Here is a 144,179-nt window from a genome sequence, read left to right as displayed (position 1 = left end):
ATGAACCAATCACAAGAAGAAGATTAAGCCAATCATCGGGAGAATGCAAATGACAAGAGACAACCAATTTTTCTCTCGAGGTTCACATGCTTGCCAACACGCTAGTCCCCGTTGTGTCGACCAACACTTGGTGGTTCGGCGGCTAAGAGGTGTTTCACAAACCTCGTCCACACGATAGGACACCGCAAGAACCGACCCACAAGTGAGGTAACTCAATGACACGAGCAATTTACTAGAGTTACCTTTCGGCGCTCCACCGGGGAAGGTACAACTCCCCTTACAATCATCGAAGGCGGCCATGAACAATCACCAACTCATGCCAATCCTCCACCGCTGCACTGAGCCGTCTAGGTGGTGGCAACCACCAAGAGTAACAAGCGAAATTCGCAGCGCAACATGAATACCAAGTGCCTCTAGATGCAATCACTCAAGCAATGCACTTGGATTCTCTCCCAATCTCACAATGATGATGGATCAATGATGGAGATGAGTGGGAGGGCTTTGGCTAAGCTCACAAGGTTGCTATGTCAATGAAAATGTGCAAGAGTTGGAGCTACAACCGGCCATGGGGCTTAAATAGAAGCCCCCATGGGATAGAGCCGTTATACCCCTTCACTGGGCAAAACGCGCTCTGACCGGACGCTCCGGTCATACTGACCGGACCCTGGACTCAGCGTCCGGTCCACTGATTTATGCCACGTGTCACTCTGAGTTAAAACTGAACCGTTAGATCACAACGGCTAAGTGCTGACCGGACGCTCTGGCTAAACTAACCGGACGCTGGAGCCTCAGTGTCCGGTCGAGTATAGTAAGGGTCCAAATCTGTTTTTCCTCGACCGGACATAGCCCAGCGTCCGGTGCAATACCCTTGCTACTATACCACCAAGTCAGCGTGACCGAACGTAGGCAGTCAGCGTCCGGTGCATTTAGATCCAGCGTCCGGTCACTTGATCGACGCTGGCATCTCTTCTGTCTTCTTCACCCTTGCTCAAATGTGCTAACCACCAAGTGTATCACCTTGTGCACATGTGTTAGCATATTTTCACAAATGTTTTCAAGGGTGTTAGCACTCCACTAGATCCTAAATGCATATGCAATAAATTAGAGCATCTAGTGGCACTTTGATAACCGCATTTCGATACGAGTTTCACTCCTCTTAATAGTACGGCTATCTATCCTAAATGTGATCACACTCACTAAGTGTCTTGATCACTAAAACAAAATGGCTCCTACATTTTATACCTTTGCCTTGAGCTTTTTGTTTTTTTTTCTCTTTCTTCTTTTCCAAGATTAAGCATTTGACCATCACCATGCCATCACTATTGTCATGATCTTCGCCATTGCTTCATCACTTGGAGTAGTGCTACCTATCTCATAATCATCTTGATAAACTAGGTTAGCACTTAGGGTTTCATCAATTAACCAAAACCAAACTAGAGCTTTTAGAAGGGCGATCCAGTCTTCGACCGGAAGGCCTGGCCAAGGCCGCTTCCGACTCTGACCCGCTTCTCCGACCGGAAGGCCTAGCCAACACCACTTCTGACTCTGACCCGCTTCTCCAACCGAGGATGCACCAAACCTCTGCTTACAGCTCTTCTCTGACTAGCGCAGTCAGAGCCAACTGGGACCAACTGACTGGGGATGCCCACTTAGTAAGGACCTAGGAAATGGGTGGAGAAAGTAAGGCAAGGCGCTCAAGTCAACCACAATACCGAGGACCGTACCCTGCACACTTGTAGGATAGTACTGCTAGGTCATGTCAGAAGGGTGCTCTACAACCTTCCAGACATGTCAGAACATGAACAGTGTTGTGGGAGCCGACATTTGTCCTATAGTATGGTAGGTGCCGTCATTTGCCATACTAGAAGAACACAATGGAACCAACCACATGCATCCAGCCATCAACAGTATTATGGGCGCCGACAAACCGCCTTGTACCCGATGGCGTGGGCAACAAGGCTAGGTAGCACACACACTTTCTTTCTCTCACTCACTCTCTCTTGTAAAGCCATCCCTTTCATCTATACAAGGGGATGCACTCTCTCCAAAAGGAGGACGATCGATTCAGACAACAGACAATTCGATCGATAAACGACAGTTCATTCTGACTCACTCCCTACTAGCTTTAGACATTCTAAAGCTACACAGAGGGCATGTTCGAATACTTAGCACATGTAGGAGCTCCTATCACTCTTGGCCCTTCAGTCCAGAGTCCGACCAGACCTCTTGCACCCCCATCTTACTCCTACTTGTTTGTAACCCCACAGCAAACTTTGAGCACCTAGGCTCAGGAATAAAGTCACCGACTGACTTAAATTGGACATAGGGCATGTTGCTTGAACTAGTATAAACCCTGTGTCATTGAGTGCTAGGCCACATCTGATCACAACATACGGCAAAACTACAAATATTTACTTGTTGGTCACTTTTTGCACCGACAGTTGGCGCCGTCCATGGGGAAGACGCCGTACGTTCACGCTTTTGGTCATCGGATGGGCCACCTTTCTGCCATCTTCGGCATGGTAGGCTCAAGTGATACGACTCGCTTTAACTCGCTGGAGTTTCCCACACTCCCACCTATTGGGATGTGGGTTCCACCCGTCTTTGAGCCATCCTAGGCCTTCCTCTTCGGAAGCCAAAACTTCATCGCCGACTAGCTCGGCGTGCTTCGCCTTCTCGAGAAGGCACTTGTTCTAGCGCCTGTCGGAGAAGTGCCCTCCATCAGCCCCAGGACTCCCGGCGACTTCAATGATGAGGCGCCTACGCTTCGCTCCGAGCCTACGCTGGGCTCAAACCTCGCTGTGAGTAACGTACATACTGTTATTTACTCGCTATTTACTATCTTTTGCCGATTCTTTGAGGGACGCCGTTGTCCTCGCCGCGACCGCCATGTGATCGGTTCCCCTACGGCCTAGTGTCCCCCACAGACGCATATGCACGGGGGCTTCGAAAGACGCTAGTGCCGCCCCCTCTCACATCTGAATTCGTTGGGATGGTGAGCTACGCTCCCGCCTCTTTTCACAACCTCATGGATGATGATGTTGAGAGCGACGGCTCCAGCATCAGCGATGTTGTGGTGCCTAGCCACCCTCTGTCCTAGGAGTGCACTATGGTGGATGCTCTAGGATAGCTGGTGGTGGTAGTGGAGTCTCTACAGACCCACACCCCTCTGGACCCTCATGCGGAGGCCCTCGCTTGTGCATAGGAGCACGGCGAGGAACTACGATAAAGGCAGCAGAACCAACCACCACCTACGCCGATGCGCTCGTCGTAGCATGCTATGCCTCGTGCATGTAACCCGGTGAGCGACGCCTGGGGTCACGCCCGCTAGGTCTAGCGCAACATCATGGATGGGGGGAACGATCCCCCACAGTCCGCTCAAGTAGGCCAGAACATCACCGCTACGATGATGCTTTTGCGTGGCCTTCTAGAGCCTGTTGACCCCCAGGAGCAGGCGGTCCACTAGAGCCCCCAGGCGCTGGTGGAAACCACGTTGCGTTCAACAAGCAGAGAGCTCCGCATCGCGACACCGACTCACGGTCTCTCTCCCCACCAGGGGAGTGGGGATGCACCAGACGAATCGCTCCATCTGCTCGCCACTACAGCCACCAAGCGTGGAATAGGGGGCTGCAAGCTGCACCATGGCCTGACCTGGTGCCCGCTCCACACCGGCTGCCTATGCGTGAATGCCTTGGGCCAAACCGAGACACTCACAGCATCATCAACAACCGGCGTCAGGCCCAGCATGACGATGACGGCCATCGGGTGGCAGTGAGAGCAGGCAGCACGGGCTCCAGCCGAACCATCGAGGGGACCGGTGAGACGCACCCCAGGCATGGTCACCGACCCAACGACCAGAGTCCTAGCCCAGATGGCCCGAGACCACGGGCCTTTGGCCGACACATCCAAAGAGCACCGTTCCCACTGTGCTTCTGACCACCCACCAACATATCCAAATATATCGGGGAGACAAATCCCGGTATATGGCTCAAAGACTTCTGGCTCGCCTACCGAGCTGGTGGAGTGGATGATGACCACTTCATCATTTAGTACCTCCCATCTGAGTGGGGGAACATGTTCGAGCATGGCTCGAATTCCTCCCACATGACAGCATCCGCGACTGGGCGGACCTCAAGAGGATCTTCGCCATGAATTTTTAGGGGACAGTATGTCCGCCTGGGGAACTCCTAGGACCTCAAGAGCTACCAGCAGGAGTCCAATGAGTCCCTATGGGATTACATCCGTAGGTTCTCCAAACAATGCAACTCCCTCCCTGATGTCGTCGACGGCGGACGTCATCAACGCATTCCTCTCTGGGACAACCTGTGAGTCCCTGATCCACAAGCTTGGCTGTCTGAAGCCCTAAACCACCCGCGACTTGCTCGACATCACCACTGAACCACGCCTCCAGCTAGCAGGTGGTCGGAGCAGTCTTTAGTGGTGGCCGAGACAAAGGAAAGACCAAGCGTGAGGACCAAGATGAGGGCCCCTCCATGTAGAGGGGCAAAAAGAACAAGAAGGATCGGCGCCTACCGGCCAACTCCACGTTGGTCACCATGGCTGATCGCACAGGCATGTAGCCCTAGCAGGGCCTGCCTGACCACTTCGACAAGCTCATGGAGGGCCCATGCACCAACCACACCTATCCCATCAAACACCTCTACAAGGACTATGATCTCCTCAGGTGCTTCCTACGATAGGCCGATGGGCCAAAAGAAGGAAAGGGCAAGGAGGCAGCAGCCAAGAAAGGAGGTGAGGTGGGCAAGGATGGGGACGGCTTTCCTAATCCTGAGGAATGCATCATGATCTTCGGGGGATCTGATGCCATCTACTCCAAGCGCTAGCACAAAGTGCAGTTACAGAGAGGCATGCATCGCCGAAATAGCCATCCCCTCTTTCCTCAGCTAGTCAGAATCTCCGATCACCTTTGATCAGAGGAACCATCCATCCCACATCACTAGACTAGGGCGTTACCCTGCTCGTTGTCGAGCCCATTATCAGCAAGAAGCGCCTCACCAAGGTGCTAATGGATGAAGGTAGCGGCTTCAACATCCTCTACTGTCGACACCCTCGACACCATGCACATCCCCTGGTCGAAGCTCCTCCCTGTGAGCTCTCCCTTCCACAGTGTTATCCCTAGGATGCAAGGCATACCCGCTCAAGCAGATCGACCTGCCCGTCATGTTTGGCGATCGAGCCAACTTCCACTCAGAGGTCCTAACCTTTGAGGTGGTGGACTTCCCAGGGTCCTACCACACCATCTTGGGGCGGCCATGCTATGCCAAGTTCATGGCGATCCCCAACTACACCTACCTTAAGTTGAAGATGTTGGGACCAAACGACGTTATCACCGTGGGTAGCACCTTTTCGCACACCTTCATGTGCGACCGCGAGCATTTTGAGCTCGCCATTGCCATCATCAACTCATCTGAGCTCCCACTGGCTCAGGGAGTTGTCGACCCCAGCAGTCCCAGACTGCAACGAGCCAACCTCCTCGATGGTCTTCCGCCCACTCGAGGAAACTAAGGCATTGGGGATCGACCCCACTAACCCAACCAAGATGGTGCGGATTGGGACCCAGCTCCCGGCCAAATAGGAATATGAGCTCGCCGACTTTATATGCGCCAACCGCGACATCGCCGCATGGAAACCTTCTGACATGCCAGGTATACCACGGGAGGTCACCGAGCATGCACTACACCTCATCCCGGGCTCTAAGCTTGCCAAGAAACGCCTGCGTCGCTTCGACGATGAGAGGCACAGGGCCATAGGCGAGGAGGTCACCAAACTCCTGGTAGCTGGAGGTATACCACTCTGACTAGCTTGCCAATTCTGTTCTTGTCAAAAAGAAGACCGGGAAATGGAGAATATGCATTGATTATACCGGCCTCAACAAGGCGTGCCCAAAGGACCATTTTCCTTTGCCATGCATAGACCAGATAGTCGACTCCACCTCAAGATGCGAGATCCTCTCCTTTCTGGATGCCTACTCAGGCTACCACCAGATCGCGATGAAGGAGTCTGATGAGCTCGCAACTTCATTCATCACCTTGTATGGTTCATACTGCTATGTAACTATGCCTTTCGGTCTGAAGAATGCTAGCACCACCTATCAATGGTGCATGTAGCAATGCTTTGCCGACCAAATTGAACCGCTCGACCAACCTGATCAAGTCGGCCAGCCAAAACCAACAATCGCCGTCTATATTGATGACATAGTGGTCAAAACAGCTCAAGCTTGTGACCTGATCACAAACTTGGCCGCAACATTCGCGAACCTCCGAAGCTTCAACATTAAATTGAATCCCAAAAAATGTGTTTTTGGGGTTCCAAAGGGGAAGCTGCTTGGATACATTGTGTCTGAACACGGCATCAAGGCCAATCCCCAAAAAATCACGACCATCTCCAACATGGGCCCTATACGCAATGTCAAGGGCATACAGAGGCTCACCGACTATTTGGCCGCCCTGGGCCGATTCATCTCCCTGACTTAGTGAACGAGGGATGCCTCTCTACAAGCTTCTCAAAAAGATGGACGCTTTCATCTGGACTGAGGAAGCACAACATGCTTTAGAGAGCCTCAAAGCGTCACTGACAGTCGGCTCCAATCCTCGTCGCTCCCAAACAGGGAGAACCCCTCCTCCTCTACATCGCGGCAAGCAACCACGTGGTGAGCGCCGCCTAGGTCGTCGAAAGGGAGGAGCCAGTGACGAACTTTACAAACGAAGTCCATCGGGGGTACTCATGAAGTGCATCCCTACCGACCAAGGGAAACAGCTCTTCCTCGAGGTCCATGCTGGAATCTGTGGACATCACGTGACCCCAGAGGTCACTGGTCAGAAAAGCCTCTCGACAAGGTTTTTGCTGGCCCACCGCACTACGAGATGCAGAGGAGGTCAGTCCACAGGTGTGAGGGATGCTAGTTCTATGCTCGACAAACTCATTTGTCGGCACAAGAGCTTCAAACCATCCCCATCACCTGGCCATTCACGGTCTGGGGCCTTGACATGATAGGACCCCTCAAAAAGGGCCCAGGCGGCTTCACTCACTTGCTCGTAGCGGTTGACAAATTCACCAAGTGGATAGAGGCCAAGCCCATCACCAACATCCACTCCGAAGAGGCAGTCAAGTTCTTCCTTGACATCATCTACCAGTTTGGCATTCCTAACTGTACATCACTAACCACGGAACTAACTTCACCGGAAAGAAGTTCCTGGACTTCAGTGATAGATATGGCATCAGGATCGATTGGTCTTGGTCGGACATCCACATACTAATGGTTAGGTCAAGTGTGCCAATGGCATGGTCCTCCAAGGACTTAAGCCACGCATCATCGACCGACTCAACAAGTATGCCGGGCGATGGGTTGCAGAGGTCCCAGCGATCCTGTAGAGCTTGAGAATGACCCCAAACCGATCCATAGGGTTCCCACCCTTCTTCTTGGCCTACAGAGCTGAAGTAGTGCTGCCCTCCGACCTCGATCATGGCGCCCTAAGAGTGAAGGCCTTCGATTGTGACCGAGCCACGGAGGCTCAATAAGACACAGTCGACCTGCTCGAGGAGGCCTGCAAGATGACCGTCATCTGCTCTGCTCGCTACCAGCAGACTCTCCGCAGGTACCATGAGAGGAAAATCAAAGTAAGGATCCTCGAGGTCAGAAGACCTCATGCTTCGAAGGACCTAATCAACCAAGGAGAAACACAAACTCTCTGCACCTTGGGAAGGACCCTATACGGTGACCGAAGTGATCCGACCGGGTGCCTACCGACTGAAGGACAACAACGGTGACGTTCTCACCAACACTTGGAACATCGAATAGTTACGTCGTTTCTTCCCCTAAAATTCAGTCTTACCGCTTTCTTTCATTCAACGTTTGCTCCTACAAAGCACCCCGGCCCAAACACTTTCAGCCCGGGTCACTCGGGGCCTCCACTGGGGGTGCGATACTACCTCTCTTTTTTACTATCATATGGTAAATACCTTTTTACCTGAATGAAAGGGTAGTCCATTCCTTTAATTACCTTATGTAACTTTGCTTTAAACATTCTGACCGATCACACCCCGCCACGACCTACGGTTACGAGCAGCTGAGCCTCAAGGGACACATCCGGGTTCTTAAGGTTGCAGCCTATGGTTCAAACAGGTAGGTGCGAAAAAGAAAGAATAAAAAACAAAGTTATGCTAGGGTAAAAATAAGGAACGGATGGGACAAGCTTCCCCTTACGAAGTGATTCCATCACAAAAACGAAGTCGATGTATTCATGGATACAAAAATGTTTACACAGGGGGCTCCCCCATGAACTTATCCCTTACATATATTGACTACTTTTTCTACTCTAAAAACTACTACGGTTGCTCGGCGACATCGGCTACCGGCTCGACCAGCGAAGATAAAGGCTGCTCGGTCCCCAACGGGGCGACAATCGGCTTGATCAGAGGTAGGGCGACGTTCGCTTCTGACCTAGCCTCCACTCCATCCGCCGGTTGGGTAACATCTTCTTGACGCACGCCTTCAGCCGCGCCCACGCGGCGAGCCTCCATCACCCACTATGCGGAGACTTGCTTGGCCACCAACTGTGCGTGTGGCAGCAAGCTTTCCCCGAGCACATGGATGGCATCCGCGTCCTAGCTATCGGCATACATGCTACAGATGGCGGCGAAGTCCAAGTCCGGGTGGTGCGTTGCCACTGAAGTCAGCACTCTCGATGTCCTATAGAACATCCTATCGGAGATAAGCGCCCGAACTTCATCTAGGACCTTCGCCAGTCAGATGGCGGGCAGTGCTGGTGCTCGGTGCCGACCCGACCACCTCCGAGACATTGACCTAGGTGACATTGTGGAGCTGGTCAAGCTCCCCCTTGAGAGCACGTCACTCTTCAAGGGACTTGGCCAGAGCCTCCGTGTTCCAACCAATCATTGCCTTGGCCATCTCCAGGTCCTGCTCCAGCAACCCCACCCTTCCGCCCAGTTCTGAAAGAAGGATGACAAGATCAGAAGCAAGCTAAAGGAAAAAATAAAGACATCAAAGATGGAACTGGTACATACCATGGTGGGTGTTCTCGAGGATGGAGAGTCCTTCCTCCTACCGAGTCACTTGGTTGCGTAGCCAGGCGTTTGACTCCTCCGCCCTAAGCATCTGTCCCCGGAGCGCGAGCACTTCTTGGTCAACCTCCGACTGGGCCTTCCGCTCCGACTCTAGGGCCTCCAAGGAACTCTGGAGCATTGCCTTGGTCTCTGCCAGGGACTTCTGGAGCGCTACCTCGGTCTTCGCCTGGTGGACCTTCACCGTAGCAAGTCGCCGCTTAGCGGCAGGCGCCCACTCCACCACAAGCAGTTCCGCCGCCCGTGCCTCCATCACCTTAGCCGCCCGGTCTTGAGACTCACGGCAGGCGAACTCCAACTAGCACTCAAGCTCAGCAACCTGCCACGATGCCGTGGCCTCCCGCTCCATCCGAGCATGCTCCTCCTAAAAGAAATAGGACTTGTGGCTCGACATCTCCTCCAAGCCCTACAAAGCAAGAAGCAAAGACGCTAAGACAACTAGCAAAAGACCAAGGAGCCAAGGACAAACACAAAAAACTTACCTCTGTGACATGGGCAGGTCGATCGTCACCGCCTGATGGACGTACTTGACCTACTCCAAGGCCTCCTCGAGCCTCGCCCTAGTTTGGGCGAGATCGGACTCCATCGCGAGTCCACTCCCCCTAAGAATGTCCCAGAGCTTCACCTCCTCCTCATCCCGAAGGATGAACTGAGCCTTCCTTGGGTCACCGGGGCAGGGCCACACCAGGTCGTGGCTCGCCCCTAACCCGTTGGAAGGCCCAGCTGACGATTGGACCACCGCCAGCTCCTACGATGGCACCGGTGGCTCCACCCTAGTGACTACCTCACCGGGGTAGGGGGTCTCCACCTCCTCGATCTCATGGCCCACCGGTGGTTGTTCTGCCTCTAGTCTAGTCGTGTCTCCTCCTAACCCTGATAGCTCCGACCAGGAGGCCGAGCCTTGTGTCCCTCCGCTGGGCGAGGCAGGGAGCCTGGTCTCCCTCCTATCTTCAACAATGACTGTTGGGGGAGGGAACACAAGGGTCACCTTTGACCCAACCTCCGCCGTCACCACCGGGATCGCCACCAACACTGTCGCCGCCACTACCACCGTACTTGCAACCGACTAGGAGGGCGCAGCCCCTGGAGGGGAAGGTCACACCACCGCCACCCTGCTCTCCCCACCGCTCATCGCAACACGCTGCAAGGTGGCTCTCCACTCCTCCCGCATGGGAGGTGGGGTGATGCTCAACCACGTTAATATCTGGCCACTATCAAACAAGTACAGGTTAGTCACGCTAAAAAAACTCAAACTATGAGATCGAAAAGAAACAAAGAATGCATATCGGTACATAAGCAGCAGGGCTCTGAAGCCCCAACCCACTAGCATCAGGCCTGTCGGACGAGGACCGCTCACGGGTTGTGACCCGCGCCCCTCACTTTGACTGAGGGGGGAGTCGACCCGGCTGGTTCCCAATCGGCCCATGAGCCACCGTGACCACCGGCTTGTGACGCGCCCACCAGAGCAGCTGGCGGGGCATCCCCCCATTGTGGGTCACACACTGACACCAGCCCTGAAGATGTGCGGGTGCGAACCCACTCCTCCGACCAACTGGCCTACCTCACCATGCCTAGAGCAGGTGGGGACAAGGCTGATGATGCCTCCAAAGGGCGCGGCGACTGCGTTTGCTTTGCTTCCCACTCACCGACGGTGTTTGAGCTCACAGCATGCTTCCTTGGCATAGGAACGTCGCCACGCCTCTCCACGTCCTACCGACCGCTGACAGATGCGGCCGTAGACTCACGACGCTCCACCGAGGTCACGATGACCTCCCGGCCTCCCTCATCCTCGGAGGAGATCGCATCGTCACCCATCTTCGTGGGTTCCTCTGACTCGAGCTCCGCCTCCACGTCGCTCCTGTTTTCCCTGGCCTGCACCCACCGGGCGATCTCCATCTCCTTCCCGTGCTTCCTCCGATCCTTCTTAGCTCTCTTCTTCTTCTTCACGACTGCCGCCTCCTTCAGGGCAGCTTGCCAAGCCACGCCCTCCAGCCCCTTCGGAAGATGTGGCCAGGATTTATAACCGGTGAGTCCCTGCGAAGCGGACGACTTGAAGTCAAATTATAGGAGAGCAAGATCGAAAGGGACACGGAATAAGGAGAGGAGAACGTACTAGATTGGGCAGCTTCTTAGCCTAGAAAGGTCTAGGCTTTCCTTTGAGGGTCTCCTAGGCCTTTAGTTGTAGCACTTGATCAAGTCAGCTCTAGACTTCGTCCTTCGCCAACTCCACCGGCGACGCACGATTAGGGTTCGTCGGGCCAGAGTATAGCCACATCGGTCGCGTCCTTTCTACCAGCGGGGCGACCCAACAGTGGAAAAGGTGTGGAACACCCTTAGCCCATCGAGGTCATGCTGCACCAGCTTCTGGAGCTCCTCCTCGATGATCTCCAGCTTGTTCTGCAAGCTGGAAGGGCCCCATGACTAGCTCTCCTGCTTCTCCGGCCTTCTACCGGTAAACGGCAAGAATGGCGCCTCCGCTGGGTTCCTGATGTAGAACCACTCCCCATGCCACCCCCGTTTGGAGTCACAGGGGGTGTACATGGGGTAGGCGCCCGATGAACTCAGCTTCTTCTATAGAGCAAAGCCCCCAACCGGCACGGTCCTGGGCGGCATCCCCTCTGACAAGGCTCGCCTAGATAAGATTCACCAAAAGAAATCCACATGCGGCTCCACCCCGAGGAAGGCCTTGCAGACGATGATGAAGCCAGTGACGTGCAGTACCCTGGTCGGATTGAGGTGCTGCAGCTCTAGGCCCCACTCATTAAGGAGTCTGTGCAGGAACCTATGCGCGGGGTATCCTAGCCTACGCTCGTGGAAGGCGAGGAAGGAGACTGACCTCACCAGCCCGAGGTCATGGAAAAGCCTCCCCTGCAGGAGCCCTCTAGTGCGCCACCTCCTTCGGCGGCAGTAGCCCCTTCTCGGCGAAGGTGGCCAGCACCGACTCGTTCACACTGGATGACCTCCAGCTCGACATCACGCTCTGGATTCATGAACGGATCTATGAGTTCTCCTCTCCCTTGCCCTACCCTCTCTCTATCCTAGGAACCGCCATGGCACACGAACGCGCTTGGCGTGAAGGAAGAAGGAGGAGAGGCGGCAGTTGGAGAATAGGTGAAGCAACAGGACGAAAACCTTCTCCCTTCCCCTATTTAAGGAGGAGATGCAACAGTTGGAGAAAGGTGAAGGATTGGGGCAAAAAACCCTCTCCCTTCCCCTATTCAATGTAGATGGGAATGTGACGGGACACGTCCTGACCGATGGGATGTGCCCTGCCTGATGAGACGATGCCTGGTTAATGGGACATGGCCTAGGCATGGCCCACCACTACCGCACACCAGGTGTAGGAAACAAGGCGCAACTGCACGCAGGCTGCCCTCCACCTTCCCAGGCAAGACTTGGAAGGGCCTAACAACGGGATCTCCGCCAAAGAGAGACCAATGGGCTTCCTGAGTCGATCGGACGGCTTAGGCGAACACCAAGAGAAAGGTACGGAGTAGAGGGACGCCCCATGTGGGCCATGCCGACTCTATCATGAACGATGAACACGGATCCCATTCGGACATATCCTGATAAAGACTCCTCAAGCCTGCCACTTGAGTCATCGAGGTAACTCTACTAATCCCTCTTACTTTATTTTATTTTATTTTCTAAATGCATAAACATTCATCCATCCATTCTCATACACGCATTTACACATTCATCCATGCATGCATTCATTCATCCCATACATCCGAGGCATCACATATGCAATTGATGCATCACAATGCATTGTGTTGCGTCACGAAGCAGTAGTTGCCTCATTCAACATGAGCAACAACCGACCGAGGGTTCGACGGCCAGCCCGCGAAGGGCTCGAGGCCACCTCGCATCAAACAAATCTAGGGGAGAAAACGCAGATGAGCCCAGCGGCCCTCGCCCAATCTGCTTCGAAGCAGATAGGGTCATCTCAACCTTCTCATTCGATCCTAACCTCAAGCCATGCCCATAGAATCTCCATCGAGGGGAGGCCAGTGGGCCACCTGGGTTAGTCTCCAAAATGACCCAGGCATCTACTGGGACATGGGTTAAGGAGCAGTGGAATGCCACATGAGGGCTATGCCGACCCTATCATGAATGACGGACCTGGATTTCGCTCGAACAGTGCCTGTTAGCGAGCTCACCGAGCAGCGTCACTCGAGCCATCGAGGCAAGCGACGTTAGCTTAGCCCCTCTGGTTGTGGAAACTAAGGACGGGGTAACGCACGGAACTAGACCAACCCCTACCAAGCCCAATGGGGCTCAGGGGCTCAGGTCACCCGACACCGACTCGGGAAATCAATCGACCGTGTAGGTCACGGGCGGGACAAACACGGGTGAACGCCCCAAACGGTAGTCTACAGGCCCTAGGAAAGAGTAACAAGATGCTCAGCCTCCAACCGACTCACCAGTCAGACGCAGGCTCAGGGGCTACACCCACTGGGTGCGCTCGCGTGCACCCGCAGTCAAAACAAAAAATTCCCCCGCACCAAAAATCCCCTAGACGATTCTACTCGAATCACCCAGGGGCTTAGGGGCTCCTGTCGGGTTTATAAACCTAGGGTCCCTCATGGACCTACTTCTCAACAAAAGCTCAGCCCAGCAGATGACATTACGAACGACACGTGACTCCTGGGCTGGCCCAAAAAACCTAACGATAGGCCAGAAGGGTGATCCAGTCTCTGACCAGAAGGCCTGGCCAAGGCTGCTTACGACTTTGACCCGCTTCTCTGACCGGAAGGCCTAGCCAATGCCGCTTCCGACTCCAACCCACTTCTCCGACCAGAAGGCCTGGCCAATGCCGCTTCCGACTCCGACCCGCTTCTTCGACCGGGGATGCACCGAACCTCTGCTTAGAGCTCTTCTCTGACTAGCATAGTCGGAGCCGACTAGGACCAACCGACCGAGGACGCCCACTCGGTAAGGACCTAGGAAATGGGCAAAGCAAGTAAGGTAGGGTGCTTAAGTCAACCGCAATACCGAGGATTGTACCCTGCACACCTGCAGGATAGTACTATTAGGTCATGTTAGAAGGGTGCTCTGCAACCTTCCTAGATATGTCAAAACATGAACAGTGTTGTGGCGCCGACATTTGTCCTATAGTATGGTAGGCGCCGACATTTGCCATACCAAAAGAACATAGTGGAACCAACCACATGCATCCAGCCATCAACAGTATTGTGGGCACCGACAAACCACCTTGTACCCGATGGCTTGGGCAACAAGGCTAGGTAGCACACACACTCTCTTTCTCTCACTCACTCTCTCTTGTAAAGCCACCCCTTTCATCTATAAAAGGGGATGCGCTCTCTCCAAAAGGAGGATGATCGATTTAGACAACAAACGATTCGATCGACAAACGACGGTTCATTCTGACTCACTCTCTGCTAGCTTTAGACATTCTAAAGCTACACACAGGGCACGTTCGAATACTTAGCACATGTAGGAGCTCCTGTCACTCTTGGACCTTCAGTCTAGAGTCTGACCGGACCTCTTGCACCCCCCATCTTACTCCTACTTGTTTGTAACCCCACAACAAACTTTGAGAACCTGGGGTCAGGAATAAAGTCACCGACCGACTCAAACTGGACATAGGGCACATTGCCTGAACCAGTATAAACCCTGTGTTATAGAGTGCTAGGCCACATCCAATCACAATATATGGCAAAACTATAAATATTTACTTGTTGGTCACTTTTCGCAACGACATCTAGTTTGTCAGATTGTCCCTTTTGGCCAGTGTCTTTCGAATTGATTTCTCTCACTCCTTTGGCTCTTCTTGCTGTCTTGTGGTCGGATCCTCCTCTAATCTCTGGAAGTGTCATAGGAGACTTGGACACTTGAGCTTCGATCTACTTGCTAGGTTGAGCTCACTTGACTTAATCCGAGGATTTCCCAAGTTAAAATTTGAGAAGGATCTCGTTTGTCACCCTTGTCGCCATAGGAAGATGGTTGCTGCGTCTCACCCACCTGTGAGCCAAGTCATGACTAAGGAACCTGATGAGCTATCTCACATGAACACAGTTGGTCTAGCTCGGGTTCGGTTAGATGGTGGGAAGTGGTATGTTCTAGTGACCGTGGATGATTTTTCTCGCTACTCTTGGGTGTTTTTCATGGAAGGTAAGGATGAAGGTTTTTCACATGCTCTAGATTTGATTCTTAGGTTGCAAAATGAGTTCCCCAAGAATGCCATGAGAGTGATTTGCAGTGACAATGGCACATAATTCAAGAATACTCGTTTTGAAACCTTTTGTGCTTCTTTGGGCTTCGAGCATCAGTTTTCCCCTCCTTATGTTCCCCAGCAAAATGGTGTTGTTGAGTGCAAAAATTGGACTTTGGTTGAGATGGATAGGACGATGCTCGATGAGCATAGGACTCCTAGGAGATATTGGGCCGAAGCAATCAATACCGCTTGCCATGTTTCTAATCGCATTTTCCTTCGGGCGTTTATGAAGAAAACATCTTATGAGTTGCGATTTGGATGGCCACCCAAGGTAAGCCATTTCAAGGTATTTGGATGCAAGTGCTTCATTCTCAAACAAGGTAATTTGGACAAGTTTGAGTCTAGATCTTTAGATGGCATCTTTCTAGGTTATGCACTTCATTCTCATGCATATCGTGTTCTTAACCTAGAGACTATCCGAGTTGTGGAGACCTATGAGGTCACTTTCGATGAAACAATGTTGTGTCCATCTTCTGTCTTTGAGTATGCAGGTGAGCAGGAGATCGGTGAAAGCATTTTTGTGGAGGAGGATCAGGAAGACGCCGATTGGGGTGATCCCGAGCCGACTCCACCGGCTGCCCCTGTCGAGCCTACGACGACCACTTCGGCTCATGGTCCCGACCCCTCGACATCCACCTCTTGGGGACCGTTCGAGCCGCCCCCTCAACTTGTACCAACTACACCTGAGGAGGCACCAGCTACTATTGAGGGGGAGGCGACTTCTTCTAGGGAGGCACCATGGCACATTCAGAATCGCCACCCACCCCAGACCATGATTGGTGACATCAACCATCGAGTCACATAGTCTAGGTTGTATCACATCTCACACTTTGCTCATTCTGTATTTGTTGCTTTTTTAGCCTTGAGATGTTGGACACACTTTGTCTAATCCAGATTGGGTTAACGCCATGCATGAGGAGTTGGAAAACTTTGAGAGAAACTAGGTTTGGGTTTTAGTACCACCCCCACCAGATTGCCATCCCATAGGAACCAAGTGGGTTTTAAAAAACAAACAGAGTGAAGATAGGGTGGTAGTGAGGAACAAAGCTAGGTTGGTAGCCCAAGGGTTTTGCTAGAAAGAGGGTATAGATTATGAAGAAACCTTTGCCCATGTAGCTTGTTTAGAGGCAATTAGAATCCTTCTAGCTTTTGCAGCTTCGAAGGGTTTTAAGCTTTTTCAAATGGATGTCAAAAGCACTTTCTTGAATGGGTATATAGAGGAAGAGCTCTATGTGAGGCAACCTCCCTGATTTCGAGAACCCAAAGTTTCCAAACCATGTTTTCAAACTCCACAAAGCCTTATATGGTTTGAAACAAGCCCAGAGAGCATGGTATGAGCGTTTGAAAACCTTCTTTCTTAAAAAGGGTTTTAAAATGGGTTCAGTTGATAAAACTTTGTTTCTCCTCAAGCAAGGCAATGACAGTCTCTTGGTTCAGATTTATGTGGATGATATCATTTTTGGTGGCTCTTCTCATGCACTTGTTGCCAAGTTTGTAGATCTTATGAGCAGGGAATTTGAGATGAGCATGATGGGAGAGTTGACCTTCTTTCTTGTGTTGAAATCAAACAAACCCGGGAAGGGACGTTCGTGCACCAAGGGAAGTACACTAAGGACGTGCTGAAGAAGTTCGATATGGGCATGGCCAAGCCTCTTTCGACGCCCATGTCGACCACTATGGCCCTGGACGCTGATGAAGAAGGAGAACAAGTGGACTAGAAGGAGTATCGCAGCATGATCGGGTCGTTGCTATACCTGACGGCGACGTGGCCGGACATCCAATTCATGGTGTGTCTATGTGCGTGCTTTCAGGCTTTGCCACGCACATCTCACTGCCAAGCTGTCAAGTGGATCAAGATGTATCTCTGATTCACTCCTGAGTTTGGGCTTTGGTATTCTACTTCTTCCTTGCTTTTTCTTTGCGGTTATTCTGATGCAGGATTTTGCTGGTTGCCGCTTAGATAGAAAGTCCACATCGGGGACTTGTCAGTTTCTTGGTTCTTATATTGTGTCTTGGTCCTCTCATAAGCAATCTAGTGTAGCCCAATCCACCATAGAAGCTGAATATGTCACTGCCACTTGCTATTGCTCCTAGTTGCTTTGGATGATTGCCACTTTGCTCGATTTTGGCTTAGAGTTCACTAGAGTGCCTTTGCTTTGTGATAGCACATGTGTCATAAGTGTAGCCAAAAATCTAGTTCTCCACTCAAAAACCAAACACATTGATGTGCGCTTTCACTTCTTGCTGTGATCACTATGAGAAAGGAGACGTAGACCTGTGCCATATTGACACCCAAAACCAGCCTGCAGATATCCTAACCAAACCACTTGACCAAGCTGCCTTTTCCCGCTTGTGAGAGTAATTGGGTGTTTGTTTCCCTTTTTAGAGGAGGGAAGCATTTAGATGTTGTGTCATAGTTTTTGGCTTTCTTTGTAGTTTAATTTTTATTTTTGTTTTTGTATCATAATTGCATTACATAGCATTATGTATGATAGAGCATCTTTGAGCTTCATGATTATAGCTGTTACAATGAAATTATGCTCTCTTTGGTATGTTCTGTGCATACATGATGGTGTTTATGGCTTAGGCTCTTTTTGATCACTTGATACATATTATGAGCAAAGCTTGTTTTAAAAGTTGTGAACATGATTAACAATTGATGAAACATGAAAACTTGTTCACCGCTGAGATTGAAAACTAGCATGTGTAGGATATGTTGAAATCCCTGATGCAATCATTTATATGCTAGGTTGCTATGTCTCTTGTTTTGAGTCATTCACTTGCTTGGACAACTCTGATATACTTGTGCTAAAATTTGAAATCCAAGTTAAGTAATGAGAAAAGATCGAGATGGGTCTGTACTGTCCCACCTCAAGGTATCGGGACGGCTTCCAATTACACATTTGGATAAACTTGAGCCTTGTAGTGGATGACCGAAACCATTGCTTTGAGCTCCTGATTGTCTCTGAAATAGGCTGCCACGTGGTTGAAAAGTAAGGCTGATAGTACCGATAACCTCTCGCACACACATGTTTTGACTAATTCTTGTGTTAAGCTGCGAACTCTGATAAAATTAAAATTTGATGAAAACACAAGTCTTAGGTTCGTCTTTGACATGATGTGTGACGCTACTTGGGGTAGTTCACCTTATATACAATTGTTAGCACTAGGTTGATTTCCTGCTTATACCTGCTAGGTGCTACTTTTAGTGGTGAACCCTCTCTTTAATTGTTTAAACCTGTTCAAAAATGCTTAATTGTCATATTTTGTTTCACTTGATCAGTTTGAGCATTTGCTAGCACTTGTATTTGACGCTACACACACATAACAGCACCACTTAGAGCATCTTTTCACTCTAATTGCTATACTCCTGAAGCTTCTGCATTCATGTGCATCCATAGCATTTTCTGAGGTGGAGTTGCAGTTTTTCAGCCTCTTGTTGTGTTTTCAAGGGGGAGAGCTATCTTGATAAGTGCATGTGTCAACAAGGAGGAGAGACCACACAACCACAAATCCAAAGAGTTGAGTGCATGCATACATTTGGGAGACTGCATTTGTTCAGGGAGAGTTGCATTTAAGTTGCTTTTGCTAGATGTGTTGAGCCTTTGCCTCTTTTGGAAGGTCTAGTGGTTTTTTAGGTGCTTTGAGCTTTGCTAGTGGTGTTGAGCCCCTTCTGCCTCTTCTTGAGGGCTAGTTATGTTTTACTTGGTTGCGTTAGAGTCATTGCCCATGTCTTTTGGGACCAAGTTTTGGAAGTTTTGCTCATTTCAAATGACCCCGCTTTGGCTTTTCTTTGGCTTTTGGTCATTTGGGTGAGTTCTCTTCTTCTTCCTCTTCTTCTGTTTCTTTTGCTCGAGCTTTTGTGCGTTGGTGTTGACAATGCACTCATCAAGGGGGAGATTGCGAACACAAGGTTGATACGTGCCCATGTGGTTCGATTTTGTGATGAGTGATTGTCAACTAGTTGGCGCCTCGGGTTGAGTTTGGTGACTAACCATGGCGTGAGTGGGGTGTGCAACATGTCTCTTGGCTTGTGGTGCGCAGGTGTGGAGCTCGGAGGTGGTGGTCGACGGCAGGGTGAAGGTCAAATAGGGACGAGCTGTGCCGATGAACCGGGAGTGGTGAAGGACGGATGTGAGGCTTGGATCGAGGGACCAGGAGGCCGGGTGACTAGCCACGGTGTATGACACTTGGGGACATCGACAAGTGCAAGTGTACATGGAGGAGTGACCTGTTGACCAAGTCAAGACGGCGGACGTGCAAATCGAGCGGAGGCTCTGGAAGACTTGGTGGCCGGGTGGTCGAGGACGGTGGTGACACATGTCGAGGAGCGGGGGACGCATATGGAGTACGCTACCTGCGAGCTGGTTTGGTGGTTTGGGCCACAAAACCACTGGTGAACGGTTTTTGGGTTTGGGCCTCAAAACCCGGGTGGAGGTTCCGAGGAGGAACAGGGCGGCACATGGCAGAATCACAGAGGTTGCGTTGAGGCGAAGCAAATCTGTGAAGGAAGCGTGGCCGTCCGATCAATAGATCTCGAGTTGGACCATAACGCCCCCAGGGTTAAGTGGTCGGCTTAAAATATCTAGGCACAAGTTGGTCATGTGTAATAGTCCTATAAATAAGGGGAGGGCCGATCCAACCAGCCCTATCTCTCCAGTCAGTCATTTCTTTCTCCTTGTTAGGGTTCCCTTCCTCTTTACTACTGTAGTGATCTGCAGATGATTTAGCCAAATCATTCATCTGTGTAAACCAAATCTTCTAGACCTTATCTAAGTGGGAATGGAGGCCTTACCCTCCTCTTGTCCTTCGGGCTTCAAGATCTAAGTCAATTTTGTTTTGATTTGGTTTTGGTGTTCTTCCTCTCCCGGTATCCCCTTCTCTTGATTTTGGTGTTCTCTTTGAATATGAGCTTTTGGGGGCTTTTGAGTTGGATCAAAACGTGCAAGGACACCTGAGAATCATTCCCACGATGTGGTTTGGGCAGATTCAACTCGAGCACGAAAATCCGCTCTTTTGAGGAATTTTGAGAAAACCCCACCCTTCTTGATGGATTTTGAGATTGCTTGAGATTTATTGGGTTTTGGGTGTTGATGCTCTGAAGATATCTTCTCAACACTTCCAAGAACATCCCTGCAAAGTTTCTAAGTCGACCCGAGTTGATTTGGTCGAGTTTCGAGCTTCGAATCGAATTTTCGTGAAATCTGCTCGTACATACCAGACATGTCCACGGTGAATGTCGAACATGTCCGGTAGGTCAAACGTTCGAATTTGGACCTGAAATAGCTACCTCAAGGTGTCTAGAAGCTATGTTTCAAATTTCATAATTTTTGGACACTGTTTGATAGGGTTTTCAATTTTTCTCCCATGGTCGCTCTGTGCTGTCCAGTTCAAACCGGACACGTCCGGTATGTACTGTGTTTTTGAGGTTTTCGCTGGTTCTCTGCGTGTTTTTCGGACACGTCCGGTGCAGCCCTCGGACATGTCCGGTAGGAGGGTTTGAGCGCCGAGTTTCGCTGTTTCGTCCATGCTTTGTGCGTTTGAGCTCCGTTTTGAGATCCGTTTGTTTTGTGGTGTCCCGCTGTGTTCCTAAGGAATATCCACCCACTCATTTGAGTTGCGGACATCACGGTTCTCTCGCTTCTTGTTTGGAGGTGATTTTTGGGACAGCGGCCTAGAGTTTCTAAAGAAATTTGAGGCTCCCATTCACCCTCTCTATGGTCGCTGTTTTCAGTCCTTCAATATTCATTAACTTAGACTAAGCTCAAATCAGTAGTCACAAAAAGTGATTGAAAACGACTGTGAAAATAGCCGCCGGTTGCTAATGAGATAAAGGAAAAATTAGAAGAAAAAAAGAAGAGAAGAGGCAAGCAAGCCTGGGCTGGAGACCCACGCATGGGCTGGCCCTTGTCAGGACCAATCCCGTCCTACCCCTTTCAAGCCTGGCCCACAACCACGAGCAGACAAAAGAACCAAACCCTCTCTCTCACAGTCACAGCCGTAACATCACCGACGCCATGGCAGTGCGCGTCGCTCCTTGCTCGCCGCCATCACCCGCCACCGCTCACCGCAGTGCGCCCGCTGCCCAATCTCCTGCACCGCCACATTCCCTTCCACCACCAGCGTCATCCGGCTACGTCCCCCCCCCCCCCCCCCCCCCCGGTCCCGCCGCCTCTCCCCGCTCACGGCTGACCAGCGAACGACCAATCGGGAAGCTCCCTCTGGTTGCCTTCTCAAGGTAACTGATAAAGATGGCAACCGGGCGGGTTCGGGATGGGTTGAGCATCCACGGACCCACCCCCGAAACCTGCCAAGAAAACCCGCCCCGAATCCGAACCCCGATTCGGGTGAAAATCCGCCCCCACCCCCGAACCCAACGGGGACCCAAAACCTGACGGGGGACCCGAGACCCAAGTTTCAGCAACACAAGACCGCAGGTGAAGGGGAGGTGGCCGTAACGCGTGGTGGCGGAGGTGCGGAGCCGCGTCGGTGGGGCGCGTCTGCTCGAAGCTGGGGGATGCACAGATGAAGTGCGCTGCGCCAGGCCATGCAGGTCAAGGTCGCTAGGTCGTGGGAAGTGCGCTGCGCCTCCGTGGCCTTGAGTCGCGGCGACCGGCAAGCAGGGGAGGGGAGTACGCGAGAGGCGGCCGAGCGGCGAGCGGGTGGACCACCGTGCTCTCGTGCGCGTTCCCGTAATCCCGTGCGGGGTGCAGCTGCGGGGAGGGGGTGAGGAGGAATGGATAGGCCTGATGCCCGGGTTTTCATGTTATATACCTAGGGTTTCTTATGGGCTGGGCCTCATATTACATGGGCTACCCAAATTTCAGGTTACATGGGCTACTCAAATTTTGGGTCCCCGCGGGGGAATTTGAAAACCCGCCCACACCCCGACCCGGTTCTGGTCGCCGAACCTAAGACCCTCGGGGGAAGAAATAGACCCGCCCCCGCCCCCGTTGGGTTTAAAACCCGTGGGACTTCCATCGCTAGTAACTAATCCTACCATCTATTCCAAAGCAGGCAATCGTCGAGTACCAATGCGATTTGTGGTTTGGATCGCTTTTCGGCCTTTATTAATATAATAATCAATCGTCTTAGGTGGCCTAGGGTTTGACGCTTGATTTGTGCTGTTGGTTGCTACATTCGACCTGTTGGTGTAGGATCTCGAATTTTTTTTGGAGGAATGTACCTTCCGGTGCGATATATTGCATTGGGTTCACAAGCCTTGTTAATGTAGGATGCTTCAGAATTCTGTTTCAGTATTGTTTTTTTTTTTTTTTTGGACGAGGATTGTTAGTATTATTTTCTGTTGATCTGTATATTTCGTTGATCAGAGACGGGGGACAATAAAATTTTGCTGTGACCGAGCACTAGACTGCTAGTGTTAGCCATGCCCATCGTTTATGTCAATTCAGTGGGAGGGATTAGTTCGTTTTCAGTTGTGCATTCCAGTCTTGAACACCCTTAAATTTTCTGCCACGCATATGTCAGTGCGATCGATCATTTCCCTGATTGCGTCACGTGCCCCAGATTAAGTTACTCATATTTCCTAATTGAGCATACCCTGGGGTGATCATTTGCCTGCTCATTTGGTATGTTTGGTTAACAATCTGTGTGATCAATTATTTTCTCATTTGTCTTGGTATATTTTTTTTCACAGCTACTTCTACAATGGCCATACTTGGTGGTACAAGGAATATGCATTTGAATAATTATTATATGTACTACTTCGGGCATGCTAGCAGTTAGTTCTTCAAGCAGCACTTCTGCTGCTATTTGGTTTAGAGGGTTTGAATTTCGTTATAACCATGATGCTTTGCAAACTGCTATTTGGTACTATAGTATGATTAAAGATGGCAATGGGGACCCGCGACCCGAAACCCGATGGGTATTTACTCTATTAGGGTCTAAATATGAACTAACAACACTACCCATAGGTACGTAAATGGACCAAACCCTTCACCCATTGGGTACGCGGGTATAGGTATGTTCCAGCAGTCTCCGTAACCGTTTACCCATGGGTGAAAAATACCCGGCCATCTGAAAGAGATCAATGCTCCAGGTTAGACTACAGATTCTGAAAAGTAATACAGGTAGAGAGAAACAAATATGCTTGCCAGTAACCTTGGTTATATTTGGTGCAAAAACCATAGCAATGTTGCGAGCATTCATCTTGTTGTAGCTTTCATTTTCCACCACATCTGCCATGAGATTGATGGCTCATTCAAACAATGCTGCTTCAACAGGAGGTAGGGTACTTGCAAGATGGCTACACTCTTCTTCAGTGTTGCAGTGCATCACTTGTTCTGGAGTCAACGAGTCCAATACTCCACTTGGAAGTTCCCAAAACCATGTCTATAATCAGTAACTTCTACATTAATCATGACTAATGTAGAGGAGAAACTAAATGGAAAGGAATCTTAATTTGTAGAAGATATTATTATATGCTATTATTTGTCTAATTTTATGTGCTCTGGTTAGTGGTGGTTGCTGCTAAATTGTTGATTTTCATGTGCGTGAATAAATTGTTGGCGGGTACGGGTGACTCGATGAGTATGATTTACCCGGCCGGGTATGGGTCTGGGGAAAATTCCCCACCCATGACGGGTATGGGTATTCTGACGGTACCAAATTTTTATGGCGGGGATGGGTCTGGAGTGGCCATACCTGATGGGGATTTACCCATTGCCAGCCTTAAGTATGATGCTAGAATGTGGGCATTGTATATCCTAACATGTTCGTTGCTTAGTTTAGATGCAGGTCTTTGTGAAGACTCTAACTGGAAAGACCATTACCCTTGAGGTGGAATCATTTGAGAGGACCAACATTGTGAAGGCAAAGATCCATGACATGGAGGGGATCCCCCAGACCAACAGCGCCTTATCTTTGCTGGGAAGCAACTTGAGGATGGCCGCACACTTGCTGACTACAACATCCATAAGGAGTCCACCCTGCACCTTACCTTGCGCCTACGTGGTGGCATGCAGATTTTCGTGTGGACCCTTTCTTACAGGATATTTACCCTTGAGGTTGATGCATCTGACAAGATAGAAAGTGTCAAGGCAATGATTCAGGGTGAGGAGGGTATTCCCCCAGACCAGCAACTGCTTATCTTTACTGACAAGCAGCTTTTGAACTGGCACACACTAACCGATTATGGCGTTCAGAATAAGTCCACCCTACATCTTGTCCTTCGTTGTCCACGTGCAGGTATGAAGATCTTTGTGGAACAGGAATTCATCCCATTAATTCTACCCAAATATCACCCTCGAGGTAGTCATCTGATACGATTGCCAAGGTCAAAGAAATGATCCATGCCGAGGAAGGCATTCCTCTGGACGAGCAGCAACTTATATTTGATGGCAAGCGGGTTGAGGATAGGCACACACTTGCCTATTACAATATCCACAATGAGTCCACCCTGTGCCTTGACTGTAGACTACTATCGGATAGCTTTCAGATTTTCGTGAAGACCATTGCTGGTAAGTACATTACCCTTGACAGGATGAAGTTGCGTGACAGTGTTGCCGATGTCAAGGCAAAGATTCACACTAAGGAGAATATTCTGCCGAGCCAATATCATATCTTCTTTGCCGGCAAGCAGCTTAAGAATCTACACAAGCCGCTGCGCTACTATGGTATCCATCGCAGGTCCACCCTGTTCCTTGGGCACAACCAGCATGGTGGCATGCAGGTCTTTCTGAAGACCTTCATTGGCAGGACCAGAATTTTGTTGGCCAAGAACCACGAGATGGATCTCAGATCTAGATTGGATCTGGAAAAGCTAAAGAGCAGCTTGGCCTTGGCCGCTTGTTGAAATCGAAATGCAATGGGATGTCCTTTACTATAGCACTGCCCTGCTTTTATGGGCAAGGGGCAGAGAGCATCTTCTACTTTTCTACTTTGCAGAAAAAGTAAGATACAAGTGCCGAGCACTAGGCTTATCTATCAATCTCCCCCTAAGTCTTGTGCCGAGCACTAGAAGTGATCTGTTGTAGCCCAATCATCTCCCTCATCTCTTGGAACTTGGACTTCAGCCAGCTGATCAGTGGTGGCAATGTGGCTAGCCTTGATTCTCCCATCCTCCAAAGAATCCCTGATGAAGTGATACTTGATGCGAATGTGCTTGCTTCTTTCATGGAAGACATGATTCTTGGCCAGAGCTAGAGCAGACTTGTTGTCCACCTTCAGCTCAACCATATCCACATTCCTGCCGAGGAGCTCCGCCAGCATCCTCAACAGACATAGTGCCTGAGTTGCTACAGTGTTGGTGGCGATGTACTCTGCTTCATAGCTCGAGAGGGCCACCACCTTCTGCTTGAATGACTGCCAGCTGACCAAGCAACCACCGAGGAAGAACATGGTACCAGTTGTGCTCTTGCTGGTGTCCACATCGCCGGCGAGGTCGCTGTCGCAGTAGCCGACGAAGCGCGCTGTGTTGGGGGCCCTGCCATAGTGAAGACCGTAGTCGAGGGTGCCCGCCATGTAGCGAAGGATGCGCTTGACGGCCTACAGATGCTCTATCGCGGGCCGCTCCATGAACCGGCTCATGTATCCAACGGCGAATGCAAGGTCCGGCCAGGTATGGACCAGGTAGTGCAAGCTCCCGATCAGCCGCCGGTAGTGTGTGGAGTCGACCTCCTCCGTCGTGCTGTCCCGACTGAGCTTGAGCCGCTCCTCCATCGGGATGTGGGCTAGATTGCAGCCCGTCATGCCACCGAGCTCGAGGATGAGCTTAGCGTAGTGGGCGTCTTGGCGCACTTCGACGCCGAGGTAGAAGTAGAGGAGGCCGAGGTCACTCATGTCGAACTCCTTCATTTGCGCCTTGAACGCCTCCACTCTGTCTTCTTCAGCGCCGATGATGACGAGGTCATCGATGTAGACGCCGATGAGAAGGACAGAGCGCCTACTACCCCGCCGGTACACTGCCACCTCATGTGCGCTCTGCTGGAAGCCCATCTTCTTGAGCATGGTGTCGAGCTTCGCGTTCCAGGCTCACGGGGCCTACCATAGGCCGTAGAGGGCCTTGCCCAGGTGGTACACCTTGCTTTCTTCTCTTGCGACAGCGAAGCCTGGTGGCTGGCGCACGTACACCTCCTCCTTGAGGTCACCATTGAGGAAGGCGGACTTGACGTCCATGTGGTGGACTCACCACCCCTCCTGAGCCACCAGCGCGAGGAGGACATGGACTGACTCCATGCACGCCACAAGGGTGAAGGCGTCATCGTAGTCGATCCCCTCTGGCTGGACTAAGTCGCGCGCCACCAGCCACTCCTTGTGCTTGATCACCGCGCCCTGCTCTTTCTTCTTGAGCTTGAACATGCATTTAAGGGTGATGGGGATGTGGCTACTGGGCTGGGCAGTGGCACCAACTCCCAGGTGCAGTTTTGCTCGACAGACTTGAGCTCCTTCTACATCGCCGCCCGCCATGTCGGATCACCCTGCGCTTCAGCATAGGTGGTCGGCTCACCTGCGTGCGTCAGATGAAGCTGGGCGAAGAGCCACTCTGCCTGGCCTGAGGCAGACTGGTCACCGAGAATTTTCGCCATCGTGCGGTACCGTAGAGGCTCATCATCGTAGTAGGCGTCTAGGCGGTCTTCATCGTCCTCCGGCGGAGTCGGGAACTCGATCTCAGACTGCCGACCAGTAGTCGAGGGAGGAGATGTTGTGCTCGGAGATGAAGATGGTGTGGTCAGATCAGCTGCTGGTGAAGTTCCTGTGGCCGCCAACCAGTTTCTGGTGGTCGGAGTGGGTACCGACATGGTCCACTGCGCTGCCGATGTGGTCCACTGCGAAGCATGAGTGGTCGGCTGGGTTGTCGATGAGTTGCCGACCACCGCCAATGAGCTTCCAACCGCAGCCGAGGAGTTGCCGAGCTCCCCAGGATTTGGTGATGGCGAGCACGGCGGAGCTGGCGAAGTGGTTGGCGAAGCTGGTGGAGTGGTCAGTGAGGCTGGTGCAGTGGTCGGCGAAACTGGTGCAGTGGTCAGGGTGACTCCAGCCCATGCATACTTGATGGCAAAGTCACATAGAGCTTCTACCTTGTCCCACACCCAGCTGCGACCTTCGTCGAACACCACATCGCGCGCCACTCGCACACACTGCGTCACCGGGTCGAACACGCAATAGGCATTAGCCCCTTCAGCGTAGCTGATGAAGACCCCCGGTGAGCTACGATCATCGAGCTTGCCGACATGGCCGAGGTCCTAGACAAATGCTAGGCAGCCGAACACCCAAAGGTAGCTGACCTCCAGCTTGCGCCCGTGCCAGGCCTCATACGACGTCTTGCCATCGAGTGCCTTGGTCGGTGAGCGGTTGAGCAGGTGCACGGCGGTCATCACGGCCTCACCCTAGTAGATCGCCGGCATGCCCTGCTGCTTGAAAAGGGCACGGGCGGTGGCGACCACTGTCTGGTTGCAGCGCTCGATGACGCTGTTCTGCTATGAAGTGTATGACGTGGAGTAGTGGCACTGAACCCCCTCGTCGGCGCAGTACGCCGCAAACTTAGCTGCCATGAACTCACCGCCGTTGTCCATGCGCAGCACCCGGAGCTTGCGGCAGCACTCCTTCTCGGCAGTTGCTTGGTGGCACTTAATGGCATCTGCTGCTGCCGCCTGGGTGTCGAGCAGGACCACCCACATGTAGTGGGACACATCATCGACAAAGAGGAGGAAGTAGCGCCGTCCTCTAGGTGTGGCCGGAGTCACTGGTCCATAGAGGTCGGCGTGCATGAGCTCTAGGTTCTGCTTGGCATGGAAGTTCTCCTAGCATGGAAAAGGGAGCCGCCGCTGCTTGCTGAGGATGTAGGTGTCGTAGAACTGCTCCACGTGGTCGACGCGTAGCAGGCCCCGCACCATCTCCTTGTTGCTGAGCAACTTCAGGGCCTCGAAGTTGAGGTGCCCAAAGCGCTCGTGCCACCGCCATGCATCGTCATCGCGACAGGATGTAAGCCACACGGTTTGTGCCACCTGCACATGGAGAACATTAAGGTGATTTGTGCCTCTGTTCACCTTGGCGAGAAGTCGGTGATGGTGATCCTAGATGCATAGTACCCCATGCTTTATCTCCACGCGCGAGCCATTCTCATCCAGCTATCCCAAGCTGATGATGGAGTTCCTCTGCGCGGGGATGTAGTAAACACCAATGAGCATTCGGTGCTCGCCAGTCTTGGCGGTGAAGATGACAGAGCTGACACCCTTGATCTCTACGACGGAGGCGTCCCTGAACTTGATAGAGCCTCGCACACCGGAATCCAAGTTGGAGAGGAACTCACGCTAACCAGTCATATGGTGGGTGGCGCCGGTGTCGAGGTACCAGCCATCGATCTTGTCGTCGTCGGGGCCGGTGCTGAGGAAGGCATGGGCGCATAGCTCATCAAGGTGGACCAGTGTGGAGCCAGCCGACAAGGGAAGGGGAAAGCTTGAATCTTTCTCGTCCTCCCCTATTTCTTGTCGCAGCTCAACGCACCCGTGCACCAAGAACAGGGCATGATCCTACCCCTCTACTTGGGCGACGTGGGCTTCCCGACCGTGGCATGGAGGAAGGTGGTAGTCCTTGGCCCAATGGCCAGTCCTGCTGCAGTTGAGGCAGGTATCATCCCAAGTCGCCTTATGCTCGGCGGCGGCGTCACCATCAGCACCAGCCTATGCCCGAGGTCCTTTCTCCTTCTTCTTCTTGTCGCCGCGTGGTCGGCGACGATGCTCCCTGGGCAAACCAGAGCCGGAAGCCTCATCCTTCTTCTTCTTATCGAAGGCCCACCACTGCTCGATGGTGTAGAGGAGCTTGCTTCTAGTGGTGCTCGGCTTGGCATGGGGTGCCACCTCACGATCTTGCACCACCTGGATCCTCCGGTGACCTCCTCAATGGAGAGCGCCTCAAAGTAGAGGAGCATCTCGATCGCTAGCACGATCTAGGACTACATCTTTTGGATGCAACGCACGAGCTTCTCCACCACGCAAGTGTCGGTGATGTCGGTGTCACCATTTCACTGCATCTGCTCCTTCAGGCTAGAAAGGCAAAAGGCAAAGTCCTTGACTTGCTCACCGGGGTTAAAGGCGAGGCCTTCCTACTCCTATCGAAGCAGCTACAACGTCGCTCGACGGATCCGGTGGTCGCCGAGATGCGCAGTGGTGATGGAGTCCTAGGCCTCCTTTGTTGTGCCCTTGTTGGCGAGGGAGGCGCCGATCTCTGGTGGCACGGTGGTGCACAATGCCTCCAGCGCCTGCCGATCATCGTGGAACTCAACATCTCCAAACTCGACCGCGTCCCAGATCTACAGGGCCTGCATCTTGACCTTCATCAATAGGCTCCACTCGTGGTAGTTGGTCCTCGTGAGCATCGGCCACGGCGTCCCCGCTGCACTCGCGGTAGACGGTCTGCACCACCGGCCACGCCACCGGTGAGCGGCCGCGGCGTCCACGGCGCCGCTCTGGTGACGGCGATTGAAGACGACGCCCTGCTATGCTTCACGACCTGCCGACCGGCTCCTGCTCCATCTCGACGCGTAGCACTGCAGCCGCGGCCACCACGGCTTGAGCCGTAGCCATCGCTTGCCTGGCCGTCTCGACCACTGCCATAGTCGCTGCCTCTGTGGTAGCAAGGCGCATCGCGCAGTCGTCGGCTCCTACTGCTACTGCACCACCGGGGTTCCTCACCGCACCGACAGCGGCAGCAACGGCGCGCGCTCTCTCGATCTGGCTGGCGGTGGACATTGCTGCTCACCGGACTCTCAAGAACTCTAGCTCTGATACCAGTTGTTGGCCAGGAACCACGAGATGGATCTCAGATCTAGATTGGATCTAGGAAAGCCAGAGGGCAGCTTAGCCTTGGCCGTTTGTTGGAATCAAAATGCAATGGGATGTCCTTTACAATAGCATGGGCAAAGAGCATCTTCTACTTTTCTACTTTGCAGGAAAAGTAAGATACAAGTGCCGAGCACTAGGCTTATCTATAAAATTTTGGATGTTGAGTCCTTAGACACAATTGACAGTGTGAAGGCCAAGATTCAAGATATGGAGGGAGTTTCGCCAGATGGGCAGTGGCTCGTCTTTGCAGGAAAGCAGCTTGAGGATAGGTGCACGCTGGCTGATTACAACATCCAGGTTGGGTCCACCCTTCCCCTTGTCCTCCACCTGCGTGCTTAAATGTACATATTTGTTAAGACACTCACCGGTGGATTACAACATCTAGAAGGAATCCACCCTTCATTCTGGTTTCTGATTTCTGAACTTGTTCTGGTGGGCTGGTTTGCATGCAGGGTTCAATGCAAACCTTGTCGATACACTCACTATGTGGACAATATATCACTTTTGAGGTTGGAGTCATTATATATATAGAGAGTGTGTTTGGTTCATGTTTTGGACTTGGCCTGGCTAGCCAGCTAAGCCAGGGCAACCCAAGCCTGATTCTCCTAATGCAAGAGATTGTTTTTTGGTTTACTTGTCTTAGCTAAGCCTGGATTGCTTGGATCATGTTTGGTTGTCTAGTTAGCTCGAATACAGTCACCTCATCTTTGTTCCGATAATGTTACCTCTTTGAGGCATTCTGTCAAATAGTTTGCAAGCATCAAGATCTATGAGAGCTCCTCCAGGCTAGCGAGGTCGTGCTCACCTCTAGCATCCTGTCCGCATGGGCCTTCGGGATCCTGTCTAGGATCCAGAATCGTGTTCTGCCTCTTCCACATGCGCGCCGTCGTGGCCACGATCCAGTCCAACTCCTTGGAGCGTGCGTGGTACTGTGCTCTTTAATTTCTAGCACATTGATTCATTCTGTGATCTAGTTCTGCTCTGCTGGTCGTTAGACATGCAAGAATGTGAATCATGAAATGGTTCACATGTTAATACTAATCTCTGCAGACACATGGTCGATATGTACCCATGTGGTCTCGGTGTGATGAGTGATTGTGTCGACATAGAATTTTCGACTCCGTGCCGAGGACACACGCAGCAAGCCGGAAGGGTCCGCTCGATGGAGCAGATCCGCATAGCTTCAGCGCAAGGGTGATCGATCCTGCGCAATCCTTCCAAGACGTGCCAGTCAATTTGACCCTGCAATTGACAAGGAGAGAAAGTTTATCAGTAATTAAGGGCAAAACATGCCGGTGTTGCCAGACAGTCTCGAATGTGCGGCCCTGAGAGCCGATATGAGAGGAGATCGACTAAATAGTCGATTCCAGCATATTCATAAGAATAAATCGGTTAAAGCTCACGGGGTTGTGTAAGAAGAATCAGTTATTATCCAGGATAAATATAAATTCGAGCAAAAATTAATCAATGGCAATAAGATATCCATGATGATCGGTTAAAACTGAGCCAATGATTACAAGTAACCGAACCCCTTTTTATATAAAGAAATGATTCAACACCACTTAACCATTTAATAAAGATAAATCTAATGAACATGTTAGATCTCATCTATTGCCATGACCAGTGGGGCATGAGGCAGAATCATGCAGGCCGTAGAAACAACAATAGACTCGACGACCCTAGCTCATTACTAATATCAGTGGGGCATGAGGCAGAATCATGAAGGCCGTAATACAATAATAAGATCATGGGGCTAACATATCTTTCAACTTATCTCTACTTCAATGATCTTGTAATGTGAACTGTTCGTGAAAGCGCTCGATATCGGCTAAACAGCCGATTCAGGCATAGCGCACAGTTAAGGTCATGCCTTCTCAGGAACGGATCTATTGACTAACGATCCCCACTCCACGGTGCTAACAGTGGGGTGAGAGGCAGAATCCCACAGGCCGTGATAACGGGCCATGAAACGATTCTCGCTAACCGATGGGTCTACTCAAGATCGGACATGCATTAACCGCACGCTATGCACGATTAAGATTGATACAAAACAGCCAATAAAAACATAACCCATCGTTTGAAATATGGATTAAATCAGTTATAAATTAGCAAACGATGAGTTAAATAAGATATAAGGCCGATCCAGATCAATCTCAATCGGGCAGAGTGATATTGCTGTAATTAGATAAACAATGAAAGCAATAAGCAATATTGGTAACTTAATGAATTTATCAAAGACTGCCATACTAAGGTAGAGCCAATAACTTGACCTTGATCTAATTCAAGCAGTGGGGTGTGAGACAGAATCACACAGGCCATACTTGAATTAGACAAGAGTCGATAACTAGCCTATACCAGAGTCGCAGTGGGGGTCGACCGGATCGATGCAGCCATACGAACAGAGGTATAAACCATGACGGTACTTACAGACAAGCAGTGGAGGTCGACCGGATCGATGCAGCCGTAGTCGCTGAGGAACTCGCCGAGATCTACTCTACTCCTACTCCTAAGGGGTGGCCGGAGCCGAAAAAAGTAAATTGACTTGTATTTGATTGATTGTATGTCCCTTACAATAGCCGGGGTCTGATATTTATACCCAGAGTCTAGACATGAATCCTACTCGAGCACGATTTGTTACAATCTTTGGCATAAAAATGAAAACATTCCTAATTTAAGATAACTTGGACTCTAATCTTTCCCTTTTTGTAGAGTCCAGCATGCCTCGTTCTAGTGCCGATCATAGCTTCTATCGTTATCCACTGGCGCTATCTGAAGAAAGCCGATTCTAGTGCTGTATCCGAATCAGATGTTTTCGATCTACACATAATTGATTCTTCGCTGACATGTTTTTGGGAGTTTTCGAGCCTCTGAAATCCTTCTTCCAAATTCTGGTGTAAACACATGCCCCCCAATTTTAGGATAAAAGTAATTTTATTCCAAAATTATCCTGCCTACATCTCTGATTGGTCCACAGTCACGGGTAGAGAACCTTGATCTGGGGTCCACCGTCCGTCACCGCTTGCGTCCATTCACGAGCCTATGTCCCAAAACTTTTGCAAGAGCACCACTGTTTCACGGGCATTTGGATTCATCTTCCCGGGTCGGCTATAAAACGCTTATCTGACCCTAGCGAGAGCAACTCAACTACTCAGCTATGTTTCTTTTCTTCCTGCCTTCTCGAGCTCTGGCTTTACTGGACCCTCCATGGTCCATCCTTTTGCTATGAAGATCTTAAGTGGTTAGAAGAATTCTTGTGCATAGGGTGATCGCGTCGCTCATTCTAGCACCTCGTCGAGCAATAGAATCAGCTGTTGCGGCTAGAAGAAGTCTTGTGATACCACCTGAGTCTTCTCTCCATGCTCGCAAAGCTGTTCTAGTGTTTGCAAGGGCTAAAATGTGTGGACACCTTCCCCTTGTTTGCTTCACCAAACGCCCACTAGGAGAGCCACAGGCTTCTTTCCCGTAGTTCCCAGTCACCGGGAAACTAGTTAGGCATCTGTTAAGCGGGCGGCCTTTCCCCTTCTCCTAATATAAGTTTGTTAACTGACCAATGTGACTTGATTCATGGTAAACTTCGGCCTCGCGGGGACTCGGACTCCCTTCAATCCAAAGAAGTCTTGGGGGGTTAATTTTTTGTCAATGTAAATTCTTTGTACCCATCCCACGACATATCGTAATCTAGGGAAGCAATAAGTCTGAATCTGTTATCTCTTCGTTATCTATTCCCTGAAATCCTAGAGTGCCGATCCATTTTCATATCTGCTTTCAGTTTTCACACCTTCGGCGAAAACCATCTCCTTGCTTCCCCGGGCTATATATATGGACCACAGCTGGGGCTCAGAAAGTTGCCTGTCTCGTCTCAAACCTTCTGCATCCTTAGTATAGTTCCTGCTCCTCTTTAGGTTTAAGATCATGGAGAACAGCAAGAGGCCTGATGAGGAGGCTTTTAATGGGCCTACATTGTCACGCCAGCGCCTTCATCACCGGGAAGGTACCACTCGGGATGTCCCCATTGTTCCAGAGCATAGGGTCGACCCGGCTCAGCCCTCAGGATTATCTTCAACACTGATTCATCGCCGGCTCCCTAGTTATCCGAGGAGGCAGATCGATAATGCCGATCTAATCGCTTCCATCGATCGGACTGATCAGAGTTTATCAAACTGCCTCTCCCTCGCAGAATTGGCTCTGGCCATGATTCAAATCCGATCATCCTCCGACGCTGACCTAAGGGAACGGTTGGCTAGGGCTGAAGCCAGAATCACGGGTGAGACGGCTACCATGATCTCCTTAGCTTTTCTGAACTTTTCTTCCGAGATTTTCTCATCATCCCTTCCTTTGAATTTTAGATCTAACTGCTTAGTTGGAAAGCCTTCGATCAGCCACAGATCACGCGGCGGGATTTGTCAATGCCAGGGGTGCTGTTCCGGTAGTTCGTTTGCATGACATTCCAAACCGCGTCAGGGAGGCTGTTCTCCATGGTGTCCACCATGGCGCTGCCACAACGTTGGCCACTGCACAAGCCCACTCCAGCCATAATCTTCAGCATCTTCCTCATGGTTTCCCAGATGCAGTGCCCCCCAGGGATCATGAGCGTTTGATTAAGGAATTCTTTAGCGCCACCAACTCTGTAGCTTTCAATACTTTGGTTGATGATGTAGTGAGCAAATTGTTCTCCAACCCGTAGATTGTAATAAGTGATTTTTAGCAAACAATTCCTTCGTTTTGAATGACCTTTCTTTGTTTCGTACTTCATATTATTTGTATTACTTCATCCATGTTTGCTTTCCTCCTATAGGCGATACGTATTGTACTGGCTTTTGTCCCTTTAAGTTCATTTTTTGCACTAAAGGCGATACCTTTCTGATATCGGCTATTAGAACTGTCGACCGAATGAATCGGCTATTTAAGTGTTAATCCAAACGCTCGGATAATATTTCTTTAGATATTTCCTATTGATTGCTCGGCCGAACTCTTCTTCTCCTCCTAGTGTTTCTAGAATATATGCATTACCAGGCGCGCAACGCTTGATCCGATAAGGCCCTTCCCAATTGGGTGACCATTTGCCGAATTTGCTATCCTTTGACCCGATCGGTAATTTCACTTTCCAGACCAAATCTCCCTCAGAAAATTGCTTATTCTTGACCTTTTTATTGTAATATTTTGCGACCCTTAGTTTATTGGCTTCAATATTTTTGAGAGTGCGCAGCCGAAGGCAACTTAAGTCTTCTAAGCCATCCATTATAAGATTTTTGTAGACTTCGGCTACCAAATCGTTTTGTAACATAACACGCCTCGATCCGGTCTGAACTTCCCAAGGAAGGACTACGTTATGGCCATACACAAGTTCATAAGGTGATGTTTTAATTGATCCATGATAGGCCATCCTGTATGCCCATAATGCCTCATTAAGCGTCGAATGCCAATTCCTTGGCTGTTCCTCAATTTTCTTCTTGATCAGCTTGATCATAATCTAATTGGATGCCTCTGCCTGGCCATTAGCCTGAGCATAGTAAGGAGATGAATTTAGCAGCTTGATCCCCATACTGGCAGCAAAATCTCTGAATTCCTCTGATGTGAACATGGTCCCTTGATCGGTAGTGATGGTTTGAGGAATCCCAAAACGATACACGATATGTTCCTTGACAAAATCAACCATGTTTTTTTGAAGTCACCATTTTTAGGGGAATTGCCTCAACCCACTTGGTGAAGTAATCTGTTGCTACCAATATGAACTTATGTCCTTTGCTCGAGGGTGGAAAGATTTGGCCAATCAAATCAATTCCCTAGCCTCAAAACGGCCATGGCTTGATTATTGGGTTCATGGCCAATGCAGGTGATTTCTGGACATTACCAAAACGTTGACAGTCTTGGCATCCTTTGTAATATTCAAAACAGTCTTCTAATATTGTTGGCCAGAAATATCCAGTTCTGCGAATAATCCATTTTATCTTATAAGCCGATTGATGAGCCCCACATATCCCTTCATGCACTTCGCCCATCAAAACCTTGTCTTCTTCTTGATTTAGGCATTTGAGTAATGCCCCATCGATGGTTTTGTAATACAGCTGGTCATCCAGTAAAACATATTTAGTCGATTTATACCTTAGCTTTCTGGTAGCTTTCTATGATGGATTTCTAAGGTAGTCGACTATCTCAATTCTCCAATCATTGTCCAAGGTTTCATTACTCAGGACTTCTTGAACTATTCGATAACCTGACGCACTTTGAGCCAAACGGTTAGCTTCTTGATTTTGCGTCCTCGGAATATGTTGAAATGAGACATGAGGAAATTCCCTGAGCAACCTTTGGCACTCGTCATAATATTTCCTCAGAGTATCCTCTTTGCACTCATACAGGCCGATCAACTGATTGATAATTAACTGTGAGTCTCCAAATATTTCAATCGCTTCGGCCTTTACCTCATGAAGAAGTTGAATCCCTTTGAGAACAGCCTCATATTATGCCTGATTGTTGGTGACCATTGGTTCGATTGGAAAAGCAAACTCAAAATTTGCCCCCCGAGGCGAAATAATAATAATACCAATGCCACCACCTTGCTTACATGATGACCCATCGAAGAATAACGTTCAGGGCATCGGCTCTACATGATTCATGCTTGGCTTATGATGCTGGGTGACGAAATCAGCTATTACCTGCCCTTTAACTTCTTTAGCCGATTCGTACCTCAAGTCAAATTCTGATAATGCGAGAATCCATTTTCCTACTCTCCCATTTAGTATCGGCATCGATAACATGTGCTTGATCACATCAGCCTTGGAAACAACCGTGCACTCGGCCGATAATAAGTAATGCCGTAACTTGGTGCAAGAGAAGTATAAGCACAAGCATAACTTTTCAGTGGGAGAATATCTTGTTTCTGGATCTAAAAGTCTCCTACTTAGATAGAAAAACCACTCGCTCTTTTCCTTCAAATTCTTGCATCAGGGCCGATCCAATTGTTTGGTCATCGGTCGACATGTACAACTTGAATGGTTTACCTTGCTAAGGAGGGACCAGCATGGGTGGACGCTTCATATATTCCTTTATCTCCTCAAACGCCTTCTGTTGTACATCACCCCATCTAAATTCTTGATTATTCTTTAATTTCAACAAGGGAGAAAACGGCAGAACCCTCTCCGACAAATTTGAAATAAACCTTCTGATGAAATTAATCTTGCCAAGCAAAGATTGCAACTCTGTCTTAGTAGTCGGGGGCACTGCGTCGTCAATTGCTTTCATGCTCTTCTGACCAACTTCAATTCCTCTCTCGTGGACCATAAAACCCAAGAATTGTCCAGCTGACACTCCAAAAGCACACTTATTAGGATTCATCTTCAGACCATGTTTTCTCATGCATTCCAGAGTCTCCCGCAAATCAGCTAGATGCTCTTTGTATCCTTTCGATTTTATCATCACATCATCAATGTAAATTTCAACAATCCTGCCGATCAACTTGTGAAAGATATAATTCATTGCCCTTTGATAAGTGGCACCAGCATTCTTTAGACCGAAGGTCATCACAACCCACTCGAACAAGTTGATTGCGCCGGGGCACCTGAAAGCGGTTTTCGCTATGTCCTCCTCAGCCATGAAAATTTAGTTATACCCCGCATTGCCATCCATGAAACTAATAACCTTGTGCCCGGCTGCTGCATCTACTAACATATCGGTTATCGGCATCGGATAACCATCCATGGGTGTGGCTTTATTTAGATCTCTAAAATTGATGCAAACCCTTAGTTTCCCATTCTTCTTGTATACAAGCACAACATTCGATATCCATTCTGCATATCGGCATGGTCGGATAAATTTTGCTTCCAGTAGCCTTTCAGTCTCCTTTTTAATATTGTCAAGCACGTTCGGATTAAATCTCCTTGGAGCTTGCTTAAATGGTCGATATCCAAGCTTGATTGGCAATCGATGTTCGACAATTGATCGGTCTAAACCAGGCATTTCGTAGTATTCCCAAGCAAAGCAGTCTTTAAATTCTTTTAATAGATCAATTAATTCTCGCTTATACTCTGGATCCAATTTAGCACTTACGTACGTCGGCCTAGGCTTGTCTCCAGAACCAATATCCACTTCTTCCATTTCATCGGCCGACGTGAAGCCATGTCCTAGTTTGCCATTTGTACCATCTATTGGATTATCCAAATTCTCGAAACCGACTGCTTGGATTGGCTGTTGGCTTTCGCCACTGACTCCGAATTCTGACGGCAACAGAAAAACCATTTGGATATTAGCCAATGCTTGCCTTCTATCGGCTATTTCCTTGGTACGACACACTTGAGTTTTGCTGGATGTCTGAGCATGTTCCATCTCTTTATTACTTAGGCGTTGCACCCTTCTCCCCAGGCTTCTTGTCAATCCTCTGAAACACCATTGGCCTTCCTGCCAGACACGCTCCCTTTGGTTGTCTCCTTCTTCATGATCAGCCCAGTCTTGGTCAACAACTCTTTTTCCCAGCCGATCATGAATACTTCTATTTTTAAAGCGCCGGCCCATGTTATTATGATGATATGCATCTTGGGCGTGGATAAACTAGTGGCTGATCTGAGATTGCCTAAACTTCTAATATTGATTGCTGCATTCCGGACAGTCATGTCTGATAGGCAACTTCAAACCTTCATTCCAGCAGTATCTGAAGAAAGGACAATTCTAGTGAGATACGGCTTGCTTCCTTTCATACCTCTCTTCTTCTAGTTGACGCTGGTATTCTTGATCCTCTAACCATCGCTGATAATCATTTTCCTTCTACTGCTACCACTTATTCAACAAGATTTGAGATGTAACTCGTGGCTTTGTCGCTGCATCCTCTGACGCTTCCCCTGTTCATATCAGCTCTTTTGCTGATCACGATGTTTTCTAATCTTTCTGTATTCATCGGCCGATATTTGCATCTTGGGATCAACTGCTCTAGCTTCTCTTGATTTGGCCAATGTTAGAACCTTAGTTTTTTCTTTGAATAGCCCAACATCAACCACATTTTGATCTCTAGGGAAAGGATTATCATCAACTTTCATCTTCCGAGGCGTATCAAACTTGAGCCTTCCTTGCTAAATAGCTCTCTGTGTGTGCTGCCGGAAAATTCTGCATTCATTGGTGGAATGCGAAGTAGCATTATGAAACTTGCAAAACTTCTTATTCTTTAATTGTTCAGGGGGCAACATAACATGATTGTCCGGCAATTTGATCTGGCCCTTCTCAAGTAAGAAGTCAAAGAGCTTGTCCGATTTTGTGACATCAAAGTCATAGCTCTCCTCGACTCCTCTTCCCCAAGGATTTGGCACCACCACTATCTTCTTGCCCCAATTCCATTCAGCTGTAGCAACCTCTTCCTCTTCATCTTCATAGCCGTCGTTAATCGAATATGGATTATAAGCTTCGGCTACTGTGGTACTTTTCTGGAATTGGGTATCCCTACGTATACTCAGGAATTGGCTATTGAGCGCTGTCACTCGTTGAGCCAACTGACCCAGGTTGTCAAACTCTTGCCCTAGCAAATTTTCTTTCCACATTGGCAGCATTCCCTAGATGGCTAAAGCAGCTAACTGATCATCTGCCAAGTTCAATGAGAAGCATAGGTTCCTAGTCTCTCGGAATCTCTGAAGAAACTCAGTGCCTGATTCATTAGTCCTCTGCCTCATGGTTGTCAAATCGGTTATCTTCTTTTCTCCAGTCCTAGTGTAGAAATATGTATGAAACTTCTTCTCTAGGTCAGCCCAATTGGCAATGGAGTTGACTGGTAGTGACGAGAACCAAGTGAAGGCTGGCCCTGACAGGGATAAGGAGAAGAAACGAACTCGATGGGCATCCTCAACTGATGCTTCGCCCAATTGTGTAAGATACCGACTGACATGTTCTATTGTGCTTGTACTATCTTGACCAGTGAACTTGGCGAACTCTGGGAGCCTGTAGTTTGTAGGAAGAGTGACCAAATCATACTGTCGATGTTTCACCACCGATAGCCTGCCACAGGGGTACCTGGGGCAGTATGTTCGGGCTTCGGCGTATGCCGAACTCGATGGTTAATGCAAGAGACAGTCGATTTATCCTGGTTTAGGCCCTCAATCGTAGATCGAGTAATAACCTTACGTCCAGTCGACGTTAGCCTTTGCGTTGGATTGATTGTGATATGTTGTGTCGTACAATTGTTCTTCCTCTCAGGAGCCCTGCCCTCCTTTATATAGTCCAGAGGCCAGAGTCCTGGTCGGTTTACAATGAGATTTTCTAGTAGGATTACTTAATAGTTCTACTACTAAGATTACATGGGAAGAATCTTAGTCGGACTAGACCTTCTCTCTCTCTTGCGGGGTATCCTGTGGGTCCCGTGTCGACAAGCCCCCGAGCACTTTATGGTTGAGCTCTGAAAGTCTCGCCTTGCTCCTTCAAGTCTTGTCGAGTAGGAACAAAATGTCATCCGAGTGCTTTCTGGAGTGAAACCTTGTAGCGCTTCTTGGGATCTTCGGGTGGTGAGTGCTTTTTTGAAGAAAAAGTGCATCCATCTGGTTGTAGCCCCCGAGCCTCCTGCTATTTGGAATAAGGAGCTGGAGGATCTTGTCTTGAAGTTGCTCTGATTGTTCGTTGAAGTTTTATCAAAAAGAATTTGAACATGGCTCGTTCCGGGTTCTTTTTGTTGTAATGTCTTGAAGTGGTCTGTGTTGAGGAAGTCTTTTGGTGACATGCGCTTTTTCGAAGAAAAAGTGAGTGTAGCCCCCGAGCCTCTTGCTATTTGGAACAAAAAGTTGGAGGGTCTTGATCCTTTATGTTGTTTGAAAATTTGTGTTCTGAAGTAGTCCCCGAGACTTGGATTATGTTGTCATCCGAGTAGTTTTGCGGCATCTTCCCGAAGCGGCCCTTTAGTCTTGGTTTAAACCATCGTCCGAGTAGTTTTGCGGCATGCAGCCCCCGAGCTTATGTCCGGGTTCTTTTTGGGTGGGTGCAATTTTTCGTAAAAATTGCACTCACTGAGTGTAGCCCCCGAGCCTCTTGCTTTTGCTTGCAAAAGTTGGAGGGTCCAGATTCTTGTCTTCAAAAATTCTGGGGCTTTGTATCCCGCAGCCTCGTGCTTTCTCCGAGTTCTTCTCTTTAGAAAAGAAGTCGGATGAAGAGTCTTGATGTATCGTCGTCGTTGTAGTCTTGAGTTTCTTGTATTCTTGGTCCTTTGTCTTTGGTTCCGAGCCTCCGGGAGTAGTTGAAAATGAAGGCCGAGCTCCCTAGCTTAGTGTTGATTAAGCTATGATGCTGGCCAAGCCCTCGAGCGTATATCCGTGTTGTTTTGCTCAGGAAGAACTCGGATGCGAGGTCTTGGCATATTCTTAGATAGTCTGCTGTTGTTAGATGTAGTTGTATGGTGGTGGTTGAGTGTAAATGCCTTTTGTTCACGGGTTGTACTGTGCTGGTATATTCTTCCGAATATGCCCATTTTCGAGTACTGCTTTCTCTCGCCTGAGTCATCCATTATTGAGTCCTGTCTTTTCACTGTGTCCTTTGTTAGGCTTATTTCGTTGGTACTCCTAGTCCATGTGCGCCGTTCCTTTGGTCTATAAATACTATCCCGGAGTGCTTGTTTTCATCTATTGGACATTCTGTTGAAACCTTCGCGGTTGTGAACATGGTAGTTTGTGAAGTAGAGCAGCCCCGGGCATATTTTGTAGTTCCTGTGTCTTGTCGTAGCTGGAGGAAGTCTTGTGATAGGGATTAGAGGTAGGCTAATCCCGCGATAGCATTGTGCCAGGATGTACGTGGTGGTAGTTGGAGGAAGTCTTGTGATGTGGGCTTTGTTCCTTCATCTGGCAGTTCTGGGTTGATCCTCGTCGCCTGTCTTGAGACTGTCCGGTGCAGATCAACACCATATCCAGCATCACATCGGTCTTGGGTAGACAGATGCCCATCGGCCTTCTCTGCTCCATGTTGCCCTGCTGTGCTGCCGATTTCCGCCTTGGATGCACTGCGTCCGTCCTTTGAAGAAAACAGTGTAGCTGATGGCGGTCTGTCCTTCCGAGTAGCAATTTGGGACACGTAGTCGTTCCAGAGCCTAGCCGTGTCCGTGTTCCTTTTTGCTACTTTGCTTTTCGTGGCGCCGAGTTCGTTGGGTCTTGTAAGATTTGTAATCTTCTATTTTTGAAGTTGCTTGTAATATAACGAATCTTGTCTTCTAAGCTGTCTTTTACTTTCCTGCTATGATCCCTGTCGTTCATGAGATTACTGAGTTCTTTCTTAAATAACCGAGTTACTTTGTTCCTTGTGAGGTAGCCTTTTCTTTCTTCTTGGTTCGACGAGTTGTTCTTGTAGTTATCTGATAGCCCTGCCGTGGTGCTGTGCGGATAAGTCTGAAATCTGCCCGTTGGTTTGTACCGTTGTGTGGATTCGTGCCCTCCGTTGTTTTGCTGCGTCGGTAAATGGACTGTTGCGTTCTCACACTGCGTTTTAACGGGCCTTGTGGGCCGTTTTTATTGAAAAAATCTATTTAAAGACCTTTTATCTTCCTTTCCCTTGCTGCCTAGCTCTTGCCTTTAAACCCTAGCCTTCTGAAATCCGCCGCCGCCATCGTCGCTGTCACTCGAGCACCTTCATCGTAGCTTCCTCTTCCCTAGTGCCTTCTTTGCTTCCGCCAGTTCATGGGAAAGAAGAAAACCGCAAGCAAGTCTCAGGCGACCTTCGTGGACGAGGAGTCGTCCCTTTCTTTGATCGAAAACCAGGAGTTCGTGGCCATGAGGGCTGCTCAGAAGGTTTGGCCGGCTCCCACAACAAGCGAAGACCAGCTGCGCGAGCTTGTTAGCGATGGCTTGATCCAAAGCAAAGTCATCGCTGAATGGAGAGTTCTAGGCGAGCATCGGGTTCTGGCTCCGGGTCCTGGTGAGATTGTCCTTTTTGTCTCCTTTGTCCGCGCTGGACTTTGTCTTCCTGCTTCCGCCTTTGTGAAGCCTTCCTTGGGATCCCTCCTTCTCTATCTCTTTTTCGCTTTTTCTTTCGTCTAAAACCCCAACCCCGCCGTGAAGAAACCAGCATTCTTGGCGGTTGCGGGATTCAGTTTCGCCAGGGTCTAAAGATTAAAATTTTTTGACTATGACCTGGTCGATTCCGTAAAAGATTGGCGTGCCGAGTGGTTTTACGCTGCCAATTTGATCCCTTCCCACATCGTCCACTCTGGATCTGGTCCTGTGGTGAATGACCGATGGGACAAAAAGCTTGAGTCACCTGCTGAGATTCAAGTGATCCAGCCGCTCCTTGATAGGATTAGCATGCTGAAATAGCAGGGTTTGACCGGCTTTGGTATCATTTCGAGCTTTCTCTGTCGCCGGGTTCAGCCTTTGAAGGAGCGGGAGCATCTTGGCTTTGAGTATTCTGGGGCCGAGGATCCTTCACGCATGGTCCCAGCTCTTGAGCTGACCGGTGAGGAGGTACTCGAGCGCCTCCAGAAGATGCTGAAAGGAGTGAGCGTCATTCCTCCTGCCGTCTCCGAGTTCTCAGCCATCAACCCGCCCCCAGCTATGAGTTGTCTATCTTTTTGTTTGAGTTCTTTATGCACTCTTGCTGCATCCGTTCTTGCTTAGCTTTTCCTTGTCTCGGTGTTTTATCTTTATTCATAGGAGCTTGGGCGGAACTTTGTCGATCCGATCCCCCTTGATGTTCTCCCTGCCGTGGCAGAGACTGGGGATCGTCCAGCTGGAACTTCTGCAATTAGTAAGTCCCAAACCTCTACAGCCCTTCCTGGGGTTTCTTCTGGATTTGTTGATGTATATAAAGAATATGTTCCTCGTCTAGTCCCTCGCGGTCCTCGCAGTGTCCCAAAGAGGGGGCGAACGGATGGGTCTTCATCTGGCCTACCCGTCTCCAAGAAGCCTCGCAAACCAAGTACTCCCTCAGGTACTCCAGTCATTGCTAGCATGCTCTTAGGTGAGCACATTTAATACTCTTTGTTCCTTTATTTTCATGTTTCTCTCTTGATCCGAGTACTTTTTATTCTCTTTTCAGCAGGTGCTCTGGTTTCCTTGGCTAAGGGAGAAGAGGATGATGAAGTACCCCTCATCATGCGGCGGTGAGTTGTTTTTCATATTCTTGCTGCATTGAATTTCTCTTCTTTGTCTTGACTTTTAGTCTTGAACTTTTTGAAGTAATCGGAGGTCGGGTGTGAGTTCTTCCGAGGCTCCCGCGCCAACTTCTTCTGAAGCTCCGGTGTCGAGTTCTTTGGTTGCCTCTGTCCCGAGCTCTACCGCTCCTCCGGTGCGGAGTTCTTTCATGGTTCTAGCCCCGGCTTCTTCCGCGGCTCCATTGTCGGCTATCCCGCTTCCGTCGCCGGGTGGCGGGGACGTTTTCGCCGTCGTGGTTCCCCCTGCGAGGCCTTCTTTTGGCGTCGCGAAGAAGAAAGTAGTCGGGTGAGTAAATCCTGGCTTTTATCTTTTTGGCTTCTTTGTTCCTTCTTCTGGTTCTTATCAGTGCTTCTTTTTATCACTTTTAGTGTTTCGTCTTCTCTCGTTTCTCCATTGACTTCTTCTCTGCCTCCCGCCGTGCCAACGAGTTCCGAGCCTCAGGACTCACAACATTCTGTTGATGAAGTTGCTGCGGGGGCTTCGGAGCTACCTGGTGAAGTTGCGGATTTGGCCGCTCCGGAGGTGACTGTGGCCGTCGTGTCGGGTCCTTCTGAGGGTTTGGCTCCGGCTTCTCTAGAGGTTGCTTTGGTTGCTCCTTCTTCGCCCCAGCCGGCCTTTCCTTCCCCTTCTCTTGCTTCCGATGGTCCCTCTTTTTCCGGTGGCGTGGTGCAACAGTTCGATGCCACTCATCGGTTATCGGAGCTGACCACAGCCTGGGGGAGCTTGTCGACCCTCATGACTTCTTTTGGTGAAAAGCTCTAGGTAGGTTTTACTGCCACTATTTTTTATGCGCTTGTTTTTCTTCTGTCCTTACGCCTTGTTTCTTTTTGCCTATTTTCGCTCATTCTTTCTCTCGTGATCATTCTGGCTTCTTTTTCTCATCTGAAAATGAGAGAAAGCTGTCTTCTGAGGTGGATGCTCTGAAAGCCGATCTCGACCTTCTCTGGGCTGAGTTGGAGACAGAGCGTCAAATGCACCGAAAGGAGGAGAAGACCCTTCATGCCTGGGTAGTGGAGACGGAGAAGCAAAGAGATGCTGCGGTGGAGTCTGCGAAGAATGAATGCAAAGGTGCTGCGGGTTCTGCCTATTTCTTCTTGTATTTTGACTTCTTTTTCCGCTGGCTTATTCTTGGGTGTCTTGTCTAGTTCTCTGAGTTGAGAAGCAGAAGCTCTCGGAGAGTATCAATGAAATGAAGGCTCTTGTCCGCTCTAGTCATAATAAAGCTGAGGAGGTAATTACTCATGCTGAGGAAGAACTCGCCCTTGCTAAGCTAATTAGGCGCGGAGCTGACAGAGATCTTGTGCAGGCCCAAAAAACTATTGAAGGCTTGTCCGGGAAGCTGGCGACGGCTACTGAAAATTGGAACGTTTTGTGGAAATCTTTTCGTTCAGTAGCCGATGTCCTCCGGACTCCAGCGGATGACGGGCAGTCTTGGGCGCAGTTCATTCCCCGGATTCTGACTCGTTTCCAAGAGTTCGCGAAGAAGTGTGCCCAAGCATGTACCAAGAATGTGCTAGCCCAGGTCCGGGTCCTTGCTCCAGAGGCGCCTCTGTCTAAGATAGCCGAGGAAGCTAAAAGCCAAGAATACCTTGACGCCGTTGAGAGGATGGAGCCTGAGGTCGAAGGTCTAGCTAGTAGGGTTGTAGACAGTCTAAATATTGACATTTCCCTTTCTGATGACAACGCCTGATTCGATTGAGCAATCCCCTTGTAATATTATACTCCTCTTTAAATGAAGATTCTTTATTTTTGTTGATGTATTCTTTGCCTGGGTGCGGTTGAAGTTACTTGACTTGTTGAGTACTTTGTCCTATTTCCGTCTCTGCTCCGCAAAACAACTTTGTGCGTTATTCTGACGAGACCCCTCGATTTGTCGACTACTTTTCTTTTCTTCCTCTTTTGTGATCCGCCGAGTGCTTTGTCCATGCTATGACTTGTTAGATGTAAATCTTTGTGTTGATAACCTTTCGTCCGCGCTATGTAAAAACGACTCAGCATAGAATTTTGCCTTGACGAGCTTGGCGCTTGTGCTTTTCTGAGGAAAAAGTATTCCTATCTGGATGTAGCCCCCGAGCCTCTTGCTTTTCGGAACGAAGAGCTGGAGGGTCTTTTGAAGTTTAGTTTCGGTCGACTAGTTTTAGCTTTTAGTTACCTTCATCGGTGGGCTCAAGCGTCTTTTTAGCTATTTTGCTCTTGGCCAGGATGTCCAGGTATGTTTTCAGCCATTTTGCTTTTTGTTTCGGGTGTTAGCTTTTAGCTACCCTCATCGGCGGGCTCAAGCATCTTTTCAGCTATTTTGCTCTCGGCCGGGATGCTCAGGCATGTTTTTCAGCCATTTTGCTTTTTGTTTTGGGTGTTAGCTTTTAGCTACCCTCATCGGCGGGCTCAAGCGTCTTTTCAGCTATTTTGCTCTCGGCCGGGATGCTCAGGCATGTTTTCAGCCATTTTGCTTTTTGTTTTGGGTGTTAGCTTTTAGCTACCCTCATCGGCGGGCTCAAGCGTCTTTTCAGCTATTTTGCTCTCGGCCGGGATGCTCAGGCATGTTTTCAGCCATTTTGCTTTTTGTTTCGGGTGTTAGCTTTTAGCTACCCTCATCGGCGGGCTCAAGCGTCTTTTCAGCTATTTTGCTCTCGGTCGGGATGCTCAGGCATGTTTTCAGCCATTTTGCTTTTTGTTTCGTGAAAACAACTCGTTGGAAGTCATGACAAGACATGCTGTGGATGAATATCATCTTTATTGATCATGAGTATAAACTACTACATATATTGTTGAAGAGTATTGTTTTTCGTCGATTGTGAACGTTGGTCCCTTGTGGCTTGCATATCTATTTTTTCTTGAGTTGTTTTTACACGTAGAATCTTCTTAGCTGGCTGATGTGCCATGTATTGCTGACTTCTTTTCCATCTTCGGTTATTAACTTGTATGTGCCTGGTCCGGTGACTTTTGTGACAATGAATGGACCTTCCCATGGACTGAGTAGCTTATGTCGTCCGTCAGTCTTCTGTATCCTTCTTAGTACTAAGTCTCCGACTTGTAGTGATCGAGGTTGGGTACTCTTGTTGTAATGCCGTCTTAAACCTTGTAGGTATCTGGCTAATTGGAGGGTTGCGTTTACTCTGACTTCTTCTGAGCTGTCGAGTTCTAATCTTCTTGTGTGTTCTGCTTCTCCTTCATCATATTGTTCTATCTTTGGGGATGTCCAGATCAAGTCGGCGGGCAGTACGGCCTCTGACCCGTAAACTAGGAAGAAGGGTGAGTAGCCTGTTGCTCTGCTTATTTGAGTTCGTAGCCCCCATACTACTTTCGGTAATTCTTCAATCCATTTGGACCCATAGTCCACTAGTTCTTCGTATAACCTTGGTTTTAATCCGGCTAGTATGAGTCCATTAGCCCTTTCTACTTGTCCGTTGGCTTTTGGATGTGCAACAGACGCATAGTCTATACTGAAACCACAGTCTTGTGCCCAGCTCTTGAATTCTGTAGCTGTGAAGGGGGAGCCTAGATCTGTGATGATTCGATTGGGCATGCCGAAGCGGTGCATAATGTCTTGGATGAACTCGACTGCTTTGGTTGCGCTGTATTTCGCGAGTGGTTTGTATTCAATCCACTTGGTGAACTTGTCAATTGCTACAAAGATGTACTTGAAGCCGCCTTTTGCTTTTTTCAGGGGTCCTACTTGATCTAGCCCCCAGCAGGAAAAAGGCCAAGCGGGTGGGATGCAGATAAGATTGTGAGCTGGTACGTGGGCTTGCCTTGCAAACATTTGGCAACCTTTGCATTTTCTGACAAGCTCTTCTGCGTCTTTCAAAGCGGTTGGCCAGTAGAATCTGGTGCGAAATGCTTTGCCAACCAGTGTCCTTGAGGCGGCATGATTTCCACAGCAACCTGAGTGTATTTCATCTAGGATCTCTTTACCTTCTTCAAATGAGACACATTTTAGGAGTACTTCTGATGATGCTGCTCTTCTGTAAAGTTTATCTCCTACTAGAACATAGTTTTTGCTTCTGCAAACAACTTGGGTGGCTTCTGCCTTATCTGCTGGCAATTTGTTTTCTTTGATATAGTCAGTGAAAACTTGGGTCCATGAAGTGTTGATTACCAAGATCTGAACGCTTTTAGCCTGAATTTCATGTGTTGTTTCACCGGGTTGTTTGATAGAGGGAACTGATAGCTCTTCTATAAATACGCCAGGTGGAACCTTTGCTCTGTCTGATCCGAGCTTGGCAAGGACATCTGCTGCAATGTTGGAATCACATAGGACGTGTAAAATTTCTAATCCTTGGAAATATTTTTCAAGTTTCCGTATTTCAGCACAGTAAGCACCCATGTTTTCTTTGGTGCAATCTCAATCTTTGTTGACTTGGTTGATGACTACTGCTGAATCGCCGTATACGAGTAATCTTTTTATTCCGAGGGTAATTGCCACTCGTAGCCCATGGATGAGGGCTTCATATTCTGCTTCGTTATTTGTAGCTTGCCATAATATCTGAAGGACGTACTTGAGTTGTTTTCCTTCTGGAGAAATGAGGAGAACGCCTGCACCGGCCCCGCCTAGTTTGAGTGATCCGTCAAAGTACATCTTCCAGTGGTCAAGGATTGTATCTGATAAAGGCTGTTGAATCTCTATCCATTCGGCCACAAAATCGGTGAGGGCTTGAGATTTGATTGCTTTCCGTGGGGTGAAATTGATGTCAAGAGCTCCGATTTCAACTGCCCACTTGGATATGCGCCTCGTGGCATCTTTATTGTGTAGGATGTCTCTGAGTGGAAAATCTGTCACCACGGTAATCTTGTGGCTTTCGAAATAGTGGCGAAGCTTCTGTGAGGTGATGAGTAGAGCGTAGAGTAGTTTTTGTACATGCGGGTACCGGATTTTGGATTCTGACAGTACTTCGCTGATGTAGTATACGGGACGTTGCACTTTATACACGCACCCTTGTTCTTCTCTTTCTATGACTATTGCCGTGCTGATTACGGTAGGAGTTGCCGCAATATATAGCATCATATCTTCATCTTTCTTTGGAGGTGTTAGGATAGGCGACGAGGTGAGGTATTCTTTAAGTTTTTTGAAAGCTTCGTTAGCCTCTATTGTCCACTCGTACTTGTCTGTCTTCTTTAGTAGTTTAAAGAAAGGTAACCCCTTTTTGCCGAGTCTTGATATGAAGCGGTTGAGGGCCGCCATGCATCCTGTTAGTTTCTGCACATCTTTGACACTTCTAGGTGGGCCCATTTCTGTTATAGCTCGAATTTGCTTGGTGCTGGCTTCGATCCCGCGCTGACTGACCAAAAATCCGAGTAGTTGTCCTGAAGGAACTCCGAATACACATTTATTTGGGTTCAATTTCCATCTCCATCTCTTCAAGTTTTCGAAGGTTTGCTTTAAATCTTCAATTAGAGTGTCTGGGTTCTTTGTTTTCACCACCACATCGTCCACATATGCCTCCACATTTTCACCAATTTGATTCCCAAGGCAAGTCTGGATAGCTCTTTGGTACGTGGCGCCAGCGTTCTTTAGTCCAAACGACATGGTCTTGTAGCAGTAGGCACCAAATGGGGTGATGAAAGATGTCTTGCTCTGGTCTTGTTCTTTTAGTGCGATCTGGTGATATCCTGAATAGCAATCGAGAAAAGATAATAGTGCAGATCCTGCTGTTGAGTCAACTATCTAGTCAATGCGTGGTAGCCCGAACGGATCTTTTGGGCAATGTTTGTTGAGATCTGTGTAATCGACGCACATGCGCCACTCGTCCGTGTTTTTCTTCTGCACAAGGACCAGGTTTGCTAGCCAGTCTGGATGAAGGATCTCCCTGATGAATCCGGCTGCCATCAGTTTTGTTATTTCCTTTTTAATTGCTGCCTTTTTGTCGGGTGAGAATCGTCGTAGCCGTTGCTTTACAGGCTTGGAGCTTTCATTAACATCAATTCTGTGCTCAGCCAACTCCCTTGGGACTCCTGGCATGTCGGCCGGCTTCCAAGCAAAGATATCTTTGTTGTCCCGAAGAAAGTTAGTGAGCGCGAGTTCCTATTTTGCCGAGAGGTGAGCACTGATGGTTGCTGTCTTGGAGGTATCACCTGTGCCTAAGTCAATTTGCTTGACGTCGGCTTCTTTTGGTGGTGCGATGATGCTGGGCTTTTTAGCTGGTATTTCTAATTCTTCTTGGCTTGTCTCTGCAGCGATTGCGGCTATTTCTTTTCTTCCATTGTCGGCTTGCGCTTTAGCTGCAATTTGGATTGCCTGAACGTCGCAGTCAAAAGCACGCTTCAAATCGCTTCAAAGAGAAAGGATACCGTTGGGTCCTGGCATCTTAAGCAGTAAGTACGGATAATGTGGTATTACCATGAATTTGGCCAGTGCTGGACGTCCGAGGATTGCATGATATGACGAATCGAAGTCGGTGACCTCAAATTTGATAAACTCTGTTCGGTAGTTTGAAGGAGTTCCAAAGGTAACGGGTAAAGTAATTTGTCTGAGTGGCATGGCTGCTTTGCCGGGTACTATTCCGTAAAAAGGTGTGCTTGTTGGCGTGGTCATCCCGGTGAGTTGTAGTCCCATTTTCCTTAGAGTTTCTGAAAAGATGATGTTGAGTCCAGCTCCTCCATCGATTAGTACATTGGTGACGATCATACCAGCAATAGTCGGATCTAGAACCAGTGGATAATGGCATGCGTTTCCCACGCTAGTCCATTGGTCTTCTCTAGTAAATTGGATAGGATACTGTGACCAATTGAGGTATCTTGGTGTAGCCGGTTCTGCTGTCATAATGGTCCGCAGTGCTAGTTTTTCTTGGTGTTTGCTTCTGCAATCCGGAGCCCCTGAGAAGATCACTGCTACCATTCCCCTAGGTTTTTGGAATCCTTTGTCCTCGTGGTTGTCTTCTTCTCTTTTCTGATTGTCCTCTTTGGTGTTTTCCTTACTATCTTTTCTTGTGTATCGATCATTGAAAGTGTAGCAATTTCTGATGGTGTGCCTCCCACTAGGGTGCAATGGGCAACGTATGTTTTCAATGTCATCATATCTTCTGGGTTTGGAAAACTTCTTTGATTTGTCGGCCATTGCCACAGTATTGTCTGGTCTACATTTTCTTTCTTGATGTCTGCTATTTCGGTGATTTTGCTTGTCCGAGTTGTCCTGGTTGCTTCTGTCCGAGAACCTCTCTCGTGTTTTTTCTTCTGCAGTAATCATCTTTTCTACTGTTCGTCTGAATTATTCATTGTTTCTCGGATTTTCTTTGCAGAAGTCTTGAAATTGCCACCTAGCCATGATTCCGTGAGAGAAAGCTTCAATTACTTCTCGTTCGGTTATGTCATGCACTTGAGCTCGTAGTTCGCCGAATCGTCAATAGTAATTTCTGAGACTTTCACCTCCCTTTTGCTTGAGTCCTTTTAGTTCTGCATGAGTGATTGGGTGTGTAATGATTCCTGTGAAATTCTCACAAAAAGCACTTTGCAAATCCTCCCAATTTCTGATAGATCCTGGGTTCAGTTTGTCGAACCATTGGAGGGGCATGGCCTCCAGTGCCATGGGAAAGAAAAGGGTTTTGATATTGTCGTCTCCTCCGGCTAGTTCAATTGATTGTGAATATATTCTGAGCCATTGCCTTGGTTCAGTTTTGCCATCATACTTGGAGTGGTTAGACGGTTTGAATTTGTGAGGTAATCATACCAATGCAAGCCTGTTCGCGAAATAGGGGAACCTGTCGTGTGCCTTGGCTTCTTTGAATTCAGATTCGGCACCTTCTTCTGGCCAACTGTCGTTCTGATGGGAATAATCTTACGAGGTTGTCTGGGTAGGTACCCTACTCCTAGTCTTCCTTGGTTGTTCAAATCGGTGGCCCTGATTATGTTCCTTCCTACTTCCTCCGTCATGGCTTCCACCTGGCCCAAGTCTTTCAAAAGCGGATTTCCTTTGATTTTGATCTTCTTGCCTGTGGGTTGTTGATCTGGCGGGTAGTCCTGATCGAGCTCTCTCTTCATGTGTTCTCGGGATCATCGATCGGAGCAAGTCCTGGAGCTGTTCATACTTCTCACCAGGATGTGAAGTTGCTCCGAGCTCTTCTAATGCTTCTCGAATCTTATCGTAAGGCGTATTTGTCGTGCGTCTTCCTTCGACTTCTCGTTGCGATTTTCTTTTGTCGTACTCAGCCAATTCTGACTCATATCTGATCCAAGCTTCCCTGCGCTGCCTAGCACGGTGTTGGTGCCCTTGCTTCAACTTGTTTTTTCTTTCTCTAGCTTGTTTCTGACTTTCGATTTCTCCATCGTAGCCCTGGGCAAAGGGTGATATGTTGGATTCTGATTCATCTGATGATCTGACATCGGGTGCTTCCGGGGGATTTAATGGTGACCGCGGACGTCGAACCATGAGCACTTCTCGTGCGTGAGTCGTTCTGTTATTGGCGTTAGTTTTCATGCTGTCGGAGTCGCTAATAACTTTAGTAGATGCCTCAGTGTCATAGATCGAGTCTCCTTCTTGGTAAGGTAGAATAGTTGTTGTTGTTGTGCCGACTAGTTGGGTTCCGCTACCTTCAGGAACGGAACCTGGCCAGTGGATGATACAGTCTTGCGATGTTATCGTTAGCACGAGACCCTCCTGAGCTCTTGTCAGTGGTATCCCGAAACTTGGATTGAAAGATCTTTCGAACTGTCCCTGATAGGATTTTGCCATGTTGTCGAGCCCAAATGGAAAAGAACTCGACTTCTTGAAAGAACTCTGAGGGTAATCCGAGTTGTTTTGGGTTGTGCTCTGGAATCTTGCCAAAAAAGAACTTGGTTTCTTGAAAGCACTCGGATAAAACTTCGCCTTAGAGCTTGAATTCGAATCGGATACGAGTGGTCGTGAAATCTGATTTGAATTGGATACTATGAGCTGCGCGAATCTTCTGGTGAGCTGATCCATTGCAGTTGTTGAAATAGGAAATTCTTTATGATGATCTGGATCTTTGAGGAGATGGCCCTGAAGCTTGCCGTTGTTGTCTGCCTCGCAGATCCATGAGCCGAAGATGAAAGTTGATCCCATCGGGAAGATTATGTTGTCGAGGTCCATCAAGCTCTCGGATGCAAAGTCGCTGAAAGCCCCTACCTGGCGCGCCAGCTGTCGATGTTTCACCACCGATAGCTTGCCACGGGGGTACCCGGGGCAGTATGTTCGGGCTTCGGCGTATGCCGAACTCGATGGTTAACGCAAGAGACAGTCGATTTATCCTGGTTCAAGCCCTCGATCGTAGATCGAGTAATAACCTTACGTCCAGTCGGCGTTAGCCTTTGCGTTGGATTGATTGTGATATGCTGTGTTGTACAATTGTTCTTCCTCTCAGGAGCCCTGCCCTCCTTTATATAGTCCGGAGGCCAGAGTCCTGGTCGGTTTACAATGAGATTTCCTAGTAGGATTACTTAATAGTTCTACTACTAAGATTACATGGGAAGAATCTTAGTCGGACTAGACCTTCTCTCTCCCTTGCGGGGTATCCTATGGGTCTCGTGTCGACACATACCACTCTGGATATGGGCGTTTGTACAAAAAGGTCAGCCCTTTTGGCTTCAAGCTGTATTGATTCTTCATCATCTCGGTCACCTTCAACAACAACTCGTCAGCTTGCGGATTTGGATTCCTCGGTATTTGCTGACCCATCTGTGGATTGAAATCTCGTGTGCCTTGATACCCTAGATTTGGTATCATGTGAAGAGTGTTATAATCCGTGCCATAGTGATACCCTTGTGAAATCTCAATCCGCTGGGTCCTCTGCTAGCCTACTGCTTGAAGTCTCTGATTATAGACATAAGGATCTATATCTCTACGGATCCTTTAAACTAATGGTGCTATTTTTTGAGCCGACGATGGTATATGGCCTGATGTGCCAAAATTGATCACCTGGTTCTGACTTTGCCCTGTCGGCTGTTGCACATGCTGTACTGGTGGCACAGAATTGTACTGTCTAATTCACAGCAGTTCCTTGAGTTTGTTTAGGTGATCCCTGAACTGTCTGGACGTCACTACTACCAGTTGGTGCTGCTTCTTGATGGCTGGTACCGACTTGATTAGTCCCTTGGGTAGATGGATCTGGAATATTGTAATAAATCGATCCACCTTGACCAACTAGGAATCCATGAATCGCTTCTTTCATTGCATTGTGGAATGTGTCAACAAAAGCTTCATTGTGGCTTGATAGAGCATCACGAACAGATTTGTCTATGGCTTCCGTAATGAAACGCCTCTCTTCAGCTTCGACTGTATCTGTCTGCCCATGTAGTAGAACCCTTGGTAGTGGAAATTTCTGAATAATGGTGCTGTCATGTGTTTTGGTGTAGGACAACAAATACTTCTTCTGAAATTCCTCTGTAGCTTATTTGATGGTACCCTTATCTTCAACAGGTAGGTCTTCATAATGTACCATAAGGATGTTATCGTTGTTGTGAACCACCACGACAATTGTGGGGTCCCACCGAGCGTGCCAGAAACGTGTGTCGACACAGAATTTTTGTCTCCATGCCGAGGACACACGCAGCAAGCCGGAAGGGTCCGCTCGATGGAGCAGATCCGCCTAGCTTCAGTGCAAGGGTGATTGATCCTGCACAATCCTCCCGAGATGTGCCAGTCAATTTGACCCTGCAATTGACAAGGAGAGAAAGTTTATCAGTAATTAAGGGCGACACATGCCGGTGTTGCCAGACAATCCCAAATGTGCTCATGGGGTTGTGTAAGAAGAATCGGTTATTATCCTGGATAAATATAAATTCGAGCAAAAATTAATCAATGGCAATAAGATATCCATGATGATTGGTTTAAACTGAGCCAATGATTACAAGTAACCGAACTCCTTTTTATATAAAGAAATGATTCAACACCACTTAATCATTTAATAAAGATAAATCTAATGAACATATTAGATCTCATCTATCGCCATGACTAGTGGGGCATGAGGCAGAATCATGCAGGCCGTAGAAACAACAATAGACTCGACGACCCTAGCTCATTACTAATATCAGTGGTGTTAACACTGGATTTTGGTCGATTCTGGAGGATGACAGGTAGACCCGCATGCGGGAAGAAGGGTGTTCGGCAAACAAAACAAGCGGTCGGCTAAATGCTTGTGCGGTCGGTTACTCAAGAAGGCGGTGACTCCATTCGGGAAAACAGAAGATGGCAGGCAAGACCGATCGGAAAGATGAAAGTTGTAATAATAAAAGGATCTAAAAGTTTAGGGTAAGGAATCGTGAGTTTCCAAGTTTGTTTAGAAGTTCCTTTGTAAATCGTAGTCCTCTAGGACTCGTGTTTTGTCTAGGGTATAAATATTGACCCTCGACCATTGTAATAAGGGTTCACAACCAAATCAATACAACCGGCCCCGTGCCAACTTTCGAGTCCTTTTGTCGCGTCGTCGAGTTCTTCGAGAGGAGTCATCGATCCGTCGACCTCCGTGAGTTCCGACAACCTTGTTATCATGTTTAGTATCATGCGGTGGATTTAAACGTGATGCAAGTAGTCTTGTTTGTTTTCAATGATCGTGCGGCGGATCTTTGCTTGACAATCAAGAAGTCTTTGCTTATGCTTTGTTTATGAGCAGATACCGTGCGGCAGGCGTTTGCTCAATATGCTTAGCGAAAGCAAGATAGTTATCGGCTCTATTAGATATGGCAAATCTAAATAGATTCATTAAGTTATCTAGTGTTGCATGTTTTAAATATTTTATATATTTGTAACATACTTTTGCCCAATCTAGATTGATATCGTTCGGCTCTCTTTTTTCTCTTATGGTTTTATTCGTGCTTCAACGATCATTGCTTTTCATATTACCTTTGCAAATAGGTAACACGCTCATAATGGCTGAATTATTTTAATCTAGATTGTCACATGTTGCGGGTTCATGCATGTTAATCGCGTTTAGGCTTTAACGAAACCAGGTGTCGTGCGGCAGATGCAGGTTTTAGAATGGTTTAATCGTCTTTATTTGCACGTTCCTTCTTCATGGACCCCAATTCGGCTAGATTGCCAAACTTGGTCATGCATTAACTCATAATTAATTTCACTTGCTCAAACATGTCTTCCCATGCACATGCATTCGGCAATTAGGTCTTTACGTGCATTCATCTTATGATTAGCTGAATGATTTATGAACTTGTTGGCAGATAGCTCTCTATAGTTGTATGTCGTTGTAAGTGGCTTCAGGGCTGTATATGTGGAACTGTCTGGTATTACCCGACATGTTCCGATTTGATATTTAATTGTTTTATCCCTTGTTAGTTTTTCAGGTCAAACTGACTGGCACGCTTCCGGATCACGAAGCACCCGGGAACCCGATTGAAGCCAAGCTTTTCGGCTTGTTGTGTGTGAGGCACAGTGCGTCACATTTTGTGTCAACACACTTTTTGGCACGCCCGGTGGGACAACCTGTTAGTTCAAGATGGCGTCTGAGATCAACAATGATCATGTTCTGGATGTGAGCATGGCAGAATTGCCAGATAATTACAAGGATTTAGTGCTACAAGCATGTGAGCAATACCAACAGAAATGCTTGATGTCTTTTTCCAAAAACAAGAGCAATAAAGTATTTCAAAAGCAGTCAATGCCAAGGGTTCTTCTTCCGCATCAAACTGATTACACTGAAGAGGAGGATGCTCAGAAGATGGTAGCCCTGGTTTATAAAGCTATGGGAGAAACCATGACAAACCATCACACAGCTTTTCTGAATACCTTTCGGGCAATCATGATCAGTACTTTTGGCCCAATGGTTGATAAATACTTCGAAGAAAATGTTGGACCACTCAGTGGGCCGATGCTTTTCAATGTTCCAAAGCATCAAGAGAAGCCTGTTGGAAAAGAAGTAGCGTCGCCTTCAAATATAGGTGGATTGACTCACACTGAAAAGCAATCACATCCCACCTATGGCCAGGTGACATTTGGTACCACAGGAGAAGTGCCACCTTCAGCTTATAGAGTTTCTCCAGCATCAAACAGATTGCAGAAGAATATGTATGGAGATGGGTATCAAGAATTTACTGATTACAGTGCTATCAATGCTGTGCCAAATCCAGGGTATAGAAGTGTTTCAGGATTGCCTTCTGGAGTGCAAGTACAAGGAAATCAGGATCCAGGCATTGATGTTTTGATGCACAGGATGGCTGATATGATGCAAAATCAGTTCGGCTTGAAGCCAAAGAATCAATCCTATTCATACAAGTCTCCTTATCCAGAATGGTACAACAGAGTGGCGTTGCCTCCAAGGGTGAAGCCTCCAACAGATTTGACCAAGTTTTCTGGTCAAGATGATACTAGTACCATAGAGCACGTCAGTCAGTACTTAATGCAGCTTGGAGAAGCTGCTTCAGATGAAGCTTGGAGGATTCGATATTTTCCTTTGTCTCTTACAGGACCAGCTTTCACATGGTTCACGTCTCTACCAGCTCATTCCATTGGTACGTGGGCAGAACTAGAGCAGAAGTTTCATTCATATTTCTATACGGGTACTAATGAGAAGAAGTTGGTTGATCTCATGAGTCTGAGGATGAGAACAAATGAGACACCATTGGAGTATCTTCGCAGATTTAGGGAGACCAAGAATATGTGTTATTCTCTAAATTTACCAGATGATCAACTACCTAGAATAGCTATAGCAGGAATGTTGCCGAATATCAGGGAGAAGTTGTTCGGTTTAGAGTTTGATGATCTTGGCCAACTTGCACAGCGTTTAGCAGCTATGAGTAATCAAGCCCAAGGATTCAGGAGAGATAATCGCTTTCAGAAAAACAATGCCACTAATGAGGTGTATCAAGGTTTTCTGGATGAAGCGACTGAATATATTGATGAAGATGAGATAGCTGCAGCTGAGTTAAATTGGGCAAAGGAACCCACTCAAGTTAGTCAACGCTGGTTGAAACAACAAAAGGGAACCTATGATTTTGATGTTACTAAGGCAGACAGACTTTTTGCATTGTTGATAAAGGAAGGACGCATCAAGCTGCCAGAAGGACATCCTATGCTACGTCCTGAAGGAGTGAAAGATAAAAAGTATTGTGGCTTCCATAACACTAATTCTCACTCTATCAATGATTGTCGAGTGTTCAGAATACGAATCCAGAAAGCTATCCAAGAGGGACATTTGAGGTTTGATGGTAAGATGAAAATTGATGATCAGCCTTTTCCACAAAATATGATTTCTTTCTCTGTGAATATGGTCTCTACCAATGATCTCAAAGGTAAGGGCAAGGTGAAGGTGTTGACTTCTGATAGAGCAAAGGAGAGTGGTGTTGTTGACCCGGATCGGCAAGTCACCAGTAGAGAGCTGCAGCAACGAGTTCAGTTTCAGAATAGCCGAACCGAGAAAGGTCAAACTTCCAAACCTAGAGTTACATCACGTATTTTGCTAAACAAGTGGCAGAGGGAACAAGAGAAGGAATACTGTAAGAAGCAATGGTTTATGGAAGAATGCCGGAGGTATGAGGAAGAAGTATACCGAAGGGAGCAAGAAGAATACATGACAGAACAGGAGCAGTCTCATTGGGGTTGTTCGTTCTTTAGGCATTGTTGGAATGAAGGCTTGAGGTTGCCTGCAAGAAATAATTGTCCGGAGTGTAGTGCTCAGTACTCCGAGTATAGGCAATCTCGAGTCAACCGCCGTCCCGTCTATGAAAGACTTGGAACGAAAGTTCCTGAAGATGATCGGCGCTTAAAAATAGATGATTTTGAGAATCAGCAAAGGAAAAGAGTTGCAGGTCAAGGTTGGATTCATGATAGAGTGCATGATGAAGAAGCTGACTTCTATAGATACGTATGGCAAAAAGGACAGTGGTGTCCTCCAGGCCTGAGGAAAAGTCAGAAAAGAAGAGTGCAACGGTTGAGGAATAGGGAGTTGGAACAGGAAGTTACCGAAACAAAGCAAATATGGCGTCCTAAAAAGAAGCCTGATGGATGTGGTCCTTCGGCTAATGCTTGCATGGCTTTCTTCCTCCCATCAGAGTTTATAGCTCCCGAAAGCCAAGATGTCCAAGAAGAGGTGTACTCTGATTTTGATGAAAGTGAATGTCAGGATTTGATGGCTCAGCTTGTATTAACACAGCAAGCTGTTTTTGACAAACCAATCAAGAATCGTCACTTGAAACCACTCTATTTGAAAGGATATGTCAATGGCAAGCCTTTAACCAAGATGTTTGTTGATGGGGGGGCTGCTATCAATATCATGCCTTATACTACCTTCAGAAAGCTTGGGATGACTAATGAAGAATTGTTGAAAACTGACATGGTGCTTAGGGACTTTGCTGGCAATCCTTCTGATACCCGAGGTGCTATCCATGTCGAGTTGACTATTGGGTCGAAAACTCTGATTACTACCTTTTTTGTCATTGATGGCAAGGGGGCATATAGTCTACTCTTGGGTAGGGATTGGATCCATGCTAATTGCTACATTCCTTCAACTATGCATCAAATTCTCATTCAATGGATTGGGGATGACGTTGAAGTTGTACATGCTGATAATTCGGTAAGTGTTGCTGCCACAGAATCAACCTACTGGGGATATGAGGGCGTTGATTGTTTCTCTGGAAAAGTGTGGAAAGAAGGTCCTGTAAATGTTTTCAGCGAGGGCCAACAGCCGATCCAAGCAGTCGGCTCTCATAGCAATTTTTAATGGGAAATCCCGTCGATGGCAACAAAGGAAAGTTGGGACGTGGTTTTATGTCGGCTGATAAGTTGGAAGAAATTAATGTTGGTGATGGTTCTAAGCCAAGGCCGATGTATATTAGTGCAAAGTTAGACCCAGAATATAAATCAAAGTTGATAGATCTGTTGAAAGAGTTTAAAGATTGTTTTGCTTGGGATTACACGGAAATGCCTGGATTGGATCGTTCCATTGTTGAGCATCGATTACCCATTAAACCTGGATTTCATCCTTATAAACAACCTCCACGGAAGATATACAAAGAGGAGGTATTGGCCGATGTGAAGAAGGAAGTTGAAAGATTAATAGAAGCAAACTTCATTCGGCCATGCAAGTATGCAGAGTGGATTTCAAATATAGTACCAGTATACAAGAAAAATGGAAAAATGAGGGTTTGCATAGATTTCAGAAATCTTAATGAGGCCACTCCCATGGATGGTTACCCAATGCCAGTTGCCGATTTACTAGTAGATGCAGCAGCAGGTTATGAAGTCATTAGTTTTATGGATGGTAATGCTGGCTATAATCAGATTTTTATGGCAATGGAAGATATTTCAAAAACAGCCTTCAGATGTCCGGGTCATATTGGTTTGTTTGAATGGATAGTCATGACATTTGGGTTAAAGAATGCCGGTGCAACTTATCAAAGAGCTATGAATTATATTTTTCACGAGCTGATCGGCAAGATTATAGAGATCTACATCGATGATGTAGTCGTCAAGTCTAGAAATCATGAAGGACATTTAGCCGATTTAAAAAAGACTCTGGAATGCACAAGGAAGCATGGCTTGAAGATGAATCCAAACAAATGTGCCTTTGGAGTTTCGGCCGGTGAGTTTTTGGGATTTTTAGTTCATAAAGGAGGAATTGAAGTTGGGAAAAAGAGCATGGAAGCAATAGACAAAGTTGTGCCTCCAACCAATCTCACAGAATTACAATCATTGTTAGGCAAAATCAACTTTGTAAGAAGATTTATATCCAATCTATCAGGGAGAGTTTTACCCTTTTCTCCTTTATTAAAGCTCAAGAAGGATCAAAAATTTGTATGGGGTGACATACAACAGAAGGCTTTTGATGAGATCAAGCAATATATGAAGGCACCACCTGTGCTGGTACCTCCACAACTTGACAAGCCTTTTAAGTTATATGTGGCGGCCGATAGCCTGACGATAGGATCGGCCCTTATGCAAGAGTTTGAAGGAAAAGAAAGAGTCATAGCTTATCTTAGCCGAAAGCTGCTAGACCCGGAAACAAGGTATTCGGCTACAGAAAAACTTTGCTTGTGTGTATATTACTCATGTACCAAATCTCGGCACTATTTGTTGAATTCCAAATGCGTGGTGGTTTCTGGTTTTGATGTAATCAAACATATGCTATCAATGCCGATTTTGAATGGAAGAATTGGCAAATGGATTTTAGCGTTGTCAGAATTTAATTTAAGGTATGAATCGGCAAAGGCGGTAAAGGGTCAAATTATTGCCGATTTTATTACCCAGCATCGGGATCTTTCTGTTGAGGCAATGAGCATTGTGCCTTGGGCCTTGTTCTTCGATGGATCCTCTTGTAACAAAGGTGGTGGTGCTGGTATTCTCTTGATTTCCCCACAAGGAAAAACTTTTGAGTATGCAGTTCCTATTGAATTTCATGTTACTAATAATCAGGCAGAGTATGAAGCGTTGCTTAGAGGGCTTCAGCTTCTTATAGAGGTAAAGGCCGTTGCTGTTGAAGTCTTTGGGGATTCTGAGTTGGTGATTAATCAACTAAATGGTCAGTATGAATGCAAGAACAATGTGTTAAGAGAATATTATGAGGAGTGTAGAGAACTTTTGAAGAATTTTCTGGTAGTGACCTTGCATCATATCCCTAGAGAGTACAATGAAGAAGCAAATAAGTTAGCTCAAGCTGCTTCTGGATATCGAGAGAGTCGGGAAGTTTTTGCTATAGAAGAAGGTGTTTTAAATACCGATCAAGTAGATGGTGATTGGAGATACGAAATTACCAATTATCTAAAAGATCCATCTCAAAAGGTTTCCCAAAAACTCAGGTACAAAGCTCTTAAATTTGTGTTCCTTGATGATCAGTTATATTACAAGTCCGTCGATGGAGTATTGCTAAAATGTTTAAGTCAAGAAGAGGCCAAGAAAGTGATGTATGAGGTTCACGAAGGATTGTGTGGTGCACACCAGTCAGCTTATCGGATGAAGTGGATAATTAGGAGAACTGGTTATTTTTGGCCGACTATGTTGGAGGATTATTTTGAATATTACAAAGGGTGTCGCGATTGTCAAAAATTCGGCAATATTCAAAGAGTTCCAGCATCTGCTATGAATCCCATAATCAAGCCTTGGCCGTTCAGAGGATGGGGTATAGATTTAATTGGTCAGATCAATCCTCCTTCTAGTAAGGGACACAAATTTGTACTTTTGGCCACGAATTATTTCACCAAGTGGGTTGAAGCTGTCCCTTTGAAGAAGGTAACGTCAGAGAATATGATCAGTTTTGTTAAGGAACATATAGTTCACAGATTCGGGATTCCTCAGACTATAACAACTGATCAAGGAACTCAGTTTACTTCTTCAGAATTCTATGACTTTGCCAAAAGTATGGGGATTAAGTTGTATAATTCTTCTCCTTATTATGCACAAGCTAATGGTCAGGCAGAAGCATCAAATAAGATTATGATTAAAATCATCCAGAAGAAATTGATGAAAAACCAAGGAGATGGCACTTAGTTCTTAATGAAGCATTGTGGGCTTACCGAATGGCTTGTCATGGGTCCACTCAAACGTCTCCCTATGAACTGGTTTATGGGCATCATGCTGTGTTACCATGGGAATTACAGTCAGAATCAAGGCGAGTTGTGTTACAGAAAGAATTGGTGGAAGAAGATTATAAGAATCTAATGATGGATGAATTGGAAGATCTACATTTGATTCGTCTCAAGGCATTAGAAAATATTGAGAAAAATAAAATACGCGTTGCCAAGTATTACAACAAAAGGGTTAGGCTGAAGCAATTCACAGAGGGAGACTTGGTTGGAAAACTATATTGCCAGTTGGAACAAAGGATAGAGCGTTCGGCAAATGGTCTCCAAATTGGGAAGGTCCTTTCCGAATAGTACAATGTGCACCTGGCAATGCATACATATTGAAAACTTTATTTGGAGAGGAGTTTACCAGAGCTATCAATGGAAGATTTCTTAAGAGATATTACCCCAGTGTTGAGGTTGGTTTATGAATGTAGATCAGAAAAGCCGATAAAGGAAAAATCGCCTTTAGCCTAAAAATAAATAAGACTGAGAATAGCCGATATTGTTCATATCGCCTTTAGCACAAAATAGCCGATGCAGTTTGCATCGCCTCTAGCACAAGAATGTTTATGCAAGACTGAGGTGTTTTCAACATTTTTTATGACAGTCGCGGGCAGAATTTTACCGAAAAAATCAAAGAAATAAGTATTCTTCCAAAAGACGAGATTATTCATAGGAGTCCATCCTAATACAAACTACTCCTCAAATAACTTGTTGAGGACGGACTGGGGGTTTGTGGATTCGGCAAGGGCAGCGGCATGATCATCGTAGGCCTCCAGACGCTCGTCTATGTCATCAATCTCGTCCGGGCGTCCTCTAGCGAAACCGACTGGCCGGAAGGAGTAGTCCTCGTTGGTTCGGGAGGTCATTGTCGCCAGCCCGAGGGAAGCACCAAGGTGCACACCTTGGATGACGGCCTGATCAATGCGGCCGTCCGCAGCATCAAGGCGTGCCTCGGATGTCTCCCCTTGGGCATTCACCTTGTCGGCGATCTTGTTCGCCGCCGCCTTCAGGCGGTCATTCTCCGCAGAAAGAGCTGGGCAGACAAAGAAAAAAATGGATCAGCAAGCAAGGGAAGCCAAAATGATAAAACCAAATGAGGATATCAAACCGGTGATGGCGTCGCAGAATTGCTTCCGCTGGTCCTCCCATTCGGCTTGATCGATGCCGAATTTCTTGGAGACGTCGCCTAGCTCCTCCCGGGCTTCGTCCCTCTCCTGGCGAAACTTGAGCGCCTCTTCATGAGAGTACGGATGGTGAGCATCTGCTGGTTCCGCCAGGTCCCAAGGATTGGAATGGTAAGAGCTTGAAGAGCTGGAAGATCCGGAAGAGCCAGGTGATGGAGTTCCCGGTTGAGCTGCTGTCGCCGGAGGAAGGGGATGATATTGGCTGGAGCTGATGACCCTTATCCTGAAGAATGAGGAAGAAAAAGTTGAAACTAAGAGATGGATAAGGAAATTGCAAGGGGGCAAAAAGCCGAATCGTACCCACGACGCCGGCAGCGCGATGCTCTGCTTCCTTTAGCCTCTCCGTCGGCAGGACGCTTGCCACGGTTGCCACTGTTCGTCATTTGATTTGATGGAGGTTAGGGTTTTCTTCTGGAATAAATCGAACGAAGGAAGTGGAGGAGACGGATGTGAGAATGCTAAAGTGAAGATACAGCAGCTGAAGTAGCAGGAGTTTTCATGAGTGCCTTTAAAGGTGCTGAATCCAAAGTTACAGGAGTTTTCATGAATTCCTTTAAGTTTGGAGCATCAAACCCCAGAGCAGGCTTGGGACCAGCCGAATAGTACTGGAGTGCTTTGGCTGGGGGAGTAAACTCAAGATCCTGTGCATAACCAGATTTTAAAATAAGGAGTGGATTCAGGAGCAAGAAATGATGAGCATAATGAAATTACCTCACTATCAGAAGCAAAGTCAGGTTGCAAGTTTTTGCATAAAGAATGAACTGATATGTTGAAGATATGAGCATGCCATTCTTGCCACCAAGAGATAAAGAAGGGATGAGCAACATCTATTAGCCCAAATGGAGATGGTTCATATGTTGGCAATTCCCATCCTAATTCAAAGATTTTCTTGGCTTCCATTCTTTCTGTTATTGCTTCTCTTGACTTTATGATTGTTGAGAAGGGGAATCTTGGAGGCAGTTGGCCACATCCTAATTGTCTGGCCACCATATTTGGATAATAGAATTCATAGGTGGATTGAACTAACCTCCCATGATGAAAATCAGCTGGCAGAGTGCAAGGTTTGATAAAGGAGTTGAAAATCTCCGTGGATTCTTGACCTGAACAGCCAATTTCATAGCTAAACTTGCAGGGCAAAGTCAAATTTTCATTTTCTCTGTAAGGAAACCAGAGCACATTGCCGAATCCTTTGAAAAACAGCTTGAAGAAATGACCGATGTCTATGTCAATGCTTATGGATGATGCTGCTTCCTCATAAGTCTGACAAGCCTTGACCTTTGCTGTATTGCCTTCAGCATAGTTAACTGAAGGAAAACTTAGATTGAAGAGGCTCACAGAGGTTATCTGATGCATATATAGCTGAAGCCACATTTGAATTAGCCACCAGGGACCATTCACACAAGAGATTTCTCTACCTTGGCGCATCTGAAGAGTAATCTGATGCATCATATGATAAATAGACCCTAAGAGATATTTGCCTAGTGGGATCTGAGTGCCTACAGCTAAGTCTTCAGCCATTACCATGTGATTCAGGGTTGGTTCATTGGATTTTCCACAGAAGATGAATCTGCATAGCCACATATTCATGAAGGCTTTCAACTCTTTGTCAGAGACGGTGCCAGATGCATTCATATAGTTCTGGATATGTTTGACCCATCCACATCCAGAGCTGACGGCTCTTTGATTACTTTTGCTCTTGTACTTATAGGGATATACTGGCAATGATACGTTCAAGCCAGTCATCATGAACACGTCGGCTAGAGTGATGGTCATCATACCATGACCAAAGATGAAGGCATTAATAGTGTCAGACCAAAAATGGGAAGCTGCTATCAAAAGAGAATCATTTCTGGGTGTTTCTGCTAAGGATAATTCCAGACAATGACTGATATCTTGACTTTCCCAGTGGCTGCTGCTTTTCTCCAGCATTCTCCTATACCAATTACGCCATCCGGTGATTGGGGGAAATGGCCAATTCTTGAACGTGTTTGGCCATCGGTTTGACGAGGTGATTCCAGACTTGAAAGGAATTCTTTGGGTTTCCTTCTCAATAATTTCAGAAGGGTCAGGATTTCCCATTGGGCCGAGGAAATAGGAGTCGGGGTTGGCAGCATAGGGGATCAAAATCTGGTTCTTGTATTCCTTTAGAAGGTGATTGAAATCAAAGAGGAATAAATCAAAAGAGGAGCGAGAGGATCGAATGAAAGTTGCCTGAATATAAGTAAAGTTTACCTCTGGGATTTCATCCTGGGTCGCCATTGAAGATTCGAAGTAGGTCCGAGGTTGCGCTGAAGGCTTGAATTTTTGGGCAGCGGCTGCGATATTGAACGGTGCTGACCTAGGAGGAAGAAAGAGCTTGTGATCAATTTCAGAATAAAACAACTTTTATCCCGAAATTGAGGGGGCATGTGTTAACACTGGATTTTGGTCGATTCTGGAGGATGACAGGTAGACCCGCATGCGGAAAGAAGGGTGTTCGGCAAACAAAACAAGCGGTCGGCTAAATGCTTGTGCGGTCGGTTACTCCAGAAGGCGGTGACTCCATTCGGGAAAACAGAAGATGGCAGGCAAGACCGATTGGAAAGATGAAAGTTGTAATAATAAAAGGATCTAAAAGTTTAGGGTAAGGAATCGTGAGTTACCAAGTTTGTTTAGAAGTTCCTTTGTAAATCGTAGTCCTCTAGGACTCGTGTTTTGTCTAGGGTATAAATATTGACCCTCGACCATTGTAATAAGGGTTCACAACCAAATCAATACAACCGGCCCCGTGCCAACTTTCGAGTCCTTTTGTCGCGTCGTCGAGTTCTTCGAGAGGAGTCATCGATCCGTCGACCTCCGTGAGTTCCGACAACCTTGTTATCATGTTTAGTATCATGTGGTGGATTTAAACGTGATGCAAGTAGTCTTGTTTGTTTTCAATGATCGTGCGGCGGATCTTTGCTTGACAATCAAGAAGTCTTTGCTTATGCTTTGTTTATGTGCAGATACCGTGCGGCAGGCGTTTGCTCAATATGCTTAACGAAAGCAAGATAGTTATCGGCTCTATTAGATATGGCAAATCTAAATAGATTCATTAAGTTATCCAGTGTTGCATGTTTTAAATATTTTATATATTTGTAACATACTTTTGCCCAATCTAGATTGATATCGTTCGGCTCTCTTTTTTCTCTTATGGTTTTATTCGTGCTTCAACGATCATTGCTTTTCATATTACCTTTGCAAATAGGTAACACGCTCATAATGGCTGAATTATTTTAATCTAGATTGTCACATGTTGCGGGTTCATGCATGTTAATCGCGTTTAGGCTTTAACGAAACCAGGTGTCGTGCGGCAGATGCAGGTTTTAGAATGGTTTAATCGTCTTTATTTGCACGTTCCTTCTTCATGGACCCCAATTCGGCTAGATTGCCAAACTTGGTCATGCATTAACTCATAATTAATTTCACTTGCTCAAACATGTCTTCCCATGCACATGCATTCGGCAATTAGGTCTTTACGTGCATTCATCTTATGATTAGCTGAATGATTTATGAACTTGTTGGCAGACAGCTCTCTATAGCTGTATGTCGTTGTAAGTGGCTTCAGGGCCGTATATGTGGAACTATCTGGTATTACCCGACATGTTCCGGTTTGATATTTAATTGTTTTATCCCTTGTTAGTTTTTCAGGTCAAACTGACTGGCACGCTTCCAGATCACGAAGCACCCGGGAACCCGATTGAAGCCAAGCTTTTCGGCTTGTTGTGTGTGAGGCACAGTGCGTCACATTTTGTGTCAACAAGTGGGGCATGAGGCAGAATCATGCAGGCTGTAATACAATAATAAGATCATGGGGCTAACATATCTTTCAACTTATCTCTACTTCAATGATCTCGTAATGTGAACTGTTCGTGAAAGCGCTCGATATCGGCTAAACAGCCGATTCAGACATAGCGCACAGTTAAGGTCATGCTTTCTCAGGAATGGATCTATCGACTAACGATCCCCACTCCACGGTGCTAACAGTGAGGTGAGAGGCAGAATCCCACAGGCCGTGATAACGGGTCATGAAACAGTTCTCGCTAACTGATGGGTCTACTCAAGATTGGACATGCCTTAACCGCACACTATGCACGATTAAGATTGATATAAAACAGCCGATAAAAACATAACTCATCGTTTGAAATATGGATTAGATCAGTTATAAATTAGCAAACGATGGGTTAAATAAGATATAAGGCCGATCCAGATCAATCTCAATCGGGCAGAGTGATATTGTTGTAATTAGATAAACAATGAAAGCAATAAGCAATATCAGTAACTGAATGAATCTACCAAAGACTACCATACTAAGGTAGAGCCGATAACTTGACCTTGATCTAATTCAAGCAGTGGGGTGTGAGGTAGAATCACACAGGCCATACTTGAATTAGACAAGAGTCGATAACTAGCCTATACCAGAGTCGCAGTGGGGATCGACTGGATCAATGCAGCCATACGAACAGAGGTATAAACCATGACTGGTACTTACAGACAAGCAGTGGAGGTCGACCTAGATCGATACAGCCGTACTCGCTGAAGAGCTCGCCAAGATCTACTCTACTCTTACTCCTAAGGGGTGGCCAGAGCCGAAAAAAGTAAATTGACTTGTATTTGATTGATTGTATGTCCCTTACAATAGCCGGGGTCTGATATTTATACCCGGAGTCTAGACATGAATCCTACTCGAACACGATTTGTTACAATCTTTGGCATAAAAATGAAAACATTCCTAATTTAAGATAATTTGGACTCTAATCTTTCCCTTTTTGTAGAGTCCAGCATGCCTCGTCCTGGCGCCGATCATAGCTTCTGTCGTTATCCACTAGTGCTATCTGAAGAAAGCCGATTCTAGTGTTGTATCCGAATCAGCTGTTTTCGATCTACACACAATTGATTCTTCGCTGACATGTTTTTGGGAGTTTTCGAGCCTTTGATATCCTTCTTCCAAATTCTAGTGTAAACAGATTGTCAACGCGATTCGCATCTTGGGTTGAGTTTGTGAACTAACCATGGCCTGAGTTGTGTTGTGCAACATGTCTCTTGGCTTGTGGTGCGCAGGTGTGGAGCTCGGAGGCAGTGGTCGATGGCGAGGTGAAGGTCAAGTAGAGATGGGCCGTGCCGATGGATCGGGAGCAGTGAAGAGCGGACGTGAGGCTTGGACTGAAGGACTAGAGCGCCGAAGGACCAGCCGCGGTGGCTGACACCTGGGGACATCGACAAGTGCAAGTGTACATGGTGGAGTAACCGTGTTGACCAAGTCAAGACTGGCGGACATGCAAGTCGAGCGGAGGCTCTGGAAGACTTGATGTCCGAGCGGTCGAGGACGGCGTTGACACGTGTTGAGGAGCGGGGGATGCGTATGGAGTACGCTACTCACGAGCAGGTTTAGTGGTTTCGGCCGCAAAACCACTGGTGGACGGGTTTCGGGTTTGGGCCTCAAAACCTGGGCGGAGGTTCCGAGGAGGAATGGGGCGGCACGTGGCGGAATCACAGAGGTTGCGTCGAGGCGAAGCAAATCCGTGCAGGAAGCGTGGCCGTCCGATCTACAGAAGACTGAGTTGGACCATAATGCCTTAGGGTTAGGTGGTTCTCTCTAATTATCCAGGGGCAGTTTGGGAATTGTGTAATAGCCTGTTAAATAAGGATGAGGGTGCCCCAATCACCCTCACCTCTTGCCATTTGCATTCCACCTCTCTAGGTCTTCTCCCTCCCTCTAAAGTGCTTCAAGAGGTCCTCAAATGATCTAGCAACTTCATCTGTGTAATCGAACTGAAGATTTGTGCGGGAATGGAGGCCCTAACCTCCTCGTGCCCTCCGAGATTCAAGGTTTCAGCCTTTTGTGCGATTCCCGTTCGTGTTCTTCGCGTTCTTGCTTTTCCCTCTCCACCCCTTCTCTTGTTTTGCTCAAATCTTAAGTTGTGGGTCGCTTTTAGTCCAACCGATTGATTTGGGATGAACTAGGACGTGAGTTGATCCTTTCCACTGAAGGAATTTGACTGAATCCTCACGAAGTTCATAGATCAGGGCAATTCAATTTTCGGAGTTGAAAAATTGGTGTTTTTTGCGTTATCCGAATTTCCCGTTGATTGACTAAACTTTGAGCGATGATCTCTTAGGGGTAGCTCACCTACTACCTTGTGATCCCTTGGTTCAATTTTGGTGACAGTTGGTTTTGATTTAGGTCACAAATCGGACGAATTTGTGTTCTTGGCGATTTTCGGGTGCTCTGTTCCGCGACCCGCGGACAGTCCAGGCCTTGACCGCGGACAGTCCGGGAGTCGGGGTTGGTTCTGTGTGTTTGGTGCTGTTCAGTGTCCGTACCCGCAGACAGTCCGCTCCCAGAGTGCGGACAGTCCGGGGCTGCTGTTCCAGCCACGACCAGAACTAGTTCTCTGGGTTCCGTTTTGGATTTTTGACATACGGACAGTCCGGGTCTTGACCGCGGACAGTCCGCCGTTGCTGCGAAAGTTTTGGACAGAACTGTTTCTCGTCATCTGTTTTCGGAGTTTTGGCCAGCGGATAGTCCGGCGCAGACCGTGGACAGTCCGGACCTCCTCCTGTGGACAGTCCACGCTTGGCCCGCAGACAGTCTGGCCCTATGCAGTCTTCTCGGTTTCAGGGCGTTCCGTCAAAGGCTTGGCTTGGTTGTTTCTCGACGGTCCCGCTGTGTCTCTTGTCGAGGGCTTGGCTTGGTTGTTTCTCAAGGGTCCCGCTGTGTCTCTTGGTCATCGCCATAGACATCCAGCCACCTAGTTGGCTCGTGGACTACTCCTCTTTCGTGTGTGTCTTTGAGGTTTGATTTGGGGACATCAGCTAAATATTTTGAAAGAAATTTGAGGCTCTCATTCACTCCCCCTCAGGTTGCCGTTTTAGTCCTTCAATCTCATACTTGTCTTTATGATAAACTGCTCAGAATGATGCCACTATGTACAGGGTACATCGCAGGACCGGGTGGCTTCACGGAAATTCTCGGTGTGCTCCTCCAGCATGCTGATGACGTCGTTGGACATGCGCATACGAGGCTGGCAGGCTCATCTCTCTCGATGTCAATCTTGTTAAGCGGAGCCTCACCACTGTCTTCGTCTTCCCGTCGGCTCCCACCACCGGCTTGGAAGAGAGCTTTGAAGAAAACAACACTACAACTTTGAAGATCAAGGATGGAAGGCTCCATATTATACGTGGCATGCCATGCCATTATATTGCCAACATGACTTAAGAAGAATTTTTCAATCAAATTATATTTATTTTCAGACACTATAACTCAGCAGTCCTCTAGCTTGAAGCTGACAAAAATAAACAATGTTATTACAATATTAGAGATATCAAGTCATTTAGCTTGTCATTACACATCACCAGATTTGGCACACCAGAAAAGGGAAAGCAAAATAATGGATTCTTCATGTAAACACAGGCTGCCTTTTTTTTTTAAATCACTTCCTTTGACTATTAATCAATCACCACCGATGCATCAGTATCATGTAGTGCAAGTGCTGGTACAAAGTTTTGGAGGAGGTCAAGCCAAATATGCTCACCTGGGAGCGAGCTTCGGCTCAGCTGGTCAGGTGGTGAGGCTTAAGGCCTCAGCCTGCCGACCAGGAGTTCAAAGGCCAATCCGGCCGAATTTCCGGTACCCACCAAAAAAAATCCCCTCGCTGTGCACACGAGCCTGGTGACTGCGTCGGCCCTGGCCTGATGATCTGTCCCGGTTCACTCGGCCCTTCAGGGTTTGTGCCAGGGTTCGGGGGTTTTCTCGACCGGGGTCATATGGTCCCTTCCTATAACATTGCCGTGAGGGCGGTTCTTCCCTCACCGGTCGAGTTTTTTTTTTTAAATATGCTCACCTTGGTCCCCATACCGATACTGGTGTCCAATCTCATGAGCACACCAATTACAATCATGGGGTACAAATACCGCATCAGTAAAAATGAAATTGAGACTCATAGAAAATCTAGTGTCCCTAAACTAGACAGCGGCAAGAGCTTGATCAAAACCTGTGGACTTCAGGGCTCATACAAGAGAAGAACAATATGTTTCAATGATGATCCTTATCATGCCATTTGTTGAGGCTACCTCTAGAGCTCTCGGACAAGCCAACTTCTATGCACATGGGGCATCATGTACAACATCTATTGATACAGCACCAGCCACGACCACTGAGCCTTCATGGTCACAAGCAATAAAACTCCAACCGCCCTTCTTCTAATTGGCAAGTAAAGCACCATCAGCCTTAGATCAATAATGTTGGGCGGCCATAATTAATTTGCCTCAGGCAATGAGGGGCGAACTTGCCGAGTGCACAGGTGCCGGTGAAAATTTTAATTTCAAATCATTAGAGCATCTCCAAGAGACTCTCTATATCATTCCTAAATGATAGGAATAGAGATTTTTGTGAAAAACTACCCTCCAACGGCTTCTCTAAATAATTATCCAAATATAGTCATCTTGTATTCTGGATTTTTCGTTAGCCAAAAATAGAAGATGAAAATGTCTCTCTAGAGTGCGCATGAGATATAGAAAAACTATTGGAGAATGAAAAAATATAGAAAGCGATTTTTATGTAAATGACTTTCTAAATGATGATTTAGAGAGAGATTTAGAAAAGCCTCTTGGAGATACTCTTAGTAATTAACTTCCACCACTTATGCACTCCCTAGCTGCCGTGATACCTTGCCACTTATAGTAGTCAGTAGACTTGCCCTCGTCACTCGTCACCTCGCTTCCCCTCGCTGATCGAATCCATCTTTGGATAAACTATACATTTATAAAACATATATAGTGTTTATTAATGTATGCATGCATACTTGGTATACATAGTTGCATTTACTTTGAATTTAACAATGGTAGTAATTTATAAACATATAGTGTATTTATGGTTATTTAATTCTACACCATATCAGCATATATTAGTAATCTTGACGTTGATTTGAGTGCTATTTTAGATAGGTAATTTAGAGGCAACTATAAAGATTACTTTATATTACACTATTACACGGCGGAGGCGGTTGCAATGCCCATCTTGGTTAATCGATTAACGGAGGCTCCCATTAATTGATGCCCGGCTCCGTTAATGTTCTCTAGAAAACCTAAAAAATGTGACTTTGGAGAGTCAAAACCACAACCTGGCACTCAACGCTACCGCGCCTCTACCACCACAACACACACTCATTCACGTATATATATAATATGCTATGTTTTTATATCAATATTTCATCATTTTATATTGGATATTTTGGCTACTAAATGAACTCAAATGAAAAACTTTTAACTAAAAAGTTTTAAATCTTGTCAAGTACTACAACTTTGGTATAGGATGTATCTCCGTCAAAGATAGTTTAAAAAATTCAAAAAATTGAGTCTCAAAAGATTTGAATTTCAAACACATACTTGAGACTCAACTTGACTTCAAATCGAAAACTTGTCAATATCAAACATGTAGATCAGGTCGACCACTAGAACTTTGGTATTAACCATGTGAACATTTGAGATCGTTTAGGAATTCTAAATTTTAAATTTTAAAATCTATAACCTTCGAACACATATTTGGAACACTAAACATCTTCAAATTAAAAACTTTTCAACTATAAAGTTGTAGATTCTAGTGATAACTATAACTTTTGTATAGATCATGTCAACATCTGAGATTGTTTGATAATTTTAAATTTTAAATTTTAAAATCTATGCACTTACAACAACATTTTGGGACCCTAAACAGTTTCAGTTCAAAAAAAATTCAACTACAAAGTTGTAGATCTCGTCAAGAGCTATAATTTTGCTATAAAGTTTGTCTTCATCCGAGTTCATATAAAAAAGTTATAAATTATTTTTTGGTGCAATCATTAACCCAGGCAGACATCTTAAGATGCTCGCCTCCGTAAAACGATTTACGGAGGCGGACACTTATAACGACCGCCTCCAAAAATAATCAATTAACCGAGGCGTTTGGCTTACATTGCCCGCCTCAGTTAATCCATTAACGGCAACCGCCTAGGTGGTTGGCTTACGGTGCCCGCCTTGGTTAATGATTTTCACATTTAGATTTATGTGTGGTTATCTATGTTTTTTCATAATGTAAGCAATGGGTAATTTCTTTTGGAAAACTAAATAGATTAATTGCTATGATTCGAGTCAACCGAATTAATGGTCAGAATTTTCTAATTATTATGAAAATTTTCAGAATTTATCTTTTTTCAAATGCATCTTGTGAGGATTAATGTGGAGGTCCGTTGACTTTCTCTAGTTAGTAATATTAAGATATGTATTGTTGTTTTTTACATTGCATGACTGTAGGTCTTTAATATGTGTTTAGTTAAAATATAAGCTTAAATTATATCAACTCTTGTTGCACCCCTTTATGACGTCATGAAACTATATTTTGTCCTTTGACTTTTGGTCTTGTTAGTTGTTGTAATTTCTTTTATCCACATGTTAAGTTGAAAGTGTAGTGCTTACGATATTTTTTATTTAGTTTTTTGTTTTGTATTTTATTAATATACAGAATGTTCTAGAGTACACTCTTAGTTACTACAATGGCTTCAAAAATCAACTATCAAAGAAATGTACGTGTAGTAGTATTATTTTATAAAAACATAGAGTGATTAAATTAAATTACAAACATTTATATGTCACAATGTTTCAATAAAAATGTATAAACTTATCTAAAGTTAAAGCTTACAAATTTGTTATCATGGAATATTAGTACACTTTAAAGTGGATGTTAGTATTATTGGTACGTGGTTTGTTAAGAGCATTTCATGTTTTATAAACTAAATAAATATTTATTCTAATATATGCAATTTACTCGGTCTACATGGTTGAACATAGAATTTAAGGTTACTTTAAATTTAATAGTTGCAGAAACATGTAATATAGAAAAACATATAGCATACTTTATGGTTATTAAATTGTTTTTTAATAGCTTATGATGGTATTCAGACGTTGATTTGTGATGTTTTAAATTATTTTTAATAATGGCGGGGATGTAGGTAACGTAGATAGAAATTAAAGTCACTACTTTAATTTGTTTCATCTTTTATAATAATGGAAAATACGGATAATTTAAAACCATATTTTGGGCTAATTTGCTTTATCTATCATAATGGCATAGGTGCTAATTTATATGTAAATTTAGAGTTACTTTGTATTTTATTTCATAAAAGCATATGCGTGTAATCTAGTATATACAAATTTAGGTGTTATTTTCTTTTCATAATAGCAGAAGTTGATAGTTAGACGCAAATTTAGGGAGTTATTTTATGATTTTTTCAAAATGGCATAGGCGGGTAATTCTTTTAGAAAATAGTAGAGATCCGATGGCTATTAATGATAATGATGATTAAAGTCTACCAAATCAAAGCAGGCTCAATGTTTCAAATTGAAGGGATACATGCGTGCGGCTGCTCCGTGGGACCAGGCCGTCGTCGTGTGGCATAGGCACGGCTGGTGGCATATATTGGATAGAGAACAAATTGTAATGACATGGTTCGAAATAGATAACTGTAGTGGTGTACCTCCCTTAGCGAAAGTCGTAATGACATCAATCTAATTAACCCTTCTTTTAAAAAGGAGAGGGGTAAAACAAAACAAAAAAAAGAAGCAAAAGGCTGATAGAATCATCACTTCATCAGCACCACGATGCATGTATCTTGTGAGATGAGAATGGGAAGAAAAAAAAAAGCAAAGGGAGCAGCTCATATATGCATGCCAAGCTTTGCAGGAAAGACAAATAAAGCAGCCTCCCAATGCAACACAGAAGAAAAGCAGCGTCCATGCATATAGTAGATCAGATGCTGCAACGAACAATGCAAATGCAAGCAAGGGATCTGGCTTTTGCTTTTGCTTTTTGTTGCCTGCTTGTTGGCTCGAAAGGACTTGCGTCGCCAGAACGACGTACACGGCAACAGCTGGCTCGCTACTTCATTATTCTAATTCCATCGGCTTCTTCCGTTGGTGTGTCCGTGATCTCGATCCACCAACTCACTCTCCATCATCATCTCCTCTCCTCTCCTCTCCTCTTCCGCAGAAACTAAATTGTTTTTGCATTCAAAAAAAGTTATCCATTTCTTTTCTTTTCTTTTCTTTTCTCGAATCGATCGATCTCCCTGCTTCGTCAAGCGTCCAAGCATTGGATCGTTCAATTCATTCATCTCGTCCAAGCATCTTCATCTCCCTTGTTCCTCTTCCGCAGAAACTGAAGGTACGGTGTGTATATATATATATATATATATATGTACATTAATTATTGTTCAATAAAATAAAATCCATGGAAGATCGTCGATGCTGCGTACGTGCGTGCGAAGTCTCGAAAAATATATATATATATTAAATTAATTAATTCTTACTCATCCCTACTACTGGCACTGATCGACTCACTGACGACAGGTTCTGCATACAGGGAATCAAATGCACCGCACGTTGGGGATCGGATAGGTCTTCTTTCGATGATCAGATATGCTACCTGATTAATACGGTTGTTCCTCTTGTACACTAGCAGAGGAGTTTCACCATGGCACCAGTACAGGAGGTACCCCCTAGCTACTCTCATGTTTTAATTAATTATATGCATACACACACACACACACACTTTCCTAGCTACTTTGTTTTCTTTACCAAATTCCTTATATAAATAAATGCCGAGCGGATCTTAACTAGCTAGCTGTCCCCATGTTGCAGAGAATCCACGCAAGAGATGTCGTTGCGGCAAGAGAGGAAATACTGGATCTTATTCAGGGGAACCTCAAGAACAACATAATCTACTTTGATGGTTGGCGTGGCTTTGGGGCTACCGCGGTTCTTAGATCCATAGCACAAGCAATTCCATTTATGAAGTCTCCTCCTCCAAAATTATGCTTTGGCAGAACCATTTACATTGATTGCTCAAGGTGGGAGAGTAAAAGGGTGATGCAGAGAAAAATTGCAGAGCAGCTGAAACTTGACCGGAAGACCATGGCCATGTTTGAGGAGCAAGATGAGGAGGATGACTTCAACGGAGTGGATCATGGATCTAGGGATGTGATACGACAAGTTTCAGTAATGATTGACCAAACCCTAAGGGAAAGTAGATTTATGATGATTTTCATTAATGGAAGTACTGATGAGGTTTCCCTAACCGAATTTGGTATTCTAGAGTATGTCGGCATGATAATATGGACATTTGGAAGAAGGTTTGTGACTATGCATGGGGGCCATAGCATTCAGAGACTAGCAGAGAATTTAAGACACACAGGCCTCTTCATTTGGACTTACAAGATTGTGCTTAAGGACTTATCAGACTCACAGCTTAATGCACTGTTTCTTGAAGAGGCTGCCAACATAGTTGCTAACTATCCATTTATGAGGGACATCAACTTAACAATGATCATAGATTGTTGTCGCTATGGATTTTTCCTGCGCTGCAATTCTCGCAACACCTTTGGATTGGATTGGGCAGCTCATGCTCCCAACTTTTGGATATGCGATGGGATCATTCAAAAAGGGGACAGAACAAGGGAAATCGTCAATACACTGGATTCAGACATAAATTTTAACGGTGACGATTCCCTGCTTGGTATGGTGTTTGCTAAGATGACGGAACATTTAGACTCTTCTCATCTTCTAATTGAAGATGAAGATGAAGATGAAGATGAAGATGAGTATGAAGATGAAGATGAAGATGAAGATGAAGATGAGTATGAAGATGAAGATGAAGACGAAGATGAAGATGAAGACGAAGATGAAGATGATGGCAGCGTTGATAAATATAAAAAGAGGCCTTACCGTTGGATTTCTGTCACCTCAAAGAATAAGATGCTTAATGACAACATGCAAACTATACTGGCAATGGCATCATCAATCTTCCTATCATTTGACAAGACTGTGAGTGCACCTAGGTTACCAAATACCTTGTTTAAACAGTGCAACAAACTTGGTGTGCTAGTTCTCTCATGTTGTGCCTTCAGTTTTGTATCCCCTCCTTTCCTCCACTGCAATAAATTAAGATTTCTTGGGCTGGGCAACTGCACACATCAGAATAATAATACAAGTAGTGAACCTGAAGGACGAGACTGTATCACCAAGTGGGCATTTCTGCAAAGCCTATGGGTGCTTGACCTGCGTTACACAGACTGGGGTGAGATCTTATCTGAGGAAAAGATAAGTCTTATGGCTAATATCACAGAACTAAATATAGAAGGAGCTAGGTGCTGGCAGTATACGGGTCAATTATTAGAGAAAAGGTTACCTTACCTTCAAAGACTTCGGATAATCAAACCTACACATCAGGAAGAGACGACATCCTTGGACATCAACAACTCATTTGTGGGTAAGAAACAGCTAGAAATACTTGATTTGTCTGGTAACAGTGACATGAAAAGCCTACCGACAAGCCTATCAGAAGCAAGCAAACTTCAAGTACTTGTTCTAGATGGTTGCGATGGGCTTGAGAATGTTGTGCTGCACAACTCCTTGCTAAGGTCATTCAGTTTTGATGGCTATGGACCAGCGTCCCATTGGACATCAACCGGCAAGCTACCTCCAATGAGTTCTCGTCCAAAGGGTCCATCTGCTGTAGATAATAAGAAGGATGTCAGAGCCTGCAAGATATCTCTAGAAGGCTGCACATTGTTGGAGGATCTGTTCTTGCGTGGGCTTCCCAACCTGGAGGAGCTGGACCTTTCAGGATGTGCGATCAAGGTACTTGACTTTGGAGCTATGGTGGTGGATGTTCCGAGGCTCAAGCGACTCTTCCTGCTAGGCTGCGAGAACCTTTGTGCAATAAAATGGGGCTCATATAAGCAGTTGGAATTGATCTGCATAGACACACGGCCTAGAGTTGGATGTGCTCAGCCATTGTCCCTTTGCGCTCAACAGAAATCCTTCCAGCTGCAGGTGCACGCAATCTTTGCGGATGCTAGGCATGCTCGGTCCATTTTGGCTCCCTTACATAGTGCACTTTCCAAGGTTGCCCATTGTTATTTCAACATCAGCATCGCCTCTTCAGCCATGCATGTACGGAGACTATTCAACCTGAAGCAACAACAGACAAGGAGAAGGTGACTGGATCTATTGATGACCAACGACACTATGACATAGCTGCTAGAGACATGTATTGTGACATCTTTACTAAGGTTGGTAATAGCCCAACCCCGATGCAGGCCTTCCCGCAAGGCCCAGCGGGACAATTGGATCGCCATATCGAGATTGGTGACGGAAGTCGTAGCGTGCAGAGTGAGGTGGAGGCAGATCCATCTTGGTGATAATTTGGCTTCATTGATGGACAGATCTATACCAAATCCCTGCATGTGCATGATGTCTCGACCTGCAGCAATACTATGCCTAGAGGAATTGGCGTTCCCTCAGGTGGTGCCGTGTCGAGAGGTGCCCCAGCTTGCACGCCGTCTTTCCTCCGGGAGCAGAGGATTGGGAATGGTACGCTGGAGACCATCTGGGTATCGGATCTCCTGATGGCTCGTTGTGTATGGAGCAAACGGTGTCATCTACTATTATTCTGGTGATCGCTTCAGAAGCCTGCGGCACTTGCACCTGCGCTGCTGTCCAAGCCTCCGGTTCGGGCTTGCGATGGGCAAGCGCCCCTCCTTCCCCAGCCTGGAGACCCTCCACATCGTCCACTGCGGCGAACTCAGGCACGTCTTCGTACTGGGTCATGCTGACGAGAAGTACCAGCATACAAGCGTCGAGTTCCCGAAGCTGACCACCATCCACCTGCACGACCTACCAGCGCTGCAGCAGATATGCAAGGCCGCCGAGATGCTGGCGCCCGCGCTGGAGACCATCAGGATCAGGGGATGCTGGAGCCTGCGCCGGCTGCCGGCCTTCAACGAGCCAGGAAAGAGGAGGCCGACCGTGGAGATCGAGAAGGACGTGTGGGACGCGCTGGAGTGGGACGGCCAGGCACCACCCTTCCCTGTACGAGGCGCCGGTGCACTCGCGCTACTACAAGAGGCGCATGCTCAGAACCACCGTTCTCAGGTAATAATCAGTACATTTATCTGTCGTCGTTGGCTTGTTGTAGCTAGCTAGCCCAGTTAATTAATAATAATAAGACAGCTTACTTGCTCTTATGAATTGATTTAATTTGCTTCTCAATCACTCACTCTGCTGCCGACAGGTGATGGAAGAAAGCATGCATCTGCTGCTGCTGCTGCAGCTACCGTCGGTCGTCTCTGTGGATTACTGTTCGTGTGATGGATGATCCTGCCTGCCTGTTGATCGATCAGTTTGTTTGTTGTGTGAAAGGCCAGGGAGGTATGGGGCTTCAGGTTTGCTCGTGCCTGCCATGACGGCCGGCCAGCCGAATTGGCCTCTTCTGTGTGTTTGCATTGGTTTTGAAATAAAAAGAAAGACGGCCAGGCCCAGGCCCAGGCGCCTGCTTGTTGGTGCCTGAGCCTGATGCCTGCACGGCGGTGTCCCGTGCAGGCCTGGCCGTGTGAGGCAGCAGCCACCTGCCTACATGTCTGCGGGTGACAGACTGTGTTTCAGCTTGCCGAACGATCAATGAGTGTGTGTTTGTGTGTGTCTACCTCAGCCCAGCCCGTTTGTGAATTGTGAGGGATCAGACCAGATGCTTGTAATAAAACCGCACCTGTGTCTTGTGCGATTTGATGGCTGCGCTCATGGGATTGCTTTGCTTGCTATATATGTATCCATCTACATATGCCAGTTGTGTTGTATTGTATTGGTGAACCATTAATCAAGCTACAATAATCTATGATCGAGTTTGTGGTGTGAGATTGATTTATATGCTCTCTGCTTGTGGTTCCACTCTGTTGAAGCCAAACATTGAGCATCAACACAGGTGGTGATTAAGCAGGTTGCCTCTCATTACGACTAACTTGTACTAGACTACGAGTTGTCTGTCCTCATTGCCAGCTGCCTGCAGTGGCTGCATGCTAAAAGAACAGCAACCATAGTTGCATGGTCCACCTAGCTTGATATCACTTTCACCAACAAAGAGCTTCAGTGATATATACATGCTCAGAATAAACGAGGGTGATAAGGTCCGAGATACAGATGTTTTCTTATGTATAAACAAAACATTGTAATTATTCCAGTCACCGACAATCACTTAGATTCGCACCACACATAATGGGCCATAAAAAAAATTCGCACCACACATACTGAGCCATAAAATAAAAACTCCAACAAAGTTCAGTTCCATGAATGGGTGTCCATAGAGCTTATATTATACCACTTGTTCACAGCAGGTCAAGCTGGACAGAAACAGAGACGCATAGACCATTCTTCAGAACAACATATTTCTATGGATAAACACTAGACGATTTTGATGAAAGAAAACCTGTAACCTTGACAGCAGAAAGCACCTCATAATAGTTTCACTTTGATAAGTAAAGTATTCCAGCTTGTTTATGTCAAACGCACATCCCAAATAAGGTTGGGGAAGTAATAGACCTAAGCACGTTATTGCAGTGCATCTCCCTTCCGTGACAGAGGTGTCCAAAACGTGCAATAAGTGAAAGCATAGTTAAGACAGTAACATCATTTGGAAAGACAGGAATAAATCATCTCTCTGAAAAGAAAAATAGCTTCCTCAACCTGGTCCATGAATGCAAATCCTGCTAGCAATGAATTCCATGTTACTATGCTCTGAGTTGAGTGTGTTCTGAACAGGCAACATGCAGAGCTCATCATCTGGCATCTGGAGTACATTGTGATCAATGAACTCTCCACGCGCTCAAGCCTATCAAAGCATAGACGAATAGACACAGCATGCAACTCCTTGCCAATCCTCAGATACCCACTCCTAGCACATGCCCTGAGGCCAATTACAATAGTCACAGAATCCAGCCCCGGACCACGGCAACTCATCTGCGACACCAACCTCATCACCTCGCCGTCGTTCCCCGCCTTCAAATTTCCTGCCGCAACCGCATTCCAGGTGACAATGTTCGCCCCAGGAACCCACTGCAGCAGGTCAAACGCCTCGCCCCACATACCAGCCAACGCGTACCCAGACACCATGGCGTTCCAGCAGACAACATCACGCGCAGGCATTCCATCAAACACCCTGCGTGCGTCCTCCATCTCCCCGCACTTGGCATACATCCCCACCATAGCGTTCCAGACATACATGTCCAGACCATATCCCCACGACCGAACGCGCTGCTCAATGTCCCGGCCAACGGAGGCATCCCGTAGCTCGCCGCAAGCGCGCAGAACCGACGGGTACGTGAACCTGTCGGCGGCCACGCCCAGCGCCAGCATCCTGCGGTACGCGAGGACCACGTCGTACCAAAGCCCACGGTCCGCATACCCCCAGATGAGCAGGTTCCACGGGAACGCCCGCGCCGTTCCGGCCGCCCGCTCGACGGCGGCTCGCGTGGCGGGGAGGTCGCCCAGCGCGATGTAGAAGGTGGCGAGCCTGGGGAGCACCGAGGGGTGCGCGCCGAGGCCGAGCGCGACGGCGCGCGCGTGCGCCTGCTCGCCGGGGCGACGGGCGCGCTGGGACGTGCAGGAGCGTATGAGGGATGAGAGCGACGCGGGTGAGGAGGAGGAGGAGGAGGCAGCGGGTGGCGGTGCCTGCGACGGGGACGGGTCCTGAGCGGGGGCGGCATTAAGCCAAACGGGTGGCAGGCAGCGGCGAATGCGGAGGAGGTGATTGTTGGACAGCGCGCCGAGAGGAGGCGGCCGTGGGCGCATCAAATGGGCGGCGCCTCCGCCGCCTTCGTGGCATCACACCTCGCCGCCGGCGGAGAGGCAGGCGGGCGGCCGGAGAATTGGGAGAGAGGGAGGGAGGCAGGGCTCTGGCGTGTGGGGCTCTCGGCGCGCCAAGACGCCTTAGTGGGCCCGCCAAGTCGGTGGCACTCCAGGGCTGTGGGGGCGGCTCATGCCAGGCAACGAGGCTGGCCGTGTGAGCAGGCTCTTGGGCTTGGCCCATTACGGACATGCTTTCAGTTCTGCTTGAGAAATCTCGATTTTTATTTGTTTTTATACAAAAATAATCGTAGGATTAACTAATGTATAAATAGTTTTTTTAGAATTATATAGTATAATGTAGACGCCCACAACACGCACGCACACTCAACCCTATAAACACACATAGACAAACCATATCCCTATGAGCACCTCTGAAGGACTGAGCCGGTAGATCTCAAGATTCACGAAGTCACCACACGCGCCTCACTGTCGAGTGGGACGTCGCCTACCACTGAAAATATAGCGCCGGTAAATCCTGGAATAAAACCAGGAAAATACGAGCACTCGTGCCAAGTCGAGGACTTGAACCCGGGTGGGCAGGTTCCACCATAAGAAACCTAACCAACTAATCCATTATCAGTTCGTTCCAGAGGAAAACCCAGCTTTTATAGAAAGCATTAAGGTCTTACAGCATTGACAAACAAAACTGTCAACCCATCTCACTGAAACAACAAGAAAGAAACCTATAGCCACCAGATAACGAAATCCAAAACCAGATAACGCCTTCCACTTCCATACCCTTCGACGCCAGAAGTCATTCAGCCAAGTCTTCATAACTTTGAGCTTTTCATCCAAGAACTCGGCATCATGCTTGTTCCCTCAAAAGAATTCTCCATTTCTGCAGAAATTTGAAGATTTTGAGGACAAATAGTTTTTCTTGATTTTTTTGAAGACAAATAGCTTTTTTCGAATGCACAAAATAATATCCAACGCCAAACCATATTTTCTCCAACCGAAGGGCAACAATACGATATTTTACTTGTTGAAATGGTGAAAATATGTTTTTGGCAAATCATATGGCGCAAATTTTTTTAAGAAAAAAACATATAGTTTAAGCGTACAATTCCTTCTTCTTGTGATAATTAGCTCATCGACGGGTGACTTTTAAGGAAATAAATTATACCTTTCTCATATTATGTCAAATGAAACTATCTTTATATGAAATTAACTTGATGTGATTTGCAGCTTTATAGCTGACAAATTCTAATCTAAAGTTGTTTACCTGAAAGATTGTTACAAAGTTCAAATCTAAACCCAACAGAGACGGAATATGGCTGAGCAAAAGCTTCTCAGCAATAACCAATAAGGAACGGTTGAGATCACTGAGCTTCGAGTCCATTTGATCTTTTCTAGAGCTATACCCAATGTATAAACGAGCACAATGTGTATGCACAAAATTACAACCTACATGTGCTTCAAGGGCATGCAAAATTGCCATGCGAAATTGTAGCCGTAAGCTGTTTTGACCACATATGGATAACAGCTCGTTTTTTCCTTCTAATGATAACAACTCGTCACTGTGCTTGTCGAACTGCAGATGGATTCTTCAGAGCCTACTAAAAGAAAGGGCTCTTTTTTTAACGCAATAAAAGAAGAAAGGGCTCACCATGTCAACAAGATGGCGATTATCAGGCTGCCAAAGTAACGAGACGTTCGATCCCAGAACTTCCAGAGGTATGTTGGCCTAACATACTGATGATGGGAGGCTTATATTCCGAGCACAATACATATCATCTTATTGTTGGCCTAACTGCACAAATTATTGTTGGCACTGTGCTAGCTAGGTGCCAGCGTTATTCGAAACCTTTTGGTCCTGCAACTGGTTCCTGAAATCAAATTTATAAAAGTAGAGCAGATCTTTTATAAATTTATATATAGACTTTATCCTGTGTTTTGTGCTTGCAGGATATCTTGGGCTATATACATTGCCTAATGCCAATGCGTGAAGCTGCTCGTGCTACTTGCGTGTCTCATGCCTTTCTACGTTCCTGGAGAGGTCGTCCAAATCTCATCTTCGATGAAGATATGATTGGCTTGAAGCCAAGTGCGTGCTGCGTCAACTTCTGCCGTGAAATTCACACCATTGTCAGGAGCCACTCTGGCATTGGCGTGAAAATATTCAAGCTTGATTGCAATCGCATCTGCAATGGAAAAGTGGCAGGAGCTCTACCTTTTAATTAAGGTAGGAAAAGAGTTTATACATGGCAATGGACTCTTTCCCCACTTGACACACATAGGCACCACTGCACCACACCCTAAAGAAAAACCACAAATGGGATATCAAAGGGCTACCCTGTGCAGTTAAAACTATCTTTCTCATGTCAATCTCTGTCGGGCCCTATTTTAGGGTCCTTTGTGCATTATGTATCAGTCCCTGGATCAGTAGCTGAAACGCACAATTCGAACAAGATTGATATAAAAAAATTATACTTTTATTGCTAGCGGAAAAAAACATTACAAAGTTCATATTTACATAGCTGGGCCATAGGCCTTGATACATACATACATACATATATATATATATATATATATATATATATATATATATATATATATATATATACATATACATATATACATATACATATACATATATATATATATACATATATATATATATGAGTTTTTACACAGCGGTCCTAAATCGTCGTGGCTCCATTCCTACAGGCAACTTGGAGTGCGGACGTAAACCCTAGACTTATCCTATATCTCGATCCTAGCGTAGTTCCTTTGGTGTAGTTGTGCGGCCCCGTCTTTGTGTACACTTCTATTGTCATTTCCCTTGCGTAGCTTGAATGATTCCATCCTCGTATATACTCATGTAGCTTACTTCCTAAAAACATAGAATGGAGTAGATTGAGTACATAAAGTACTCAGCAAGCCCTAACTTGGGGTGGAGGTTAGGCGGATGGCGGAGGCTACATGTGGTGGTGGTTTAAGGTGGTGGAGGGATATATGTTGGATATGATGGATAGTAATGTTAGGAATAAAGTCATATTAAAAAGATGGTTGGGCCCTGGGAGAGTATTAATCCTTCTCGCCAGTTCCCAGGGTTTATAGGTTACATCTTACCAGATTAATAGATTCCAACTTACCAGATTATCACATTTTCTTTATATAAAAGCATCTAATCATTTGTGATCTCATCCCAGCGATTGCCCATTCCAAGGACGTGGCTATTCGAATAGATTCAATACACTCTGCAGAGGTTGTACAAATTTCCCCACACGATACGCACATTTTCTAACCATGCGCGATGGCAGAAATAGGCCTAATGAGACCATGTATCCGAAAGTGCGCGATCTTAGATGTCCATATAATTCTACCACGGCTTCTCAGGGGTTGAAAAACTTCAGATGATACCACATCATCCGGTCAATAAAAGGGGGCTCAAACATGGCCAATCAAGGGGCTTAACGTGGAACATCACTTAGCAACCACGCCAACCGGACCATGGAAGACCACTCAGCAATCGGGTCTTCTCCTAATATTCCACTACCAACACCGGCTTCCTAGTAGAAATTATACTTCTATCTAACGGGGTGTGGGATCAAGTCTACCCATATAGACATGTGGTTGTACGAGATATCTGGCTAGGCGAGATGGAAAATGAACCGGTCCTTATATCACCGAAGCGAGTATCTCCCAACAGGAACCCTCACTAGGCGAACTTGCCAAAGGTAATCCACACCCCATGGAAATACCCCCACTCGCTCCCATCGGAAATAGGTTTTAGTTTACCAGTTCAATTATCATCACAATTCATGTTCTTAGTCCGTGTCATAAAGCTCATATTATTCCTCAAGTATTCATATATCGTATATGCTCACAACAGTGATCCACTTAGCAACATTAATAATGATAATATAAATTGTGTTTATTAGGTAATTAATGGAAAGTGGGAGGGAGTAGGTTGTATGGTGGAGATGGTGAATTGCGGTGATGGTGGAGAGATAGGAAGGGAAATGGTTTTAGAGATGGTGGGTTATGTAGAGGGGATAGGGTAGGTGGGTGTTAGGACTTACCTCCGCTCGGTGGCGAGTATACCCTTACTCCAAGACTTTGATTCCCATACTTCTTGCTCCTAGGTCTTGTACTTCTGGATCCCATCTTCCTCTATCTACATTGTCTAACGTTGGCAAACAAAGAGCATTTCAAGTAGCACATACAAGCAGTCACAATCATTCAACGTGGTCGGTCCTAGATGGGTTGGCCTTATTTGGTTGATAGGTTTTTATATCTAAGTTATCATTATTATGTCAATTTGAGGTAAGAGTTGGATGAAGAGGTCTCATCCAACAAGATGTGGCTTTTGTAGGTTAGGTTGGAAGGGTGCGGTCTCCTAATGGAAAACCAAACCACATTATTATGTTTCATTATTATGTGAACCTGAAAGAGAAAGCCTGACCAAGTCGTCATAGATGACCTGACCGACTTCTACAGCTCCACGAAGGTTGTTTGGTGGTACCAACTAAGTGGGTTCATATATACGTATTATTATATGTGAGAGGAGCTTGGGTAGTTAGGTACATGTATATACATTTATATACACATATAGGGGGTGTAGGTTACTCGCAGGTGTAGGGTTAGAATGATGTAGGTTATGGCTAGGGTTAGTGGCATATACGCACATGTATATGTATATGCCTAGGATTAATTTGAGGTGGAAAAAGTGAGATGTAGGGGTTAGCCATACATAGGCGTATACCCAGGTGTATATGTATACTATATGTACATGTATATCTACGTATGTATATATCTTATTATTAGTAGTAGTATTTTATGTGGAAGAGTGTATGTATGTTCGAGTACTCAAGTACATGCCATAGTATGTAGACATACTCGATCATACAATGCTAAGTTGGGTTAGTAGGTGAGTAATGCTACGGGTTAGCGCATATATTTATAAAAATAAATGAAAAGCATACAAACTAAAATTTAAATGGGCACCAAATAGTAGGGTGAAGGATATGAGTAGGTAGAGCTTGATTTTAGAAGATTTTTGGTGGAAGAATCAAGGGATTTGGATTTAGAATGGAAGAGATATGGATTTTCAAAGGTTTAATAGGGAAAAGATAATTGGAACATACTTTGGGGAATATTTCTGGAAATTTGGATGATGGAAATGGGGTGGAAATGCTTGGGTAGGTTCTTAGGTGTACCTAGTTTATTTAAAAATTTTCTGGGAATTTTTCTATGCAAGGAAATGTGTTTTTCACCTCTCTGTGTGCAACGCTCGGGTGTACCTAGCATTTTCTCTCTGCTCCAGAGGTTGACGCGCAGGGTCCGAGCTGGTAGGGCTCGAGCGGGTACTGTGAAGTGCGCTTGGACTTTACTGTGCCATGGACTCGCTTCCTCTCTCTCTGGTTCACATGAACTGTGTCCACTCAGGAGAAGGTGAAAGGGAGGAGAAGGCAGTGCGGCTGCCGTGTGGGGTCCTCATGTCGACGTCGTGTATGGCTGACGAGTGGGCCACCTTCCATCCTCCACGTTCTATGGCGTGGACGCCATTTTGGCTTGGGCCCGCATGACAGAGGAAGGAGGGGAAACGGAGGATGACGTCGACGGTGACGCTCGGCACGGCAATGGAAATAGGGCAGAGCACTCGGGATCGCCGGAGTAGGTCATGCTAGTGGCGTTAGTGGCCGGGGCTCATCTCCAACTAGTTGCCGAGGTCTCGGAGGCCAGCACGCAGTATCTGAAGGAGCTCTTGGTGACAGTGGTGGCTCGCCGGAGTAGCTACGGCGGCGCAGAGTGGTGTTCCCGCCCACGTGAGGCGTTCGAGCATGCAATGTCGTGTGCTACGCTTTGTTGACACTAGCGTGAGAATGTAGAGGCAATGCCATGCTCTGCCATGCCTTGCTGACGATGGGCAGCAACCATGGCGGCTCGGTGATGGGCGGCTTATGGTGGTAGGGTGACATAGAGGAGCAGAGGGGCTAACAGTCAACGGAGGAGGTATAGGAGGGGCCTAAGAGCTTGTTGTCTAACCCTATTGCCCTACGGTGGATTATGGAGGGAAAGCTTGGAGCTTGGAGCTCGGATCCCATGGCGAACTCAGCGACCGGGTTGGGGGAAATCGGCCTAGGGCTCGGAAGGAGAGGGGAGGAGAGGAACTAAGGGGGAGATGGCGTGTCCTAGACCTAGGCGGAGCTTTCTGTGGTATTGGTTGAAGCAGGGGCTCGCCGGCCGGGTCTATTTATAGGCCGGCGAGGTCGGTTCACCGGCGGTGGATATTTTCAGCCATGCCTCAGATTTTTCTCCCGCGCGCACGTGCTCAAGTACTCCTAGGCGATGAGCTGGCAACTGCTACCGACCGTGCTTATCCAAACTTGGCCAAGGGAGGAGCGGGAACCAGGCACAGCCATGGCGGCGACAATGGTCGGCTCGCCAGGTGTTGTCGCGTGGTGGAGAGGATAGGGTCATGAAGGTTCTGTGGGGTCCACGTCGCCAGTCGTCGTCTGGTAGACGACGATGCTGACTGCACGGACCGTAGTGTCAGCAAGTGCGAGAGGGGTGCAGAAGCAGTCTTGCACTGTAGATGGGCCGAGCGGCTAGGCTGGCCCATGCGGGAGAGGAGGCAGGCGGCTTCGCGGGGCAGAGAGGAGGAGAGGGAGAGATTGAGCCCATGGATCCCTTTCCTTTTATGGAGTCCTTTTCTTTTTCCTAGAAATAAACTAGACCTTATTTGAATTGGATTCAAGTTTGAATTTCAAGGAGATTTGATGCAAAATGGTTTGGGGATAATTCAAGGATGATTTTCATGGAGATATTCAAGGGAAATGATCAAGGAGTTTTGCACTACTACAGGAATCAATTTGCGCAGCGTGGCCAAAATGGGCTCCGTGGCGGGCACCTCTTTTGCCCGCCACGGTTAACCGGTGGCCGGCCAGCGAGGCCAGCCACCGAGGCGCCCGCTGTGGGAAAAGGGTTTACCGCGACGGGCCACCTAACTTGCCCGCCGCAGGAAATCGTTATTTATCGTGGCTGGCTCTTTAAACTGCCCGTCACGGTAAAGAGTTGATTTACTGAGGCAGACGCTTTATCTTGCCCACCGTCGTAAAGCCTGTACAAATACACAGCACCACCCCTTCATCTTCTCCACGGGTCTTCCTCTCTCAAACTCATGGGGGAGGCTTTGCCCTAAAATTTGAGGAAACTTTTGATTTGAGTTGAAGGGCTTGGATTTGAGGGAGGAGGACATCATAAGAGGTTCATAAAGGTTCTCCCTCTCTCCTTCCATCCTCTCTCTCTATTTCCATCACCTAGAGTTCTCTCTTAGATCAATTTTAATGGAAAAAATGATGTCATGTATTTCTTTAACTTTAGATTCATCATAGATGCATGCTTCATCTTTCACATCATCATTTCCTCTCTTTTTCATGATTTTGGATGTAAAAATCATCAATTTCTCCTAATTCTTCTTTATTTAATGTTGATTGTGATGGATAATGTTCGCAGGTATGATGGATAGGTCAGAATGGATGTACCGGATCAATAGAGTGAATGATCCGCGGTACCTCTTTGAATTAAGGAAGTTTATTGCTGCTGGTAAAGCTCACTGTGAGAGACTGAAGTGGATGACAACCATATGTCCATGTTCTCATTGCAAGAACCTGAAAGCCCATCGAGACAGCGAGGTGCAAACTCATTTGATCATGTATGGTTTCGTCGAGGGCTACACAGTCTGGACATTTCACGGCGAAAGAGTTGGTGCGAGTGGCGGTGCATCTGGAGTGAGCTCTTCGACTCCGACGACAACAGCACCACCGGTGAATAAAGATCCTTTAGGAGCACCCGGCTCCTCATCATCTTTAGTAGCAGCTGTGCCAGCCGATAGTGACAACAGTTGTCATGATTACATCATGGTGGATGATCTAATGCAAGACATGGCCGACGAAGCCGGCGACGGTGGGGATGGTCAGGATACTGTGAGCCAACCCGAGGATGTGCAGCTTGTTGAAGATCTAGTCAAACACTTTGATGAAGACGACATTGTGTTGGGTTGCCCAAAGTGGTTGGAGAATTTTAGAGAGTTGAAGCAGGCGGCAGTTGATCCTCTCTATAAGGACGGCGGCGATTGTCCGAAGGAGTGCACGGCGCTCTATTTTAACCTCCATATGTTGATGTTGAAGGCTCGTCATGGTTGGTCTGACACTAGCTTCAATGAGTTGTTAAGCTACCTTGCCACCACGTACCCAACGGCTAACAAGGTGCCCGCTAATACTTATCGGGCCAAGAAGCTAATCCGGCCAGTGGTGATGAAGCTTAGAAAGTTTGATGCATGCCCTAACCACTGCATCCTGTATTGGGGCAATGTGTATGAGAATTTGACGAGTTGTCCGCACTGCGGCTTTAGTCGGTACAAGAAAAATGCTGGTTGTCGCGTGGATGCAGAAGATGAGGGAGGCTTACGGGGTGGTCGGAAGAAGAACAAGAAGGGGGCAAAGAAGAGCAGTGCGGCCAAACATATCTCGGCTCAGCAGGACGATGAAGAAGAGGGTTACACGCACAGGAAAAGTCCAGCATTGTCGGTGTGGTACCTGCCCATGACCGATCGCCTGTGTGCAATATTTGGGAACCCGAACGATGCCAAGCTCATGTCCTGGCATGCATCAGCTGACCGCCTAAAAGACGATGGCAAGCTACGGCACCCATCTGATGGCAAGTAGTGGAAGGATTTCGACGAGGCCTACCCGGAGTTTGGCAAGGAGCCCAGGCATGTTAGGTTCGCGCTGAGTACCAACAGGATGAACCCATTTGGTGAGCTTAGCAACTCGCACAGCACTTGGCCCATCGTGCTCACCATGTACAACCTACCTCCCCATCTATGTCAGAAGCGTAGGTACCTTATGCTGACCATGCTTATCTCCGGACCGAAGCAGCCCGGCAATGATATAGATGTGTTCCTAGATCCATTCATGGAGGAAATGAAGATACTATTTGATGTTGGGGTCTAGATGGTGGATGCATCCCTCAAGGAGAAGTTCACACTAAAAGCAATCATGTTTGTCACCATCACTGATTACCCCAATCTCTTCTCACTGTCGAGGCAGATCAAAGGGAAGACCGGCTGCGTAATTTGCATCGACGGGACCAGCTACACTTACCTTAAGGGATCCAATAAGATGGTGTACACGAGGCATAGACGGTTCCTCGCCAAAAATCATAGGTATAGAAGAAGTATTATGAACAAATACTTTGACAATCAGGACGAGCCGCAGCGTGATCAACCGACGCAGACTAGTTGGGGGACAAAGGTGTATGAGATGGTCAAGGACATGGATCAGGTGGAGTTTGGAAAGAAGAAGAAGCCGCCTAAAGAGGGGACCAAGCAGACAAGGAAGCCAAAGTGGGACCAGACGGAGGAAGTCCCCGCCGCCGTTCCTTTCAAGAAGAAGTCAATTTTCTTCAAGTACCTGTCGTATTGGAAAACACTGAATACACCCCATGCCATCGATTGCATGCACCTAGAGAAAAATGTCTTCGAAAGCACGATCGGTGTCCTGCTGGACATCAAGGGCAAGACAAAGGATGGTATCAAGTCACGGACGGATCTTGTCAATTGGGCATCAGGCCGGACCTTCACCCGGGACCGCCTCAGAATGGTAAAGTCGATATCCCGGGTGCGGCCTACAACCTAATGCAAGACAAGAGGATGGCTTTTCTTAAGTTGCTTAGGGGTATCAAGGTGCCAACTGGTTTCTCTTCCAACATCAAGAGCCTGGTCTCCATGAAAGACCTCATAATGACCGGCTACAACTCACACGACTGCCACATCATGCTGATGGTGTTCCTACCAATTGAGATTAGGGCTGTCCATCTAGAGTACGTGAAGATGGTCATCACATGGATGCCATACTTCTTTAACCGCATCACCCAGAAGGTCATTGATAAGGCTGAGCTGCCTGCCCTGAAGGAGTTCATCGCGGAGACCCTTTGCCAGCTCGAGATGTGCTTTCCACCATCTTACTTTGATATTATGCCACACCTAATGATGCATATGGTCGATTAGATCCATCAACTGGGCCCCATGTACCTACACCAGATGTGGACGTACGAGCGGTTCATGTCCACCCTCAATAGATATGTTCATAACCACGCTTACCCAGAGGGCTCTATGATCAAGGCATACACAACGGAGGAGGCTGTGAACTGGTGTATGAGGTACATAAGAGATGGGAGGGTGATTGGGCTGCCTGTCCATCACCACGAAGGCAAAACCTCAGGGATGGGGTGCATAGGCTGAAAAGTACGCACCGATGTGGCAAACCGAACGGTGCAAGAAGCTCATTACAACATCCTTCATCAGTTAGTGAGCATGGAGAAATACATTGAAAAGCACCTAGAAGAGATCCACACCGCTAATGACGGACAGCGCACTGGAGGCATGGGTCCAGAACCATCATAAGAGCAATTTCATAGAGTGGCTCAAAGAGCAACACATACCCCTTGAAGGATGCCCTGATGAAGATACGGAGACCGTTAAGAGGCTTGTGTTAGGCCCATCCAGCCAAATCACCACATGGCAAGGGTATGACGTCCAGGGCTACAGGTTCCACATGAAAGACAAGGACAAGAAGAGCTTGGCACATAACTACTGGTGTTCGATACAAGGGTGAAGAAGAGTCCACGGGCCAGAGGAGGCAATACTATGGGCAAGTCGAAGAAATATGGGAACTTGACTATGGCCAAAACCTACACATAACCGTCTTCCGTTGCCAGTGGGTCAAACCGAATGCGGTTGCAATGGACAGTTATGGGCTAACCACCGTGGACCTCAAAAGTATCGGCTACAAAGATGACCCGTGGGTACTAGCAACCAACGTCGCGCAAGTGGCCTACTATATATATGCAGAGGACCCAAAAAGGCATGTGGTTGTGTCCGGAAAGTAGCGGATTGTGGGAGCTGATGGGGTGCAGAGTCCTAAACAATACAACAACTACGCAGAGCTCGAGCTTTTTACCGATCATCCAAAGAAGATCAAGGCCATCGAGGACCGATTCAACAAGTCCAGGATGATGCCGTGGGCCCTGCCCCGACGGTGAGAAGAGGACGGTGAAAGCACCTGCACCAAAATGATATATGTATCCCAGAGACATATATGTAATAATATAGCTCGATCTATTTAAGACAAGTTTTGTAACTTATTATTAATATCATGGAACCATACTACTCTACTAGTACTACTGAATCTACTACTACTACTATACAATACTACTCTACTAGTACTACTCAACCTACTACTACTATCTATTGTACTAATACTACTCTCTACTACTCACATGTACTCTACTACTACACAGCACTACTCTACTACTACTACTACACAGTAAATGCAAAATGCAAAAATAAGTTTTAGATTGATAATAAATATCAGTGTTAGATTGAATGAGCAAATGCAAAAATATTAACCATGGCGGGCACGTAACAGCGTCCGCCGCGGTTAATAGATTAATCGCGGCGGGCAGTCTAAGGTGCCTGCTGCAGTAAACATTTACCGCGGTGGGCGGATTATATTGCCCGCTGTGGTTAATCCGTGGCTATATATGTGCCCGTGCCCGTGCCCAAATTTTCTAAGTCTTTCGCGCCCATCCTCCTCCCCCATGCCCGCCGCCGAGCTCCTCCACGGTGACCCCCGCCGTCGTCCTCCTCCCCCGTGCTCGTGCCCCGCCCCCGTCCTCCTCTCCCCGGAACCCTTGCTCTGGCCGCCGAGCTCCTCCACGCTGGGCCCCATCCCTGGAACCCTAGCGCCGGCCACTGAGCTCCTCTGCGGCCACCGCACGCGCCCCACGCCCCTGTCCTCCTCCCCGGTCACCGTCCACATGCCGGGCCCCATCCTCGGAGCCCGGAGCCATAGCTCCGGCCACCGACACCGAGGGCCGCCGCCGTCGCCCTCGCTGACCTTGGTCGACCACACCGATGCCAAGGGCCGCCGCCTCCGTCCGCGCACCGGAACCCTAGCACCGTGCTCGCTCCTTTCTTCCCTGGCTCCATCTCCGAGGTTTGAAACTGTATGTGATTTCTCCCTTCTGTGTCCATTTCTGAGCAATGCCTGTGATGAATTCGAACTGCTGCCTGTGATGAATGGCATTCAATAGTAATCTGAGCAATGCCACTGCCTATATGCTGCCTGTGATGATTTTTTCAATATTTTGCTGTGATGGGAACTTTAGTTACCAGGTTTGTGCAGATTGTTGTTATCTTATCTGATTGATGGATTTGAATTCATTATGTTGGTGATTTAAGATACATATGCTAATTTGTTGAACTAAATCTGTCTTAATAGCGAGGAAAGGCAGATCTGGTATACTTAATTTCCACCACTGTTCATGCATGTTTGCATCAGCATATTTGTTCTGGAATTCTGTTTTTTCTTTTTTTTGGCTACAATGCATTTAATATCCTAGAGTGTTTGTATGTTAGCTACTGCCTAGTGTATGTTGTTCCCCCATGTTGATCAAGGCTATGTTAGCTTGGGAGTTGGTGTGTTTTCTTTGGCGATGAAAGATGCTGGTCTTTTTGCAACTAGCTATATGGGTTTTGTGGTTCTTGTGGGGCGGTTTACAAGCCTACAATGTGATTCAAGATCCATAGACATCACATTTTTCAGTTGAAAGTACCAACGAGAGAAGTTTTGACCATGCATCTATTTTCAAAGATTTTATGGCATCATAAAATTGTGGATTACTCTGTGAAACACGAACCACAAAAAATTCAGGTACACAGATGTAACTATCTGCTCCAGTAATATTGGCTTACTCTACTTGCTCTGTTGCATATCCACAATTTAGACATATTTACATCTTTATATGCATATTGGCAAATCTCTGCTACTCCCTCTGTTACAACATATGGCTAAGCCAGTTCTGGATATGTGTATATACATCTTCCTTTTATGACATATTTAGCATCTTCTATGACTATATATATACTTCTTCCTTTTATCATTTTGTGTAGGTTTGTCTTCTGAATTCTTGCACTGTTTTTTCCCTATTCTATTCAAAGTGTTCTGTATTTCTTTTTAGTTGTTTGATTACAGCTTCACGAGCCTTTTAAAAACACAACTCTTGCAGTTTTTAAATATTCACATATAGATAAGGAAGAAGTCCAACTTTTGCCCGAGTTTGTGTTTGGATACAAACCCTAAACCATAATGATTTATCACGGTCGAACTATCAAAACATTCCATGTGTAGACCATCCTAATACTCTACTCAATCTTCTACTAAACTCTACTAACACTGCTACTACTGAACTCTACTACTACTGTCTTGCTGGCTGCTGTCTTGCTGACTAAATTGAGCAGTTCCTCTACTACTCTTACTCTTACTGACTAAATTTGATTGAGCTGTGATGGGGGTTTATTGCTGCCTATGATGCCAAATAAACTTTTGAGCTGTACAGCTCTTACTCTACTCCTCTTACTCTACTCTACTCTACTCTCACCTCCTCTAGTCTTCTACTCTATCTTGATGGCCGAAGGACTTAGCCCTTTAGGGCCGAATTTTGAAACTATCTTGATGGCTTTTGTTTGGTATTTGCAATGATGATTCTTTTCGCACTTCTAAGCTGAGGCAGTGGCATATGCAATGATGTGAACCTTTTTATGCTGAGGCAGCGCAATGATGATCGAGTGCCCCCGCTAAACTAGGATGGCTTGTATACCAGATACAAGCAACCAGTTTAAAAGCGATGTGATGACAATGGGGCAAATCTGAGCCAACTACTACTACTTTACTACTCTACTTTACTACTCTAGTACTACTCTACTCTACTACTCTATAACTATGTCTATACAACTGAAATATGTATTCATTGTAGCTTTCCAATGGCAAAGGAACCGATAAGCGAATGGCGCGACCCTACCCCTAGTGCATCATCATCAACTAGCCTCGAGAGCCAAGTGTCCGTGACCCCGAGGCCAACAAAGAAACGTCGTACAGAGGACGAAGATGATCCGACCTACCAACCGAGGGACGATGAAGTTGAAAGTGCGCGGTCTCCAAACCCTGAACAGATGCTGGTGGTGCCTCGAGAATTGAATTTTGAGGAGGAACAAGTCAGGGACAAAGAACCCCCTGCTCCATCTCCAACCACTTTAGGCAAGTCTAGGGGTCAGAGGACAAAGCTGAGAAGGGGGGAACACGGGAGGCACTGGAGGGAAACCCACGGCGAAGTCCATGTGATCCATGAGGTGGGACCAGAGGGAAACCCATTGTCGCCACCCATGGTCCTTGCCAAGTTCAGCAACCAGGTGGCATGTATAGTCAAGGACAAGGTGGAGATCACTTGGGAGGAGTGGAACAATGTCTCAGGTCGACTACAAGACACATATCTAGGGGTTAGGTGATGAGGAGCTTCCATTATCCTGAGGACGCCGATCTGAACAAGTGCAGGGAGTGGGTCATGCACGTGGCAGGAAGAGCCTTTAGAAACTTCAAGTCCATGCTGACCAGGTACTACCTAAAGCTAGGCAAGTCACCCTGTGTCAAATACACTATGGTGAAGGAACATCACTGGGAAGAGTTCTACAAACAAAGAACAATAGAAGAAGCAAAGGCAAAGAGCAGCCAAGTTCAGCACACTGGCGAAGAAGAACCTGCACCCCCATCACTTGGGCATGACTAGGTTTGCTGGTAAGAGGCCCTAGTGGTGGGAGGAAGAAAGGGCTAGAGCTACCGCTAGGCTTCCCGATCCGTACGACGATGTAGACTTGAGGGCTAAGGACTTCATCTATGCTCGCAAGCCGAAGAAGCTTAAGGAGGGCGCGAGCAAGTTCAATGAGCCCAAGTTCGAGGAGGTGGAGAGGGCTCTCATCGAGGCTGCTAAATCCAAGGATAGCTTCGAGGTTCGTAGGGGCTAGGACTTGCTGACCCTAGCGCTAGGAACCCCCGAGCACCGTGGCCACGTCCGTGGCATGTCATCGAAGATGAGCTGGAACTCAGTGGAGTCATGGCAATCCGACACTACCACATAGCGGTCAAGGTAGAGGTACAAGGAGGGCATCTTTCAGAAGGGCTATGATCAAGGCATGGCCGAAATGATCAGCCGGTCCATAAAAGAAGCCTTCACAAGCAATGACCCAGATATGGTGTCGATGAGGTCACAGATGCTTCGCCAGGCTGGCGTGGCCGTGCCTCAAGTTCCATAAGGGTAGACACAAGGGCAGCCACTACCGATGATCGAGGATCGCCCAAGGCACCTCATCGACGACATCCGGGAACCCATGCGCGTCCACCTCATGATCCCTGTTCGGCAGTGCGAAAAAGTTGACTGTGGGTGAGGGTTGCATGCACCCCAAAGAAGATATCAAAGATTTCAACCAAGACCAGATCCCTGCCAACTATGCTGCCGTGATACTTACATGGTATGTGACCGAATACAAAGAATTTGAAATGGAATATCCAACTGTAGAAGGGGTAACGATCCTTGGAGCTGCCATGGGTTTTCGAAATCCTATGGAACAAGGACGACATAGAGATCATTCTCTCAATGCTAACTTCTATGCTGACGGCGACACCAGCATCACAACCATCCTGTTGCCAGATCTTGTCCCCCTGATGATCCGGATCACAGCGACGGCGATGACGAAGGCAATGGCGGGGATGACAAGGGAAGGAACTCACCCCGAGGCACAAGCCCTCACCCTCGTTCTCCTCCTCCAACAACAAGTTCACCTCCACCTCCCGGCAGTCCGTCTAAGGGCATGAGCAAAGGACCGGGAGGCACAAGCCCTCACCCTCGTTCTCCTCCTCCAACAACAAGTCCACCTCCACCTCCCGGCAGTCCAGTCTAAGGGCACGAGCAAAGGACCAGGAGGCACAGAGGAACCAGGGGCAAAGACACCGCCTGCTGCCATTGCGAGCACAAGCCACTGTCCTCCACCTGCCGGTGAAGACTAAAGGTGACCAAGGGCAGCTCACATACTCACTTGAGTTTGAAAGGTATGGTAGCGGCGAGCATAATTTGCTAATAACTTTTATTTGCCATAATATGGTACTAACATTTCTATCCCAGACCGAGATCACCTTTCCATCTATTTCCTGAATCGGATGACTGCCCCGGCCATTACGAGCATGGGAAGTTCATGATAACCAAGGCCCAACTCAGTCGACGAGGAAAGGTGGGAGACAAGGAGGTTTCATCTCTGGTACATGGAAGCAGCAAAAGCTGGCCTACATGGTTTTCTAGTCAAGGTTGTGGCGGAGTACTTCCACTTGCCCAGCAACGATGTAGAACTCCCCGTGGACTTCCACGACATGTACAGACTACTACAGGAACAAGACCTTGACATCGCCCAAGTCACCTTGTTCTCTATGTAAGTGATGAATTGCGAGTTTCACATATCACCTACCTTTGAATCGGTCAAGACTACTTACATATGCCACGATGGCTTATCCTTGTAGGTTGATGGCCTATATATCCAAGGAACTAAAACTTGATGTTATCTATCTATCTCCAATGCATATTGCTCAAAGAATCATCATTGGTTACCACCTAGATGACAATCATCCAACCATGAAAGACTTGACCAAGCGATAGAGAGAGGCGCATAGGAAGAAACTGATGGACAATGAGAAGTTGAACATTTCAAGATACATACTAGGAGCAATGAAGAAGATCAGGAGAAATGGGTATATCCTAGCTGCCTACCACTTTGGATAAGTCGAAGACATGCCTGTAGAGATAAGTGGGTAGCTAGCTAGTATTATTATTTCTCGTCGTAACCTGTATTTTGTTTCAATGGCGCAGCCAAGGCCTTGAGGGTCACTGGGTTGCATTTATCATCTACCCTTAGGATGGCAGGATGCGCAGCCAAACTTAAAAGGGTACAAGGCCTTTGAAGATTGCCTCAGAGTGTAAGTGACTGAATTGTCTTCTCATATGCGTTCTAATGCCCTACCTAATACTAGTACATTTCATATAGCGCTTATAAGGAGTACGTGAAGGATCCTGAATGCTATGATCAAAGAATAGAGAATTTTAAGGCTAAGCATAAGAACCGCATCAAAATTAGACGCAACTTTCGGTAAGTATTTGAAAGTTTTAATTGTGCTTTCTGTTCATATGTGTTCTAATGCCTGTGTTGTAATGCTTGTGTATCGATCATGCAGTGTGCCAAACAACCGATAGGATCACGAACCTGTGGCTTCTACGCCTGTGAGTTCCTAAGGGTGTGCAAGTAGTACAGCAGTAGTTGGAGGGTGCTCAGGAATGGATTGAACTGGTCGAGGGACGTGCAGAGCACCCAACATAGCTTCAAGCAGACAAAGGCGGACATATGTAAGTTTATCTTAGACAAATGCGTGCTTGAAGGGGGCACATTCTTCAATGAGAACAGCCCGCTAGTGATTTTACCGGAGTACGAGAGGCTGAGAAAATGGCCCACTGATGATGCGTCCGCAGGATTACACCTTAGCGCATGTATAACGACTTTAATATGTAAATGTAATGAATTAACGATGACAAGAACGACTAAGTGAATGTATATATATGTATATTATCTCATGTGTAATGCCTACATACTTTTTAAGTTTAATCTGTGAAATCTGGATGTGATTTGAATTTGAATTTATATGCCTGCTGTATTTTTTTAATTCAGAAAATAATTTACCGAGGCAGGGCAAATAATAAAGTCCGCCACGGCTAATGAACATAACCGCGGCGGGCGGTGTAACGTGCCCGCCGTGGTAAAAGTATATTTACCGCAGCGGGCACGTTACACCGCCCGCCGCGGTTAAGCCACGATTTACCGTGGCCTCTAGGCCGCGGCGGACGGCTTTGCCCGCCATGGGAAACGGAAAACGCCCACCTCCAGTAAAGTTTGTGTAGTAGTGTTGGAGAGAAAGTCAAGGAAGAGTATTTGGTGCCAATAATAAATTCTAGGGCAAACATATCACTCAAACATTCAAACAACATTTCAAACACAATGTGTATGGTGTGTTTTGATGCAAAGCTTTGGAAATCATTTTGCTAAAATGGTTTTGTAGGAAAATAAACTATTCATGTGTTTAATTTGTTGTAAAATTTTAAAACGTTCAAAATTTTAGTGGTTTTTATTATGATGCAAAACACAGGGTATTACAATCTCTTCTTCAGCCCTTGATGCCACTTGCTTAGTGGTTTGGAACCTGTTCTCGAAAATTCGACGGTTTCTTTCCTTCCATAGGTTCCACAATACATAGATAACCATGCCGTTGAATCTCCGCCTTTGATCTTTTGGAACCTTTTGGGCTGCTTCTTCCCACCAAGAATTGATTTTCAAGGGGTCGACATCACGTTGGATTAGCTGCACATCAAAGTGCTCCCAAGTCAAGACTTGGGTCCAAACCGATTTGGCCAAAGGGCAGAGCAAGCAAAGGTGTAGGCCCATCTCTAGTGGTCCATTGCATACGATGCAGTTATCCTGATGTGGCCAATCCCTCATTTGCATGTTACCGCCGCGAGAATTTTGTTTTGTATTAGAATCCAAGTGAAAACTTTGCATTTATTTTCTGCATGCACTTTCCAAATTAGGTTTGGTCGGTATCTCCCATATGATCCTCTGAACTGAATCCGATAAGTCGAACGAGTGGGTATCCTCCATTCTCACTACGCCAAAAAGTATTTCTAGGGGCGGTTGTAGACCATTTGTAGGGGCGGTTTGCCCAGCCGCCCCTACGCAAGGGTCTCTACAAATCATGCATTTGTAGGGGCGGTTCCCAGGCCGCCCCTACAAATTGATTTGTAGGGGCGGCTCTTATTACCAGCCGCCCCTACAAATCGATTTGTAGGGGCAGCTGTAGTACCAGCCGCCCCTACAAACAGGTATTTGTAGGGGCGGTTCAATCTAGAACCGCCCCTACAGTACGTTTTCCTGCCAAAAAATCAAATTTTCAATTCAAAATCACTTTGCCGAACATCCCACAACCAACATTCCGAACCGCGTTCGCGTTGCCGAACGCCCCGCAACCAACGTTCCGAACCGCGTTCGCATTGCTGAACGCCCAGTGACCAGCGTTCGCGTTGCCGAACACCCCGCGACCGTGACTACAAGCATAAGAGTATTCTATAAACTACAATTACAAGTCCAATTCACATGAATATATACAATCCATCATTAAATATACAAATTCCATACACATTGTTATCAACGTCCTAGAGCTAGCCTTTCAGTCTCACGAAGGTGTTGGTACTGAGGATTTATACCTAACTCAGACTCTTGGTCATGGTAGGCGCCTCTGACGTGTACAATCTGGTCCAATATGAAGTTGCAAAGGTCGCCGACGAGCTCTAAGAGTTGGTCATCCTTGTATGGGTCTCTTTTCATTCATTTCTCTTCTCTCCACTACAAGAAAACAAGTTTTGGTTTAGTATTTCATACCATTTACGAAGTTTTTATACTACGGGTGAAGAGGTTCAAACTTACCCTTAAGGGGTGTCTCCTGTAGGCACCGGTGTTACCCATCATAGAACATATATAGTATCCACAATGTACACTCCCAGGTTTCTGCTTGGGGCACTATGTGTTTTGCATATGAAAATATTAAGTAATGCTTTTGACAGCCATGTAACGGAGTACTAAAGAAGTAAGTTACACTTACCGCACATAGTGTTTTTATAGCCAGCTTTTCCTTCCTTGCTGGATCATGCCTTCTATGATGATTAGTGACATAGAACCTAAATGCCCTGTTTGAATTATTTTAGCAAATACAACTTGTTAGTATCCAAAAGTGAACGTTACAAGTATGTATACAAACATATAAGCTAATGAGGATTGTCGATATGTATACGTCTTGAGAATCGATATGAAGTCTTTGTATGTCACCGTGTCCTTATCTAATGAATCAAAGACCCATGCCATGCTCCTCCCGACATCGACGGCTATACAAATCTAGTGGTTGCTGCATGGATTTAATCATAGAACTAGATAAGCCCTTTTGCATCGAATGAAATATATCGAACAAAGCTTTAAGTATAGAGTTGAGCTTACTCGAAGTTGTATGGTAGCCATATAGTAGAGTGGTGTTGGAGATTTTTGAAAGCCAAGGCAATGTATGCCGCAACCTTAAGGGACTCTTCCCTTAGCTTTGCACTACGGATGCGCTCTTTCTCCTGAAGAGTCTTTACAGCTGCTAGCTCTTTGGCATCCTAGTGTCCACCGTTTAGGGTAATTAAAATTTGTTTGGGCTATAGCTTGAGGGTCTACATACCCGGCTTTCACACTTGGCATTTGTTTGACAATGTGCACTTGCATTCTACAAATCACGACGTGGGTTAGTTACAACAAAATTCAAAGATTACATTCATATCATATCAGGAGGACAAGGACTTACAGGCACCACGTGCGAATTAGATTCATCTCCATTTCTCCCAGGTGAAAGCATGTGTGCATGTCATTGAAGTCAAAGACAATTTTCCCGGCTGGACTTCCAAATGTGCCGGTGGGAAAGCATGCTTGTATGATATCTATGCTCATTGGGAGAACACGCAAGTACCAATCATGGAACCTTCTCATTCAAGTGGTAGGCGCTGGATGTCCCAGTTTGGTAGGAAGGGCTTGCCTCTTTCATATTTTTTCAGGGCAATCCTTTGACCATTTGATGGCATCAACATTTGGATACTGCTTTGCAATTTGGTGGAGTTTGCTACTGACGGCCTCCTCAGAACCCCAGTGATGGGACTTTTTAACTTGGTTTTCAGGCTTGAACTGATCATGGGAATACCACTTGGACACCGATGAGACGTCTTTGATCGGAACATAAACTGGCCTTATGCTGATTGGAATCTTCTTTCGGAGTTCCCATTCAGGCACAGTCCTCATCTTCTTGTGCATCACCTTCTTCAGGAGGCACTCGTTGTTCATGTATCGGTTGTGCTTGTTGAGAAGACTGTGGCATCTCATGATGCACTTGCCCGGTACGAGCTGGAGAAGGTTGTGGCATCTCATCAGGCACATGCTCGATAGGAGGCGGGGAAGAATGTGGCATCTCAGGAATGTGGGGGTCACGAGACGGTGAAAATATCTCCTCGGCCTCAACAACTCGCTCCAAATTTGGGAGAGGGGGAGGCGGCGAAGAAGCAGTCAATATAATGTCCCGTTTGTGCCAGAGGATGAACTACCCCATAACGTCTCCGAGTAACACTAGCCCCTTGGGAGTTGCGTAGTCTATCCTCCACTGCATGAACTCAGGCTTCACTGTATGTACCTTGACCCTAGTGTAGTCCGGTGGTATCTTATTATTGTGGCTGTAAGCCACCAGGGAGGATGTGCCACACCCGTTGCCACCTCCATCACAGTGTTCTGCCGGCCACTGAGAAACACCAAGGTGCAACTAGTAGGTTACCGTATGAGATTGACTAGGGTTGTGGCTGCAGTGGAACCTTGGCTGCTAGGAACTTTCGGAGGGCTGCCAACTAATGCCAGTTCTCCCGGTGGCGTCACTAATATACGTGGCTCTGTAGACATTCCTTGCTCCTCCAGCGCCTTCGCAACTAGAACCTTCACTTGGAGCTCAAGACTAGTCTCCCGGTCTCAGGCCATGTTTCTTGTACATGTGCCTGTCCTCTTCGAATCCTTGCTTCCAGGTCATCCTTTTCCCTAGCCCCCTGGTGTGGCCTGTGTGCTCCTTGTTTCCCAAGCCAAGGCTAAGCTCGTCCCTCTCTCTGGAAGGATTGAATGAGCCCGTCTCTTTGTCTTCAGCATATTTCAGTATCCTTGATACCGCCTCTTGGGTCTCCTGGCTTATCAAACTTAAGATTACTGCCGGATGGTTCTGTACTCCTCGCATATATCTAGTTCCTTGAGCTTACCTTCAAGTTCAGTCACATCGATATTCCCAGCAGCTGCGGCCTCTTCATCCATCTTCCTAAACTGCTCTTCCTTGGCATAGTAGCCACCGGCGCCTAGATGATGGTGGTGTTTGTTCCTCTTCGCCAGCTCGGTGTTACGAGCACTGAGCTCCAATGCCTCCGCTGAAGTCTTCTAAGCCACGAGCTCCTCCCATTGACTAGGAGTTATTTTGCCGAACTCGTTGAAGGGAGTTAACCCCTTTTGGATATACTTCGTGTTGAGCTCCGACCTCCAACATGTTGAAATGACTCTCCCATCATCCTGATAGCATTTTTTTACCAATTCATGCTTACCCTCTGGAAATCTAAAATTGACCTTCAGCTGCCTATCCCATAGTGCATTCTTTATGTTCTCTAGTACCTCTTTCCAGTTAGGGATTGCTAGGGTTCAATTTATCTCTTACTAGGGCCCCGATCGCATTACGGAATCGTCCTCTTAATTTCCTTCGGCTCAAGGATCTCCCCTGCTGGCCCAACCTCCGTTATCACATAGCAAGCCTTATCTGGATATAGATTTTCTTTTCTATCCCCTTGTTTCCTCTTAGGCATGGTAGTCGTGGTTGTGTCTTGAGTTTGTAGAGTAGAGGCATCGTGATCCATCTCTGTGGTTGTTGCCTCTGCTCTCCTTTCCTCTACTCCTGTCTTGTCCAGTGAGATGTCAGCGGACGTCGACGTCGTCTTTTCTGAGTTTCAAGAGGGACCTGTATATAGAACAGGTCAAAGTGTTAGCAGAGGTAACACAGCCAAAGCTTTAGCAAAATTTACAAGCTAAGGCTTCTTCCCTACCTCCTCGTTCGGGTCAAAATCCTTGTCCAAATCTTCCTCCAGTTGGCCTCCTTCTTGCTTTAGGTGGGAAAGGATCCTCGGGACTTTCATATCCCTCTTCTGACTCATCATCCTCTTCTTCTTCGCCTTCAGCAGCCTCACCTTCAGGGCCTTCCTCCTTGTCACACTCCTCCTGAGTAAGCATCACTTCTAGATCCTTTTCTACCTCGTTATCGAACTGTTCCTGAGTAAGCTGGTCCTCTAGTGCTTGCTCCTCAAGGGTTGGCTGCTCATCATGCTCGGGGCATTGAGCTGCACTGTCTATAGATGACACGTATGTTTTTCACCATTCTGTACACATGTTCTCCGTTATGACGTCTCTCCAGAGGGGGTTCAATCTCCAGGGGCGTTGTCATAAAATCTAAAGAACAATTTGCTACGGTACTTGTGACTTGTCTTTAAGAAGCGTCGGTTCCTTAGGTAAACTATCTTCTTGGATGCATCCAGGTACACCCATGTAGTACCATCCAAGCAAACCAAGCATCCTATCTTCCCTTTGATCTGTCCAGACAAAGCAAACAGCGCGGGGTAATCATTGGTAGTAACAAATATTATTGCTCTACATATAAAGTCCTCCTTTCAGGAACGCATCGTACATCTGCTCCCCATGCCTCCATAGCCTCTCCATTTCTTGCATCAAGGGCTCGAGGAACACGTCTAATATCAATGACTGGTTGTTTAGGGCCAGAAATAATAATAGTGAGGAGAAGGTACTTTCTCTTCTGACACAACCATGTTGGGATGTTATACATGGTCAAGATCACTGGCCATGTGCTGTGGTTGCTCATCCTCTCATTGAAGGGATTCATTCCATCGGTGCTCAGGCCAAACCGTACATTCCTTGGGTCATCGCTGAATTCTTTGTGCTTCTCATCAAACCTTTGCCACTGACTACAATCAGCCAGGTGTACAATCTTATCATCATCCACCTTGCGCTCATCATCCCACCATGTCATGAGTGCGGCTTCTTTAGGGTTTAGGAACATACATCTCAAGCGGTCGGTCACTGGCAGGTACCACATTACCAGGGCAGGAATTCTTCTCTGCTTTGCATCGTTGCCTAATAGAGTGTCCTCTGGGGACTGAGATTCTTGTACCACCTTTTTTGTACCCTTCTTATTCCTCTTTTCCCCCGTGGATGGTTCGTCCCTACCGTAAAGGTCATTGTTCTTGTACCGGCTGGCCCCACACCGGAGACATTTATCCAATGACTTGAATGTTTCGCCACGAAAAAGTATACAGTGGTTGGGGTATGCATGTATTTTTTCAACCCCCATTGTCAATGGACTTATGACCTTCTTCGCTTGGTATGTGTTGGCGGGAACTAAGTTTGGTTGTGGCAGCACCCATGACAGGAGATGCAATAGATCATTGAAACTACAGTCTGACCAGCCGTACTTAGCCTTCAGGATGAGCAGCTCAAGCACGAAACGTAGCAATGTCCAATGTGTCGGACAGCCCTTTTCAACACCATACACAGTCTCCTTCGATGCTTTTGTCACTCTTTCCAAATTTTCTGGACCTTTCGGGACTATTTAGTAAAATCTCTGGTCCTAAGGGTTCGAATCATGTCATCTAAATCATCTTCAACTCCGACACGTGCTCCACCATCATTATTGGCACCGCCTTCATCGTTACCATCCCAACCACCAGCATCACCACCTTGTGCATTGCCAAACTCGAAATCCATTCGTGCATCAAGCTCTGCTGAATATTGGGACAGGGATTCTATGGTTTCGTCGTCGTATTCCCCCTCATCCTTGTCGTTAACAATAATCGTTTCACCATGATGAATTCACACTATGTAGTCCTCAACAAATCCTCGTATAATCAAATGTGATCTGATGATAGTCACATCTGTCCATGCCATACGGTTCTTGTAATCTTTACAGGGGCAAATAATTGTATCCTTATTCTCTTTCAATGTCGTTGCATGCTTCATTGCGGCTTCAATAAATTTATCCACCTCTTCACGGAAACCTGCCTTGAACCTTAACGAACCATACATCCAAGAGTTCCTGTACTCCATCTTTTACAACAACAACAAAACAAACATTAAAGGACTACTTATTCAGATATATATAAAAATGAATCAAAGTAATAATTATTTGAGAATAATTGTATATACCTCAGATATATATGAATATAAATCTAATATAATTACATGAAGCATACAAACACACCATGGTAGAGGAAAATTAATTAATGGCCTATTTATCCATAAATAATTAAAATACATATTTATTGATTACAATAAACAATTTCAAAGACAACAATTAGCAATAATTATACTTTACCCAATATCTTTCATACAAACCCTAGTCCAATTTTATCAAACATAAATTTACAAAAACAAAATTAATAAAAAAACCAAACCCTAGATCTAGATCACATGCACATGAAACATCCATAAAACTAACTAATGGTTCACTAAAATCAAGAAACATGGACCAAATAAGGGTATGATCTTGTTCCCCTCCCTAATTTACCCTAGTACATTTAAAAGTTGGGTCTAATTTGCTCATAAATAGCTCAAGCACCATAGAAGAGAGAGAAAAACAAAACTCTAATTACTCACTAACCAACCATTAAAACTTCAAAAAAAAGTGTGGAATAGCATTTTCTTACCTTCTACAACCTCTCCACCAAAGGATTTGAGACCAAAATCTTCCCCCTATAGTAGAGCAATTTTTGGGAGGTGCCCAAGGCCTCCCCACCTTTCTTTCACGGGTTGGAGTGAGTGACTCGAGGAGGAAGAATGTGCTGCTTCTGTTTTATATAGGGGCCATTTGTAGGGGCGGCTGGTGATTGAGCCGCCCCTACAAATCGGAGCTATAAATACGGAGCCATTTTTAGGGGCGGCTCAATCACCAGTCGCCCCTACAAATAGCATTTTCAGGGGCGGCTGGTGATTGAGCCGCCCCTAAAAATCAGACCCCATTTGTAGGGACGGCTCGTATCACCAGCCGCCCCTGCTGTTCCATTTGTATGGGCGGCTGGTGTCTGGGCACCCGAACACGTCACTGTAGGGGCGGCTCCATCACCAGCCGCCCCTACAAAAAAATCGAACCGTTGCTAAAAATCGTTTTCTACGTAGTGTCTATACATAGAAATGTTTATTTTAATGCTATTGTTACGCTAGTTCCGTAGTTCGTATAGAATGGAATCATCAATAGATGGTACATTTCTATGTCATGCTGCCACAGGAATACCCTAAAGTACGTGTTGTGCCATGCATCTCATCATGCCAAGACTCTAGACACGTCATCGGTTGTGTCGTGCAGGTCATCGTACCAAGATTGTAGACGTGATTTATCATGTCATGTTACGATTTAGGCCTGTTTGTTTTTCTTATAATCTGATTGTTGATGAAAAAAAAGTGAGAACCCCACCAAATACTTCGATTATTTCAGAATCTTTTGTCTGCGCTTCAGAACTTTGAACTAGCACGATAAAAAACCAAGAATCGAAAAAATCCCCGCAGTACGATGATTATAATCAAATTGATTATAAACGATCCCAAACAGGGTCTTAGTCTGTGCCAAAATGTTGCGTGGCTCCCATTAACTAACCCTAAAAAAAGCTGTTGTGATCAATACTTTCTAAATAATCATTTCAATTTCATCACATAAAATTTATAAGTAATTAAATCATCTTATATATATAATAATTTCAAAATATGTGAACCATGTCTTGTCACTTGTGATCTTGTGAGACCTGGGCAACCTCATGCTTTGGACCTTGGGTAATTGTCTAGTTGTGACGTCAGATTCCAATCAACCCAAACAAAGATTAAATAGAGCGATGATTGCGGATCCGAGCCCAAGGGTAAGCAAAGCCTGCCTCAGTGCGCGCCACCGCCGGCCGCCGCACCTCCGCATCTCATCTACTGCTCGCGCTCTTGTTCTATGCAACGACGCCGGCCTCATCGTTGTTCTCTTCGATTCATTCATCAAGAACTGCGTTAGGTTTTGCTATCGTCGCTGGTCGATCCATGTGAGTTGATTTCTACTATGAAATTGTCACTTCAATTTTGTGTAGAGCAAAAATTCTTTTGCCGTCTCCATTATTATTGGTTCTTGGAAAATACTAGTACAGTACAACAGATAAGCGACTGTTGCATGATTTTCCCCTTGAGCTTGTTTTTCCTTTTAATAACAACTCCTAACCGTGCTTGTCGAACGGCAGATGGATTCTTCAGTGCCTAAAAGAGAGGGCTCACCATGTCAACAAGGTGTCGATTCTCAGGCTGCCAAAGTAACGAGACATTCAATCCCAGAACTTCCAGAGGTATGTTGCCTTAAAATGCTGATGATGATGGAAGAACTATCAGTCATGATCTTTATACCTGTAATTGGGCATTAATGACACTGTTGAGGAAAACTTCTTTCTACAATGCTGAATTTACATATACAATGGTTACCTTCTACTACACCATCTGCAGCACTCCTTGTGAAACCATTACCCTGTGTTTGGTTCTACTTCTTTGTTTCTCTGGTCGAAGTAAGAATTTAGCTTTACAACCCACCATATATAGATTTTATTCTGTGTTTTGTGCATGCAAGACATCTTTGGCCACATACATTGCCTAATGACAATGCGTGAAGCTGCTCGTGCTGCTTGTGTGTCTCGTGCCTTTCTACGTTCCTGGAGAGGTCGTCCAAATCTGATCTTCAATGAAGATATGATTGGCTTGAAGACAAGTGCGTGCCGCGTCAACTTCTGCCGTGAAATTGACACCATTCTCAGGAACCACTCTGGCATTGGCGTGAAAATATTCAAGCTTGTTTGCCGTCGCATGTGCGAAGTCGATGATACCAGTCGTTATCTTGACAGTTGGCTTCAGGTTGCTGTTAAACCAGGGATCGAAGAACCCACTCTCATGGTGTGTCACACCAAGACAGAGTACAACTTCCCATGTTCACTTTTATCTGATGGGATTCGGAACTCAATTCGGTACCTTAAACTTCGTTGTTGTGGCCTCCATCCCGCACCTGAACTTGGCCCCCTGAGGAGCGTAACAAGTCTGTGCCTGCGCATTGTGAGCATCAATGGGGATGAGCTAGAGTGCCTTCTTTCCAACTCGCTTGCTTTGGAGCAGTTGGAGCTCATTTTTTGTTCAGATATAATAAGGTTGAAGATATCTTGTGCCCTGCAGCAGCTTACCAGCCTTCGTGTTTGTCTATGCTGCAACCTGACAGCGATAGAGAGCAAGGCTCCAAACCTCTCCAATTTCCTCTTTAGAGGAAACACAAATATAGAGGAGCTCATCGCAGACGGAGGACGAAGAGGGCTACCCGTCAGGCTTCGGTCCGGTCGACCTCGCAGCGGATGCCTGCCCCCCTCAGGTGCCGCTGCCCTTGGGCAAGGAGTTCTGGATGTTCAGCAGCATTCAGTTGCTGACATTCCGCGCTTGATCCGGGAGAGGGTCTGCCTGCCTCTCCAAACTCCTGTGCTTCGGGCCCAACCCACTGCAAGTGTGTCTAGGAGGAGTACGCGGTTAGCTGCTAAGCCTCGGGCGGCCAACTCAGCCCTTCAGGCACAACAGGTTCTTATGGTCAAGATGGGGCTCGCGGTTCCAGCACAGCTGTCGACTCTACAATGAAGAAGTATAAGTCCATCTTTGCTGAACCGCTTTCGGAGTCCGAGCATGAGGCCTTCAAGGTCCTATTCCAAGATAACGCATTCCTGGATGACTTCGTCCCGGAGGTTGACACGCTTCTGGCCGAGCCACCGAGCATGATGTTGGGTGGGTAGGGAGCCTGTAGCCCAGCTGGCCTTTGACTGGGCGTTGGCAGGTTTCCTGCAATTGTGGTCGCCTTTTAGTCCGTTGTATTCCTCAGCCTCTTTCGGTTCTTTTTTTCTTGTTTGTGTTCTTGGTCCTCCTCCTCCTCCTCTTTGGTAAGCTCGGTGCTTACCATTGATGTGGTAGCTTGTAATGTTTCTCTACTTCCTCTTAATGAAATACGTGTCTCTAGGCACGGTCTCGAAAAGAGGAAACACAAATTTCTCACTTGGGGAAACATTGCAAATGAAGAAGATGGACGTGGACTGTCCAAATGCTGTCCATTATGCTCTTACCGAGCTGCCTTCCATTATGCCAAATCTTGAAACTCTTGTCATAGGATCACCAACTGAGGTATATTATCTAAATTTAAGGTGTTGTAGCCTAGTGATAAACACACAATACACTAGTCATCTTGTGTATAATGAATCTGAGACATGACATATTCATTGTGCAGGTGCCCAATACGCCAATGCTGCCTACCAAATTCCTCTACCTCAAGCACTTGACCGTTCATTTGATATCGACATCAGGAATGGCGCCCTTTCTCCCGCCATATGACTATTTCTCCCTGGTTTCTTTCCTTGATGCGTCTCCTTCCTTGGAGACTTTGATGTTAAATGTAAGACGTTCTTCATTCATTCCATCCTGTGCAAACATATCTGATGCCTCTGTTGGTCCACTTAATTCAATCATATTATCCTTTTCACCTTCAGGCGACTCCATGTCGTATGAAGCATGAAAATTCGACTCTTGCAGATGCCTCACATTTGAGGCACATGCCTGAACACCGACATGGCTGCCTGAAGAGCTTTAAGATCAGTCAATTCAGCTCTGAGAAGAGCTTGGTTGAACTAACGTGCTATATTCTCAAGAATGCGGTGTCACTCGAATGTCTTACACTGAACACCAATCATGGCCATCGTAAGTGCCATCTAGAAATATATGGAACGTGCACTCTCACGACAGCTGATAGAGGGCTCTTGGCTATCAGAACATACATAGAAGATAAAGTTCCAGGTTCAGTCAAGTTGACTGTTCTGGAGCCCTGCAGCCGGTGCCATGGCAGAGGTCACTGTAAATTGTGCAATGTATAATTGTTTCGATTTAAGTTTAGATTAAGCATGCTTTGTTTCTTGAACCATCAAAACATACATTTGAGGATAAACATACATATTCTATCATAAATGTTACCGTAGTCATGCAATATACATCCATTTCAGTTTGATTTTGCAATTTTGATATAGTGTGTGTTTGGCACGGCTCCGCATGCACTGCTCCTTCGCCGGAGCGGGAGCCTGGAGGCCGAAGCGCTCCACATCCATATTGTAAAATGGCTCCGGCTCCTCTATTCGGCATCCAGAAGCACTCCTCGCACGCCCATTTAGGCCCTCTTTGGCGCAGCTCTTGGGGGCTCCGGCTCGGCACTGTAGCAGGAGCCGGAGGAGAAAAACGAGCTTCTCCGGCTCCTCCTCTCCCCAGTTTATTTTCTGCCTCGATTTCCAAAACAGATCTTACTACAGTGTCACTACAGTGAGGTCACGTGTAAATACGAGGTCACGTGGACCCACTGAAGCTATCACGCATCAGGACCGGCATGTCCTCCATTTCTGCAGGGCTCAAGTCTTCGACCCTCCGAAAATACGTGAGGGCGAAGCCAATCAAAAAAGCCTAAGGGCTCAAAATTTTGACCCTCCACGAATATGTCAGTGCGAAGATAATCGAAAATCCGAAGGGCTCAAAAACTTCGACCCTCCGAAAATACGTGAGAGTGAAGCCAATAAAAAAGACCAAGGGCTAAAAACTTCGACCCTCCAAAAATATATGAGGGCGAAGACAGTCGAAAAGCCTAAGGCTCACAAACTTCGACTCTTCGAAAATACGTGAGGGCGAAGCCAATAAAAAAGCCTAAGGACTCAAAACTTCGACCCTCCAAAAATATGTGAAGGTGAAGCCAACCAAAAAAAAGCCTAAGGGCTCAAAATATCGACCCTCCAAAAATATGTGAGGGCAAAGACAATAAAAAGCCCAAGGACTCAAGTCTTCGACACTCCAAAAATACGAGAGGGCGAAGCTAATAAAAAAATTCTAAGGGCCCAAAACTTCGACCCTCTAAAAATAGGCAAAGATAATAAATAAGCCTAAGGGCTCAAGCGCCGAGTGGCTCATTTTGCCAATTCTAGCCCCCTCGCCTAAAAAGTATGGGGGTTAGCGCCAAAGTAATCTAAAAGCTAGCGCTAAGGGCCTCATTTCGCCACTTTTAGCCCTCTCATCCTCATCAGGTCAGGAGATACTTCGTTACTTCTCGCCTGAACGTGGTCAAGTTTCTTTTAATTAGTTGCAGTGTGATACTTGCTTCACATTTGCTTCTAAACACTCACTTTTTCTCTTGGGTGTCGAGGATGTTTTCCTTTTTGCTGGTCCTCACACCTTTTGTAAGTACACTTCACTCATCTTATGATGTCTAACCATTTTTTTATATAAGTGGTTAATCTCATGTTCATGCTCTGACTCTCACCTTTATTAAGTAAATTATAAGCTTCACACGATCATAGTCACCAAGGTGACCGAATACCAGCAACAAATTTAGTTGCTCCAAAGTTAAGAAAAATAGCCTACTATTCACAAGTAACGTGAAAGCTAGCAATTCTTTTTAGACAAGGCCCATCTTTTGCAGGATTTGCTTATCATATATATAAATTCACATTTCTTTTTCACGTAAATGCATCCATCATATGCATCATCACATTCATCCATAACATCCATTCATCGCATGAGCCGAAAAGGGTGCCTTAGCATCATAAGGCTCCTCAATATCGGCAAAATACAATTAATGAGATCAAAACTAGGCAACAGCCGCAGAGAACCACTTGCATCCATTTTGATCTCTGAGTACACAATGATTTGATAAGAGCAAAATGACTTCGCGCTACCAAAAATACATGCAACTGAAGCACAATGATTTGATAAGAGCTACGAGAGTTCGCGTTGCCAAAAATATGAGCCACCGAAGCAGAAAGATTTGATAGAGCTCAGTAACTTCGCATTGCCACAAATACATTCAACAAAAGCAAAATACAAATCTAAGTTTTTGCAAAATTTGTTTTAATTAATTTCACAATCAACACCAGCGTCATCAGCTAAGCTTTCACCAACGTCTTGGCAAGGGGCTTCACCATTGGCGACACTGACGCCAAAGTAATATAAAAGCGCCGAGGGGCTCATTTCATGACTCTGTGCCCTATCACCTCAGAGGTATGAGGGTTGGTGCCAAAGTAACCTAAAAGCACCAAGGTGCCCATTTTGTGACTTCTAGCCCCCTCGCCTCAAAAGGTATGGGCGTCGGCGCCAAACTAATCTAAAAAACACCGAGGGTCTCATTTTGCGACTCCTCACCCCTCACCCCAAAAGGTACAGGGTCGATGCTAAAGTAATAAAAAAAGCAAAGGGACTCTTTGTTGCTGCTCACCCATTTGGCCCCCATAAAAAGGAACTAGATAAGACACCAAAGCATCCCATCAGAGCACTCTTTGCAAGAATTGCATCTTTCACTCTCGCTTTCGCTCCCCACTTCTCTGTTGAAAGTTCGGCAACCCATTGTTTGAGACTTTGGCCAAGTTACGGTGAGGGGCCCCATCATTGACTTCGACGTCATCAACTACGCCTTCTCTAACATTTTGGCGAGGGGCTTTGCCACTGACTTTGGCGAACTTGACACTAACCAACCCAACATTTTTGGCAAAGGACCTTACCACTGATTTCAACGTCACCAACAATGCCTTTGCAAACATATCGGTGAGCAGCTTCACCACCAACTTCGGCTAACTCGACTTCACCCACGCCAACCTATCGTTGAGCGGCTTCGCCATCTACTTCGACGTCATCAACTACACCTTCGCCAACATATCTACGAGGGGATTTGCCATCAACTTTGGTAATCAACAATACCACTTTTGCCAACATTTCGGCAAGCGGCTTCACCAACGACTTCAGCGTCATCAACAACGCCTTCATCAACATTTTAGCGAGAGGCTTCACCATCGACTTTACCTTCATCGGCAATGTGTTTGCCAATGTCTCAGCGAGGGACTTCGACTCCAACTTTGACATCATTGACTACACTTTCGTCAACATTTTTGCAAGGGGCTCTGCTATTAGCTGCGGCGTAATCGATGTCACCCTCTCCACCAATTTAGAGGAGCAAGATCACCATCAACATCTTTGACTTCACCTTCACCGACATTATGGAGCAGAGGGATTGCCATCAACATCTTCTACTTTTCCTTCGCCGTCAATTGGGGTGGGGGATCTCTATCTATGACATCTATGACATTAACCACGCCTACATAGTTTACTTCAAGCATGCGAAAGAATTTCTCACAAGCTTCAACCAAAAGGGGCTAGCGAGGAACGCATTGTACAAGCAGTCCGCTAGAAGAAAAAAGCTTTGCCTGGCGCCCGCGAGTGAAAGCTTGAAGACATGTCATGATCATCTACAACTACCTCACCTACGTCGGCTACTTCAACTACTTCGACTACGTCAATGTCTTCAGTGAAGGCTCAATTATGAAAAGAAGGTATCAAGGGCTCACGACCATATGAAGGAGAAAGGTACCAAAGACAAGGTCATGGAGTCTCAATTGAAGGTTGACACCGAAGACTAGCTAAAGATAAAACCATCCATAGAATTTCTCTGTATAGACAAGAGCTGCGCGTTGGGATTGAGTTGTAATTGGGCCACGCTTAGTTGTATTCAGCTATTGGGCATTGTACTTTTGATCAAAACCAAATAGTTGAGGGGCTACTGTTGGGGATGTATTATATGTTAGCGACTCCCGTTAGTGTTTCAAAGGCTAAATTACATAGCTTGGGGGCTTGTAAGATAATATTTAGGGCCCATTTATAGCCCTTAGAGGCTCTTTTGTAAAATACTAGCCCCACTATGGCAAATAATGAAATCCTTCCCTCCCACCTTCCTTATAAAAGGGGAGCAGGGGAAGGTGGAGGCAAGGACTCTAGCTTCTCACTTATTTGGCTCCTCTCTTTCTCTCCACTTGCTCTCTCTCTTATGTTCGGTTGCAAGACCAACATTTCTGCTTGCTGCTTTCCCTTACCTTCATTATCGAAGATCACCATGATTAGCGATCCACTTTTATTTAAAGGGGCTCATGATTTATTATCTTGCTTGTATAGAAAGGGGCACATGACAAATTCTGAAGTGTACATTTATTTGGCCATTTGGGTAGTCTATCTGGAAGCCGACATTAGAATGTAGTTAGCCCGTGATCATGACATTATCGACGTTAGGCTGCTTGGGTAGTTTTTTTTTCTGAAGTGTACATCCTAGTTCTGCTCGACTGGATGCTACTGGCAATTTAATATAAATTGTGGTTACCTATTATTTTATCGACTTTTATGTCTTTAAAAGAACTTTGTTCTATTGTTGTGTCCAATACAATGATCTCTGTTACCTTGCTGGTTTTCTTTGTTTTCTCGGTTAGGTTGTTGTACCAAGAGTCGCGAAACACATAACATCTCAAGCACTGTACCAATTCATCATTCCACAAAGATAAGCCCTATATCACACCCATCACGCCTCCAAGGTCTAGGATAAGGCGCTCTCAAACTGAAGCTTACGATAGCTTGTAATCCTCCAGCCCTTCTTCACTTCAGGATCAGGGCAGACTGAGTAGTGGCGGGGGACCTAGGGCTCCAGTCCCTGACCTGGAGGTGTAGCGCGGGTTGGGGAGCTACTCCTTCCCTTAGACACATAAGCTAACGTCTACAGCACAAATGAACAATGAATAAAAGTTTAAAAGCTCAAGATTCATACAATTGTCCACCATTCATTCAAAATTGAATTTTTCTTCAAATCAAAACCAAACCAGATTGGGCCTCTGATTTTCACTAAAAAGTATTTTGTAAACGGATAGTGATTCCACTAACCAATAAAATCCTGAGATAAAACGGGATGGCCACTAAAATCCAAATCAACTTTAACTGACTATCACATTAGGTGAGCTGCTGGTTTTGTGATAACCATGTCAGATCAGAAAAAGGTCTAAAAGAGATCGAATTGGAACAAAAATGTAGGCTTATTAGCTCAAGAGTCGAGAGTAAAATCGAAGAAAACAAACAATCGATCATGTAAAATCTAGACTCCTTAGTGTATTATATCTAATTTTGCGTTCTCGACAATTCAACAATTAGATGCAAAGAAAATTTTGAGAGAACGACAAGCCGACAACAAATTGGGATAAGAATAAGAAAGACAAATCAAAATTTAATGAACCACTCAATTGTTTACTGATATCTGCATTATACACTAAAATTACTGCATGGGGTCGCTGGTAATAAATCACAGAACTATAGTGAAACAACTTTCTGCCTTACTGAACCACTACAAAACCATAACAGGTTCACTCACTCTCTTGCTAACCGTAACTCGGTCTGTCTAAATCTTTGATCCATAACATCCAATATACAAACATCAACCATAGCACCAGATCCAAAAGGAAATTCCAATAAATAATGGTCAACTTAGATTAGACATGATCAATCAAGGCCAAGCAATATCCTTCAGTTAGTTAGTTCAGAAAGAAATTAAACATAGAAAATTAGAAATACAACTACCCTTCCCTCTCGCGTAATGTGGCAAAACCACCCAAATTATGCTGGCCCACATGCACCTATCATTGTCCTAAAGACATCTGACTGCAGCACACGGGAGCCAGATAATCCGATAGTATGTCGGGTGTCCTCGGGGAACCCCGAATAATCCACATTTTACAACTCACATAGGATCAACAATGGAGTTACCACAACATTACAACATTTGATACAAATATTATTCATCAGAGTAAAGCGCAGAAGATTTACAACATAAGTTATAAAACAAGTTCAAGGACCTTTTAAGTAACAACTTAAGTTCGAAGAGATAAGTAGAACTACAGAGAGCAACTTAAGTAAAGTACCTAAGATAGAAGGGACAATCAGATCATGTCGAGCCCACTGACATGACCTTGATTAGCAGCATAAGTCAGGACCTACAACAGGGGTTAACAAACCCTGAGTGCATGAGGGTACTCAACAAGACTTACCCAACTAAAGAAAATACTCCAAGGGTATGCAGGCTTAAGGGGATACAAGGTAAGTCTGAAGCAAGAATCAAGATTATCTTTTATAGAAAAGCTTACTATAAGTGTATCCTTATTTTCAATATTTTAACTCAAAGTAAGCCATTATAGATATCCAATTTGCACCTGATCTAAATCAAGCACTTAATTAGGCATCACATCTCTTATTTGTGGTCATAAGTACCATGTTCCATTGATTAACTATGATGATGGTGCGAGAATCAAGTCTCCTGTTACCGTAGAGCAAACGACGATTTGAACCGATTAAAACCCAGCTGGGGATTCCCAACCACACGACATATGCAGGTCCCGGACCTACATATATCAACCATTCTCTCGGTTCCTCCAAAACATGAACCGGTCCGCACTACCTGGGAGTACAGTACTCCATCGCCTTGCGTCGTCTCGGACGTTTCCGTTGGGTGGGTACATGCTACTCCCGCCATCTCCCACTCCCAGTGCACGATTGTCTTTTCACATAATGGAATAGCCGAGGTACTCAGGCTTACCGTGGTATGTGGTCGGTACTGCAAAAATATCTTGATCCAAGGGCCAACAGTGAATGGTCCTTAATCGACATAGGTAGAGCACTACAACGAGACACCTTTCGCGGTGCAAGCCACCCGCCCGGTCTCATATTATCTATATCCATATTTCAATACTTGTAACTGATTTAGGTACCAACTCACATGACGAAGCCATCATCCCTCAGGATAATTCCTGAGTAAAGAACCATCTCGAATGATGAACTCATCACGCGACTCTTTATAGTTAAGCAGGGCTAAGCATCAACTAGCCTATTACTACTAAAGGGTACCAAGGAAAGGTATTGGAATACCAAGGTAAGTCATGCAACAATTGGTATTCAACCAATTCTTATTTACTTAATGCACATATTATAGGACTCAAGTGATAAAAGTATTTGTAAACAACAAGGAAATGTTGTATGCTCCGGGGCTTGCCTGTGTTGCAGGGAAGGTCAGAATCATAGAAGAATCACCGAAGTCAAACTTGGCATGAACGTCACTGGAGGAAGAACCTTCTCTGAAACTTGTTCGACACGAACCTTCTCACTCACGTGCACTACACGTAATAAATGATGCATGTTTTAACATGATGCATGATGATTGGCACACAAGTGCAGGGATGAACTCAAACAAGATTAAGATCTTTGAGTACAACTTTCCTTCACGGTATAAGTAATGTTATTACTCACAAAACATGTTTTAATTATTATTAAACAAGTTGATTATGGATAGAACAAACAAATGAATAAGTTGCCAAGGAACAGTAGGGTTTTGGTGCTCCAAGGACTTCAATCAATAGTTAAAAGTCACCAAAATCATTTACTCATTTTCTACCTTATTTTAGTATTTATTTAAACATGGGAAAAGGTATTTAAACACATTTAAATTAGATGGACAAGCTAGGATTATCAAAACAGTCCCAAACTTTTTGTGGAGACAGGTATTAACACATGACATTTACACAAAAAGTTTAATAATTAAAGGATTATTATTTTGGCCTACAAAAATCATACATATAGCATTTTTCTATTAAAATATGTAATTTTTGAGCATAGCAAAATTACTGAATATGTCCAACACATATATTTCATGGATAGAGTACTTCATAAAAAGGTACACAAAAATTTTCATAATTTTATCACACTTATATAATTAGTTATGAATTGAACAAGAATCAACACTATTAGCATTTTCTGAAAAAGAAAAAGGATAAAATCCTTTTCTCACTCAACTCTCTCTCACCCACGGTCTCTGACAGACGGGGCCTAGGGTCAAACCCGAGCTCGCCCGCGCTGACCACGGCCACACCAGCGGGTACGGTGGCTAACTCGCCGGCGACGGGGATGACACCAACGTGTCCCCCACGACCTAGCGCATCAATCTAGAGTACCGATTGAACAACTAGGGCACAGCAGTGAGCTCAACGCCGGCCATGGAGGCACGGCGGCGCAGTGCGCGGCGGCGTGGCAAAGGACCGGCCGTTGTCGGCCCTAATCGGCTCAGATAAGGTTCGGAGCACGCCCAGGAAGCTCACCGAGACTTGTTCAGTCTGGTGGATGAAGCGGAGACGAGATGGAGCGTGCTGCCGACGGTGATGGCGAACGCGGCGGCACCAACCGGCGAAAATGGCGGCGTTCCGGCGCTTGCTGTGGATTAATGGAGGATCGGGCGAGCCTATGAGCACCACAGCATCAAGATGAAGCTGAAACACGAGAGAAGGTAACCGGAGGTGAACCCGAGTGGTCCGGCCACGGAGAAGACGATGGCGCCCGGTTGTTTCCGGTGGAATTGAACAGCGCGAGCAGGCTTAGATGATGCTAAAGGAAGAGGCGAAGCTACGGTTGGGAGCTATTGGACGGAGGCGGTAAGACGATGGCGAATTTCGCCGGCGAAACCGAGGTGCTCGGGCGGCTGAGAGAGGGAAAGAGAAAGACAGGCGACCGGCGCTCGGTTTTTAAAGGCAAGAGCGACATCACGGCTTTGACAACACCTTTTCTTCATGGACGGACGCGCGCCCAGCCACGAGAAGCATCGTGGAGGCGGCCAAATGGTGGACGGCAATGAAGCAGACTGCCCTCGCCGGTGCTACTGTTCATGACTGACAGAACTTCTTCCACCCTCTTTTTCTCTCGACTTCGTGCAGAAACTTGTCAAGATCCAATAACAAAAGTTGTTCATCTACATTAGGTCTTCAACTTCTATTAAGGAATCAACATCAAAATCTCAATGGTTTGATAGATATTGAATTTTAAAAATAGATACATGCAAACTGAAACTGAATTCAGTTTATGCTTTTCAAACACAGATTTGATTAAGCATTTTTAGGTAATTAATTAGTGGTTCATTATTGTTTAAAAATCACAACCAACGGCTCATTAGCAAAGTAAAAGCAACACACCAATTCATGGACTAAAAGTTGCACCAATTTTATTTATGAAATTTGTTTATAAAAATTCCCAAAAATTGAACCCATTCACTGTTTTTGGGGACTTAGCCATTTTGGTTAAGTGCTGAATCCAGTATTGAATTCAATTTTGGAGATCAAGTTTGAACATGTTTCACTTGAAAACATCACTTAACTTTAATTCTATTCGAAAGTACATACTTTATACTTCAAAGTTTATTTTGGAAAATTTTTAATTTGTTTAAGAAATTCTCATTCCAAAAATTCACAAAGAACCTTAATTGATATTAAAGTTAACATTTCAGGTAACATATAAACACAACATATGCAACATATACATGCTATAATTGAAACATGAACTGCATTATGTCATAATGATTAATGATTATGCATGATGATGACATGATCAAAATTTTAATTACTTTTTAACATCTAGGATGTTACACGTAACTACCCCTTCCCTCTGGAGTGATCTGTTATGTTCTGCATAACCACTCCCATCTTATCCTCAAACTAAGAGCAATTACAAAAGTAGCATAAGGGCCATTTCACGATCTGTTTTGAAAAATGGTGTTTGGCAAAAAAAAATAGCTCACAATAGTCATTAAGTTGTTGGTGAAACTATGCCGAACAGGCCCTAAAAGATCTTCACCATGGTATAAGCTTCAAATCCTATTAAGGCCCCATGGACATTAGAGATTTAGAAGATAAATGACACTTAATTTCAGCTTGCCACTCGGTTCGAGCTGAGTTCATGGACAACCATGAACATACCCCTCTTGACTATTTTCACCGGTTTGGTGCATAATTTTGGAGGTGTAAACATATGTATTACTAAGTGTGATCACATGTTCTAGCATCTATATCATGTATAGGCTGCAACTTTTGTATTGGTCCAAGCCCAAGTTTATACATAACTTTGAGAAATGTGCTTGCCAACCTGTCATTGTCAAACTAACACCTCTTTGAGTTCAAATTTGGAGATCAAATTGCAGTCAAACATCATCACCAACACACCTAGTATCTTCTTCTAGGTGTAAAGTATATTTTTCATTTTGTGATCAAGTTTTATTGTTCAACAAAATATGGAGAGCGTGACACGTCAACCTTGCAATGCAGGCTGGCATCAGCACTTATGAAAGTTTTTGAGTCCCTTAGGAAATTGATTTTTTTTCTTCAATCTTTGAGCTTCAAGTTAACTTGTTCAACTGCCAAATATTCATCAAGATTCTACGCCACATGAAAGTACATGACTTCTACTTTATTTTTCTCATTGACATATTTTCAAGTATTTAATTATATTATCATTTAATTGGATGATCAAAAGTATATTAAGAAATTAATATGAAACTAGGTCCTTTGTGTATGAGTTGGATCAACAGTTTCATTGTCATTTGAATTGTCTCGGTTCTCACATTCCCCCATGGCATGTGGTTTTGCCTGTATGAACTACTCCAAATTTGCAACGGAAGTGTCAAGTGTGTGACCGAGCAGCGCTGCTCTAGTTTTCAAATGAAGGCAGGAATGCCAATCAAGGTCAATGCCTCCATCTCAAGTTTGCACACAAGTCGTTCATGTCCTCCAACCGCCTGTTTTCAGAAATGGTTTTTTGCTGAGTCATCCCTCTACTCCTGTATCCAAATAACATCATGGTAATCTAAGTCCAATAGAAATACTTCGAACTAAAATAAATCTCAGACGAATTTGCATGTGTCGCTGTTATGAACAGCTAAACAAGAGGATAACTGATCAATAGTCTGAATATTCCATTATTAACCAGAGATCAGAGATGATGGCAACAAATATAATTGAATAAACACAACTTATAAATGCTCTCATTTGATAGTAGAACATTACTTCAGAAGGGAGACGTTGACATTTTTATTATACTTGCATTTGCTCACTAGCAACTTGTGCCTATCTATTCTGCTACCACCTTTCTGAAATCCATGAATTTGGCACCTCTGCTGACCGCCGCTGCAAATTAGGAGGCTGCTGATTTTGACAACAGAAGCTACAGTGCATGTCACGCAAAGGAAACCAAGCGAAATCAGAGGCCTATATAAATACCCCCACTTCATTGCCATGTTCCACATCATACCCAAGCATCAAACAACAGAATTCCTTTGGTCCTACAAAGATAAAAAAAAAGGCAGAGTTTGTTAGGTCTTTAGGATCATCTAGGTGTAGATTGGAGGGTGGTTTCAACTCTGTTTGGTTCAAATTTACCTAGAACAAGATGCAGAGAGGGAGAGAGAGAGAGAGAGAGAGAGAGAGAGAGAGAGAGAGAGAGAGAGAGGTGTAGATGTAGCTGACCATCAGGCTTGGTGGAGGAAGAGCCGCCCATGGCGATGTCGGTGACGGAGGGTGTCGAGGAAGGAGAGGCAGTGATGTCCGGCGGTGGTGTGGACGTCGGGCGTGGCGCAGAGGCGGCGGTCAAAGGCGGTGGGGCTTCCCGTCGCTCTGAGCGCACCCTCTAGATCGGATTAGGGCTATAGGTGGGGTGTTGGCGGCTGCAGTAAACCTCGTACCGAGTGCCCCGGCTCCCACCTCCTCTTTATAGCGCTGTGTGATGGGGGCCCACTAGCCATGGTTCGCCTGGACGCCCCCGATCAGGGCGCGGATCAAGTCCCCGACTCGGTCATTGGACCGAGTCGGGACGAGATCAATACTAACAATCTCCCCCTTGATCTCATCTTATAACTTAAACTTATGTACTTACTTCTTTTTCTCGTTTCATCCCAGATTAGTGCATAGAGCGTGTCTTATCATAACAGTTAGTACTATTAGACTAACAGCTACAATGCACCTCTCTGTTTTGAAACATATTCTTAACTAGGCCCTTCTTGTCCAGGAATCATAGGTTTTCCCGTAAACCCATGTCGGCTAAGCGTTCTCTGAACACATTGGACGGTAAGCCTTTTGTAAGCGGATCCGCAAGCATCTTCTTTGTTCTTACATGCTCAAGACTAATGGAATGATCCCGAACTTTGTCTTTCACAACATAAAACTTTATGTCAATGTGTTTGGCAGCACCACTTGACTTATTGTTGTGAGCAGAACATACTGTTGGCTCATTGTCGCAGTATAACTTGAGTGGTCCATGGATGTCGTCAACCACTTTCAACCTGGGTATGAATTTCTTTAGCCAATTCACCTGCCCCGTGGCCTCATAACATGCTACAAACTCGACATACATCGTAGACGATGCAGTGACGATTTGCTTTGAGCTTTTCCATGAAATAGCTTCTACTGCAAGAGTGAATACATATCCTGATGTGGATTTTCTATCATCCACATCTTCCGCGAAATCTAAATCTGAATATCCCTCTATCTGTAAGGAATTAGATCTTCTATATGTTAGCATGAGGCCTTTTGTGCCTTGCACATAACGCAAAGCTTTCTTTACCATTCTCCAGTGTTCTATTTCTGGATTACTTTGATATCTGCCAAGTATTCCGGTAACAAAAGCTAAGTCAGGACGTGTACATACTTGAGCATACTGTAAGCTTCCGACAGCTAAAGCATATGGAACCGCTTTCATTCGATCGATCTCATATTGGTTCCTGGGGCATTGGAATTCCCCAAAACTATCGCCCTTGACTATAGGAGCAGGTAAAGGCTTACACGCATGCATACTATATTTTTTTAGAACCTTTTCTAAGTATGCCTTCTGCGATAATCCTAAAACCCCCTTTCTTATATCTCAGTGAATCTCTATTCCTAGAATGAATGAAGGTTCACTGAGATCTTTCATATCAAAATTTGAGGACAAGAACTTCTTTGTCTCCTGTAGTAGATTAATATCACTACTAGCAAGTAGGATGTCATCCACATACAAGATTAGGAAAATAAATTTTCCATTCTTGAACTTTGTATAAATACAATTGTCCTCCACATTCTCTTTAAACCCAAACTTCCTTATAGTACTATCAAACTTTAGATACCACTGTCTAGAGGTTTGCTTTAATCCATAAATGGATTTCTTCAGGTGGCATCCCATACGTTCTTTTTCTTCCACAACAAAACCTTTCGGTTGTGCCATATAAACATTTTCATCCAGATCCCCATTAAGAAAAGCCATCTTTACATCCATTTGATGTAGTTCTAAATTGTAATGTGCTACTAACGCCATTATGATTCTAAAAGAATTCTTACATGATACTAGAGAAAATGTCTCGTTATAGTCTATTCCTTCTCTTTGTGTGAAGCCTTTTGCTACAAGTCGGGCTTTGAATCTTTCCACATTCCCTATGGAGTCGTATTTTGTTTTGTAGACCCATTTACAGCCTACTGTCTTGGCTATTTTAGGAATTTCTTCTAAATCCCAGACTTTATTGTTACTCATGGATCTCATTTCATCTTCCATGGTTTCAAGCCACTTCGATGAGTGAGCGCTTCTTATGGCTTCTTCAAATGAGGTGGGATCACCCTCCATTTAAAATTCTTCACAATCATACACTTCATAATTATCCTCCATTTGTATTTTCTCCCCACTAAGAAAAAGATGTGTAGTTTCATCAACCCGATCGAAATTATAAACCACTAGGTTTCTCCTCCACTTTTTTCATATAAGGTTTCCTTTCCCACTTGGGAGAGTGTGCATGCATATATACTCCCTCTATCCCAAAATAGAAGTCGTTCTCGCTTCCCGAGAAGTTAATTTTTTTTAACTTTGACTAATTATATATAAAAGGATATATTAATATATATAATACATAAGTAGTATCATTAGATAGATCATTGAATATACTTCCATAATAAACTTATTTGGAGATATAAATATTGCACGTATTTTCTACAAACCTAGCCAAAGTTGAGAAAGTTTGATCTACATGCATCCCATAGCGTCTTTCTTTCTGGGACAGAGGGAGTACAAACATCGGTATATGTATTATACTATAGGGAAATTATTTCCTACTCCGTGGGAGTAGTTACTCCCATGTGTATATCTCTAGATTTAGTGGGTTTATGACCCAATGAAGAGTATGTAGACAAAGTATATAATCATACTGGATCATCTAGGGTAGTATATATGTGAAGTATGTAAGTATACATAGAGTATATTGTTATACCTATTTTTATATACTGTTATAAGGTATTATAATAATATATTAAAAAAATATGAGCTCTTTTGAAAAATTTCACTAGTAAGATTTATAGTATCTTAAAATGAGTATATAAAGATACTCAAACTGATAAATGAGTATTCACACATACAGAATATGATTTATTGAAGATGGGAGTAACTACTCCCCGGAGTAGGGAAAATGTACCCTTATACTATATATAATCACTGTTTATCTGTATAGTCGTTTAGCCCGTTAAACACTCGGTGTGTGTGATTTTTCCACTTAATTAGATTGTTTGTTTCAGTATTTTTTTTAGAAAATTGGTTCTATAGCATTGAAAGATGGCAAGAATCGAAAAATACCATCAAAAGAGCTCTATTACCTAAAATACCATCGAAAGATGGAAACATTATATGAGAATAGCATTCCGTCACGTTATGTCACGTTTGGAGGTAACGGCGTCCATCTCCACCTGCTGGGAGCCTGGGACGCTCCTTCTTCCTCCTCCGTCCATCTACTGCTCACTGTCCGGACTGCTTGCAGACAACCAACATGTGAGAGACTGCATGGCGCTTGCTTACCATCACCATTAGCTAGCTAGCTACGAGCAGAGCAGAGTAGCGGCGATGTTGCTAGTGGTGCTGTGCGCGACCATGCTGTCGCGGTCCAGGAGCGGCGCTGTCGTGCAGTCGTGCGGCGCCGGCAACCTCGTCGCGCTGCATGGGTTCTGCGTCAGACAATGGGTGCTACGTCTGGAACGGAGTGATGTGCGGCAAGGCCGAGGCAGCGGTCGCCATCGTCGGGCTGGCGCTGCCCAACTAGACGCTGTGGGGGCAGGTGGCCGTGTCGCTCGCCAGTCTCGCCGCGCTTCGGGTGCTCAACCTCTCTGACAACGCAATCCGTGGTGCGCTGCCCATGGGTATGCTCTGGCTCCAGACGACCAGACCCTTGAGGTGCTCGACATTAGCGCCAACGTGCTCGCCGATAGGCTGGCGAGAGTCCCAGAACGACGGTGATCGACCTCCTGGGCCTCTTGGTGCTCCGTGTGTTCAACTTCTCGTCTCTAGCGGTGTGCATCCTGCGGCTCTCGATGAACAGCCGACGTGTTCCCTCTCGGGTTCGAGCAACACCGGTCGCTCACCGAGCTCTCCCTCAATCTAGTCCCTATCGGCCGCCGCCGCCGCGAGCATGAGCAGCAGTAGCTCACACGACGACGGTGACTTTGACGAGCCATTTTCCCTATGAATCATTGGCCTTGGCACGAACTCTGACAAGCTGAGGCAAACCGAGGTGTGGGCGCGTGGCTAGCACGGTTCGCGAGCGGGTGCCCCAACCTAAGATTCAAGTTCGAAGGCATCGTGGATGGTCCAGACTCCAGACAGTGGCTGCCATGAACACATCAAGGTCGACAGCGACACGACCGTGTGAAAGGTCCTAATGGCTAGAGGGGGGTTGAATACCCTAATAAAATTTCTACAACAACACTTAACAAAATGGTTAGACAATTATGAGACGAAGCAAGTGTTGCGCTAGCCTACTCAAAATGCAAGCCACCTACCACAGTTCTAGTTTAGATAGTGTCGATTCACAAAAGAGCTATGACACTACCCTATGTTAGTGTGCTCTCAAAGGCTAACTAAAGAGCTACACCAACCAAGCAAGCAAGCTCTCACAACTAGCTACACTAAAGAGCTTGTCAACTAGTTTGCGGTAAAGTAAAGAGAGTGACCAAGAAGATTATACCACCGTGTAGATGAATGAACCAATCAATCACAAGGATGAATAACAATGAAGACCAATCACCTTAGAATCAATGATGAACACAATAATTTTTTACCGAGGTTCACTTACTTACCGACAAGCTAGTCCTCGTTGTGGCGATTCACTCACTTGGAGGTTCACGCACTAATTGGCTTCACACGCCAAATCCTCAATAGGGTGCCGCATAACTAACACAAGATAAGGATCACACAAGCCACGAGCAATCCACTAGAGTACCTTTTGGCGCTCCACCAGGGAAAGGTCAAGAACCCCTCACAATCACCACGATCGGAGCCGAAGACAATCACCACCCTCCGCTCAACGATCCTCGTTGCTCCAAGCCATCTAGGTGGCGGCAACCACCAAGAGTTACAAGCGAAATCCGCAGCGAAACACGAACACCAAGTGCCTCTAGATGCAAACACTCAAGCAATGCACTTGGATTCACTCCCAATCTCACTATGATGATGAATCAATGATGAAGATGAGTGGAAGGACTTTGGCTTAGCTCACAAGGTTGCTATGTCAATGAAAATAGCCAAAGATATGAGCTACAACCGGCCATGGGGCTTAAATAGAAGCCCCCATGAAATAGAGCCGTTATACCCCTTCACTGGGAATAACACGGGCTGACTAGACGCTCTGGTCCAACTGACCGGACGCAGCTCCTCAGCATTCGGTCGCCCAATGGCGGCCACGTGTCCCCTACGTTCAACAGTAAACATTTGATCACAACAGTTAAAATGTTGACTGGACGCTCCGACAGAGCTGACTAGACGCTGGACCCTCAGCGTCCGGTCATTTACAGTAAGGGTCCAAAACATGTTTTTGCCGACCGGACGCGTCTGGTCAAGCTTGACCGGACACAGCCCAGCATCCGGTGCTTAACCCTAACCAGTGTGCCAACCGACAACACGACCGGACATAGCCCTTCAGCGTCTGGTCACAGAGCGACCCAGCGTTCGGTCAGTGGACCGACGCCAGCGTCATCGCTGTTACACCTGACCGGACGCGCCGGTCCAACCGAGGCCAGTGTCCGGTCACTCCTAGTGACCTTCGTCTTTTCTGTCTAGGGCGCCGGTGGAGTTTCTTACCCTTGCTCCCAAACTTCACCACCCTTGATCAAATGTGCCAACCACCAAGTGTATCACCTTGTACACATGTGTTAGCATATTTTCACAAACATTTTCAAGGGTGTTAGCACTCCACTAGATCCTAAATGCATATGCAATGAGTTAGAGCATCTAGTGGCACTTTGATAACCGCATTCCGATACGAGTTTCACCCCTCTTAATAGTACGGCTATCAATCCTAAATGTGATCACACTCTCTAAGTGTCTTGATCACCAAAACAAAAATAGCTCCTATGGTTTATACCTTTGCCTTGAGCTTTTTATTTTTCTCTTTCTTCTTTCCAAGTCCAAGCACTTGATCATCATTATGGCATCATCATCATGTTATGATCTTCATTTGCTTCGCCACTTGGAGTGTGCTACCTATCTCATGATCACTTGATAAACTAGGTTAGCACTTAGGGTTTCATCAATTCACCAAAACCAAACTAGAGCTTTCAATCTTCCCCTTTTTGGTAATTGATGACAACCCTTATACAAAGATATAAAATAAAATTCAATTGAATCCATGTTGCTTGCCCAAGCATATTTACCATGTGTAAAAGAATATGGACAAGTTTCATGAACCCCAAATGGTAGTAATTGCTCCCCCTACATATGTGCTAAGAGTTTGGATTGTAGCTTGCACATATGCTTAGAAAGGAAATATAGGAGTCAATGTCTACCACATGATGCTAAGATATAAAAGATGGACCTTTGAAGCGTGATACCAATCGGAGTGCACCATTATATCATCCTTAGCACCATGGTTAGTTCTATACCACTTGTAAGCATACTTTGAAAAGATACCACTTGTAAAAACTTACTTGGAAATGAAAGTTATCTAGTGGTCATAGATGTCCTATGCATGCTAGTTTTTCATTTCATCATTCAAACCTACAACTAGCATATACCACACAAGCATGGAAGTTGAAATCCAAAACTTATGTCATGCAAGCAAACATATGAAATGCACATTCAAATGCACCATACAAGTTCATGAGCTTGCTCCCCCTACTTGTGTGCTCAAAATTTTACTTGATTCCTTTCCTTTGTCATATCTCTCCCCCTATGTCAAATTCTCCCCCTATTACTTATATTTTTGTTTCTCTCCCCCTTTGTCATCAATGACCACAAAGACTTAAATTATAGATAGGTTGAGATTTATCAATGTCAATCAATGGGGTGAGGATCATATTCCCAAATTTGGTCCAATCTAGATTATTTGCCAAAGATATTTAACTCGGTTTAATCCAAGGACAAGCTTCTTCACACCTCCAAATAAGGGTTATCTTGTACCATGTTGAGTTAAAACACTTAGAGCTCATATTCTAGATTAAACACTAGGTTTACAAGCCCATAAATATATCATATGCTATCACTAGATCAAGTCAAGCATAGAAGCAATAGTGATACCATATAGACATCAAAATCATTTGATTTTCATGAATGAGCCTAATAAAATAGAACCACTTGAAAGGTCCTAATAATATTGAAAATATGACTAGATGCACTAAACATGTCCTTAGCAAGGATGTATGCCATGCCAATCAACTTTTACCTTGGATTGCTCGAAGGAGAGGCATGTCATATGAGTGGGGGTGCATCAACACATATTTGAGAAATCCAATATGTTCAACTCATTCCTTAGCTTGCAAAACCTTTTCTCATCCAATGGCTTGGTGAATATATTAGCAAGTTGATCTTCGGTGCCTACACTCTCAATACAAATGTCCCCTTTTTGTTGGTGATCTCTTATGAAATGGTGGCGGACATCAATGTGCTTTGTTCTTGCATGTTGAACCAGATTGTTTGTCAACTTGATTGCACTCTCATTGTCACATAGCAATGGCACTTTGTTGAACTTGATTCCAAAGTCACTCAAAGTGGCCTTCATCCAAAGTACCTATGCACAACAACTACCGGCGGATATGTATTTGGCTTCGGCGGTTGATAATGCAACACTATTTTGCTTCTTTGATGACCATGAAACAAGTGATCTTCCCAACAATTGACATGTGCCCGAGGTGCTCTTCCTTTCAACCTTGCATCCCGCATAATCCAAGTCGAAGTAACCAATTAGCTCAAACTTTGCTCCTTTGGGATACCACAAACCAACATTTGGTGTATGCTTCAAGTACCTCAATATTCTCTTTGTAGCCTTCAAATGACTTTCTCTTGGTGAGTCTTGAAATCTTGCACATATGCATACACTAAACATGACATCCGGCCTTGATGCAGTCACATAGAGTAGGCTTCCAATCATGGATCGATACAATTTTTGATCTACCATGTTTCCACTTGCATCACTATCCAAGTTGCCATTGGTTCCCATTGGTGTGCTAATGATCTTGCTATCAATCATGCCAAACCTCTTGATCATGTCCTTAATGTACTTGCCTTGACTCACAAATATACCATTCTTTAATTGCTTGATTTGAAGACCAAGGAAGTAACTCAATTCTCCAATCATGGACATCTCAAACTCATTAGCCATCATCTTTCCAAACTCATCACAAAATTCTTGATTTGATGATCCAAATATGATGTCATCAACATAGATTTGCAAAATAAATAGATCTTTTCCAATCTTCTTGATGAAAAGAATGAGCTTTTTCAAGCTTTTTGTGAGCTTTGCCAAGCTTCTCATGGGCTTCCTCTAGCTTCTCATGAGTTGCTTTGAGCTCATCAAGGGCTTGCTTAAGGGCTTTTACCTCCTTATTCAAGCTCTTGCATTCCCTTCTCTTAATGTCAAAGTGTTCTTTAGCATCTTCTAGCATGTCAAATAATCCATCCTTAGTAGGTTCATCATCATCACTATCACTATCATTTTCATGTTCATGTTCATTATCATCAACATGTTCTTCATCACTTTCATCATCACAAGATTGTACCTTAGTGGCCTTAGCCATGAAGCATGATGAAGATTCAAAGAGAGAAGGCTTCTCATTAATGGCAATGCTTGCAAGAACCTTCTTCTTGGTGGTCTTGTGATCATCACTATCATCATCATCATCACTTGAGGAAGCATCACTATCCCAAGTGACTACATATGAACCACCCTTCTTCTTGAAGGCCATCTTGTCCTTCTCTTTCTTTTCCTTCTTGTCCTTCTTCTTGTTATTCTTGTTGTCATCATCATTGTCACTATTGTATGGGCATTGAACAACAAGATGATTTTTGCTTCCACACTTGAAGCACCTTCTTGACTCTTCTTTGTTCTTGAATGAAGATTTCTTTCTTCTTGCACGGTAGCCCTTCTTCACCATGAACTTGCCAAATCTCTTGACAAAGAGAGCCATCTTCTCATCATCATCATCATCCCAAGATTCATCTTCTTCACTTGATGTTTCTTGCTTTGCTTTGCCCTTGGATGATGTGGCTTTGAATGCCACGCTTTTCTTCTTGTCATCTTTCTTCTCCCTCTTTTCTTCCTTCTCATCATCATCTCTATAAGTATCATCGGACATGATATCTCCCAAGATTTGGTTTGGTGTCATTGTGTTCAAACCGGTCCTCACTAGTAAGGTGACCAACATGCCAAATCTTGCAGGCAAACATCTCAAGAACTTATTGGAGAAGTCCTTGTCCTCTATCTTCTCACCAAGTGCCTTGAGATCATTTACAATCACTTCCATCCGATGGAACATGTCTGGCACACTCTCATCTTCTTTCATCTTGAAGCTTGCAAACTTCTCTTTAAGAATATATGCCTTTGCACCCTTCACGGCTTGAGTACCCTCAAATGATTCTTCCAAGCTTCATGAGCCATCTCAATATTCTTGATTTGCTCAAATGTTCTTTCATCAATTGCATCATGAATAGCACTTAGAGCAATGTCATTGTTTTGGAGAAGTATTTCTTCGGCCGTGGTGGGATTCTCTGGATCTTCAATCTTAATTTTTGTTTCTACCACCTTCCAAACCTTTCTATTGATTGACTTGATATAAGTTATCATCTTAGCCTTCCAATAGGGATAGTTGGAGCCATCAAATTGGGGTCGCTTCTTGGTGTTGTTGATTTGAGCTATTTTAACACCGAAGGTTGTTAAGCCTCAAATAACGGTGACCTCGGCTCTGATACCACTTGAAAGGTCCTAATGGATAGAGGGGGGGTGAATAGCCTAATAAAATTTCTACAACAACACTTAACAAAATGGTTAGACAATTATGAGGCGAAGCAAGTGTTGCACTAGCCTACTCAAAATGCAAGCCACCTACCACAATTCTAGTTTAGATAGTATCAATTCACAAAAGAGCTATGACACTACCCTATGTTAGTGTGCTCTCAAAGGCTAACTAAAGAGCTACACCAACCAAGCAAGCAAGCTCTCACAACTAGCTACACTAAAGAGCTTGTCAACTAGTTTGTGGTAAAGTAAAGAGAGTAACCAAGAAGATTATACCGCCATGTAGATGAATGAACCAATCAATCACAAGGATGAATAACAATGAAGACCAATCACCTCAGAATCAATGATGAACACAATGATTTTTTACTGAGGTTCACTTGCTTGCCGGCAAGCTAGTCCTCGTTGTGGCGATTCACTCACTTGGAGGTTCACATGCTAATTGGCTTCACATGCCAAACCCTCAATAGGGTGCCGCACAACCAACACAAGATAAGGATCACACAAGCCACGAGCAATCCACTAGAGTACCTTTTGGCGCTCCACCGGGGAAAGGTCAAGAACCCCTCATAATCACCACGATCGGAGCCGGAGACAATCACCACCCTCTGCTCAATGATCCTCACTGCTCTAAGCCGTCTAGGTGGTGGCAACCACCAAGAGTAACAAGCAAAATGTGCAGCGAAACACGAACACCAAGTGCCTCTAGATGCAAACACTCAAGCAATGCACTTGGATTCACTCCCAATCTCACTATGATGATGAATCAACGATGGAGATGAGTGGGAGGACTTTGGCTTAGCTCACAAGGTTGTTATGTCAATGAAAATGGCCAAAGATATGAGCTACAACTGGCCATGGGGCTTAAATAGAAGCCCCCATGAAATAGAGCCGTTATACTCCTTCACTGGGCATAACACGGGCTGACCGGACGCAGCTCCTCAGTGTTTGGTCGCCCGATGGCGGCCACGTGTCCCCTGTGTTCAACAGTGAACGTTTGATCACAATGATCAAAATGTTGACCGGACGCTCCGACAGAGCTGACCGGACGCTGGACCCTCAGCATCCGGTCGTTTACAGTAAGGGTCCAAAACATGTTTTTGCCGACCGGACACAGCCCAGCGTCCGGTGCTTAACCCTAACCACTGTGCCGACCGACAACACGACCAGACATAGCCCTTCAGCGTCCGGTCGCAGAGCGACCCAGCGTCCGGTCAGTGGACCGACGCCAGCGTCATCGCTGTTACACCTGACCGGACGCGCCGGTCCAACCGAGGCCAGCGTCCGGTCACTCCCAGTGACCTTCGTCTTTTCTGTCTAGGGCGCCGGTGGAGTTTCTTACCCTTGCTCCCAAACTTCACCACCCTTGATCAAATGTGCCAACCACCAAGTGTATCACCTTGTGCACATGTGTTAGCATATTTTCACAAACATTTTCAAGGGTGTTAGCACTCCACTAGATCCTAAATGCATATGCAATGAGTTAGAGCATCTAGTGGCACTTTGATAACCGCATTCCGATACGAGTTTCACCCTTCTTAATAATACGGCTATCAATCCTAAATGTGATCACACTCTCTAAGTGTCTTGATCACCAAAACAAAAATAGCTCCTATGGTTTATACCTTTGCCTTGAGCTTTTTATTTTTCTCTTTCTTCTTTCCAAGTCCAAGCACTTGATCATCATTATGGCATCATCATCATGTTATGATCTTCATTTGCTTCGCCACTTGGAGTGTGCTACCTATCTCATGATCACTTGATAAACTAGGTTAGCACTTAGGGTTTCATCAATTCACCAAAACCAAACTAGAGCTTTCACCGTGGTCGTCAACTTGGTGTTCCCGGCAGCACAAAGATCGATGACGAGCATAAGAGAAAAAGCATCCAGCGCGTTGGCTCATATCTGCTCCCATCAGCAAGCTCTTGGTAGAAAGACGGCGCCGATGCCAGTGGCAATGCCATGTCGAGAGGACGCTCAACCTTGCTTCCGCGGTTCTGCCGTTCAAGGCCAGCCTTCGGTACTTCACCGCGGTGTTCGACTCGCTACAAGTGCCTCCCTGCTGACAGTGTCGAGAGGCTTGCAATCTAGAGGAACCACCTGGGCTTGGAGATCAGCGACGCCATGGCTTCTTTTTTGTTTTTATCTTTTCAAGTTGCGCGGATGCGGATGGACCTAACGACGTTACTTCCGAACATGACAGAATGCTATTGCCAGGTAACATCTCCATCTTCCGATGGCATTTTACATAACAGAGCTCTATCGATGGTATTTTTCGATTCTTGTAATCTTTCAATGCTATAGAACCAATTTTCTATATTTTTTTCCACGTAGCCCGAAAAGTAGGCTAAGGCCCTGTTCTCTTCTCTTATAATACGTACTTTTCAGCTTATTTTCCGCCAGAATAGTGTTTTTCTCTCACAACAAATCAGCCGGAACAGTGTTTCAGCTTGTTTTTTCAGCGAAGCGAACTGGGCCTAAATATAATAGCAGGTGGCGGATGTACTATTTACCATTAAATGTTCAGAAAAGGTGGGTTTTCTTGAAAAAGAAGAAAAAACTTCTGAACAATAGGTGCACACATATGCTGCTTAGAACTAAGGATGACAACAGGGGCGGATTCGGATCAGGTGAAGTCTCTAAGCACCCAAATTCAAAACCCGAACTAAATATCCGAACCCGCTTCGAACACCAATTCGAGTGGAAATTTATCTCCGAAACCAAAACTTGTGGATCCCCAGAACCCGACAGATTATACAAAACCCGAAAACATTTTGAATACAGAAGCCGGATAGAAGATGATTCCGTGCTGGTGGAGATGACGGCAGGGCCTGAGCCGCCCCAACACACCACATGCGAACGCGCCCGGGTTGCGCTACGCGAGGCCGAGCTCGACCAGAAACTGGTGCTCCTTCGTGAAGGTCCCCATGGCGCCAGCATTAGCAGGTTCCATAAGATGCGAGGGGATTGGGAAGCGGAAGGTAGACCATAGGGGAAGGGAGTGGGGAGCAGCGGCGGCGAGGTACTAAGGTGTATTAATACAAGGAGGTGGAGTGGGGACTGTGACTGCTCCATGAAGGAGACGAAGGAGGCCGGTGCAGAGATGGTTGCGGCTGGGGCCTAGGGATGATGCGCCGCCAGCCTGGCTCAGCCCCCGGGACTGGCGCCTGCTACTGCTGGGAGCACCGACAGCTGCTGGATGGGATGGTGCCGGTGGATGGGGTTGGCGCCAGCGGCCGGCCCTGCTCCCCTGCTCGGAGGGTCTAAGGGTTGAGTTTCATAGTTATATACCTAGGGTTATTAGATGGACTCTTAGTGGACTCAATGATTTCGGGGTTCCGATGGTGATCCGCGGGAGAAAATTCGGATCCACCCTAAGACCCTATTTGGATGGACTAGGACTAGTTGTTAGCCATAACTAAAAAATAGCCAGCTAAAAATTAGCCAACTAGTTATTAGTCCATACCTGTTTGAATTCTAAACTAATTGTTGAGTTCTATAGACTAGAACTAATTGTAACCCCTGATGGTTGGGTTTATGGACTAGTGAACTAACAACTAGTTGGGGCTTTGGCTAAACTTTAGCCCACCTATTCCTCCTATTTAGATCCTCTAGGGCTAAAGTTTAGCCAACTAGTTGTTAGTCCAAGGGATCCAAACAGGGCATAAACCCGCTATTGTTCGGGTATCCGAACCGAAAAACCGTGGGTGCAAAATCATCCTCGAAACCAAAACCACTAGATCTGAAACCCGTGGATATCCGGCCTGCTGCCATCTTTACTTAGAACTTCCTATATTTCAAATTATAAGTTGTTCTAGCTTTTCTAGATTTATTAATTTTTATATATATTTAGATATATATTATGTCTAGATATATATAATATACGTAGAAAAGTAATAAAGACTACTACCAATTTTAAATGAAGGGAGTGGATTTTAAAAAAAAAGAAATGGACGGAGTGGTCAGTATCATCCTACGGGAAACTCTCCTGTGCCCGTTCAAGTTGGCGATGCGACCCGTTTTCTCGTGTAGTCGTGTCGCTGCAAGATGCGATGCCACGGTACTTTGTTTGATGGGCCAAGTTTCCATGTACTGGGCCGCCGGCCCAAAAACAGCTATGGTGGCCTGCCACGCGCACCAACGTGACGACGACGACTCAGTCTGGGTGTTGGATTAATAAATAGACTCGTGTCATGATTTTTTTTTTCTGAATGTTGGATTGTCTCATACGTAGGAACCTCGTTTTCTGCCTTTCCATCTCCGCCAATCTTCGCGTGACATTTATTGCCATCTTTAATCCGGTGGCCCAATTCGCTCTCAGCCCGCGGGGGAGCAAAGCGCGTGCTGGCCCACCGTCAGTCGCGCTCGCCGCACGCCGCCGGCCCAAACGGGACGCAGCCCGCTTCCCCTCCCCTTCCCACGCGCTCCCTCCCTCCTCCTTGTCCTCGGGCCAGGGCCAGGGCCAATCCAGAGCGTGGCAAAAAAAAAATGAAGAAAGAGCCTTTTCTTTTCCTCGCGGACACGTTGCGGGCCCCGCGGTCCGCCACCCCGGGTCTGCGCGGCGGGCCCGCCAGCGTTTCTGACCGTTTCGCACCTTTTCCCCTCCACTCCTCCTCGCTTCCCTTCCTGACCTCCTCTTCTTCTTCCTCGCCGCCCGCGGCGACCTCACCGAGAAAGAGAAATCTCGCTCGCGGGCGCGGCCAAACGGGGGAGTCGCCTTCGCCTCTGCCTCCGATAAATACACGCGCTCGCTCCCCTCCTCCCCGAGCCCAGTCGCGTCGTCGCTCACTCACCCCCCCCTCCCTCTCTCTCCACATCCAGCTGCGTATCCACCAATCGACAGCGACCTCCTCCTCCACGTGCTCCGCTCCGCTCCCCTTCCTTTCCCATCCCTTCGCTCCCTCCTTAGCCGCTGAGCGTCCTCCCCTCTGCGCCGCGTCCTGTGCCGACCAGCGCGCGCGGCGAGGCTCGTCGGCGCCGTCGAGCCCCAGCAGCGGCGCTGCCCCTACGAGAGGCGTCCGTCCGTCCGACGCCCCGAGCACCCGTCTCCTCCGCTCCCGATCTCTCCACGCGGGCCGGAGATCGGCCGCGGCGGGGTCCCGATCCCGCCCGATCTACCCCCGCTCGCCCGCCCGGTCCCCGCCGCGCCGGCCACGCCCGAGATGTGGGGCGGCGACTCCAACGCCAAGCAGATGCTCAAGTCCCGCGGCGGCGCGGGGGGCGTTGGCGTCCCCGCAGTGGGGGATGAGGAATCGGACTACTTCCCGCCGACCCCGCGCAAGGACTACTGGTGGTCCACGGGGCTGCTCAAGCTCGTCACCGCCACCGTCATCTTCATGGGCGGCGTCGTGCTGGGGCTCTCCGTCAGCGGCAGCGTCGCGCGCTACTACTACAACGCCTCCCACGCCGAGCTCTTCTTCCCGGCCACCACCTACGGCTGCGACCCGCGGGACCGGGACTGCGGGATGGGCCTCGCCTTCAGGGCCTTCGTCCACCCGCCCCGCCTCGCGCACTCCATGACCGACGACGAGCTCTTCTGGCGGGCTTCGCTCGTGCCCAGGGCCGAAGAGTTCCCGTTCCAGCGCGTGCCCAAGGTCGCCTTCCTCTTCATGGTGCGCGGGCCCATCCCCTTCGTGCCGCTCTGGGACAAGTTCTTCCGCGGGCACCAGGGGCTCTACTCCGTCTACGTCCACACCGTGCCGGACTACAAACTCAATGTCTCCAAGAGCTCCGCCTTCTACGGCAGACAGATCCCCAGCGAGGTATTGCCTTTGCCTTTGCTTCCTTTTGTTTTTTTTTCTTTTGCTGCTACATTCATACAATCAATTCATCCTTGTCCAAAAAAAGCTAAACTGGTAGTGATAATTCATCCATTCCCCTGTTTTGTTGTCACAATGTCATGAATCATCGCTAGCAAGTAGTAGCACATTGCAATCCATCAGCTTGGGAATTTGCATCGCATTATTGTTGCCTTTGTGCAAAAGAAGAAAAAAAATCTGGTTGAATGGCAGATAGCTGGTGCCTTGGTGGCTGCTTGTCATGCTAGTTGGTGGCTGCCATGTGCCCAACTTGATTGAGATATGTTGTGCGCAAATGGCTGAGGATTTGCCCTAGTAGGGGAGGTGAGAATATGCTTGCTTGCTTGTCCCAATGCTAGGTTGGTAAACTACTTAATTCGTTCAACAACTAGTGGTGTTCACGAATTTCAGATAAGTGATGATGAGATTCTTGCTTGACAAATGTTCTGCTTCAATTATTTTTTACTAAAAATATAATAGTAATCAGTCAACAAGTTTGGGCTGATCTGCAATCATGTTTTATTACTTTCCCCTATTCCTTTTAGTGCTAAAGTAGTGCCTTTCCAGTTTCGCTGTAATGTGTGCATTCCTTCTTTGTTTCACAGCACTACTCTCCTTATCGTGCACTTGCAGTTTATGCCCCTTATCGATGGATACCTTTGTTCTTCCACGTTCTAATATTTAATTTATTTCCAATGCAGGAGGTGTCTTGGGGATCAATAACCCTGGTGGATGCTGAGAAGCGCCTGCTGGCCAATGCCTTGCTGGATTTCTCAAATGAGCGCTTTGTGCTGCTCTCTGAGAGTTGCATTCCTGTGTTCAACTTCCCGACGGTCTACGAGTACCTCATCAACTCAGCACACAGTTTTGTTGAGTCCTACAACATCGACACCCCTCAATGTGCTGGCCGGTACAACCGTCGCATGGCTCCTCACATCATGGCACATCAATGGAGAAAAGGGTCAGAGTGGTTTGAGCTTAACCGTGAGTTGGCTGTCCAGATAGTAGCAGACTACAAGTACTACTCGATCTTCAGAAAGCATTGCAGGCCATCCTGTTATCCAGATGAGCATTACATACCGACTTATCTTCATTTGTTCCATGGGCCCCTCAGCGCCAACAGGACCGTCACATGGGTTGATTGGTCAAGAGGAGGCCCGCATCCAGCAAGTTATGGTGCTGCAGACATCACAGAAGAGTTCATCCAGGCCATCAGGAATAATGGAACACAATGCTTTTACAACTCGAAGCCCACCTCTGTCTGCTACCTCTTCGCGAGGAAGTTTGCTCCTAATGCTTTGGGACGGCTGATGAACATGACCTCGACCGTGTTGGACTTTTGAGTCGTTCACCATGCGTCGTGGTTAGCATTTCGCTACTGAGGTATCTCTATGGATGCGCATGCCGGTCGGGAACTAGAACTACTCTACCCTACTACATTGGAGTCGCCGGCATGTGTCTCACTATAGATGGATGATCAGAGATGGCTTTTGTTGTATGCGTCTCTCGCGGATGATGCTGTGTGGGACAGTGAAAATTGCTTCACTTATCCTGAAGCTGATCCCCCCGAGTGATCGACAGATGGCACCGCCTGCGGAGATGACATTTCTTTCACCTCCCATTCTTTTTAATATATCATAGTCATATGATAGAGGAGATTACCTTCTTTTCTTCTTCTTCCTCCTCCCAATCTACTGTATTGACTTGGTCAGACACTAATTTCTGTGAATATAACTTATCAATCATTGCTTTACTTCAAGTCTGACATTGCCAGATGTCTCTGTATGCTTGATAGCCTGTCTCTAAACCTTGAAGTAACAGGTTGCCATTGGTTGTTCTGTCGATGATGCTTAAGTACGGGTAAGATAGATAGGGATGCAAGCAGCAGAATATGCCATATTCTTGCATAGTGCACATTATGTACAATTGTGGCTGTCTTTTCAGGAAGGGGGAAAAAAGTAGCCTCCTTTTTTAAAGGCACACATGAGCATGCCTATACCATGCTGTTGCGTGCAGATTCTTGATCGGTTCAAACATGGGGGGTCCTGAGTTTATTCTTGTTCTTTATCAGTTCAAACAGATTGCCACGAACATGATGCTTGATTGCCTTCATTTGACAGATAAGCCAATACTCTAAGATTGGCTGGTGAACATGGGGGACATGATTTAGGCTGGTGGTGCCGTTCCACAGCCTTTGTCATGCCCTGGTGTTTGTAATATATCAAATCCATGAGCAGAGGTCCCTGAACCATGGTATTATAGTGGGCCTCTGGGTACTCTGTATCTAATCTAACCTTAGTCTAATCCAGGCATTAGTTTATGTGCTGCTACCTGTTTGTTTACTTGATATAATATATGGCTGCAGTTAGATAGTTGGGTAAATTCTGGTGTGCTCTTTCTTTTTGTGTGTGTGAATTGTACTGCTGCTGCTTGTGTCTCTGAGATTGGGTGAAAGTGACCTGTTTCTGGTGCTTGTGCCGTCTAAGCAAAGACGGTTGATTCTGTTGGTGACCTGGCGCGTTCTAGACTAGAAATAAGAAGTGATGCATCCTGAACTTCGGATTTGTGCCCCTGTGGTTTTGGACTAGAAATAAGAAGGATGAAAGCGATACGTCGTGAATTATTGGATTTCTGCCTCTGTGAATGGGTTAAGGAAAAAAAAGATGAATCGTTCGACTTTATTGTTCACCCGAATGATTCTTTTGCAGAAAAGAATCTATATCATCCTTTTTTTCTACCTACCAGAAATAGGGGGAAAAGAACAGAGAGGGACAAGTGATAGGATGAGCACGGCCAAGTCTTTCAGTTGGAGGAGAAAGCAGCAGCAGCCCTTGAAATGCATGCCTTATCCGTAGCGATTTCTTGCGGCTTCCTGCACAAGTGATGCGTAGATTCTTTCCTGTGCTTATCAACAAATCAGTCTTCCATCCATTGGAGCATACCAAGAAATGCATGTCAGACATTATTCTTGTGTGCACCTGCACATCCTGATGGATATATATGATACTATGATTGTTACAACAGCAGGCCTAGAGATGGATATCCAGTCCATTTGTCACACACACAACACACCTGTCAACAAGGACGGACGAGTGGCAGGATTAGCCTGTGATGTAGGTCAGGTCCATCCATAACCTCTTTGCAACAAGTGGTTAGTGAAGTGAAATCGCCCTTTGCACAGGCGAACCAAGGTAGCCTATGCAGACCCTACTCATACCGTCATACGCCGTTGTTTCCCATCTAAACACATGACAAGCCATCAGACAGACAGAGACTGACGACGACATCAGCTCTGGTGTAGGCACCCTTGCTACTGAACTGGAACGGCAAGAAAGAATGCTAGGACAACAAGAAATTTGGATGTACCATTTTCCCAGAACACAGAGCCCTCCAGGCTCCAGCCACTCCATTGCTCCTCTGCCTGGAATTGGATACAACATGTAAATTAGTAAATGTTTATTATCTCACTCTAAGTACAAATCAAATAGTCCTACATGGGAAGCATATAATTTGTTCTTACTGATCAGCTAACATATGTTGTGCAAAGGGTTTCCTCCTTGCATAGCTGCAAAAAGATAGGTAAACCTGCTTGCGTGATACTACAAGTAGCATTAACAGAGGGTTTCCCCCTCGGGCGTTGATGCGCCCACGGTGGGCGAAGAGGGCTACCCACGAGGCTTCGGGCCGGTACACCTCGCGACGGATCCCAGTACGCCGCCGAGGGATACACACCAGACCGTTGACAACGGCGCCTCCCTCAAGCGTCGCCTCGACAACTTCACCAAGGCAGTGGTGCGTAAGAGAGCCTCCCCGCTGATTCGTGAGCCACCCAAGCCGCCACCTGCAAAGGCGGTTCTGCCGCTGCGGAGCAAGCGTCTAGAGGCTCAAAGCCTCTCTCGGGTGCCTGCTTCCAAGCGAGGTGAGGTTCTAATCATGCAGTGAATGGGTTTGGTCACAGATTTGTCAACGCCAAACTCGTCTACGGTGAAGGCCTACGAGGCAGGGCCCAGCGCTTCCAACGTCGAAGTGCTGGAAGCGCTCTTCCAGGGTGGCGGGAAGGAGTCGCACCGACAGCAGCGGAAGCGCAAGCCACCTTCCTAGGTTGTGTCGCTGCCTTATCCCGGTTGTCTACCATTTGTGTAATATCGAAATATGTACCTATTTGCTAGGATAGTCCAGTCCATGGCTGTAATCCTCCTAGGGCGCTCGCCATAAACGCGTTGTGTGTATCAAACTTTTCTACCTTAATACAAAGATGCACAAATCTTTTGCGTATTCGAAAAAAAGACGTATAGGAAAATTTAAAAATACCTTACATGTAGTACAACTCTATATATTAGTGAATTTTTTGCATTTTGGTCCCTTTTTAAAACATTTTTTACAAAAAGACCCCTGCCAAAACTTTTGCCTCAAATAGACCATTTTTAAGCGTCTTAGGAAATCACGCCGAGGTATGAAGGTCGGCGTCGACTGACACGACGCCGAGTCCTTGCCACGTCACCGACGACTCCGGGGCTGGCGCATGGGGCCCAGTACGTCGGCGTCGTGTCAGCCAACGCCACAGGCCTAACTTTGGCGCGGTGGGGAGTCACGCCGAGCTCTTGGCACCATCCGGCGCGCGGCCCAGGCGGCCCAACAACGCTTCGTGGGCCAAGAGGTCGACGTGCGATCAACTGATGCCGAGACGCTAACCTCGGCGTGGCCCGACTCAACGCCGAGGTTCGGTCAGTTGAGGCCGCGCTGCGGCCCCCTTCTTCCTCCTCCCTCCATTCAGAACCAACAGGTGGCCATTCCCACTCCCTCTCTTCCCACGAACCCTAAATCCTAAATCCAGCTCTTGGGAGGCCAGATCTAGGGTTTTGACGTTTTGCCAAGGTACTCCTCTTTCCCCTCTTTCATTTCATCCATTTAGATTCGGTTGTTTGTGTTTTTTTTTAACTTGGCATTATAGGTTTGGTTCATGTTCATGTCATTCGTGCAATGTATGGTGGTTCAAATGATTGAATGACCCAAATGTATGGTTGTTGTTGTTGTTGTATATGTTCTGGTTTATAATCATTGAGTTAAATTTTGTGTTTGTTGGGATTTAAATTTGCTTAGGGTTTGTAATGAAAAGCTTATTTGGGAGGTATGGTGATTTAGTGTTAGTAGCTTTACATTCGTTGCAAGGTACTTTGGATTGATTTTTT

The 144,179-nt window shown here is 46.3% G+C and overlaps 3 protein-coding genes and 3 pseudogenes across 3 annotated transcripts; 5 read left to right on the top strand and 1 right to left on the bottom strand.

Moving 5' to 3' along the window:
* Positions 1 to 24,091: 24,091 nt before the first annotated feature.
* On the top strand, positions 24,092 to 30,480 carry LOC136499295 (polyubiquitin-like; annotated as a pseudogene).
* A 45,338-nt stretch (positions 30,481 to 75,818) lies between these two features.
* On the top strand, positions 75,819 to 79,865 carry LOC136501442 (uncharacterized; annotated as a pseudogene).
* A 1,523-nt stretch (positions 79,866 to 81,388) lies between these two features.
* On the bottom strand, positions 81,389 to 82,549 carry LOC136499294 (pentatricopeptide repeat-containing protein At1g71490-like). The gene has a single exon (XM_066495004.1). It carries the CDS (start codon positions 82,547 to 82,549, stop codon positions 81,389 to 81,391), a length of 1,161 nt encoding a protein of 386 aa, XP_066351101.1.
* A 7,946-nt stretch (positions 82,550 to 90,495) lies between these two features.
* Positions 90,496 to 92,057, top strand: LOC136499293 (uncharacterized; annotated as a pseudogene).
* Positions 92,058 to 109,453: 17,396 nt separating this feature from the next.
* Positions 109,454 to 112,209, top strand: LOC136502177 (uncharacterized). The gene is made up of 5 exons (XM_066497648.1): positions 109,454 to 109,559; positions 109,831 to 110,494; positions 111,236 to 111,404; positions 111,508 to 111,672; positions 111,767 to 112,209. Exons 1-5 carry the CDS (start codon positions 109,454 to 109,456, stop codon positions 112,145 to 112,147), a joined length of 1,485 nt encoding a protein of 494 aa, XP_066353745.1. The 3' UTR covers positions 112,148 to 112,209.
* Positions 112,210 to 137,826: 25,617 nt separating this feature from the next.
* LOC136499198 (glycosyltransferase BC10-like) lies at positions 137,827 to 140,743 on the top strand. The gene is made up of 2 exons (XM_066494899.1): positions 137,827 to 138,954; positions 139,692 to 140,743. The coding sequence occupies exons 1-2, from the start codon at positions 138,355 to 138,357 to the stop codon at positions 140,331 to 140,333; spliced, it is 1,242 nt and encodes a 413-aa protein (XP_066350996.1). The 5' UTR covers positions 137,827 to 138,354; the 3' UTR covers positions 140,334 to 140,743.
* Positions 140,744 to 144,179: the final 3,436 nt, after the last annotated feature.

This window comes from Miscanthus floridulus, chromosome 13, assembly GCF_019320115.1.
Source record: "Miscanthus floridulus cultivar M001 chromosome 13, ASM1932011v1, whole genome shotgun sequence".
Classification (NCBI taxonomy): domain Eukaryota; kingdom Viridiplantae; phylum Streptophyta; class Magnoliopsida; order Poales; family Poaceae; genus Miscanthus; species Miscanthus floridulus.
This window is presented reverse-complemented; position numbering and strand designations above follow the sequence as displayed.

Excerpts from the sequence above, each read along its gene's own strand:
- LOC136499294 (XM_066495004.1), bottom strand. The coding sequence starts at position 82,549 with ATGCGCCCACGGCCGCCTCCTCTCGGCGCGCTGTCCAACAATCACCTC.
- LOC136502177 (XM_066497648.1), top strand. The coding sequence starts at position 109,454 with ATGGATTCTTCAGTGCCTAAAAGAGAGGGCTCACCATGTCAACAAGGT. Across the intron at positions 109,560-109,830 it reads CCCAGAACTTCCAGAGGTAT|ACATCTTTGGCCACATACAT; the intron begins GTTGCCTTAAAA and ends TGTGCATGCAAG. Across the intron at positions 110,495-111,235 it reads AGCAAGGCTCCAAACCTCTC|GTCTCTAGGCACGGTCTCGA; the intron begins CAATTTCCTCTT and ends AATGAAATACGT.
- LOC136499198 (XM_066494899.1), top strand. The coding sequence starts at position 138,355 with ATGTGGGGCGGCGACTCCAACGCCAAGCAGATGCTCAAGTCCCGCGGC. Across the intron at positions 138,955-139,691 it reads GCAGACAGATCCCCAGCGAG|GAGGTGTCTTGGGGATCAAT; the intron begins GTATTGCCTTTG and ends TTTCCAATGCAG.